General features: G+C 41.4%; 1 protein-coding gene across 2 annotated transcripts; it reads right to left on the bottom strand.

Moving 5' to 3' along the window:
• Positions 1-6,958: 6,958 nt before the first annotated feature.
• On the bottom strand, positions 6,959-75,984 carry AK4 (adenylate kinase 4). Of its 2 annotated transcripts, none has more exons than XM_049110341.1 (5): positions 75,697-75,865; positions 40,034-40,153; positions 17,929-18,101; positions 14,328-14,446; positions 6,959-12,928 (listed from the first exon to the last, which is right to left on the bottom strand). In XM_049110341.1, exons 1-5 carry the CDS (start codon positions 75,839-75,841, stop codon positions 12,814-12,816), a joined length of 672 nt encoding a protein of 223 aa, XP_048966298.1. In that variant the 5' UTR covers positions 75,842-75,865; the 3' UTR covers positions 6,959-12,813. The 2 variants fall into 2 exon arrangements, 1 of the variants encoding a protein (XP_048966298.1); XR_004815669.2 differs by having other exon boundaries at positions 12,778-12,928; positions 14,249-14,446; positions 75,697-75,984.
• Positions 75,985-144,179: the final 68,195 nt, after the last annotated feature.

Below are 144,179 nucleotides of genomic sequence, written 5' to 3' on the forward strand. Positions count from 1 at the left end.
TTCTCCCTCTACCTCTCCACCCATTCACACTCTCTCTTTCTCAAATAAATAAATCTTTTTTTTTTAATTTTTTATTTATTTATGATAGTCACACAGAGAGAGAGAGAGGCAGAGATATAGGCAGAGGGAGAAACGGGCTCCATGCACCGGGAGCCCGACGTGGGATTCGATCCTGGGTCTCCAGGATCGCGCCCCGGGCCAAAGGCAGGCGCTAAACCACTGCGCCACCCAGGGATCCCAAATAAATAAATCTTTAAAAATAAAATAAAATAGATATGGAAATGCAAGGGACCCAGAAAAGCCAAAACATTCTTGAAAGAGAACAAATTTGGAGGACTCATATTTTCTATTTCAAAATGTATGACAAAGCTACAGTAATCAAGACTGTGTACTACTAGCATAAGAATAGATGTATAAAAAAAACAAAAGAATAGATGTATAGATCAGTGGGATAGAATTAAGAGTCCAGAAATAAAGCCATATATTTAGGCCCAGTTGATTTTCAACCAAGTTATGAAGACAATTCAATGGAGAAAGAATAATTAATCCAACAAAGAGTGCTAGGACATCTGTATATCATGCAAAAGAATTATTGGACCTCCTGTCTCACACCATATACAAAAATCAACTCAAGGTAAAGGCCTAAAATGTAAGAACTATAAAATTCCTATAAGATGATATAAATGTAAATCTTTGTGACTACGGATTATTTTTTTTTTAATTTTTATTTATTTATGATAGTCACACACAGAGAGAGAGAGGCAGAGACACAGGCAGAGGGAGAAGCAGGCTCCATGCACCGGGAGCCCGATGTGGGATTCGATCCCGGGTCTCCAGGATCGCGCCCTGGGCCAAAGGCAGGCGCCAAACCGCTGCACCACCCAGGGATCCCTGTGACTACGGATTAAATAATGGTTTCTTAAACATGACACCAAAAACATAAACAACAAAAGAAAAAGGTAAACTGGACTTCATAAAACAAACAATTTTGGGGGAAACCTGGGTATCTCAGTTGGTTAAGTGTCTGACTTCAGCTCAGGTCATGATCTCAGGGTCCTGGAATCAAACCCTGCATTGGGCTCCCCACTCAGCATGGACTCTGCTTTTCCCTAACTCTCTGCCTTTCCCCCTGCCCATGCTCTCTCTCTCAAATAAAATCTTAAAAAAAAAAGAAAGAAAAAGGGACACTATCACAAAAGTGAAAAACAACCCACATAATATGAGAAAATATTGCAAATCTTCATTTGAAGAGTCTATTATACAGTATATTTAAAGAACTCTTAAAACACAATAAAAAAACTAAACACAATAAAAAGATAACCCAGTTTTAAAATGGACAAAGTACTTAAATAGGTATTTCTCCAAAAAAGATTTGCAAATGGCCAATAATGAAATATGAGAAGATGTTTGACATCACTAGGAAAATATAAATTAAAATCACAATGGGATACCACATCATAACCACAAGGATGGCTAAAATCAAAAGGACACAATAGCAAGTGTTGACAAGGATGTGAAAAAACTGCAAGTCACATTCATTGTTGGTAAGAATGTAAAGTAGTGCAACCACTTTGGGAAATAGTTGGGCTGTTACTCAAGAAGTTAAATATAGGGTTTCCATATGACCCAGTAAGTTGACTCTTAGCTATACACTCGAGAATCAAGAACATATGTGCACACAAAAACTCATACACAAATGTTCTCAGCAGCATTATTCATAATAGCAAAAAGTGGGGAAAACCCAAGTGTTCATCAGTTGGTGAATGAACAAACAAAATGTTGTATATCCACACAATAGAATATTACCCAGCCACAAAAAGTAATGGAGTATTGATCCATGCTACAACATGGATGAACCTTGAAAACATTATGCTGAGTGAATAAGCCAATCACAAAAGGCCACTTTTATGATTCCATTGATATGAAATCCAGAATTGGCAAATCCAAGGATAGAAAATATATTAGTGGTTGCCAGAGGCTGGGAAATAGAAGTAAGAGATCAATGAACAGTCAATACTTTCACAAACTCAAGAAATCTCCCCTAATTTAGTATTCAGAAAAGGTTCCATCTACATAAAAATTAAAAGAATACTACCCTGGGTCCCCTTCACCCAGAATCAGCAACTATAAACATTTGTTTGCCACATTTGCTTGATAATTGAAAGTTAGCTTGGCTTGATATAAAATCCTTGTTCACACTTTCTTTCCTTGACAATGTGGCTCCATTGCTGTTTTGCTTTCTATCTGAACCACTTGGTCTTTTTGTCTGGAGGCTGAGAGGTGTTTTCCTAGATTTAGTAGAATGTCTTAAAGTTCACTGTTCTAAGTCAATTCTGACAGTTCCACAGTGTACCTTTTTAATATGTAAATTCAGAATTTCTTTCATTTATTCATCTTTTGGTAAGTTTTTATTAGATTATAGCTTTAAACATTGGTTTTGATTTATTGCTTTTTGTTTCTTAGATAATTCAATTATAGGTCTGTTAGATCTTCTTTGTCTTCTATAGCTATTATTTTCTTTCTGAGATTTTCACTTTTTCTTATTTTAATTCTCTTGGAAATTTCCAGTTCACATTCCTATGTCTTCTTGGTATGCTTTGTTGACTCTTTTCTTCTTTGTGCATGTTGTAGTTTAGTTCTAATTTGGGGGATCATTGTCTTTTCCTTCACTTTTCTGTGTTGACAATTGTTATTTCGTAAATTTTTGTTTTGTGCCACCTTTCTTCTGCATTTGTGAATATCTGATTTGTGTTTTTTCATACCTGTTATTCTCTGACCAGACTTGACTTCTATTAGAGAGGTGTGGTACAGTTTCTTCTGCCTCAAGGTTAGGTCTTGAGTATTTTCATTGACTGAAGAATTTTTATTTTAATTTCTTCCTTTTAACAGTAACTTTGTGTGGATGTTGTTTGCCTTTTCTTCTTCATTTTCACTTCTGGATTTTCTTGGATCAGGTATTTCTACAGCCGGGGTTGAAGGATTTAAGTGGCTTACTAGTTTCTTAGTTCAAGAGTGCCCTCTTCAGTTGGTACAATGAAATGCAATTTCTTTAATGAGGAGCATCTTTTCTTTTGGGGGTGGGGAAGGAGTATTAGGGAGAGTTGAGTATGTCAGCTTTCATGAAACTTATTTCTGTAGAATCCTTAATTTCCACCAAAATTTTTATTCTTCCCTGTTCATCACCAGACCTCTAAGAGATGCCTCTTCCTTTCAAGTTCCTTTATTGTCTCTCAGAAGCTGTGCCCTCTCAATTCTTTTCCCAAATATTTCCTGCCTACCTCTCCACTTCCACATGGGCTCCACAGCTGATGCTACTGATTTCAGATATGTATTTTCCCACTCAAATGGAATGGGAATTTGCAGTCTTCTATTTCCTGACTATGTAGTAGATATAACTAACTGTGTTGTGTGGTGAGTTAATTATGATTTTATTTGCTGTCCTTGGTCTCTGTGGTTTTTGTAAAGTGTATAGAAAGATTAAGGTTTAGACATCTGCCATTTATCTTCAAAGAATCTAACTATCTAACCTCAATTCATAAATGCCAACATTTACAAATTTTTAGGTGAGACTTTCATATGAGCATTAGATAACTGGGCTGGGTTTTTTGGCTTTATTTTTTTTAAACTTTTTTTAAAATTTTTATTTATTTATGATAGTCACACACACAGAGAGAGGCAGAGACATAGACAGAGGGAGAAGCAGGCTCCATGCACCGGGAGCCTGACGTGGGATTCGATCCCGGGTCTCCAGGATCGCGCCCTGGGCCAAAGGCAGGCGCCAAACTGCTGCGCCACCCAGGGATCCTGGGTTTTTTGGCTTTAAATAGAAATGCAGCAAAAGTTTTTATACAGATAACACATAGAAGATGGTTCTTTCAAGTCTCTAAGCAATTTTAGCCTGCGCCCCCTTCTCTCTGACCCTGTCACACTGATAAAAGTTTTCCATAATGTGGTGGGTGCATATGGTCAGATTCCAGAGTAGTTATGTCTGGTGGCCAACATGTCAAGAGTAGTCTGATATGGTAAGTATCAGGATGGTTTATCTAGAGAGGTCAGTGTATGTGGGACATTACTATGACAAGAGTGGCTGACCTGTCCTGATTTAGAGATGGACCATTCATTTTTCTATCACTGATTTTTCCTTGTCAAGAAACTTTTTTCTTTTCTCAGGGTACGTGGCTCTAAAATGGGGGCATGCAAAGTGTCAGCTCTTGATGGACTATGAGATCTAATCTTTCCATGGGAGGCTTCCAGGCTTGTTAAAGGACTTGGCCATAGGATTCTGGCTAGGAGAAAGGCTGGCCATTGGAGACTCAACACAGCTCAAGTCCTAGTCACCTCCAAGTAGCAGGGCTCTCCACCCTGACTCGTGGTATTTCTGCCCAAGGCCAAACGTGCCTTGGTTGCAGAGCCCTTAATTGTGGTTCCTCAGTGTCTTTGGGCAGTGAAAATCAGCATGAGGATGAACAGCTGAATAATCATAAGTGTGCACTTGGAACTGGAGTCTCCATTCCACCACTTACTGGGTGAGTGATCTTGAGCAAATAGCTTAATTTCTCTGAACCTAAAATTCATTACTTGTAGCTGATATACAACACTTGGCCTATTGGCTGACACCACAGAGCAATCCTTCAGTAAATTTTAGCTACCCCCCCCCAAAAAAATTTTTAGCTACCTTCTATTACATATATACACACACAAACATACACATTCATAATACACATGCATAGTTTAAGGAAGTTTACTCAAGTATGGGTATGGTTTTCATTTAATTATTGGATGCTTATATATTTACAGGCTAAAAAGAGTAAGAAAAATCACATTCAGTGAAACCTTGGGATAAAAAAACTTCAGATTTATTTGAATAGATGGTGCCCTCTGACAAAGCAGAATTCTATAAAACTACACAATTTTTTTTTTGTTAATCAGAGGTAGAAAATCCTCCCTTCATACTCTCTTCCCTTTACATATCATACCTCCTTACTTCATAGACATCTATCCAGCCACTAAGATCCTCATTCCTAACCTCCTATGTGTCTTTCTCTAAATCAGAAGTCTCAAATTGACTTAATATGCTGTTTGGCCTGTGGAATGCTTTTTGAAAAAATTTAAATTGTAAACATTTAAAAGATTTCACATGAAAACATGGATTTCTGGCTTCTCTTAACAAACTGAATGATGGGGCAGCTTTGGGTCAGTATGCCCAACATAGTGACAATGGGCCAGAGCTGAGCAGCAGTGACTCCCCTTTGAAAAAAAGCAGTATACTGCAGATTCATGGCTTCTGTCACTCCCTACAAGCTTAAATTCACCCCCCATTTCATTGCTTTCCCAACCTCTCCCTTGGAGATATTTAACTCTTTTTTTACTCCTGTTATAATCCAGCCTTCCCTTTGTGTTGAGCTATACCACATCTTAGTTTAGACCTGTAATACAATTTTTTCATGTAAATGTGATGAGTCACTTTCTGGCATAGTCTACTGTCTACTGCAAACAAAGACCAGGTCAGTATTTAAAAAAAAAAAAAGATGAGGTCTGTACATCTTCCTAATACCACCTTATTTCCCCAGGCCTGCCTGATACCTTTCTGGCCTTCACCTGGCATAGGTGCTAATACTTCTGCCCACACACCATTCCCTCAGCTTGGGTTCCCTCTTTCCTGCATCATTCAGCTCAAAGGTTAGTTCTTACTTGGTCTTATTGGCCAGCCAAGAAAGTCACTACCTCTGTATTGTCTCCATTATAAGCCAGTGATTAATTCCAACAGTTATGTGTAGTTATCTATTTCCATCTCTTCCAGGAGACTAAGAAAGTGAAGGGTGAAAATTGGGTCTTACTCATCTTTGCATCCCCAGAGCCTAATAGTGCTTAATAAGAGAATCAAAGTTATAACTCAATGACATGATATACTAGTCTTAGGCCCATTTTGTATCAGTCAGCATGGACTAAATTATGCTGTTGTACCAAACTCCACCCAAATCCCAGTGGATGATAAAAACAAAGGTTCACTTTTCATGCACACTACTAATCCATCACAGAATAATCCTGCTCCACATCCATTTTAGAATCCCAGTTGAAAGAAGAGCCCCAGGACACTGACAGTCTCATTGGAGAGGGAAAGAGATTGATGACCATGCTCTGGCTCCTGACTTCCACTTAGAAAGTGGCACACTTTATTTCTGCTCAATTTCATTGGCTAAAGCAAATCAGTATGTCCAAGCATAAAGCCAATGGGGCAGAAATGTAAAACTCTCCTAAAGGGTGAATGGCTTTAACATTAATAAAGTCTACCGACATTGCCATCATATCCAGTTTACCTTTCCAGGGACATGGAGCCTGTGGAACATGTTTCTGTGGTTCCTATGTCAGCTGACTTTTGAACTCAGCTAATGGGAAGCCTCTGCAGGAAACTGGAGAAGGAGGTTAGAAGCCAGGGCATCCTCCGCACCCACAAATCATAGAGAGGCTTCTGCAAAGGCTGCATTTCCTCCATGGCTCTAGCTTCCACTAGCCAGGCCTGCTGACTTTTCTGCTTCTGCTGAAAAAGGTCCTGGACACTATGACCTTGGACTCACACACTCTGATCCAGTCTCTTGATCTGCAAAACAGGGGGAGAATCTACTCACATCATTCAGTTGTTTCAAGAACAAAATTAAAGAATGTTTATGAAAATATGTAAAGAATAAAGTGCTAGACAAATAAGGTGCTTGAGTGTATACGAAGTGAGGTAACATGGTGTTGCAGAAAAGGAGACTGGGGATCACAATGCTTATGTGTTCATGTCTTGCTCTGCTACCACTGTCACCTCTTGCAGGTGACAGTGTGTTGTTCTCTATTCTCCTCATCTGCAAATTGGAGATAGCACTGTTGATAATGAAGTGGCTGCAGAATGGCATAAATGAGAAGATGTATACTCTCGAGTGTAAAAATCTATACAAATGTTAAATTAATGCACTAGTTATAAGCAGAAAAAAAAACCTTTATTTCTATCAAATTAAAAAGTAGGAATCAATCTTCAAGCAAGATAACCAAAGTAGTCAATAACACAATTTAACAGTTAGGAGAGCATGTACAGATTAGAATACAAGTTTAGATACTTTTAAGCATGTACACCCAAATCAAAAGGGCTGACAACTTTCACACTGAGGAGAAGCAATGACTCATCATAAACACACAACTTCTGGGAAACTGGAGCTGACTTTTCACAGGACAGTAAACAGAAGTGACAAGCTGTCATTGGCTTAGAGAACAGATTTGAGCTTGATAGGGGTCACAGTGAAACACCATTGTAATGCAACAATTTCCCCCAGAGATCTGTTCATCTCAAAAATAGGAATATATAAAAATCAGTAGTACAAATTCTCATGAAACTAGAAAAGCCCTCTAAGCCCTAACACCTTGAAGCTTACATAAAGAGGTTTATTTCTTCCCTTTACTTCTCTAAATTAAATAGTTTTTATTTAGTACATTTCTGACGTTACAGCCAAAGCTTCAAAATGAACAGTTTTATGAGATGGAATTAGACACACATCAACCTCAGGGAGAATTTCAAGGTGCGCTGCTCCTTGGCAAAGTTTTCAACAGGAAACCTTTTTATTTCCAGAATGACACTGTTGCCTGGAATAGCTTAATTATTACCAGAAGGAATACATACCCATGTCATCCAAGGACTCTCATCCTTTTGGAGATGTTTACCATCTCTCCATCTCCCTCTCCCTACTTCTCCCTCCCTCCCGCCCCAGATGCACACACAAACACACTGATCAAATTGGGAGGATTCCCTGAAGCATACATACGGATAATGGCATTTATTTTGGCAAGACTTGTGCAATTTGTTAAAAGAGAGATAAGGTATGGCATTTATGAACAATTGTAATTATAGTATATCTCAACAGATGCAGGAAGCAGATTTATCTTCATAGTTGAAACACAGCTTCATGGTTTCCCGACATCTGGGTCTTGTAACATTTTTCATCTAGAAACCAGACTGAATCAGTTATTTGTGGAAAGGGATGATAACTTACGACCAGACCACACCTCCATTTTAGAAAAAGTCTCCGTTGCTAAGTTCTTCTTTTGAGACACTAAATAGACAAGGGAGTTACTAAAAATGCAGGGGAATTGAAAGTAATTCATACTAAGAACGTGACTTGGCCTTATGAATTAATTGCATTTCTGGAAAAACTGTGGGAAGAAAAAATACTGGAAGGTAAATATCAAAGTAAATGAAAGGTAATAAATGAAATTATCAGGTAGATAGGAATGTCTCCCAAGATCCTGTAACTCAGCAGAGTGCAGATGAGATGTATGCCCTCTGTTTATACAGTGTGCAACTACCACCGGGACCCACTGAGTGCTCATTTCTTACCTCAGCACCAGAGCACCAAAAGCAAAGATTCCAGGTACAAATAACACTGTTTTACCCATTAATTAGTATGGGGAGCTCCAAGGAGGAAAAGGTACAAAAAAAGCGCCTTTTTAAATTTCCTGATTAATCCCTATAGGTACATGAAAACACAAGTTTAAGTAAACAGGACGTCTTCAGTTTTTACACAAAGAGGCAGGATAACCAAAATATCTATCATGTAGGGTAATTGTTGAGGATTTAATTAGACAATGCATATAATATGCTTAGCATGAAGTACCAATCAATAGTAATTACCAAGACTCCCAGCAGGCTGATAAGCTGTTTAGCCAAAGTCAAATACTGAAATCAGTATACAGTGAACTGAATTTTATAAAAGTCCTATTTATGATTTTGCACAGGTACCCTTGTCCCTACAACTATCCTGTCTCAACATTTTAAGTGGTAGGAGAAGCCACAGCAGTACCTCTTTCCGAGAATCCTCCTCAACCGTGGCTCTTACCTTTTTCCTTCCCTACCAAAAAGAGCGGCACAGCCTGGGTAAAGCTGGAGCTCATGTGAGCTTGGTTGCTGGAAGGTGGCAAGGAGTGACCTTGGGGAAGGTAGGAAGCGTTTCCCCCAGTTACTGCCAGAATTGTGCACGACAAGCAGAGCCACCATATCGGATGGCAGGCAAAGGTGTGAATTTGGCATTCAGAATCATGTTGATGTGTAGTGTGATATAGGAAAGATGGTACAAAAATCAAGGATTACCCTATGTTAGTGGCTCAATGGCCTTCTGTTCACCAGTCAGCACTTCAGGAAGGGCCAGTCTTTTATCAGGGCCTTATTAGGGGGTAAGAGTGAGGTACTGATTTGTTCTGGTATCAGGGGAAAAAAGTGAGTAGCATGTGGAGATCTCCCAGCAGCCCAGGTCTACAGTGAACACTGTAGCTGGGGGTGGCTCAAGGATAAAGGTCCATTCAGGGGTATAACACCATGAACACCAAAAGGGTAGGTGAGGAACATGAACCTGACTCCTCCACAGATTTCACTTGGACACAAGCCTAGCCTACTTCAACAGCCATTCATTTTATAAGTGAGTAGTTATAAAAGATCAAGGCTCAGACCTTCCTCTAGCAGCTCCCTTTGCTTAAGCAAAGGGGGGAAAAAAGGAAAAGTCCTACGTAGAGCTATGTCACTTTTGCTCCTTTTGATGTGAGGCCGCTTGGAGCTACTAACAAAGTCAAGCAGGATCATCACCCTGGGTTGGCTGGGATAGGACACAGTAAACATCCAGGAGCAAAGTCAGGCTGCAGGTTAGGGAGCTGCAGGTTAGGGAAACCTGGGTGTGAGTCCTGGCTGTGCTGTTTACTGGCAGCAAGAGCCTGGGCAAGATGCTTCACATCTCTGACCCCTGCCTTCTTTGTTTATAAACATGGCATCATGCCTATCCCAAAGGGTGCTTGAAAGATTAAATGGGATGTTTGTAAAGGTCCTAGAACTGCTCCTATCACCCCCAAAGGCCTTCCATAAATGGTACTTATTTTATGTATGCCTTAGTGTTAAGAGGATATTAAACACAGCAATGTTTCCAAGTTCTAAGTACGTGGGAAGCCTGTTCAGATAGTGGAAAGCAAAATGAATTCAGAGCTGGCTAGAATATCAGAATACGGGGACAGGTTAGGAATCATAGGGACAAACTACTTCCTTTGCATAACTCTGAAGGAACTGTATGTGTGGCAGTAGAAGGAAAACGAAGGAAAAATGTTCCTTTTTGGGCAGCCCAGGTGGCTCAGAGGTTTAGTGCCGCCTTCGGCCCGGGGCCTGATCCTGGAGTCCCGGGATCGGGTCCCGCGTTGGGCTCTCTGCATGGAGCCTGCTTCTCCCTCTGCCTCTGCCTCTCTCTCTCTATTTGTGTCTTTCATGAATAGGTAAATTAAAAAAAAACTTAAAAAAAGATGTTCCTTTTGTTTTTGTCAAAATATTTTCAAGGGAATTTTAATTTTTCACAAAACTGGAGGAAAACCTAGAGAGCTTGTTGAAGAAAATCAGACACAGACTTTTTAGGCCAGTGTGCATGAAATAAGTTATCATCTTTCAAAGACCATGGGAAAGGTGTCTGTCTTTTTTATTGGTCTCACCAAGCACAGGACCCTCAATTGCTGGGCTGCCTCAGAAACAGCAAATGCCTCTGACACACTGAAGGACTCTAATGCTGACTGTAACAGTCTGTTTTGCTGGAGGAGAGGAGGCAAGGACAGAGGACTAGGGCATGGCATCAGGGACCAGCCATTTCCCATTTCCCGTACCTCTCTCACGAACTCCAAAGGGAGTCTGTTAAAGACCAAAGAACTAAGGGAAGCATTTGTGAAGATCTGTCTGCTTCTAGTAGGACACAAACTTTCCTTTCTTGAATTACCCATATAATAGCCTTAACGCTCTACTTTTCCTTGTTTGTGGAAATTGTCTCCATGGCAATACTAATCTGAATTGTGCAATTTTCCTCATTTCACACTTGTTTTCTCTATACCTGGTTCCCCAGGATATCTGAGCTGTACCTATCTGTCTGATTTTCACCCTGATCCCACCAACTGACATTCAAACATGGCTCTTCTGAAGCACTCGGAAGACTGTATCACGCACTGATGTTTCATGGACCTGAACTGGGCACTTCTATTGCATAAACCTAAAAAGTAACATGGTGATTCAGAGAATGAGGAGGAGACCAGTCTATGTTTCCACTAGGGAAGTCAAAGAACAGTCACATGAAGGAATAGAGGGAGAGGAACTGGCATGGGTGGGGCAGTTTTTGTAAGGAAGATGCAATCATTACTATACAGAACAGTTATGCCAGGGAATTAACTGGAGATTTGCTGGGACATCTTCAGAAAATAAATAACACATTGCAACACAATTGGCATGCTGAAATAGGTTTTGTTTTGTTTTGTTTTGCCTCTCCAGTATGAAAAGTTAGTCAGAAGTCGCTCCCAGGAATAGCAAAGGACCTTCCTTAGGGACAATCACAATGCACGGAGAAGGGTATTTATTTTTAAGGCAACAGGAATAAATTTCATTGTCCTTCCCAGAGGAGAGCAAGAATTACATTAGGTGGCCACCAAGTCTGGAAAGTAGGCAAATCTTTAATAAATGATTTATTGATATTACAATTACAAAGAATGACAAAATTGTATTATCTGTATTTCTAGACTTAATGGCCACCCCATAGAAAGCATCTTTGGAATAGAAAAAAAAGCTCTAAGAATTTGTTTTCCCATAATCATCAAGCTGTCATACTTAATCTGGACACAGCTAGTGCAACATTTTCCTCAACCCACAGGCTCCCTTCCCCTTACCAACTATTTATAATATGCTTGGGTCACTCACAGGAGAAAAACACTGTCAGCATCAATATTTAGCAGCATCTCAAAATACATTTTTTTTTGTCTTGAATAAAAAGCTAAACCATTCTTTTAGTGCAATAATTTCATATGGTGTTATTACATCTATACACAAGATATGATCCTTTAACATTTATGTCGGTAAGCATCTTTTTTTTTTTTTTTTTTTTTTTTTTGAAGACTCCCAAAGGCTTGGAGGATTTTACTTTTTCACAATAAAAGCAAAGGGCAGTGTCACCCCATAAGAGTCAGCCCAGCAGCGTAAGTAGACCCTTTGCAGAACTCTGTTCCTGGTGCAGGAAGCGATCTGACGCCCTCCCCTCGCTCTCAGTTCTTAGAAAGGGATCTGAGAGGGATAAAAGCAGTAACTATCTGTATTGCTTCATAGCCTAGGAAGGGAGAAAACAGATGTAAAAAAAAAAAAAACAGTTTAATAAAAATAGTAGAAGCCAAATCCTTTCATTCCAGGATGTCTGCAAAGGAAAGACTCTATGGAGCATGGATGCAGAAAAGGTATCACTCCTAAGAGAAAAAAATAACTTGTGGACAGTCACTCAAGGCCAGAGCAGCAACCACAAAGAGCAACTGGCTTCCATCGCACAGTCATCAGGAGGGGCACCTACCAGAGAACTTGGGACAAGGCTGTGGCTACTGCCCTGGGCCTTTTCAGGCCTCCTGATGCTGTGGTTCAACAGCTTTTGGGGGACAGGGAAACCAGAGGCCGACAGTGTCACGTGTGAGAAGGCTACTATGGCAACAACATGACGATTGTAAATCAGCGAGAGTTTGGGTTAGACGCTGTTGGAAATTCAGACTGGACTTGCTTTCCTGTGAAGTGCTTGAGATGTGCAGAGGCATCTTAGACACATGTAGGTGACCCTTCTTGTGAAAGGCAGAGAGGAGCCTCTTCAGGAATGCATTCTACTCATTCATTTTCATTTCAGTCCACCAGTTAAACTAGAAAAGACGCTGAAAGCTATCCCCACTAGCTTCTAACTTGGACACGGCACCAATACTACACATACAACTGAATGAACGACATTTTCCTGGTTCTTTCATTGGGCGGGCTCAGTATGCTTCTTTGGACTGGATAGGGGTGATCTTGTTTGAGAAAAGTGTGTAAACATAGGGCCAGATTTTGTTAGTCTCCGTTCCAGAAAATTGGTGGAGCACTCCTCGGCTTCTGAAAAACAAAACCCAACACATGAAGGCATTTTAGTCTTCCTTATAACATGGTATTGGAACAGGTGAAGATCCTGGATATACAGCAAGCATGATCTCATGGTCTATCACACACACTGCCAAGTGCCAAAGCAGCCCCCTCAAATCTATCAACACCCGCACTGAGCGTTTTTACAGTTCCGGCATGCTTGCCATGACACCGCCCCTCTTCTCCTGTTTAAAACATATCCAAGAGTAACATTATATGAACAATCCCAAATCTGCCTCAGTATGCACTTTCAAAAAACAAATCATTGACAAACTCTGGTACTGTAATACCCTTACCACTTAAAATAGATCACAAAACACAGAATGTATCATAACGACATGATCAAGAATTTCTGATCTAAAGACTTACTAAAGTATTTGGGAGTTAAAAGGTCAGCAGGGAAAAAAAGGTCAGCAGAGGCTGTAGACAGCTGTCCTGAATGCAGTCTGCACTGCACATGGGTTTTGCTCAGTTTGCAAGATGTTAAAAATGTTATTTGTTGCCAATATAAAAACTGTGTGTTTTTTTGTCTCCCCACATAGCCAGATTTCTGCTTCTCTTGAAAAACAGGGATCACTGGCCACTCTGGGCCTGAGTACCCTGTGGTAATAACTGGCTAGAACCATAGGAGCTGTACAGTTCAACTGTCATTCAATTGCCCAGATTAACATCCCCCACGGGGTCTGACACTCATTTCTAGTAACTGCCTGGCCCGTGCAGCCACTTGAATTTGTCATCTGTAGCTTATAGCTTTAGCCCTTTTTGTTGTTGTTGTTAAATTCCCTCTAGACAGGGACGCCTGGGTGGCTCAATGGTTGAGCATCTGCCTTTGGTTCAGGACATGATCCCCGAGTCCTGAGATCGAGTCCCACATCAGGCTCCCTGCAGGGAGCTTGCTTATCCCTCTGCCTTTGTCTCTGCCTCTCTCTGTCTCTCTTGAATAAATAAATAAAATCTTTTTTTTTTAATAAATAAAATCTTAAAAAAAAATTCCCACTAGGCATATCTAGGCAAAAGCACCCTTCTAATCTTCTATCCAAATGAGATATTTACATGTGGCAGTATCAAAATATAAACCATTATATTTCAGATCCTTGAAAAGAACGATGACAATAATCCTAGACAGAATTTTACAACCACACAAAGATGATCAGGTTTTGGTCCCTGTATTACAAGAATTTCAGCATAAAAGACCGGACTGTTTCTCTCAGATACAATCCCAGCATTTCACTGGACTCCCAGGGAGATACTGGGCCTTTCAGTTTTATCTAGCTTAAAGAAACACCACCCTACCTCAGCCTGGCGTCCTTCCCACTGTGCGCCACACGGTTCTAACAGACCGTCTGCCATGAAAATGTTGAAATACACTCACTTGTATAATTCAATGACTGGCTTTGCCACATCCTTGTACTGCCTTAGCCTGGCAGCCACTGCTTCAGGTTTATCATCCTCCTGCTGGACTAATGGCTCACCCGTGATGTCATCAATCCCCTACAAATACCAGAGACATCAGTTAATACAGCCAACACCTGGGTCATTCCAAAAAAAAAACTTTCCTGTGCAAAAAAATCCATGTATTCACCTTTGACCCTTACCACATGATGAATCAGGCCTGAGCGACAATGGTAACAGTGAAAGTAATTGAAAAAGAAATAGCACTCTTAACAGTAATGTTAACCTTTTGTGAGAGCTGACACGAAATCTTTATGAACTTCTCAGATCTTTCCAAACATGTTCCAGTGCTCTTGATAAATACTTTATTTCTTTATTTTTATTTTTTTTAAAGGATTTTATTTATTTATTCATGAAAGACAGAGAGAGAGAAACAGAGACACAGGCAGAGGGAGAAGCAGGCTCCATGCAGGGAGCCCGATGTGGGACTTGATCCCGAGACTCCAGAATCACGTCCCACGTCAGGCTCCCTGCATGGAGCCTGCTTCTCCCTCTGCCTGTGTCTCTGCCTCTCTCTCTCTCTGCATCTCTCATAAATAAATAAATAAAATCTTTAAAAATGAATAAATTAATTAATTAATTTACAGTTTAAAGCTCCATGCTGCCTCTTCCAACAAAAAACAGCCTTTAGACAATGTCACTCTGGCCCTCTAAACATTCCTCAAACTGCCTTGTTTTCTAAAGTTTGAGTTATTAATATGGAAAATCGAATGTCTAGGGAGTGCCTCGGCTCAACTGGTTGAGCATCTGACTCTTGGTTTCACTCAGGTCATGATCTCAGATTTGAGATGGAGTCCTCCTCCCCCATCAGACTCTGACTCAATAGGGAGTCTGAGATTCTCTCACTCCCCCTCTGCCCCTCCCCACTCTTGCACACTTTCTTTCTCTAAAATAAATAAATACAATCTTTAAAAGAAAAAAAAAGAAAAATGTCTCAAAAATCAACTAGTTTCCTTTGGAGAACACAAATCTAGGAGAAGGCATCTCAGCCTTGCCTCTGCTAGCTTTCAAATTCTTCCCTGAGATTAAGCTTACTCAAGTTATTTTACTAGCTCACATAATGACGTACCTAAAGGTAGATTAAAATAGGCATGGATTATATACCTATGATAATCAGGAACAAACATTCTGAGAATAAAAAATTGCAATTTAGAAACCCTAATTTTTTATGTATTTTAACCTCTTCAGGAAACATACCTACTTATAAACAGCAACACAGACATATAGAGGATCTTGCTTCAATGTCCATGATTCTTACCCACCAGGGGAGACAGTCACAAGAAATAAATCTATCCAGAAGCAGGCTAGAGCAGAACCAAAAGGCTCAGGAAACTCAACTGGATAATCAGAAACCAGTTATAAATTTGAAACACACTAAAATTCCATTATAGCTCAGGGCCTTGGCACATAACTTGTACTTATGATTTATTGGTGAGCCCCATAATCATCACATGTGTTTTCCATGGTTGTTATCCTGACCCAACAGGTGAGATGGGGGTGGGAGAAGGCTGTACATCACCTATATTCTCTTCAATTTTATTTTACTTAGAGCTGCAAAGCTCAGAAGTCATTTCCAGGACCTCAGATCACTAGTAAATATAACTTTTTTTCTAGAAAAAGCAGAATGATGCTAGGGTGACAGCATCCCTCCTTCTGGGAGAGCTGGGCCACAGTGGCTGGTAGACAAACACTTTCACTGCGGTCTTTAGAGGCACCACTCTAATTGCAGGTGTTCTTTTAGGATACCCAGTCTTTGAAACAACTCAGTGTTAAAGGTTCTCAAACTTTACTAGAATCTTTGCTTCAGCAAGTCTAGGCAGAGCTAAAATGTGAAGCATCTGTGCTGGACTTGAGTGCATATTCAGAATCCTCTTTACCCCTCCATCTGTTTTCCCCCCATACTAATTTCTTGAGAGATAAAGGAGGAAGGGACCTAAAAAAGGAATTCCAGAAGTATTTATTAGATTTTAAAAAGAAGACTTCAAAAGGCAACTAGTGCTTTGCCCAAATGAACAAGACTCACTGGAACTTTACCATATCTATGGCACTCGGGAGCTGGAAAGGCATCCCAGCTCTTGAAGTTGGTTTTCTGTAGTAATTATTGACTGACTATAATCAGGTCTACCAATTCCATATACATTAATCCAATACAACGGAATTGTCACCCCTTCCACATTTGGATGATCGCAAGTAACAGTAACTAGAGGTAAGAATCACATTGAACTAATTCATGTCTTTACCAGAAAGAACAAGCTTTTTAAATGAATTTGTTCACTTAAAAAGCTTCTTTAAACATGTACCTTTACATAGGTTTATTTCATGTAAACACATGTCATTTTTGGAACTGTTTATTCTTCTAGTCCTCCCAGTCCCTTTACACCCTCACCGTCATCACTCCCATGATATCACCCACTATGACCCCAGGTCTTTATTCAGGCCTAGCCCTATTTATCCCTGCTCTTATGAAGCTGGAGAGCACATATCCACATACAAACAGATATGTGTAAAGAAGGAGGGTCACTGTTTTCCAAAAATGGAATCATTGTGCTATTTACTTTTTTTTTTTAAGATTCTATTTATTTATTCATGAGAGACACACAGAGAGAGAGAGAGAGAGGCAGAGAGAGAAGCAGGCTCCATGCAGGGAGCCCGACATGGGACTCAATCCCGGGTCTCCAGGATCACACCCTGGGCTGCAGGCGGCGCTAAACCGCTGCGCCACCGAGGCTGCCCAATATTTACTTTTCATATTCAGTAATACTTGGGAGGAAATAGTACTTCAGATTAAAGCGGAAAGCATGAAGCCATTCTTTTCACTGAGTACATGATATAGATATTCCATGATATAGATATTCTCTCATTCATTTAGTCATCCCCTGTAAGTGAACATTCATTTCTGTTTTCAGATTTTGTTTTTTCTCTAAAATCATTACTGAAGTAAGCATCACTGTACAGGACCTTACCTGCTAATGCTTTCATTTCTACAACCTATACTCCCAGCAGTGGGTTGAATGAAATACATATTTTAAAATGTTAATGTACATTGCTAGATTGCTTTCTAAAAACACTACTGGGGACACCTGAGTGGCTCGGTTGGTTAAGCATCTGCCTTCAGCTTAGGTCATAATCCCGGGATCCTAGGAACACACCCTGAGTCCAGCTCCCTGCTCAGTGTGGAGCCTGCTTCTCCCTCTCCCTCCACCTGCTGCTCCCCACTGTTTGTGCTCTCTCTTTCTCTCTGTGTCAAATAAATAAAATCTTAAAAAAAAATAAAATAAATTAAAACACTATTAAAACATTATATGCCTAATAAAGATGAGAGTGCCATTTTCCAGATCCCCACCAGCAACAGATGTTATAAACCTTAATTTGTGTTTCTTGACCACTGGTGAATTAAAAAATTTCAAATACCTGTGGCCATGTAGATTTGCCCTCTTTTGAATAATCTATTCATATCCTTCCTATATTTTACAACTTGCCTCTTTCTTGTCAGTCTGTAAAAGTACTTGGTATATTCTTACATGTACGTGAGGTGGATTGAAGTCCAGGTTATATACCCTTCCACTAGGAGGGTGAATCCAACGTCGGCTGAGACGATCTTTGAGTGTTTCAAATGGAATGTTCAAAGTGATCACTAGATCCAGCTCACAGATTTTGTCCAGGGCTTCAGCCTGAACTAATGTCCTAGGAAAACCTAAATGCCAAAAACAAAACATAATCAAATGCAAGACATTTCCCAATTCCAATGAGTCAATGAAATATTTTCAGTTGATAGAATAATCAAATTTATACGTATACCACCCAGAAAGAAGTTTTTATCAGGAATTTCCAAATTTTTATTTGGAACCTCCAAAAATTTATTAGAAGAAAATAGGCTACTTTATAACCCAGCTTTGGCATTTGAGATACTCCAAGATTAAGGAGTTACACGACACAAGTAGAGAGTGCCCTAAATTAAAAAATCACCTAATTAGTCCTGACTTTGCTCTTAACTACTCATATAACTTTAGGCAGGTCATATCACCTCCACTTCCTCTCCTATGAAAGAAGCAAAGAACAAAATTATATTTGTGTTCTTTTATAGCTTTAACAGCGATTAGTATATTAATCTTATGCTACCCCCCAAATTATAGATATATATATATATGTATAATTATATATCATATATATTTTAATTTTTATTTATTTATGATAGTCACAGAGAGAGAGAGAGAGAGAGAGAGAGAGAGGCAGAGACATAGGCAGAGGGAGAAGCAGGCTCCATGCACCGGGAGCCCGACGTGGGATTCGATCCCGGGTCTCCAGGATCGCGCCCTGGGCTAAAGGCAGGCGCCAAACCACTGCGCCACCCAGAGATCCCTATATCATATATTTTTTTATCTGTTCCCTACTGCTTGCAAAACTCAACTGTGGTCTGTAATCTAGCACAGTAACTACAGAAATAAGAAAAATGCATTTAGGAATTTTATAGCAATTTCACAGTAATTTTAAGCCTCCTGAATCTAAAATTTACACTTGAATTTATTTTAATTTTTCCAGTAATTCACTTACTGTATTTGATAAAAGGATTGCTGCACAGTGGATTAGAAGGAAAAAAAGAAACTCAGCTTTCACTACACATAGTTCATTCTAGGCTTCCCTTGGAGCTTATTTTCTAATTTCTCCCATAAGGGAAATTATCCAATGGTCCCCGCAATATCTAACTTGTGATGTTATTTATTATAGAAGGGATATAGAGTAAGTTACATCTCTTCCAAAAAGACACAAGAATGAAGAGAGCCAAACCTGGGGCATGTTCAAACTCTACTGTTATGACAGGGAAAGAAAAAGCAAGTTTCAACAGAGGTGAGGAAAAGCTTATCTTGCGGGCAGATCTCAGTTCACTGGCTATGATGTGCCTAACCCAAGGTACTCACATGTTCCCAATGGGCAAAAGGGTTACTCCAGCATTACAGGTAACACCAGAAGAAACTGCTTTCACATGCTCATATGCTGTCTTTTGTGACCCCATCATGCATTCGGACTGGCCTCAACATAGAAATAGGTATTTCTAATCTTGCAGCCCAGGTGCTGCTTCTTGTACCAACAGCCATCTACTTGTACTGTCTCCTTCCTCTCATAGTGGCTCTATGCCTAAGCATCCTCTTCACAAAAAAGGTGCCCACATGTTGGGAAATTATGTGGGAAATACGTTCATGTGTTTTTTTCTGAGGTGGGAACATGAGTGATTCCTTTCCACTCTTCTAGTTTCTAATATTTTTTAATTGAGCATATACTTTCAGAATAGAAAAAATACTGCCCTTAATAAAGAACTGCTGACTAATTAGACTTTTTTCAACTCCCACCATCATTTGTTAGATCAAGTTAGGACTACCTGACATTTAGGGAAGTGAAAGGTCAAACTTTATCTGCCTAAGATCAAGTACACTATGGCCACTTGGCCTTAGCACTGGAAGACAGCAATGCCTGGCACACAGTGGGCAAACACTGGCATGAAACACTAGCATAGTTGTCTTCTAGTCTTCCCTTTGGTGGCCATACTTATTTGTCCAGTTGCCTTATTTTAAGCTCCCAATTTAATTCTATGAAATTATAGTACTCTGTCAAGCCCTGTAAAAGTATGTCATTTTTTTTCTTTCCACTCTGGAATGGCTTGACTGTTTGCATACTAATTTATTAAGCAACTTCTTTATTAAGTACAAAAACAAACTTAATTTTAGAATTGGGGCTTCACAGCACCTAGGTATATCCTAAAGCTTTAAATTTGTGATAGCTGCCAGGTAGATAACAAAGGGATACTATCTGGGTCACCAAGGAGTGAGATTTGGCTCCAGGTGGGTCCTCAGGGCTCAATTCCATCTATGACAACAGAGGTTGTGCAGTGGGCAAGGAGTTTCAGAGGAGTCCAGATAAGAGTCCACATATCCTCTTTCCCACCAAATTCCTTATTGAATACTATACACAGCCTCAACCAGGTGCTTTTCGCCACCTCCACCTCCCTTCCCATAACTGCTCACTGTAAGCCAGGTCTGGGGATGCTGTGGGAAAGTTCAGTACCTGGGATCTATGCTAAGTCTATGAGTCAACTTTAGCCTAGCTTCCCCTACACTATGCACCACAGTCTGCTTTAGAAAATGAGTTTCCTGAAATGGGATTTAAGACACGCCTCACTCCCTTTGTTATCCTCTGGTACTGTACCTGGACATCCAACACTGAAATTCCAGTAAAGTGAAAAAGGCACTCTCTCACAGACGGCCAGGGCCCACCTTTTTCCCCATATAACGTGCTCTTCACGAAGGCTTCAAATTGACACCTGGAGCCTGCAGCCAAAACAGTCCCAATCTTGGAGATTAATCTCCATGCCACTCCCCCAAATCCCTTTTTAAGGAAAAACCATTTTCTAAAGCAGTGGCTTCCAAAGTGACCCTCACTGGAGTGCAGAATGAAAACAACCTCTGTTGCACTGTTGTTTTGTTCATTCTTTTTAAAATTTTATTCTGGCGGGTATATTTTATAAGGCATATATTAATAAAATCATATTATGATTAGGCACATAATTCACACAATCCATATACTGAAGAAGTAAAGTCAACATTTTTACTGATAAACGTGCACAAAGAACTTAAGGGTTCATTCCTCTAAAGACCCAAGTTCTCGGCCTCGGTCCCTGGCCTTGGGTTCTACATCACTAACCACTACTCTGACAAGAAAACATTGTTCTTTATCCTTTGGATAGAGGATGAAAGCTGAAGAATGCAGTAGGAAAGAAGAGGAAGCCCTGAACGAGAATATAACAGTTCCTCCAACGAATAAAAACTCAGATCTTATTGGCTACAGTTTCCTACTCTACTGGATAGAAGCCAGTCTGCTCAACAACCCTACAACAGTTTCTAAACTCTGGAGCCCTCTGGAGGAATGGGTGGAAAACAACTGTATATAATAAAAGTTGAACTCAGAAGGAACAGATTTCAAAAATGTTGGGTAGTGTCTACCTTTGGGGCTCTAACATTCAGACCTGCTAAAGACCAGAGAATAATTATGGTGGCTTAGAGGTCTTCTGTTAATACAGTGGCTCTCATCATATCCCCCTATCCTTGAAATAGGTTAAAGTAGAAAGAACCAGGGAAAACACAGAAACCTACAATTAAAGCTAAAATGGAAGAGTTATGTTTTAGGATGTTAATGCTGTTGGAATGCAACCATGTTAATGGTTAAGAAGTACCAACAAGAGAACTAAGTCATTCTACAACTTTAAGAGTTTTCCATCTAAAGGGGCACATCGACATTATCAGGGAAGACTTAAAATGGTAGGGCGGCGGGGGAGGACGGAGAGCTTATTACTGCCCAGATTCCATGCCATTCTTCCCAGAATGGAATACCTAGGAGCAGGGCTTAGGTGTTTTTTTAAAAAGTTATCCCGGTGACTCTGGCTGGTTAAGAACCACCAAACTTCCCAGTGACAGCAACAGTGAAAGTACAATACTAACTACATGTATCTATCCCATTTGGGGGAAGGTTTAACACCACTTCTAAGCAGGTTCAAACCACTTTGAAGAGTTTTCTTTACCTCAGTTTCATGGCAAGAGCACCAGGAAGTAAATTCCCAAACTGAAGCAAATCTTTCCAGATTCACTAAGCCCCTATCTCAAGTGACCTGTTTATGCCATTCCTGTCCGGGATCTTACCTCTAAGAAAGTGGTGTGGCAGGGGACAAGATACAGTAGAATAGTGAAAACAGTGGACAAGTCAGAGACCTGGGTGCCAGGCTGCTTTTTCAAAATTGAAGAGAAGCAGTGGTAAGCTGGAAAACTCAGAGCTCAGTGGAACATGTTAGTTATGGGCACAAGCTCTGGACCCAGACACCCCTGGATTTCAAGCCCAGCTCTACCCAGCCTTGACTGCAAGAACTTCCACTAGCTTTGTAATCTCTCTCTGGTCCTTAGTCTTCTCAGATATAAAACAAGGGTGTATTAATTTGCTAGGGCTGCCATTACAAAGTGCCACGGAACAGGTGGCTTAAACAACAAAAATTTATTTTCTCATAGTCCTCCTGGAGGCTACGAGTCTCAGATCAAGGTGTCGGGAAGGTTGGTCTCTTCTAAGGCCTCTCTCTTTGGCTTGCACAGATGGCTGCCTTCTCCCTGTGTCTTCCAAAGGGCTTTTCCTCTGTTGAAGTCTGCATCCAAATCCTCTACTTATAAAGACACTACAGTACTCTACAGTACTCATATTACATTAAGGCACACCTCAAGAACTCATTTAACTGAATTACCTCTTTAATGACCTCATCACCAAAGAAGAGTCAAATTACAAGGTACTAGGGGTCAGGATTTGAACAGATGAATTAAGAGAGGCACAACTCAGCCCATAACAAAAGGTAATGCCTACTGCATGGGGCTGTTGGGGAATAAAAGAGACAATCTTTGTAAAATGTGTAAGATGTAAAGTGTTAGGCCCATAGTGAGCACTCAATAAATGGCTGCTGTTGCTCTTGCAGAGCTCTCCTTTTTTTTTTTTTAAGATTTTATTTATTTACTCACAAGAGACAGAGAGAGAGAGAGAGAGAGACACAGAGAGAGAGAGAGAAAGAGAGAGGGGCAGAGACACAGGCAGAGGAAGAAGCAGGCTCCATGCCAGGATCACACCCTGGACGGAAGTCGGCACTAAACAGCTGAGCCACCCCAGGCTGCCCATTGTAGAGCTCTCCTGTGAGTCCTGCTGGTTCCCCAATTCAGGCAGAAGGCAGAATGAAAGAGGTCTTCATCCCCCAACTTGCCTTGATTTAATGCCTTTCCTGAGATTTGCTCATCTGGGGAGTCCCAGGTGTTTTGTGCTCTCTACCACAACTACAGGTCAGCCCCTGCAGTCATTAGCCACACAGTCTGCACATTCTAGGTCCCACACACTCAAAAGGGAGTACAACCTGGGCAAGCTCTAGATTGGGCTCAGCATGGCTGCTTCTGCCTCAAGCTTCCCACTCTGCTATTTGCCCCTGTCATCACCTACCTCGTGTTTAACAGTAAAACACCCTAAGTCTACTTTCCTCGACCCCGTTCAATACCTTATGATGATGAGCTTTAATCTGAGTTAAAGTTAAACAGGCTGGTAAAATTCAGCACAGAGGCTCAACCTTACGCTGCTGACAGCAGCAGGACGTCAGTTCCGAGGGCCTAATCCGTGCACAGTTGCATTAACTGGAACACAGAATCCACGTCAAGAAAGGTGACATTCATGCAGTCTTCCCCAGGAAGCCTCGTTTTGGGAAACATTCACAGATGAGGTAACTGTGTTTGCGGAGAACCTGGACTCGATGGCTTCTAAGTCCACGTCCCCACAGTAGTTCAGCAAACATACCTATGCGTTGTGGTCTACTGTTTACAAAGCATTCGCAGAAATTTAGTTCTTATTCTTCACACCCACCCTGGGAGGAGGTGGGCAGAGCAGGAACAAGGAGCCTGGGTTTAACAGATGAGTAAGCTGGAACTCAGTGAGGGTGAGCAGCAGAACAGGATTTAGGGTCAGGTCTCTGGTCTTGCAAGTGCTCTCTCTAGTCTACTATGCTGCTGTTCCGCGGGTATAAAAAAATAATTATTAAAAGAATCCTAAATGTCACTCCATCTAACTTGCTTCTACCCAAAAGAGCGGAGCATCCTGGTAGCACCCTCACCAGCACAGTTAGTATTTGCTGAGCATCCCTGACATGTCAGATCGATTTAATTCGAAGAAAAGCCAAAAGTATGCAGGGACCTAGAGGGCCTACTCTTGCTCCTGTCACCTCTCTCACCTCACGTCTCTGCCCATCATCGCTGTGCCGGCCACACTGACATCCTATCCTGGTCATTCTCAAACCGGCAGCCTGTTATCGCCTTGAACACTTAGTTTATGTTCCCTCAGCTTGACACACTCTTGCTTTAGGTACCTATGTGTGCCCTCAGCTCCCCCAAGGCTTGGCTTAATACGTGCCTTGCCGGGGAGAACTTCTCTAACCACCCTCCTATACTGCTGCTCCGCCCGGCGCCCCTCCTCACCCACCCTCCCTCCTTTTCTTTTCTTTTTTCCTTCCTTTCCTTTCCTTTCCTTTCCTTTCCTTTCCTTTCCTTCCCTTTCCTTTCTCTCTCTCTCCTTCTTTCTTCCTCTTCATAGATTTCAACAGCATTTACTCTATATGACTTAACTTTATTTTGTAAGTGTTTCTACTCTCACCAGAAGGTGAGCTAAATCAGGGCAGAACCTTTACAGTTCTTTACTACTACATTCTTGAATCCTCAAACAGTGCCTGGCACAAAGTGATGCTGCATAAATATTTGTTGAATGAGTAGATAAATTATGTGAATAGTTACAATAATTCTGCAAGGTCGGTGTCACTCCCATTTTAAAGTTATAAAAACTGAGGCTCAGAAAAGTTAAGTGACTTGCCCAAAACCACACATTTAAGAACTGAGGAACCTAGACCGGAACCAAGGGCTGACTCCCAGAATCGCACGCCACATGCCACCTGATGCTGTCTTCCTCCCATGCAGAAAACTGCAGCCCAGGAGAAATGCCTGCTCATGAGGACTGCAGGAGTCCACCTACGAAACAGCTGGAGAAATCAAAATCCTGTGCAACTTCAGGGACACCACCTGGCCTGGTGCTGCAGGCACAGCCACACAAGATTCTACACACACACACACACACACAAATGTCTGGCACCTGGCTTTTTTTCTTTTAATGTATCTTGGAGGTTTCTTCCTATATAGTACATAATGCTTTCTCACTCTCCCAGATAATTGCAGAGCACTCCACAGTTTGGATGTACCATAATGTAACCAATTCCCAACTGATGGACATCTAAGTTGCACATGACTTGAAGCACACTAGGGGAAATAGCTTAGCAGATAGAATATAGGTTCCAGAGACAAACTGCCTGGGTTTGACGTGCACTTATGACACCTACTCACATTGTGACCCTGTATCCATCTCTCTGCACCTACAAAACAAGCATGGTAATGTCCAATTCAGAAGGTTGTGAGGAATAAGCAAATTACTATATGTAAATCCCAGCACAGGAGCTGACACACGGTAAACAGCAGGGGGGCCGAGTGGCAAATGGGGCAAAGAGCCAACACTGGGGGAAAATGAGGCGATAACAAGAAAGACATGAAGGAAAAAATAAGTTCAAACTTTTAGAAAAGGATGGAAGGAGCAGGGGGAGACAGGTTAGTACCACTACCATCACCCAACATGCTACGTTCACATGGGAGAACAAGTCTCCCCCATAACAGAAGAGACAAGAAGGTCGCATCCTAAGGGGAGACTCAAGTTTTCTTTAAGGCAGAAGATAGAGTATTCTGCAAAGAGTCAGAGAAAACTCAGGGAGGAGGGTAGAGAATGTTATAAGGAAAGAGGATCTAGAGGGTACAGTGGAAAAGTAAAGAATTAGGAGGAAGGAAGAGGGGAATCAGTAATAAAGAAAGCAAAGAGGATAAAGAAGACAAAAGGACACTGAGGGATGACTTACCCTTCCCTTAATAACCAAGCATCACAGATATAAAAGGCACAGTTGGAAGTTACTAGGATCAAATAGTACAATTTTCAGGGCAGGTATGGTGTCCTAGTCTCTGACGGTGTTACAAAGGCCCTAGCAATGGGCTGGGGCTCTTTCTGAAGCCTGAGATGCAGAATCACAGGTCCTCAAGAGGAGCCCTGCTACCCTGGTTAGGCATGAGGCAAAGGCTCCATGAAGAGAGAAGTGGCTGGGATCCCTGGGTGGCGCAGCGGTTTGGCGCCTGCCTTTGGCCCAGGGCGCGATCCTGGAGACCCGGGATCGAATCCCACGTCGGGCTCCCGGTGCATGGAGCCTGCTTCTCCCTCTGCCTGTGTCTCTGCCTCTCTCTCTCTCTCTGTGACTATCATGAATAAATAAATAAAATCTTAAAAAAAAAAAAAAAAAAAAAAAGAGAGAAGTGGCTATATGTCTACAAGACTCTCAAAATAGGAATATTCTTCAGCCTACAGATCCTAATTTAAGGCTTCAGGTCATACCATATGAAACAGCATCCTAAAAGGCAGCATCCTTTGAAGTGATTTACATCAGTGTCTCGAGTTGTGCTGAGCAAATCAAAGCAATTCAGATGCAATTCTCACATCAATCAGCTACTAAGAACAGACTGTCAGGTAAGGTGCAACCTGACCAGCACATTTTAAACCATTTTTAGCAGAGTATTATTATCCAGCAATACCTTTTTTTTTTTTTAATGAATATATTGTCAGAGGAGCACAATATGAAGACTAGTGGAAACTGATTATCAACAAAGAAGGCCCCTGTATCGGGGAATAGATGTTCATTTTGACTTTGGTGAGGGAAAATGTAGGTATTTTGCTCTTTAATACATTTAGTTAGCATTTGATAGTCACTGATCTGAGTTCTCTTCTAAAGATCTATTCCTGCTATGAGATTCAATTGCTTTGCACCTCAAATTGCTAAGATATTGGGATTTGAAAAGAAACCAGTGATGGGATCCCTGGGTGGCGCAGCGGTTTGGCGCCTGCCTTTGGCCCAGGGCGCAATCCTGGAGACCCGGGATCAAATCTCACATCGGGCTCCCGGTGCATGGAGCCTGCTTCTCCCTCTGCCTGTGTCTCTGCCTCTCTCTCTCTCTCTGTGACTATCATAAGTAAATAAAAATTAAAAAAAAAAATAAAAGAAAAAAAAAGAAACCAGTGATGTAGACTAGACAAGAGAATTTGCCACTCTAGGTATGGGTGTGTATTCTTTAAACCTTGTTGTTTATAGCTCTTACTAAAAATTACAAACTCCCTGAAGGCTGGGGCTGTGTTTACTCCAGAAGTGCCCAGGATATAGTCAGACTCCATGTGGATCTGGTATTCCTCGTGAGCAGGGATTACTGACCAAGGGGTCTAGATGCACAGTCAAATTATGTCAACAAGTGGCAGCATGAATAATTCTTCTATTTAGCAAGAGCTGCAATAAATTGTGGTATGCTTTTATATTTACTAAAAGTAATCCTCAAAGACATGTTTTCTAAAGGACTTAAACAGAATTCCAGCTTCCTTAGATAACCTAATCCAAGTGAACATATTCCGCTAATTGTTAAGGAAACCAGAAAATCCAGTCAGTAAAGTAAATAAAGAACCCACTTAAGTGCTGAAGAGTTTGCTTTCCTCCCTTTAACTACACATGAGACTGTTCATCACATGGTTTCTTACCAGGAGGATAGAAAACCCACCTCATCAAAAAAAAAAAAAAAAAAAAAAAAAAAGGAAACCCACCTCATGCTTCCTACTAAGCTATCCCTCTCCTAACCTAAGCCCTAGAAGAGCTGCTATGTCCTGTTGAATCAAATAACCAATCCATGTTGAACACCGAAATGTTATGTAGTTAAATTTCTCCCAAAATTTGTCATGTATCACTAATTATGGTACCTACATATTATTTTTTAACCTCCCCTCCCCCCAAAAAAGATTCACCATGTGTATGTAGGAAGATGTTGCTAAATCCCTAACGTGGTATGCTCCCAGCAGTGCCAACCATTGGCCCTTGGCACCTGCTCCTCTCAGCCATGCCAAAAGCCTGAGGGAGGGCAGCCAAAGCAGGAGGTGCTGCAACAGCAAGCTGAGGCAGTGGAGGGGAAGAGGGAACTAGGACACTTCTGTTTTTCTAATTTGGAGTGCATTTACTCCAGAGGAAGGGTGCAGAGCCAGAGTCCACCACCACATTCCCAGGCAGAAAAGCAAGACCTCTCTGCTTGATGGAAATAAAAGGGCAGTTCTGAAGGGCAACTTCCAACATTCGCCTGGGATTGGCAACTGGTGAAAAGGCCACACAACATCAAGGCCCCCTTCCTATGTCCATTAAGATCTGGGGCCAACAGGGATGCCTGGGGGGCTCAGCAGTTGAGCATCTGTCTTAGGCTCAGGGAGTGATCCCAGAGTCCCAGGATCGAGTCCCACACTGGGCTTCCTGCATGGAGTCTGCTTCTTCCTACTGACCACTCATCTCTTCCCAATTGTTGGGGAACCAAGAACCAAGTTACAAATATGCAAGCCACTGTCCATCACAATCAATCATTGAATGAATAAAGTTGAAAGCAGGCAGTTATTCTTGCAGTCCTCCCTAACCTAGGGGCATTCAAATAATTTACACCACCGACCATAAGCCCCCAGTAGCAACTTAAAATTAATCACCGTCAAAACCTGTTTTATCAAGGCCTTTCCTGTCTTACATCTTATAATTACCTTATCTGTTTGCATAATATTTATTTGTACATGTATCCAAAACCTCCATATTCTACTTCATCCAGTTTTATTAACAGATGGTGAAAAGAATAAGACACAGCTGTGCTCCAGATGTTGGCAAAAAGAGCTTCAGCTACATCATATCACATCACTTTGTGAGTTCCACATTTCCCACTGAGCAGAGAGCTTAGGACCTGCTTCCTGTCACTGAAATCTTTCAGGGACATTTAGAACTCTTCTATTACATTGATTTTATCCTAGATTTGTAATAAGTAAGTCCTGCTCTCAAGGAGTAGTAAATGATTTGAAAACCGAGGTATGCTATAATCACTTACTTACGGACCTACTGATAGAAGATAATTATTACAGAAAATTTGGTTTTAATCCATAAATTTGGATATTCCAAGTGGCTTAGTGATATAAAAGATGAATTCCTATTAGGTAGGGATTCTTGGGAGAAATCCCCAAATGGTGTTGAGAACTCTGACATCAGGTGTAATGATTCTTCCTGTTTAAGGATATAGATGAAACTCTTAGCTTAGAACCTTTGTTCTTAAGTTATACTAAAACCATGAAGGCCCTTTCCCAGTGAGGGAAGATGCATACTACACTGAGGAACAAGCAGTTAGGTAATCCTTTGCTTAAGGGCCCTTCCATTTAAGGATTCTGTTTACTTGTTCTTTAAACCTAAGGTTCTATATAAACAAATTAGGGGAAAACTGGTCTCACTCTATCTCAATTAAGACAAAAGGAATTCGTAAATGTTTGCACTATAGGCCCATATTTTTACTCCAAGTAAAAGAACAGAAGCCAACTATCCCCTACATAAGCCAGCTACCGGCTACAGGTGAGACCTCTCATCATCACACCATGTGCTTACAAACTTTTTCTATGTGTCAAACACAACTATATGTACAGGACGGTACAAAATATCAAATACGCAGATAAATCCACAAGTCACATGATTACAAGGTAAGAAGAAAGAATGAAATGGGTAGATAGGATGGTACAGCAAGGACTCAGTGAGGAAGGGATATTTGAATGAAGCAATCCTCATGACAATCCAGAGGCACAACCCTGCAGGTAGAGGAAATGGCAAATAAAAGGGCCCTGCATCATTAGCACACACAGCACATAAAGGTAAAGAAATTCTGAAGTGGTTATGGGATATAAACGAAGTTTTGCCCTCCCCTGCCCTCAGGAAAAGAGATCTGAACATATATGAAGACAAAAGGAACACAAAGGCTTGAAAATTTTCAACAAAATATGATAAAGACAAAAAATATTCAATATAATATCTGATAAAACTGGCATCCTTGAAATAGAAAAACTGAAAAGGACAAAAAAAGATATAATATGGGACCCTCCTCTGAAAGGTTAGGTAGAACTGGAAATCAAGAGGACACACTACATATAGGAGGAAGGGCAAAAAACGACACTGAGGTATTCTATTTACTTCATGTATAAAGAAACAATTTTTCAGGAAGTCTATATAGGGAAAAAAAATCATATTCAAAAAGGAGGAAAAGTCGGACTGGCCTTAGGGCTTTCCAGAGCAATAATCCCGGCAGGAAGAAGACCAAACAATGGCTACAAAGCTCCCAAGGCCACGAGGACCGCCCAGGAATACCACAGCCAACTGAACTGCTGTGATGAGGAAACATTCTCAAACATGAGAACTCAGGGAACATAGCCCCCCGTGAGCCCTCTGCTATGAGGGAGGGAAAGAGGAGGGAGAGAACACAAGGAAGAGAATATCCAACGAAATCCAACCAACCAAGGTAATGATGAATGGAAAAGAGTGGTTAAAAGTAGTGTAGCTTTATCCAGATAGTATTTGCATGCAAACAATTCCTCATTTAAAGTGTATAATTTGAGGGGCACCAGGGTGGCTCAGTTGGTTACACATCTCCCTTTAGCTCAGGTCATGATCCCAGGTCCTGGGGTTGAGCCTCCCATTGGGCTTCCCTGCTCAGCGGGGAGCCTGCTTCTGACTCTCCCTGCCAGCTTGTGCTCTCACTCCCTCTCTCTCAAATAAATAAATAAATAAATAAATAAATAAATAAATAAATAAATAAATAAAATGGTTTTTTGAAAAATAAAGTGTATAATTTGAGGTTTCTAGTCTATTCAGAGATATAACTAAAAGATGAATCAAAATAAGCGAACAGAGATGTGGTAGTGGGTAAGAAAACCAGAGCACAGAATTCATTGGGCTTCCCTGCTCAGCGGGGAGCCTGCTTCTGACTCTCCCTGCCAGCTTGTGCTCTCACTCCCTCTCTCTCAAATAAATAAATAAATAAATAAATAAATAAATAAATAAATAAATAAATAAAATGGTTTTTTGAAAAATAAAGCGTATAATTTGAGGTTTCTAGTCTATTCAGAGATATAACTAAAAGATGAATCAAAATAAGCGAACAGAGATGTGGTAGTGGGTAAGAAAACCAGAGCACAGAATTCATTTAAGTCTTGTAGATGTATGACCCAAAAAAACCTAGGAAATTCAAGTTACAGAAGAAAATTTATAATAGATTTTAGCAACAAAATCCAACAAAAATTCAGATGGAGGGAGGGGAGAAGATGTGGGAGGAAGTATAAGTACATTAATCCTCTTACTGTTCACTGCAGAAAGACAATATCTCTCTGTCTCAATCTGAAATGTGAAATAAAAAAACAAATGTCCATCTCTTAATGCCTTTCATAATCTTAAAGAGCCCCTCAAGAATTAATATCCCTGGTGGTGAAAAATTTATCTGAAATACAGTAACAATTCCTTCAGGTTCTCTTTAGCTTTGCTATTGTTAAATTTGTGTAAAACTAATAAATACTTTTAAAAAGTACATAAAATGTGGTGTCATTCTTACACACTTCTAGGTGAATATGTACATGAGGTGATTTAATTGTTAATCCTATTATTTCTCCCTAGTGGGATTTTAGGTGAATAGGTGACTTCCCTTATATTTTTCTATATGCTCTGAATGTTTTATAGTAATCATGCATTACTTTTATAAGGACAGTGTAAAAAAATAAAATTCCCTACATTTTTTCCACTTCTTATTTTTTCACATCTTACTCTTTTTATCCTAATCAACTTTTTCATCTCTCCAAAATCTGGGTTTTTCTTATTAGTGATAGGACAATTAACAGAGTTTTATATTATTCTGTTTTATATTATTAAGTAAGGTTTAATGAGGATGGAGAATTTTGTTTAGATACACTTTGTCCAGGTGAACTTAATGAGGGATGAATATGATGATCTTATTACAATGACATTTTTCAGTTTCTCAGCCATTTATTAATGAAATTCTAAGTTCTAACATCTATGTCAGTGTCAGTATGTGTTTGTATGTACATACAACATCGATAGTAACGTGTAACTACCACTTGACCACCTACTATGTTTCAGGATTCTACTAGGAGTTTTACATTTGTTAGCCAATCCTCGCATACCTATGCCACAGGTGCTCCTACTATTTTATGGATGAGGAGAAAGAATCCAAAAAAGGTAAGTATGCTCGCTCAAGATGACATAGCCAACAATAACATAATGATATTCAGGTATGAGCTAGAAGTCCATGCTTTTTCCACCATACTTCTGTTTTCCCAGTTTGGTGCTCTGTGTATAGTAAATGCCCAGTAATTGTTTCATTATTAAACTAGCAAAGTATGCCTCAGGTGCTTTGGATGAAGCTTTGCAATGAATTTTTGCAATTCATTTAATTCCTGAGATACCTGTTTCATAAATTAGGGAAGCAGGCTCACCTACCATCTAAAATTAGTAGTTTCATCCCTGTGTCTTACTTTATGGGCTTCTAATTAAGTGGCAATAGCACATGGGCTAAGTGTGTCTCAAAGTGTATGAGATATGCCCAGATAGAGAGAAATCATAGTTTAATATCTAAAGTAGATCAGGGCACCTGGGTGGCTCAGTGGTTGAGCGTCTCTGCCTTCGGCTCAAGTTGTGATCCTGGAGTCTTGGGATAGAGTCCTGTATTGGGCTTCCCATGCCCGAAGCCTGCTTCTCCCTCTGCCTATGTCTCTGCCCCTTTGTGTGTCTCTCATGAATAAGTAAATAAAATCTATAAATATATACTTATATATTTTATATTTATTATAATAAATCATTATATATTTATATAATAAATAAAATATATATTCTGTGTTTCTCATGAATAAAATCTTCTATATATATCTAAAGTAGATCTAAATTTAACATGTTAAAAATCTAATTAATTTTAGGGGTGCCTGGGTGGTTCAGTTAGTAGAGCATCGACTCTTGATCTCAGGGTCAGCAAGCCCCACACAGGGCGTAGAGCCTACTTAAAAACAAAACAAAAAAACCCCAAAATCTAGTTAATTCTAAAATGTTGGTTAGAAAGTTAAAAAAATAAGTTATTCTTTCAAACTCAAGGTTTTAAATTTTAAACTTCCTTCTAACTCATTTCTAATATTAACTTTGATGCTTCCTCAGTGCCCTGCTTTTGAATTTCGTGAAGTGTTTAACTTTCTGACCTTGTATGCTCATATTTTCAGCTCTCAGACTATCCAATTACCTGTGGTTTCCGGGAACACACATCGTTAAAGCTCTATATCTTTTGCATATGATGTTCTCTCCACCAATAAAAGGTGCTTTTTATTCTTTCAAAATTTAGCTCTTGGTGTCACCTTCTCCAGGAAGCCTTGATAAGCTGCCTCCCTCACCCCTAAGATAGGGTCAGTTCCTTTCTCCTCAGTGCTACCCTTCACCTTTCACTCCCTCCACTGGGGCCCCCAGGGTCCTAGACTCCAACTGTTTATGCAGTATTTGCTCCTCCTAGACTAAGCCCAGGAAATATGTTCTTTCCTCCTCAGACCAATGCCAAGCTCATTGGGACACACAAAAAATGTACACTCAATTTGTGTTTTGATCTCTGAACCAAGTTTTTCTAGGGTGAGTTCAAATATCTGTATACATATGTTTTCCATATGGCCCTTAATGCTTTGCTTGTTAAAATCATTCTCTGAAAACACAGAGCAAATAAACAAAGTCAGGGTTGCCTACTATATGAAAATTGTTCCTCAATCCACAGCATTGGTCAGAGCAATCAGAAGAAAGCCATTGGAAATGGATATGGGGACAGAGTCAGCAAAGAATTCAACCAAAAGAACAGGAGAAAAGACCCAAGGTTTTACCATGTTTTTTTGTCAGATCCTCAGAGCTCATACAGACACCAAGGACACTGAATGTAGGAAAGTCATAGGATAAAAACAAAGTTCTTATAGCTTGGATTGATTGATTGACTTATTTCTTTATAGTTTTACTTTATTCATGAGAGACACAGAGAAAGAGAGAGAGAGGCAGACACACAGGCAGAGGGAGAAGCAGGCTCCATGCAGGGAGCCCGCTTGATCCCGGGTCTCCAGTATCACACCCTGGGCTGAAGGTGGCGCTAAACTGCTGAGCCACCCGGCCTGCCCTAGCTTGGATTTAAAGCATAGAAATCAAGGACAATCTTTACTACCTAGGGAAGCACAAAAGTGGAATCATCACTAGATCCTAAATGCCACAAGGGCCAGGTCCTACCCACTATGTTGCTCTACTGTGTGGTGTCTTGGTGGTGCCTGGCACAGAATTGGTGCTCAATAAATACTCAGTTGTAGGAAGAATTATGGATACTTAGAACCAAAAGCAATTTGCACAATTGCCTGGGACCATTAACAAAGAGGTTGCAGTAGCCTTAATGGAATCAATAGCTAGACATAAAGTCTGAATGGGCTCCACACTTTGGATAAGGTATATCACAAGATAAGAGCATGCTAAATTTCAAGTCAGGCATCACCAAAATGACTCTTCATAATATAATCTTGCTGAGTAATGGTCTTTTCCTGTGTAACTCATTATTATTCCCGTTTAGTTTTATTTAGAGTAGATACAGACACCATTTCTTTTTTCTGCCTACTTTCCTCTGATGAAGTCATGTGTTCTTCCCGGTACACTATTCAATCTGAAATTAATTACATGACTATAAATCCTTTCATTTAAGAATACCTGAATATTTAATAATCATGTTAGAAAATATAATCAAATATAGGTCTCAGGTATTATAATTCCTTCTTCCAAGAAGGTGATTTAAAAAATGTTAAGTTTGTTTTAAAAGAAACTTTCAGATGCTCATTTTGGAGAAGATTATTATGGCTACATGGTGACCACATGCAGTTCGGTTTCCTGGCATTCACTTTTTACTTGCTTACCCAGGGCTCTGTGTAAATACGAACCTTGGAAATAGCACTGGTCTGAGATCATTTAACTCTGAGGGAAAACAAACACACACACAAACACTACACACATTCAAGCAGCTCTGACTTTTGCTTAAAAAAAAAAAAAAAAAAAAATCCCAGAATTATCTACAGAAAGCACCAGTCAGTCAGTATTCAACACTGTGCTGAACCACAAATGGAACATACCACCATGGACCCAATGGATGACTCTCGTTCCAAAGGGACCTTTATTCCAATGAAAGGCTTAAATTATATTCCACTCATAATGCCAGAATTTAATGCTTTTTCATAAACCAAATTCTGACAACAAATTTGAAATATTTTGATACCTCACCTATAGTAATATGGTAAACAATTCTGTTATATCTTGCTACCTGGAGATAAATTAAGACTGAGTTTAAGAACCTGCAGGTTTACTATTTTAATACACAGGTCAGTAGTCAAATTTAGAAATGAAAAGCTCTATTACTAATACCTCTCCCCACTCACCCCAACCTGCTACCAGCCCGTTCTGTAAAAAGTGAAGAATTTATATTTGTTTTAAAGAGACGGTTACTGTCTCTTGAGGTTATGGTTTCACCTCAAGATCACCTAGTAAGCAGTAAATACTCTCTTTATATGACTAAAAACAAAACAAAAAAAAAACATGGGATTATAACAAAATTAGAAGGCTTATAGCACATTCCATTTCCCTAGAATATTTGTCTTAAAAATTAAACTATTTGTTTCAACTGTTCTCACACATTAAAGTTCCAAATAAATTAAAGAAAGACAGAAAAGGAGGAATAACCCCCCCCACACACACATATATAAACATGTATTGATACATAAAACAGTGTTTCTTGCCCAGCTGAAAGTACACTGCAAAGATAAGGTAGTTAGTGCTGAACCATTTTTAGCAAAGACATAGCTGACCAAACCACAGAGCACTCAGCCACCCCATCCAACAAGCCCCCTTGGCTTGCATCCACTCTACTTGGTTCCACCCACCATTTGCAGATGCCTCTTTACAGACATATGGACTGAAATGATGAGTCATCTATCATCCAGAATTCTTTTCTTGATCTTTTCACATTCAATCACCTTTAGCACTCTCAACAGGCACGTCCTCCGCAGAGCATGTGCCCTGTAACATAAGGAGTCTAAGGCTGAACACAGAACGAGGCATTCCTAACACTCCTCGCTTTGCCAAATGGATTTCTTCCAGAGCTTTAAAGGAAAATCACAGCTGAAAAAGTGGCCAGATGAGTCTTCAAGGAGAAAGATACAAACTAAATCAGCTAGGATACTGACGCATTTCACTAAAAACAGGCCTGTGATGCAAAAGAACTTTAGTTATTTGCCCTGAGAGGATAATTTATGGCAAGAGAAAGCACAAGAAGCATTCCATAACTGAAACTGATTTCCAACTTCACATGGCTAAATATTTTTTTTTTTTTTGGCTAAATATTTTTGAAACTATTTCTGAACTTAACACTTCATGTAATCACACACACACACACACACACACACACACACAATTCAGGACCTGTATATCATGTAGAACAAATAATAATAACAAAATATCAGACCTATATATAGCACTTATTATATGGCAAGCATTCTTCTAAGGATGTTACATTACATTCATTTACTTCATCTTACAAACCCTTTTCTAATCCCTGCTAGAAAATGAGGAATAAAATGCCCACAGAGGAAAGATCATTTGCCAGGTCACAGACTGGCAGCAAATAGCAGAGCTGGGAACTGAGCGGGCAGTCTGGCACCCAACTGGAGTTAGTGGTTATTACACTAACCACCACCTTTCCAAAGGAGTTTAACACAGACGATCCTTTTTTAAAACAGACATCTATTCTAAGTTTACTAAAACTACACCAGTTTGCTTAACAAGGTGACAAACTTTACAATTAAAGAATTTAAACCAGTCAAGTGGTAGCAAAGCCAAAGTTTATCCATCATGTAGATATCCAAATATCTACACAATGAGGATTAGAGGACTACCTTGTGTGAGTCAGTGTGTAGCCCCTAGAGAAATTAACATGGCCTAGAGAACTATAGGGAAGGTGAGGACAGCCAAGAAATAAAAAGCTCAAAGCTCGCAAGGCAGTAAAAGAAAACCCCAGGGCTGTAGTAGCTAACCTCAGTCATCATAATTCTTGTCAATTCTTCCCCTTCAATCCTTTCCATCCCACTGCCATTGCTCAAACTCAAGCTTCCAGTCTTCTTTGGTCCAAACATTCCAACAGTCTCTCTTATTTGGTTTCTAGCCTCACTTCCTCCCTGCCCCAGCACCTACTCTTTCCTCTACTGCTAACAGAACAGTCTTTCTGAAACACAAATCTCATCATGTTATAGCCCTACTTAACAACTTTAGCCAACAATTTCTAGTTCTGCCATCTTTGTAGTGAATCAAACACCATCCACTCCAGGAATTCCCCTTCCTGCCTCTGCTTGCAGGCCCAGGAAAATACTAAGTTATGTCATCCTTCTCTTACCCAGTTCATTTGCACTTCTGCAGAGAAGATCTGCCTTCCAACCCCATTCATCAACCTGCAGAACCTCTACTCATTCTCTTTTATCCATGGTTGATCCAATCCCTCCTCCCACCGCTAGAATATGATTTTCTTCTCTGTGCCTGCAAGGTTCCACATGCATATGCTTCTATGATGCTATCAGTAATATTTTACACATCTGATATAAGCCCCTTAAGGGACAGGAACAGTGTCTTAGCATTTTATCAACAGTACCTAATAGTTTCTGACACACAAGAGAAGCTTTATTCATTACTGCCTAAGGAATAAGAGCAGGCCTTCCATAGGTCATGATGGCCTTTCTCTTCTGGTTCTCTCTAGTCCCATGAGAACAAAGTTCCACTTTTTTTTTTTTTAAGATTTTATTTATTTATTCATGAGAAACAGAGAAAGAGAGAGAAAGAGAGAGAGGCAGAGACACCAGCAGAGGGAGAAGCAGGCTCCATGCAGGGAGCCCAATGTGGGACTCAATCCCGGAACTCCGGGATCATGCCCTGGGCAGAAAGCAGGTGTTAAACCACTGAGACACCCAGGTGTCCCAAGTTCCACATTTTTAAATCCAAATTCTAGAAAGATATGATCCACTTTATAGTCAACTTTTCAGAAGACCTACAAAGTGAGGAATATATGTTAAATAATAGTTCACAAAGAATGCTGCATAGAACAAATCCTACAGGGTCTGGGTAGGTGTTGGGAATGAGGTGGGGGATTCTAAGATCCAATAAATGCAGAGATGCCTCATGATGTCTCCTTCAGTGAAGAGTTAAACTGCATTATCATATTAGAGTTAAGTAAAGAAAACTTGTTTAATTTTGGTACTTACTACCTTTGGGCACAGTAAGTGCTCAATAAATGCTAGCAATTTTTAATATTTAACTTGACACGTTTGTTTTCTTGTCTAGCAATTACTAACACTGCACACTACATACTGTGAGAAACACTGATATAGAATTAAGACCCCATCATAGGGATGCCTGGGTGGCTCAGTGGTTTGGCACCTGCCTTCAGCCCAGGGCATGATCCTGGAGACCCAGAATCGAGTCCTGCATTGGGCTCCCTGCGTGGAGCCTGTTTCTCTCTCTGCCTATGCCTCTCATGAATAAAATCTTAAAAAAAAAAAAAAAAAAAGACCCCACCATATTAGTCATTTTGGAGATTCATGGCTCCAGAATTAATTTAACAGAAATACAGGCAATCATTTTAAATGTAGGATAATTCCTCTAGCTTCTCTGTGGCAGGCGAACATCAAGGCTTCAACTGTCACAACTTTCTGAAACTTCAGTTTCACCAAATTAAGATAGGATTGACTGCCTTGTATGAACTAAAAACAACTGCTCTGCAATGGAAAGAAGTTTCTTACAGATAAATCTCATCTGCCATGTTGGGTTCCTAGAAAGTAGTATATTAAAAAAAAAAAAAAAAAGAAAGAAAGAAAGAAAGTAGTATATTCATCAAGTTTCTATTTTCATTATACCAAGAAATCTTACTATTTAAGAGTAACACAAATAATCCATCCAGTCCATTTTTTTACCTTTATTAATGGGCAAACTTAAAGTAGAAGACTCTTAATTATAGCTTCATGGAGAATAAAACTGCAATTTGTTATGTGTGAGCATCTGCATACATTTCCTATGTGAAATATCACAGCAGTCATCAAGGGGCCCACATGCCTGAAAAGCTTAGGAACCACTAATTGAGTCTTTAAATCAGGTCCAGGTATTATTTAAATTCATATTTTTAAAAAAAATAAAACAGTATCAGAGATTGTATCTGTTTTTTTATATCCTTTCAAAGTTAGCTTATGCATGTATTTCCATGGGTACATAGTAATACCATACCATCCTTCTGTATTTACATAAAAACAGTATATGATATTTATTCTACTGCACCAAGCTTTCTTCATGCAACATTATATCCTAGAGATCTTTCCACATCAACACAGAGGTATACAGTATTGGGTTAACAGACATACCAATATTTAAGGCATCCCTATGATACTTATGTTGTTATCAGAGTCTTGCTACTTACGAACAATGCTGAACATAGACAACCCTGATGAGACATCTTTAGGAAGAAAGCTTGTAGGGAACTGCTGAGACAAGGAGTATAAAGATTGCTAAAGAGCCCCCCCAGAGGTTGCCAGTTGTATACTCTCAACAGTATTTATTTTCTATACCATCAATACAAGACTTGTAGGTTTTCTACCTTTGTTAACCTAACAAGTGAAAAATGCTAACTCATGGTTTTGATTTGTGTGGCCTATGAGTGAAAGAACCTCCGATTTAAAAGATGAGTTGTATGTATGACAATAAGCACCATTGGAACTGGAAAACTGGGAACAGTAGTGGGAATTCAGTAAAGTCTGCTTCACGTCAATGGCTCTAGGAATGGTGGTCTGGCGACAGAGAAATGAAACGGCTTCACCACAGTGGGTTTCCATCATGTTGCCAAATTGGAATATATATGCCTAAGTAAACTGACTGAAAATTGAGAAGAAAAAGTGTTTTGCAATGTGTAAGAAACTACAGGAATGTGCAAGGGACTGTGCATAAGCAACTCTTCACAGAAATCCAGCTTACCCACAGGTTCAACTCACCATCTAGTAGCCAGTGCTGGAGGCGCCTATTCTCCAGTTCTGACATCATCAGGCGTGTGATCACATGATCTGGAACCAAAAGACCCTTCTCGATGTACTGCTTTGCCATATCACCAACTTCTAGTAAAAAAAAAACAAAAACAGGAAAAAGAGACACTCAAAAAAAAGCTTAAAAAAAAAACTTATGTGAAATCCTTTCTGACAGTTTTGCCTTCCCTCCCATTCCTCCCTGCTGGTATGCAGGGAAAGTTACAGGTAGACTTTTTGGGGGTAATTTTTTAAATACTGGTTTCAATAATAATGGCTTCATCTCCCATTTGTCTCCCACAGAATTATAAAAGCAGCTTTTAAAGATTTACACAGACAGAAATAAAAATAAGAATACAGATTAAGCATAAAAGATAAAAGCAAGGAATAAAGCTGAGTCCCAAAGGAAGGTGGTACACAAAGGCCAGGAGAGAAGTCCTGGTACTTCCTCAAACTAAATCACGAAGTGGACATTGAGCCTCCCAACAGTTTATGACAACAAGGAAATGTGATTAATGACGCAGTTCATGGTTTACAAAGACTAACAGAAGCTGAGAAGCACAAGCAATCCTTAGGGACCAAAGGAAAACATTTCCACTGGTCTTCTAGATAGAATCCTGGATAATCCAAATAGGTTTACTTCTTTTCATGAACCTCAATATAAATAAATGGCACCTAGCTGACACGGTTGTAAAAGCAACTTAGTGTTGTTAGTGGAATGCCAAGTTCATAAAAGGATATGCATTTTTTAATAGGGGGAAAATGCCTCTCTAATTTTAAAATAATTTCTTCTATGTGGAAATCATGAGTTGGTTCAACAGAACAAATTATCAGATTAAATCTCTTAAATTTCTAGGAACTATTTTTTTTTTTAAACCAAGATGAAGTCCTCTACTCTCTAGAGAAATGAAGAGTAGAATGAACCACTGAGAACCATACTCATGGCAGGCCAATTATGTTCTTATAAAAACATAAAGCAGAATAATGTTACTGGAAAAAAAAGCTCAAGAATCACTTTGCCCCCCACCTTTACCTTGAATAACCTTTCCTTCCCCAGACTGAGTCTATACTCCGAACTCCAACTTCAACCCTGAAATATGGGCTGTGAAGAGCTCTGTATCATTTGATTACTACTATTGGACAAGTAGCTCAAAGTTAGATCCAGTGATGCTAATTCAGTAACATGCAATGGAAACAACAGCAAGACATAGCCATCAGTGAATGTACCTAACTAAGCATGCATGTGAACAAAATGCATTCATTAACCAAGTATTTACTGACTATACTAGGTGATAAGTAATAAGGTACAAAGGGAGCAGTGAATGAAAGTTGCACCTTACTGATATGTAAGTAGTGTTACTTTCATGAAGAGTAACAATCATTTAACAAAGTAAGTAACTCATGTAATACACTATACCAAGCACTGTGCTTTAAGCACTCCAAATGTATTATTGCATTTAATCCTCACAAGTTCCTCACCTTCAGATAGGAACTCATATTTTTATGACAGCTTTATTGAGATAAAATTCGCACATTGAGATAAAATTCGCACTCACCATCTTACAGTGTGTAACTCAGTGATTTTTAATACATTCTCAATATTGTGCAACCATCACCATTATCTAATTTCAGAACATTTTTATCACTCCAGAAAGAAACCCTATACCCATCATCAGTCCCTCTCCATTGTCTGTCTCCTCCCTTTATCTAGCCCCTGGCAGCTACGAATCTACTTTCTTGCCTTTACAGATTTGCCTATGCTGCATATCTCATATAAATGGAATCATGTGGTATTTTGTGTCCAGTTTCTTTCACTTAGCATTCTTCAAGGAGTACTTCACTCATTTTCATGATTATTATTATTATTGCATTATATGGATATACTATATTTTGTTTATACACATCAGGTAATGGGCATTTGCACTGTTCCCACTTTTTGGCTAATATGAATAATGCTACAATGTTCATGTGCAGGTTTCTGAGTGAATGTATGCTTTCAGTTCTCTTGGTTATACCTATATGGTATGTATGTTTTACATCTGAAACATCACTGTCAGACAGTAGGCTGGGAGAAACTGGCAAGTTTGGTGCTGCCCTACTCTGCAGTGGGCAGGCCAGCCCCCCATGCCCTGTTCTTAGTCCCATTTGCCAAACTTTAAGATAGATTTAAATAAAAAAACATACATATTCCAAGGTGAGACCAAGATGTGAACTGGCTCTAAAATCCCATGAGGAGACAGAAAGAGTAGGAAACATCTTATTTGGAAAAGAAAAGACTCAGAAGAGGATGTAATAACAATCCGCCCATATCCTGACACTTGACATTTGGAAAAGGCATTATCTTACTCCGATCCCCAGGGCTCTCAATCAGGACTAGTTATGGGAATTACAAACAGAAAAAGTTGTGTAAGAAATGTCTGAATGGAGATTCAAAGATTGCCTAAGAGGGGATATTGTGGAGTGATTCTGAAAACTTGTTGGAGATTAGGTTACACTAATGTTTAAGGTTCCTTCAGTTGGGATCCCTGGGTGGCGCAGCGGTTTGGCGCCTGCCTTTGGCCCAGGGCGCGATCCTGGAGACCCGGGATCGAATCCCACATCGGGCTCCCGGTGCTTGGAGCCTGCTTCTCCCTCTGCCTGTGTCTCTGCCTCTCTCTCTCTCTCCGTGTGACTATCATGAATAAATAAATTTAAAAAGAAAAAAATGTTTAAAAAAAAAAAAAAAAAGGTTCCTTCAGTTGAATATTTATGATATTGGGATACCTCTGGACTCAGGAGTCTAATGCAGAACAGTATTCCAAATGGTGCCCCTGAGGCCTCTGAGTATCTGCTAGATGGCTCAATATGTACTCCTCTGACACCTCAAACTTATCACAGCCAAAATCATTCTTTCCCTTCCTACTCTGTGCTCTTGCCCTGGTATTTCTTGCCTCAGTCAGTAACATTATTCTCCTCAGATGTCACCGAAGAACAAATACCAGTTGTCTTCATTTTCTTGAGTTCTCCCTTCTTTTCATCTAACTGAACGTGAAGTTCCTGCCATTCCAGCTCCACAGTCTGTCATATCCCAGACAAATGATCAAAACATAAAAGTGCAACAGTCTTGTGAACAAATGATTAAACTAAGGGGATGACTGCAGAACAAGTGAGGTCACTGTGAGGAAAGCACGATGGCCCCGGATGGCCATGGTGGTTAACGGGAAGGCACAGCTTATTAAAAATCAGAGCTCAAAGAATGAAGCAGTGAGTTATACTCCGAAACTGGTTCACATATCTTTACATGGTGAAGAACTGACAACTGACCAAAGAATTAATAAAGGATCTCACAGCTAAGATCAAAGTGGGTCCTTTACTCATAGCAATCCTTGACCTGCTACAAAATCAAGACTGCTTTTCTTGTCTGTTGTATATAAGTCAACCAAAAGAACAATTATATTAAAGTCAATTCTCCATTCTTAACTTACTTCACTTCTCAGTAACATCTGAACTTGCTCCTTTGCATAATATTGTTAAAATATTAATATAATCCTTTAAAAAATCTGTTTTAATTATTATTTTAAAGTAATTTCTACACCCAACATCGGGCTCAACCTCACAACCTTGAGATCAAGACTGGATGTTCCACCAACTGACCTAGCCAGGCACCCCCTAGAATAATCCTTTTAAAATGCAAGCCAACTGTGATACACCAATGGCTTCCCCTCTCATCTGCAGTATAAGCCAAAGTCCTCACCTTAGTCTACAAGGCCTTGTGTAATCAGGCCACCGTTCTCTGACCCCATCTCCTACTCTTCTCTCCATTGCCCACTCTACTCCACCCACACTAGCCTCCTTATAGTTTTCAGAGGATCACAAGCATGCAGTCACTTCAGGGACTTTTCATTTGTTGCTCCTTCTGCCAAGAACACGCTTTCCCCCAGAATTTCACATGGATCAAGCTCTCACTTCATTCAGATCTCTGATTAAGTATTACCTCAAACAGGCTTTCTGCCCTATCTAAATAGCACAAGGACAAACATATTCCCTCATCATCCTCTAGTCTCTTACCCTGTTTTGCACTATTTTCCAGAACTCCAGATCTTACATATTATATATTGATCTATTTTTTAATCCACTTTCTATCTCCCCCAACCAGAATATTATTAGCTCATTCAGAAAATGGAATACTTTGTTCAATGCCATATCCTCAGTACTGAGTATATAGTCTGTCATGTAGGAGATACTTCGTAACAATTTTTTGCACAAATGAATGAATGAATGAATGAATGAACAAATGAACACCTTGAAGATGATGGATAATCTCCCGGCAAACAAAAAAAATCAGTCTAATCTTTTTGTACATCTGGAACCATGATCCCAAGATCAAACATGGCTCTCTACCTTGCCAGGTATTAACTTTTCCAAGGGAGATAGGAGACAAAATATGAGTCAGTACTACTTGAGACGGCCATGTCACATTTCACAGTTCAGTCTTATTTCATCAGTATTTTAAACCATGTATAGAGATGAACTGGGTCAAGTAGGCAAAATGGGGAGAAGGTTATGCCATGAGCCAATGACGCAGAAGCAAGGGGCTGTTCAGCATACCCGGGGGAACTTCAAGTATGAAGAAAAACATACCATGAGATGATAGAGCTAGACAGGTAGGGTAAGGAGTATGGATTTTGAAAGATTTTTTTTAATACGTAGTTTTAGAAATGCCATTCCCACAGCCAATACCAGCTACTATTTATTTATATTATAGGGCCCAGTGCAAAATGAAAATATGGAGCCTCCCTGTTAAAACATTTTTAAAAATCTCTAAATGGCAACAGCAGAGCATTAAACTAAGTGCCAAGTCCTCATGTTAGCACACAGGTGGTCATATGTTCACAATGGTGACATCTGGATTGTGTTGGCATGGTGAAAGCAACGGAACCTTTAACAATAATCCAAGCAGGAGACAAGGGACTGCATGCACTAAAGCAGAAGCAGAAGTGATGTGAGAAGGCATTCTGCCCCTTGAGAGTAACTCTGAGATAGGGAAACGGAAGGGACCCCAGGAAAGACTGCTTTTTGGTACCTCTATTCTCCCTAGGACCTCCACCCTGCCTTACACATGCCTTGAGGTATGTCCTCCTTGTAAAAGTCAAGGAGAGTTAATTATTTCTTTGGAGTCATCCAGCACAAGAGATAACGAGATAACCTAACATCTAACGAGTGACTAGGCAGGGCTGTCATGGAGGTTTTTCAAGACTGACTCCAGACCTCTTGACACCATAACTCCTGGCTCTGGGACCTAAGTGATTTACAGGACACCCAAGTACTCATCCTTATTTTATCCAGTTCCTGGATGCCTCAGAGGACACGAGGGCAAGACCATAATCCTCAATAATAAACCCCCCCCCCAAAAAAAAAATAAAAAATAAAAACCCCAGACCCCAAGCAGAGAGGAGACTCATTCTCCTTTTCCTTTCTGAGTCTCCCAGACACTCTATCTTTACACCCTCAATAAACTGCTCTCACTTCCTACCAGCTCCCATTTGACTTCTACCCTGCACAAAGCCAGACTCTCTTGGCTGCTCCTGCAAGATCCCTTCTGGGTCCTCAGACCCAGCCTACCCACATCACCTTGAGTTAATCCAACAGAGACAAGTCTAAAATAACTCTGGAAGAATTCCAGAATCATCTTAATCCAATTTACTAAGTAAGAGAAAGATCTAACTGCAAAACATACTTTCCAATTATTTTTGGCAATTTGAGCTCTTCTCCGGAGCAAGAGACAACACTTCACCTAATCTGATACAAATTCAAATTTCCACCACACCTCTCAATCCCCACCTGAATGAAAACTTGGAGAGGTCAAAAGCCAGAGTCAAACAGACTTAATGGTATATCTGCATCTGAATGAAGACCTCATTACAACAGCAAAAGGAGATAAAATACTGGTCAGAAGAGACAGGGGCCCATTCCAAAACCCAGGACCTTCATCTGCCCTTGTCAGTTTGCTTGGAAGAGAAAGTAGTATCGTTAAATGCTAATGCTAGCATGTTTGGATAACACGCATACCTGCTCCAATTTGTCAAGTAGTATTCCAAAGAAACTTACGGAGCTTTTGAACCATGAAGTGTGTACACAGACGTGCGTGTGCACATGTGCACGTGCACAAAAAAGTCAGAAACCACCAGGAAGTTTTCAAAAACAATAAATTTAGAGTGCCAAAACTAGGCTAACAGCTTTGCATTTTTTAAGCTTCATAACAACAAAAAAGAAAGTCCATCATGTGTTTTGAAGACTGAATGGAACGTAATAATCAAGGCCATGTCTGGAAAAACTTTCCTCGGAAAGGAAAAGATGAAGCGCAAATTACAAAATGGTATATATTACAAAATTATGTGTGCATGTGTTTAGATATATATTATCATCTTCAATGTTAAATATATTAGAAAAAAATCAATATTCCACCTATTTTACAACAATATAAATTTTGTGCATCTCATTTTGCAATTACTAGCAAATATAAATTAAGATCTTGGTAACCTCCTTGAGATATATATTTTTTCGATTTTTTTTTTTGGGGGGGGGGGTTGGATTTATTTGAGAAAGAACATGAAGGGGAGAGTGGGGCAGAGGGAGAAGCAAATTCCTCACTGAGTAGGGAGACTGATATGGGGTTCAATCCCAAGACCTGCAATCATGACCTAAGCTGAAGGCAGACATTTAAACAACTGAGCCACCCAGGCACCCTTATATTTTCAATTTCTAACTAGACCAGATAATACACAAATTGTTGAAATTTAAAGCAGTTGTGTATAAGATAATACCAAAACTAAAAATTTATGTTAACACAGAACTTAAAGACTACCTGTTAAGTCGATCATCTCTCTAAAATTTATGCTTTCAGGATACAGTAAAGATATTTTTATTGGCCTCATTTCTTTCACATTAAAGTTTACCACTTTCACATTAACTGACATAGATTATGATATTCAGGGCAGTAAATATGACAAAGCATTGTCAGATGTCAATGGGGAAGATGTTAGACTCATTATGAATTAAGACTAGTTAAAAAGAATGATCTTTTTTCTAAATAACTAGAAGAATCAGTTTGGCAAATGACGTTTCTTTAGAAAATTCACAAGAATTTGGAAGTATTCCAAAGAAACTTACGGAGCTTTTGAACCATGAAGTTCACAGATATACACAGATACAAACACACAGATATTTAGGTAGTACACAATCCTTGCTATTGAGCAAGTATCTATATACTATGTAGCAGGCCATGTACCACCCTGAAAGGAGCTTAGAGCTTAGAGCCTAAATACTGGGATTGGATGCTAACCCATTGAATACTTTGAACAGCCAAACTATAAAAATTGCACCCTGTTAGGCAGAAAAATTAACAGTTAATCACAATTAAGTTATACAGGCTTTTACACTGCCAGTAAAGTTCCATATAAATATATTATAAAATACAAATAGGCTATTGGTCACAAAGTCAATGCATTTGGTCAAACGTTGAATTGGCCAGCTAATTCACCACTGACAACTGAAGAGTTATCCCTGAAATACTAGTCCAGAGTTGCAGAAAGCCAAGCAGATCCCTTAGTTCTGGAGAATGAAGACAAAAATGTTGAACAAAGACAAGGATTAAAATTTCAAGATAGGGGATCCCTGGGTGGCTCAGCGGTTTAGCGCCTGCCTTTGGCCCAGGGGGCCATCCTGGACTCCCAGATAGAGTCCCGGGGCAGGCTCCCGGCATGGAGCCTGCTTCTCCCTCCTCCTGTGTCTCTGCCTCTCTCTATGTCTATCATAAATAAATAAATAAATAAATAAATAAATAAATAAATAAATAAATAAATAAATCTTTTAAAAAATAAATAAAATTTCAAGATAATCAGCTCTAGTCAGATAAAATCCACCACTAGAATGGAAGTCTTATGGGACCAAATATCAATTACTGTTAACTTTAAGTAAAAGCAACTGAGGTCTTTTTATTTCACTTGATTATGTCTTATCTCTCTCTTTAGCATCTGATTTTTTCAATAACAAACCCAGAAGGGCCAGCCTAAAGACAACAATGCCAAGTGAGTTTGGTGGCAGAGAGATCCAATCAGCTATGCAACAACTCTGCCAGCATCCTATAAGAGGCCTCCCATTTTACCTCAAATCCATCCCAGTCATGCCAATCACTCAGAACCACAAGTGAAGATTCTCTTCCCCACCTACCACCCAAAATTATCTATGCATCTACTACATGCCAGGCACCACACAAGGTACTACAGATACAGACGTAAGAATAAACTCAAGAAGCTTATTAAGTAGGAGAGGAGTGGAACAGAGTCATGAACACAAATAATTATTTAAGAAGTGAGTGCCCTGGTGTACATGTAAGGAGCTTGGAAGCAGCCACTTTATCCTTGGAGAAAGAAAAAGTTGACTAGACTGAAAAACAAACCACTCTTCTTAGATTGACGAGCTAGGAGAGGACCCAGGGCAAACCACTGCCCCTCAAATGAGAGGGACAGACAGGCAAATAGAGGAGTCACATATTACCTGAGCAGAGACTCACAAATGGAGACCACCTCAGGAACCAGTGGAAAACTTGAACTGTAATTACTCCCAGGGACCCAGGCATAGTACCCCACACACACACCCCGCTCAACAATATTATGAGATTTACTTCCAGGAGCTCAACCAGGTCCCCACAGTAATAAATACTGGAAAAAATCCCAAGCTTCAACAGCAGGAGGGGAAAAGAAACCATTCTGAAATAGCAAGAGCACTCTGTTCTTAGCAATCCACGATACATGTGAAGATGGAAGAGGTTTAACCAAAGGACTTTACATTTAACCTTAAGGTTAGCCTTAGAAAATAAACAGCTTCAAAGAGAGGGCTCAGAATTAGGCTACTGAAATTCTAAATGTCACTTTGCCTCTGGTATAAATCTCAAACTGACCTCATTTCCTCTTTAAATCTGGCTTTGATCAAAGATAGGATTTAATAATTAGGAGCTTCCTCCTAACACTACTTTTCCCCACAACCTCATGCCACTGTTTTCCACCCCGCAGCCAGAGTAACCAATTTGCACATGCAATCACATAGCATCCCTTCTTAACAGGTCTCAGTGGGTTTCTATCTACTACCCATTCAGTGGCCTTTAAGTCCTTCCCAGACATGGTCCGAGACTACCTCAGCAGCCTGGTAGCTTCTCTCCCTTCACCCATGTGCTCCAGCCCACCCCATCTCTTCTCTCCAGCCCCAGGTCCTTCTTCCCACTTCAGCTTCCTCAAATGAGGTTAGGTCCCCTCTAAATGCTCCTTGGCATCCTGTCCTCCCACTCTGTAGCACTCATCAGGTTTGCAGGTCATTTCTCATGCCAGTCTTCCCCGCCAGGGGATCATGTCTGGTACCCCACTGTCTCTGCCACATCCATTCACAACACTCAATATGCACTTAAAAACTGACTGGTCCTTCCAACTCCACCCATCCCCTAGAGGACAAGGACTAACTGAATCTTCTCTAACAGAGGTAGCTACTCAAGACAGAACAATCAGACCTACGTACAAATACCTGGACTACTTAGCTGCACTGGAGATCAAGAATTTACACGGGAATATATGTTTCCCAGTGAGGACTTACATGTTCAGTTCAGTTGCAAAGAGGTATCAAATACAATTACAGGGAAGTTATCTTAAGTTCACTGACCTTGCTATTATAATTCAGCCCTTTACTCAAAAATCTTTACTAAGCAACTACACTTTGTGCCATGCTATAGCACATTTCCCTACATGTCAGGGGAACAATGGAGCATCAGAAGTTATCTCTTGTACATTTCTCATGGCTGGGCCAGGCAAACAGTTGACAAGCTGGCCTATTTCAAAACAAAGTCAAGCTCTAGAAATGGTGTCCTATCTTTTACCAGCACAACCAGAAACAAAAATAAACAAGGATTAATTTTATGTTTTCTTGCCTAAAGAATCTACCCTAAAGAATAGTAAAATCTATTTACTTTTTATAAAAGTCTAAAACTCACAAAATTAAACCTGTGTATTCCTCAAAGTACTGCTGAGGGATACATGCATATATGGCAAAAATATATGGTAAAGCAAGAGAAGAATAACCCTTAGATGTAAGATGGCAGCTGAGAGTAATGGAGAAAGGGCCCATGGTAGGGCATTCTTACCCCTTCTGCTGAGTAGCAGACACACAACTATTTGAAACATATATACACTACATACCTCCTGTGTGTGTGTGTGTGTGTGTGTGTTTCTTTTTAAGATTCTTATTTATTTGAGAGAGGGTGCAGGAGCACAGGAGCGCACAAGCCGGGGGAGGGGCAGAGGGTGCAACAGGCTCCCTGATGAGCAGGGAGCCTGACACAGGGGACACAGGGGCTCCATTCCAGGAACCCAGGATCATGACCTGAGCTGAAAGCAGATGTTTAACCCACTGAGACACCCAGGTGCCCCCCTCTTTTTGTTCTGATTGCCTATATAGAAGTGAGGGCAAACTAAACACTGAAGACAGAGGTGGACAAATGTCCACAAAGCAGCAAATTCCCAAGATGCCTAGCTAAATCACCAGAAACAGATAACTACTCAATGTACTTTTCATTGTTCAAGCTAGAAATGCTGAGTGAAAGGTCATTGTAAAAAGAGCTCTATTTCCTCATAATTCTACCTACAATCGCTAGAAACCACTGCCCGCTTCCAGTATCATACCGTCTCCAAAACTTGTCACTGAGGATGCCCACACACATGCACAAACACACACACCTTCTAAGGCATGATCAGAAATGAACTGTAGTTCTGTGATTCTGCAACTACAGTTCCTTACTCCCCTCAACTCATAAGAACATTTTGGCACTAAAGTCATTACAAAATGAAGAAAATCTTCGTTCTATAAACTGTTTATTGTTGATATCACTTTGATGAATCTCTTTTAGTAAGAAAATAAGCTTTACAAAAAAATCATTGTTAATAGATATCAAAGTCCTTTAAATTTAAGGCAGAAATTATGGAAGAAAGGCATTTTGGCACTTAGCTCAAATGACTCATTTCAGATGTCCGGTATCCACCCTTCAATTGGCCTTGTCCAAAGCCAAGCTTTCTTTTCCTTCACAAAACAAAAAGACACAGTTTTTAATCACCCCCTCCCCCCCCCCCCCCCACACACACACACACTTGTTACTGGTAGTTATGAAGAAGAGTCTGAACCTAGAGCAATGGTCAAGAGCATATACTTTAGAAAGGCTGGTGAGGTTCAAATCCTGGCACTGCCCCGTAGAGGCTATAAGACTGGTCACATTGTGTGTCTATGCACCACACTCCATGCAGGTCATGGTCTGCACAACCATTACGTGGTTATGTTTCTATCTACATTTCACTCTTCTTTTGTTAAGTGGAGTTGTTAACAAATCCTCCATACCAGATTATAATGCCCTTGAAGCTACAGACTATCTTATAACAATCAATAACACCTTACTTGAGATGAAAAACTATCACATTTTTAAACTCTCCATCCTCCTGGTCTCCAAGGTCCTACAGATTATTAGATGAACTTCCATCTCACTCCACCCTCTACCTTACCTTTTATGTATTATATTGTACAACAATCCTAGTTAACCACAGTCATGACTTCAAGGCATTAAGATTCAGAAAAATCTTTTCAACCACAGTAATTATATGCAGTACTTTAAATGTTATCTTAACTCTTTGCCACTGAGTGCGTAAAATAAATCTCTAAATCAAGTAAAACATTGTTATCTGATTTATCTACCTAAATGGACAGTTCATCCTTTTGTCAATGGTTCTCACAGTCTATTCAAGCTGATGCAGAAAGATCATTACCACAAGATGCATTTGGATCCCAAGCCTGACCTCTTAACAAGAAAGGATCTGTCCCTACAAGTGAATGTTTGCTCCTCCTAAAGCTATCTGACATTCTTAAACACCCACAAAACATGTATGAGTCAACTCTTACAGATTTCTGAGATTAAGATTCCAAAATATACTCTAACAGAACAAAAAGTTTCACATGAAGAACAAATTATTTTCAAAATAACAGGTATGTACATGAAAGTCACCCCAAGTGAGAAATCATACTAGGCTAGACTGCCAAAAATCCGCTCCTTCTTTTTCAGTTGAATCTTCTTCTGGGTGTCTGTCACAAAAATAAGCTATACCCAAAAAGTTTCGTTTTTTTAAAAATATATTTTCATTGCATAGAGTAAGCACTGTGTGCTCCCTGATTAAAGATTTTTTTAAAAATATTTTATTTATTTATTCATGAGAGACACAGAGAGAGAAAAAGAGGCAGAGAGACACAGGCAGAGGGAGAAGCAGGCTCCATGCAGGGAGCCCGACATGGGACTCGATCCTGGGTCTTAAGGATCACACCCCGGGCTGAAGGCGGCGCTAAACCGCTGAGCCACCCGGGCTGCCCCCGAAGTTTCTTGATAAATCACAAGACATTAAGGATTGCAAACTATTTCTAAAGAAGGTAACAGATAGCTTTATACTTCATTTTATAAAAAATAATGCAAAGCTTTGAAACTTATTATAAAGTAAGACTTTCATCCTATTTGTACTTTATTCCTTTGGACATCATCAGACTAAGACTCCTTGCTCCCATGGGGATCAAGTCATTGACCACATGTCTCTCCTGAGGAACAGTGACTTTACATGGAGGTCTATCTTCAAAGCCTGCCCTTTGCCAGGGTACAATATCTAGCTCATCATGGGGACAATTATTACTGGTATTGTGACCACAGCAAATCGCAGCTAACATTATTTCAATCTGTGATCTATAAAATCAATCATTCCCTAAGTCAAAAGAAGGTTAATAGTAAAAAGATCTTTCTTTTAACCTAGATTTGAACCCAAATTTATATGAAGTACAAATGTGTACCTCTTGCCACTAACTGTGAGAATAGAAATGAAAAAGTTGTAACATGGATTTTTTTTTTTTTTTTGAGGTAAAACTGACATATTAGTTTCAGGAGTAAAAGACAATAACTTGGTATTTGTAGATTTTTTTTTTAAGATTTTATTTATTTATCCATGAAAGACACAGAAAGAGGCAGAGACACAGGCAGAGGGAGAAGCAGGGAGCCCCACGCGAGACTCGATGCTGGGTCTTCATGCCCTGGGCTGAAGGCGGCGCTAAACCGCTGAGCCACCAGGGCTGCCCAGTATTTGTAGATATTACAGAACAATTACCACAATAAGTCTAGTTACCTTCTGTCACCATACACAGTTACAAACTTTTTTCTCGTGAAAACTTTTAAGATCTATTCTGTTAGCAACTTTCACATACGCAGTACAGCATTATAGTCCTTATCTTGTACATTACAGCTCTGTGACCTACTTGGTTTGTAAGTGGACGTTTGTACCTTTTGACTACATTCACCCATTTTGTACGTCCTCCCCACCCCCACCTCTGGCAACCATCAATCTGTTCCTTTTTATCTATGAGCTCAGGATTGCTTGGTTTTGCCTTTATGTTCCATATATATGAGATCATAGTTTATTTATTCTTGATATCTGCATTTTTATCACGGGACCATATCCGCTTAAACACACAAAATGGCTCCATAATGAAGCAAACAGACAATATGATACAAGGAATTAACCACCAGGCTGAAAATCAGGAGTCTTAGCTTCCAAGTCACTGCCCACAGGACTGAACACATCAAAGTACCTGATTTATCATGGCCTCAGGTTTCCCCGCCTGAATGAAGGCACCAGACCCTTCTAGCTGTCATTTCAGAGGTGGAATCTCAATTTCCTTTACCTGGTTTCGTGGCCATGTGTGGGAGCTGGAGGACCAGCTTCCCCAGTAAGTGTCAAACCACGCCAGTGTTTCAGATCACCAAGATTCCACTGGAGCTGAGGAAATAGACCTAACAGATGCTCTTCTCAGGCAGCCACAGCATGGGCCATCACAGGCCTTCTATATATGAGGAGTGCGGTCCCCACCAGACCTCAGGCCTGTACCATCTCTAAGTGCTCCATCACACCTCACCTGCAAGACCTCCTAGAAGTAAGGGCCAGTACTTTGGCCTCTTTGCTCTTTCCCCTCTAGCCAGACTGCATATGTACATTCACTTAGTCTAACTTTGTACCCTGGGTCCAGTGGGTGTGTTTCTGTAACAGCCAAGATTAAAAATATGTATGGACAAAAGCCATGACTTTCATAGGAGGGGCTCGCATTACTATGAGACAAGGTGATCCAATATCTAAGTACAAGGGGAATCCAGCAGATTCTTTCTTTATCCTTAAGTTTTCTGTTCACACCAGCAGATCAATTATTATTTGACACTCCATACTGATTCAAAGAATAAAGTAGTGCAGTAACCTCATTTTAAGAATTTAAATAAATCACGAAAGAAAAAGATATTGGAGTCTTATCAGCCAAAAAATTTTGGATGTCCTACGTCAGGAGAATTTTTTTGGCCCAGAATGGGAACACATGCATTTATAAACATACCACGAACATCTGGCACAGTACCACATGCTGCCTTATATAAGCAGCAGAGGAGAAAAAGCAGATTGGGATGGAAGCAACAGAAGCCGGGCAAGGGAACAAATGGGAAAAGGCAAGTAATTGGAAAGGGTTGCCAATATCATAAATGAGTCTTAGACCTAAAGTGTTTCACCATCTTCTCAAGCTCACGTTCTGCAAGTCTGTCCTGGTACCCAGCATACCAGGCAGTTTCAGCCCTGAGTAGGATCACATTCCAGATCTCAACGGGCTCTCCAGATCTCCTCTGCCTCCCCTATAACCTTATCACAACTCCATTACTAGGAGTATTCAGGAGTCAGGGAGGAATTTCACTTTTAAAGCAACATAAAAAGGAATTCCTTCCTATTGCAAAAGGCCCAGGATGTGGATCTGGCTGTGCCAGCCACCTTGTCAACTGCCTCTCCTCCATGCAGGATCTTGGCTGCAGATCAGCATAAGGGAAACTGCTGTTTCCTCCAGTGCCATCTGCTCAAACAGGGTGCATTCCTACTGCTGCCCATGAGTGGCTCTTCCCTCCTTCCCTCTCTCTTCCCCTCTCCTCCACCCTCTACCCTTCCCCCCTTCTGTCTCATAGCTTTCTGGCAATGCTCTGGTGGAGAACTACAGCAAAGTACCAAAGATGTGCCATACTACCAGCCTCCTAGGGCTGACAGCAGACAGTCCTACGAAGAGAAAGAAGAGGAAGGAAACAACTGATGCTAATATTCTGAGAGGGCTCCCAGCGGGATTATAAGGTTCACAGAATAGGCTGACCCACAATCGTTTAACACCCAGCAAGAAGAATAACAATAATAATACCAAGGAGCAGCAACCACAAAAACAATATGCAGGTTCTCAACATATTAAAAACAGAATTACCACATAATCCAGCAATTTCATTTCTGGGTATTTATCTAAAGAAAATGAGAACACTAACTTAAAAAGATATCTGCATCCCCATGTTCACTGTTGCATTATCTACAATAGCCAAAATATGGAAACAATCTAAAGTGTCCAGCAATGGAAGAAGGGATAAAGAAAATATGGTATTAAAAAAGAAGAAAATATGGTGTGTGTAATGGAATATTACTCAGCTGTAAAAAAAAAAAAGAATGAAATCTTGCCATTTACAACACGCATGGAGCTAGTGAGTACTATGCTAAGTGAAATAAGTCAGTCAGAGAAAGACAAATACCAAATGATTTCAGTTATATGTGGAATTTAAAATATAAAACAAATAAGCAAAAGGAAAAAAAAAGAAGCAAACCAAAACAGAGAGAGCAAACTGATAGTTAACCAGAGGGGAGGGGGTAAGGGTAGGAGAAGTAGGGGATGGGGATTAAGGAGTGTGCTTGTATGGAAGTATTGTTTACCTGAAACCACTGTATGTTAGCTAAGTGGAATCTAAATAAAACCAATGACTAACTAAATAGGAAAATAGTACTAGAAGCAGCGGTCATTGAACACCTATGAAGTGCTAGAATAGTGGTTGCCAAACTTCTGTCAAGATCCCTATTTTGTTTTTTTTGAAATTAAAAGACTATTTTGTGTACAAGTGTTTTGTACACAAAGAAGGAAAATATTGTAAATTTTCGGATACGTGTCAGTTTTATGTCTTTGTATGTATACAATTGCAAGGAGCATACAAGGAGCAATTTCACCTTGGGCCTAGAAACTTAAGTCAACACTATTCCAGCGCACATTTTTAAAAATTAAATATTGGACCAAACTTTAGTCTAATCCCATATATGCATTATCTCATTGAATTCTTACAACGCTAGGAGGTGGTATCATTATTTTTGTTTTGCAGTTGAAGAAATGGAGCCATGAAGTGACTGAGCAACTTGCGGGCTGGCTTCCCGTGGAAGTAGGGTCCTAGAGCCCGCACTCAACCCAGGTCCAGTAAGTGCGCAGCTTCCCACACCCACCTCCAAACTGGGCTTCCATGTCCTCAAGCAATTGGGTCTCTTCCTCCAATTCCTCCCACCCTTGAATCCTTTGTTCCACCATCTACCCTCCCTTTCCAAATGAGAACACCTCAAGGGCAGGTCTAGTTCAACTGAGTGACTTAAACTAGGCCTCAGGGAGCAAAGGATTCCTTCAAAAGTTTTTAAGTCGAGTAAGTAAATAAAGATGGGATTTTTTTAAAAAGAAAATAAAATGTAGCAAGAAAAAAAAATCATAAACCCTGACTCTTGGGAGTCTGTCCCAGGTAAAGGGAAACTAAAGTCTTCATTCATAACACTACTCTCTTTCTTAGAGCTACTACAGGGGAAATAAGAAACTTTATCTAAAAATTAAATCAGATTTAAAAAAATATACACACTAAGGTTTTAAAGCATCTATCTGTGCTTTGTTCCAGGTTCTTTGTTCAGGGAAAGCAATTTAATGAGTTTTTAGCTCAACAAAGGTGGGACTAGGATTTATTTTGGGAGTTAATGGTGAAGAGGTAAACTGTCCTGGATAAGAAAGTAACAGGTATTAGAGGATTGAAAACTGGAAGATTAAAAAAATAAAAAGAGCAAATTCTACAGAAAGGAAAAGAGCAAGAAGGTAACAAATTAACCCTAAACTAGGGGATGGGTGGGCAGCGCCCTGTCAAGATGTTGTTTTGTGCCTGACTCCAAACATCATGCCCAAAACTTCAATACGACCACCTCCTATTACAGGTCCTTTTGGGAGATACAAATACAGGTAGTATCCAACAGGGGACAAAGGAACGCAGAAACGGGTGGGCCTCAAGACTGAAAAGCAGAAGTGAAGAAGCCTAGAGAAGAAGGACATCTGAGAAAGAGGTAATTAGGGAGTGACCAGTACTGTAAATGGTAGGATAGAGTGCTTCGTGCTCACCAAGTAGGTGGTGAGGGCCCAGATCTTTCTGATACCATGGATAATGCTGGGGGGACCAGTCAAGCACCCCGGACTATTCCCCCACAGGGAGAGAACGCCTGTCCCAGACAGTGCCACACATCATGACTCAACACCAGTAACGGATTTGTGGTTGACAAATCTCTTTAAAACTCAGTGCAAGCTAGCCCAGAAGCAGAAAAGAAACAGTGAGGAGGAAGAGAAGAAAGCACTGCATTTCATCCTGCGGCTCCAGAAGTCTTACCTCACCAACTAATCCCAATATGAGCTGGTAATGAAATAGAGAAATTTTAGAGACCTCATGAAAAAATTTGCTCATTTTTCTGCTTCTATTCTTGCTAGGACCTACACCCCTTCCCTACGCATGGCTTAGGGTACTGATAATGTATATCCTCCCTGTAAAGGTCAAGGATTTAATGATTTCTTTGGAATCTTCCAGCACATAGGTAACATCTAAGGGGTGTCAGGGAAGTTCTCCAAGACCACTGACTCCAGACACCAAGACCTCTCTCTCTCCAGGGCAGAAGTGACATGGAGACCAGTTTCTGGATGCCTGAGAGGGCACATACAGCAGACGTCTGTCCTCAAAAAAAACCCCAAGCAAAGAAAAGACTCTTTCTCCCATTCTGAGTCTCCCAGACACTCTCTCCTTTCCACATCTTCCAGACACTCTGTATCTGCTCTCTCTCCATATCTTCAATAAACTCTGCTTTCATTTCCTCTCGGTTGTGTTTGATTTCCACCCTGCGCACAGCCAAGGACCCTCAGACCCTGCCAGCCTGCATCAGTAAATTACCCAACAGGAAATATTAAACTCTGCCCAGTACACCAGAGATCAGTTTCAGTGTAGGATGGCAAACTCCCACAATTGTCTCTCTTCCAAGTATAAGTTCCTAGACATCTGAGGATGTTTGCCTCATAAATCAAACTGCCAACTAATGTACCGGCCACTCAGTTTCAATCCCCAAGTTTATTCTCAAGTCTCTACATCTTCTGCTACACAGTGCTATTCCAAGCAGCATATACATGAAATTGAATGCTCCACAGACATACTAATTTTAGAACTCACTTTAAAACTTTCCCACTTCATCCACCTGCCAAATGAAAGGAAGACAACAAAGCAGCTGCCACAGCTGTTCTCTAAAAATTAGTACAAAGGTGACATACATTCTTTTCAGACACGACGTTTTCAACTCTTTTTTAAGTGCAAAGCCAGAAGATACCTGGAGTCTCTAAAAATGATAACTTCGCAGTAGAGCCACTTCACCACAGCAAGGCAGCAATGCCTGGCAACAGCCAACAAAATAATGTTATGTTTTAAACTCATTCCACTTCAAGTGTATCATTGGATTCCACTTCTTTGCAATCTCAAAACAAAATGATAAAAGCTTCAGGTAAATTTAAACCTAATTAAAGCCAATGTTAACTGGATGCTGATTGCTTATTTAGCTCCATATATTTTATGCAAAATACCAACAGGATCCAGCTTATATGACCTTTTAAGAACAACTACCTCTACTTTGTGTAGAGAGCAACACTGGATAAATCTGTATAGGAAGGAAGGAAAGGAAAGAAAGGAAAGAAAGGAAGGAAAGGAAGGAAAGGAAGGAAGGAAGGAAGGAAAAGCAAGCAAGCAAGCGGGCACTTTAACAGGGATCATGTCCTAACAGACAGCTGCCTTGCCTTGTGTAACACTTCAACTGTCAAGAACAGAGGTTTAAAAATTGATCCTGCAAATTTTTTTTTTTTTTGCCTTTCAAGGGCCAGTAACTATGAAACAGATTTCTAAAACATGTTTATAATCAGATCTATATAACCAAAAGCAAACTAGAGCAGAACCAGAACTACAAAAAGATTCTATCATCTTAATTTAACTTCCAGAAACACCACTTCCCACCCTGCAATGGGCTCCTGGCCTCTGCCACTTAGAACATCTCACGCCGAGTAACAGTAGTTCCAGTTATGGCTCAGCCAACCATCTGTGGCTGTCTTTCACAATCCTGGCCATTAAGGAAATGCAATGTTTCAGTGCTATTTGGTTTGGCTAGATTCCTCTAGACATAAGCTAAGTGCACGCATTTTTTATTCTCCAGGGTTTGAGCTCCAGCAGTGTTTGTAACATGACATTCAAAACCTAAAATTGACCTTGACTAGGAGATTTGGACTGGCATTCTGAGACAACCTAACAGAACTATCTAAGCCAAAAACAAAACAAAACAAAACAAAAACAAAAAAACCCTTCTACAAGGCTCTTAAATGCATTTCCTCTACAAAACTAACATCAGCACAATCCACTACTAACAACAAATGTCACACACTGGCTGATCAGATGGGTGAGGCACTCACCTTGGGTGAAAAAATTGAAGTGGGCAACAAAAAAACAAACTTCAGTAATCAAGATAACTAATATTTGAGTGCCATTCATATTTTAAAGTCTCAAAATTAGTGCAAAAAAATCTACAATGAAAAAAAAAACTACGATGAAAATTGATCCAAGCCTCCATTTATACAACTCACTGTCACCCATCTCAGTCCTGCCTCTCAATCTGTCAGGTCTGTTCTTTATTTAAAATTTTTGAATTTTGTTCATTTTATTGCATTAAACTACCACATCTCTTACTTATTGAGTTTTTTGGGCACCCCCTTAAATTTTTCACTCGAGGACAGTGGTTCACTCACTTCACCATAGCCTCAGCCCTGCCAACACATATTAACTTAATATTCATGGGGAAATCTCCTGTGAGGTAGCCCCCACCATTACTCTCATTTGTAAATGAGTAGACACAAAAAGGCTAGCTACTTTGCCCAAGATTGTGGAGCAAGGGTCGCCAAGTCAGATTCCCAAACCCAGCTATGTAGCTCAGAGTCCACACTTAAAGACAAACATCCCACCTCTCAGAAGTTGGCATCACAAAAGCATTCGGCATAAAATCATATAGTCCTGGATTTTAGGAAATAAATAATATGTGAAAACTATTCAAATAAACTATAATTAATGACAACCTGGGCAAATTTAGTAGTGATTTGCTCATCACTGATCAGTGTCCTGCAAAATTTAGGCTAAGTGTTCATTCCCCCAAACTCCTGGAATTTTTCTTTAAGCCATCCTAATCCTCAGAAAGAACCAAGGGAGAAGACAGGTCTGACCCCTCACCCAAAGGACAGGACTACAGATTTGAGTAGCCTGGAGTAACTAATGTCTGTGCTGAAGTTTGGAGATACTCTCACATACTGTCTGCTTTACAAGGCCAATTGAGCTACAGTGCACATCACAGGACAATGTTCAGAAATACTCCCTAATAATGTGTTCATTTAGTAAGAGAGTAGAATTTAGAAGTGAAGTCAGGACAGCTACAAGGGTCCCACCATATTTAGCCTGTTTTTTTTTTTTTTTAATTTTTTATTTATTTATGATAGTCACAGAGAGAGAGAGAGAGAGAGAGAGAGAGGCAGAGACTCAGGCAGAGGGAGAAGCAGGCTCCATGCACTGGGAGCCCGATGTGGGATTCGATCCGGGTCTCCAGGATCGCGCCCTGGGCCAAAGGCAGGCGCCAAACCGCTGCGCCACCCAGGGATCCCCATATTTAGCCTGTTGTTAGTGATGGTGGCCATCACAGTTTAAAAGGGTCATAATGAAACGAGGCTGAAAAGAATCTAGAAAAGTTAAGGAAAGAATGGTTGAGAGAGCCAGGGGCTATTCTTTTGGGGTGGTGAAAAAGACAACTTAAGTCAGGCAAGTGGTGCCTAGCAACTATTTTCAATTATCTTCAGAGTTAGTGGATTTAATTTGCGTGACACCAAAAGACTGAAGTTGGACAAGTGGACAACAGTCTATGGATGAAAGTTTCAAGGACTGGCTTTCATCTCAGTATAAAGAAAAAAGTCTTCCAACAATTAGACCTGTCCAGCATTGAAAAAGCCTGCCTCCAGAGGAGGTGAGTTGGCTGGCAGCTGCTATAGAAGGGACCCAACATAGATGGCCACTTGGACAAAAGGACTCAAATCCCTTCCAACTCTAAGACATTAAGAAATGGAACAGGGATCCCTGGGTGGCGCAGCGGTTTAGCGCCTGCCTTTGGCCCAGGGCGCGATCCTGGAGACCCGGGATCGAATCCCACGTCGGGCTCCCGATGCATGGAGCCTGCTTCTCCCTCTGCCTGTGTCTCTGCCTCTCTCTCTCTGTGTGTGTGACTATCATAAATAAATAAAAATTAAAAAAAAAAGAAATGGAACAAATAACTAAACTTAACACATTTATTGTTATGCATGGTGCTTAGTTCCTAAAAACTCTAGAAAACTAAAACAAAACTATGAGATCAACAGGAAGGAGGTCTTGCACTTTCATTGTATTTCAAGCTAGATTCTTGATTTTTTTTTAAACCAAGCCACTGAAATAACACACATTAACAATCAATCTCCCTCATAGAAAAACTAAATTGTGTCCTGAGACAGTATTTATAGTTACTGTTTAAGAAAATTAGGAAGCGGGCAGCCCCGGTGGCACAGCGATTTAGTGCCGCCTGCAGCCCAGGGCATGATCCTGGAGTCCCGGGATCGAGTCCCGCGTCGGGCTCCCTGCATGGAGCCTGCTTCTCCCTCTGCCTGTGTCTCTGCCTCTCTCTCTCTCTCTCTCTCTGCATCTCTATGAATAAATAAATAAATTCTTAAAAAAAAAAAAAGAAAATTAGGAAGCTGTACTCATATATGCAATCAATATTTTATATTTCTCTCACAAACTACATTGGCTAATCTTACCAAGATCTACAGAAGCCATGCAGAAGAAAAAATACAGAAACAGCAGAGTTAGAATTTAGGAAAACAAAGCAAAGTAAAAGTTGAATCAGATGTATCAGCAGCCCAGTACATTAAAAGACCTCGAGAAAATCTATCCAATCAGACAAACAGATAAAGTTAGAAAAATGTCCATCTTAATGATGACACAATTCCTAAAAAGCAGTTTTGGGTCCAGGGAGTCTTCCAAAAAGGTACACACATAACTTTAGTGTAAGTATGTTTGTTTGGACAAGAATGGAAACAAGAGGGATCCCTGGGTGGCGCAGCGGTTTGGTGCCTGCCTTTGGCCCAGGGCGCGATCCTGGAGACCCGGGATCGAATCCCACGTCGGGCTCCCGGTGCATGGAGCCTGCTTCTCCTTCTGCCTATGTCTCTGCCTCTCTCTCTCTCTCTCTCTGTGTGTGACTATCATAAATAAATAAAAATTAAAAAAAAAAAAAAAAGAATGGAAACAAGACAAGTTTAAAAGAAAAAAAATATATATATATATACATATATATATGTATATAGAAGGATGACACAAGTTTAAAACAGTGAGTGCTTGTAGCTTCTGCTGCGTGATTGAGTGGTGGGTACACGTATACATACATGTACACACACACACCCTATATATTGCCTAAACACCACTGGATTATGCCAATGATTCCATTCAAAGTACCACACCATATTTACTGAGGAAGATTTCAAGTGAAACCAAAGTACTGACTCCAGGGAGGAAGAAAAGAACCCACCAAGAGAACCTACCTACTTGCCAGGCCTTTTACGAGATGACCCCATCTGATCCTCCCAATAGCCCTGTGAATGTGGGGGGTTCTTACAAAGGAGGAAATCAAGTTAATTAACTTCCCCCAAAGTTTACCAAGCCAGTAAGGGGTTGAGCCAGACCTATGACTGACTCCAAAGCCCAACCTTAATTTCCTCTGGGCCATACAGCCAGCCAACTGCCTGTGCTTGTCACCTGCTAGGCCAAAACCCATTAGAAAACTTCCACCTAGGGACGCCTGGGGGGCTCAGAGGTTTGGTGCCTGCCTTTGGCCCAGGGCATGATCCTGGAGTCCTGCGGTCGAGTCCCGCATCGGGCTCCCTGCATGGATCCTGCCTATGTCTTTGCCTCTCTCTGTGTCTCGAATGAATGAATGAATGAATGATTGATAAATCAATCAATCAATCAATCAATCTTTAAAAAAGAAAAGAAAACTTCCACCTGGAACTTCCTGCGGGTATGTTAAACTTGTCATTATCCCCAATCCTTGATTGCCCTCCTTCAGTTACATGGAGCCACTTTTCCCCACAATCACTGACACTCAACCCTTTGAAGGGTGGCATCTGGCTCTGCCCTCTCTACCATTCCCACATACAATCAATCCTATTAGGTGCTATCACTACCTCAGCCTCTCCCAAATCCCCTTGTTTCCCATTACTTTTACCCTATACCAGACCTATATTGTTGTGATGCCATCTTAGCTATGCTCCACTTTCTCTCCACAATCCACACCAGACTTCGCTATGAAAAACAACAATCATGCCACTAAAGAAGTGTGAGAAAGGCATTGACTCCCCACCACCTTCCTAGTTATAAACTCAATCTGGAATCACATGTAAGCCCCAAAGGAAAATTCCAATTTCCATGCCTATGTAATTTTTCCACCTCTATGTTTTAATCAAAATACCCTTAATTTTAATCACCTTCTCTCAGTTATGATCCCTCCAATAGAAACACCTTACTCTCACTTTTACCTGCCAGTATGTTACCCATCCTTACTTCAAGGCTCAGTTCTAATGCCATCTCTCCCACAACTTTTGGATGAACAAGTCAGTGAATCAAACTCTTAAGCTCTAACTGTATGTTAGACTTTGGAAATACAAAAAGAACTCAGTAAGTTTATACAAATAACTTCAATGTTCAAAAAAAAAATCACTATCACTCAGTATAACCTACCTTATAAAACAATTAATTGGGGGTATGTTTTATCTTATCAATTCTTTAAAGGTGGAGACCACTTCTTATTCCTATTAACAGGATGCTATTAGAATATAACGTACTTACTGATGTTAAAACATTCAAACTGGGGAATCCTGGGTGGCGCTTGCCTTTGGCCCAGGGCATGATCCTGGAGCCCCAGGATCAAGTCCCACATCAGGCTCCCTGCATGGGGCCTGCTTCTCCCTCTGCCTGTGTCTCTGCCCCTCTCTCTCTCTCTATCTCTCATGAATAAATAAATAAAATCTTTAAAAAAAAAAAAACAAAACATTTGAACTGTCCTCCCTACTTTCACTCTAGAACCTTCCAACCCAGTTTCCAAATAGCCTGAGTGATCTATGTAAATGTGACCCGGACTGTCAGTCCCATATTTAAAAACAAGGGCTTGGGATCCCTGGGTGGCGCAGCGGTTTGGCGCCTGCCTTTGGCCCAGGGCGCGATCCTGGAGACCCGGGATCGAATCCCACGTCGGGCTCCCGGTGCGTGGAGCCTGCTTCTCCCTCTGCCTGTGTCTCTGCCTCTCTCTCTCTCTGTGACTATCATAAATAAATAAATAAACAAACATGGGCTTTACTTTGGATTAAGCAATGACACCAAAAACCCTAAGCAACAAAGGAAACAATAACAACAAACAAAAAACCCAGAATTTGACTTCATCAAATTTAAAAACTGTGTGCTTCTAAAGACAGCATCGAGAACGGTAAAAAAGACAGCCCAGAGAATGGAAGAAAATATCTGCAAATCATATATCTAATTAAGGGAACTGTATCCAGAACCCAGAACATATAAAGAACTCAACCAATGAAAGAACAAATGAGCCCATCTGAAAATGGGCAAAAGATCTGAACAGACGTTCTCCAAAGAAGATCTATAAATGGTCAATAGCTCCTGAAAAGATGTTCAATATCATTAGTCCTCAGGGAAATGTAAATCAAAATCACAGAGATACCACTTCACATCCACCAGAGTGGTAAAAATCAAAGACATACTATAACAAGTGTTGGATGGGATGCCTGGGTGGCTCAGCAGTTAAGGGTCGCCTTCAGCTCAGGGCGTGAGCCTGAGGTCCCAGAATCAAGTCCCGCATCAAGTCCCGCATTGGGCTCCCTGCATGGAGCCTGCTTCTCCCTCTGCCTATGTCTCTGCCTCTGTCTCTGTGTCTCTTGTGGATAAGTAAATAAAATCTTAAAAAATAAATAAATAAATAACAAGTACTGGCAAGAATATAAAAACATTGGAACCCTCATTCATTGTCGGTGGGAATAAAATGGTTGAGCTGCTTTGGAAAACAGCTGGCAGTTCCTAAAGATGTTACCATAGGATTCAGCAACACCACTGCTACCTACCTGAGATGAAAACATCTTGCATACAAGGACTTGTAAAAATAATGTCCGTAGCAGGAAACAACCCAAGTGTCCTTTAACTAATGAATGAAGAAACGAAACATGGTATATCCATACAATAGGATATTATCTGGTGATAAAACGGAATGAAGTACTGATACATAACTACATACTTGAACACAGTTGAACCTCAAAACAACATGCTTAGTGAAAGAAGCCAGATACAAAGTCACATCTTATATGAGTCTATTTACATGAAATATCCAGAGAAGGCAAATCCATACAAAGAGAAAGCAAATTAGTGACTACCAGGGACTGGAGGGAGAGGAAAATGGGTTTCTTTCTGGGGTAATGAAAATGTTCTCAAATTAGACAGTGCTGATGTGATGGTTGCAGGATTCTGTAAGTATACTAAAAACCACTGTAAGCTGGTTTATATGGTTTATAAGGATAAATGTTCTGGTATACAAGTTATCTCTCAGTAGAGCTGTTATACATAAAACTAATAATAATAACAAAACCCCAATCACTTCTAATCCAGTTGCCCTATTAGTCCAAACTCAAGGCCCTATGCTACCTTTTGCAGCCTCCCTTCTAGTATGTCTCCTCCTCACAGTGTTCCAGAAACACCAGCCTCCTTTCCTCCCTGAGAAAAGCTCACGCCTACATGAGGGTCTCTCCACTTGCCTTCCTCACATACCTGGCTCCTACCTTCACTAGAGGCTCAGCTTAAACATCATCTCCCCAGAGGCCTCCTCCGACTTCACAGGCTAAAGTGGTCTTCTTCCCAGTCACTCTCCATTATGGCACTAATCATATTTTTTGGTACTACCTATATAGGATATAAGGCGTAAGGCATAAGATGTATACAAGGTTACTTTGATTATTTTTCCCTGGTCTATAGCACATTTCCCCTCCTGCCATAATGGACTATCAAAACATTTGTTGAACATGTGGACATGAAGGAATTTGCCATTTAGGTGCTGAGAGACTAGTTACAAAATAGATCACCCAACAGGGAGCCTATAATGAATGCCATATTAGGGGTACAGATGGTTATAAGAGAAATTTCAGGGAAGAAAATTATGTATAGCTGCAAGAGCTGTGGAAAATCTTCATGGAAGTGATGAGATTGAAAATAGATTAAGAAAATTGTGAAAGGCATTCCAGGAGAAAGGTGCACCTGAACAATGCCCTCCCTACCTTGTCCATGATCTCAACACTTCACCCACACACACACCCCACCATGACTCACAGGAACATAATGTGAAACCTAGAACTTGAACCCAAGTCAGTAGCCTCAAGGGTGCCTCAAGGGTACCTCTCCGCACGCCTCCTCAAACCTAACGCAGGCATAGAAACATCTACCAAATGACTAACAGCAGGTTCAGGTATTATTCCAGAAGTCTTATCATTACAATGAAAGGCAATTTCTACCTCCTCACAATTGCGTCAAATTTCTATTTTAGCCTTTTTGGTCTTTTTGGGGGAAGAGGAAGTCAGTGTTTCCTTATTTAGATTTTAAATAAAAGTGTTTTAGGAACAGAGCAACAGCAAACCACATACCTCTAGCTTACCCTTAAAGAACCTGCCGAATCTCAGTGTATTTGTGGACAGCAGAGCTGCAATCCACCACTCCAGGGTGCTGTTTGTAAAACAGGAAGGGGATTATCACTGGGTCCCAGAGCACCTGCATGGTAGCAGGACTCCTACCTATGGGGTTCCAAATTTGAATACTAGTTTCTCTAACTAGCTATTTTGACCTAAGGCAAGTAATGCAACCTCTCCGAGGCCACTTCTTCATTTGTGAAATGATGGAGTAACAACTGCTCTGCAGATCTGTATGTAAACTAGAGGATAATACACATACATCAGCCAGTGCAGGGCCTAGCACATGCTTGACCCACTGCAAGTGTTAGTTACGATGATCAAGTCACAAAGTCACAGGCTGCTGGCCAAGAAGAAAGTGCTGAAAAACAGAAAATAATTGATTTCTAGCCTCTTGGGAATGTGATGAGCAGGAGTGACTTTGCATTATTTCAATACTATCAGCCTCTCTGGTTAAATAAGGGATGCTTGCTGCCAGGCCTGTCATCTTTAACTAGTACAAGAACTCTTGGAACTTGGGACATGAGACTGTTAAACTATAACATCAGTCATCTAATTGCACTTCATGAAACTGTAAAAATGAGACCTTTTGTACCATGTCTTAAAGGCCAACTTGAGAACTAAACATTAAAGTGAGGGGGCTGGGGGAAGCACTAATTTAAAGCCTCTACTACCTGCTTGAGCTTTTTTTTTTTTTTTTAAGATTTTATTTATTCATGAGAGACACACAGAGAGAGAGAGGCAGAGACATAGGCAGAGGGAGAAGCAAACTCCCCACAGAGCAGGGAGCCTGATGTGGGACTCAACCACTGAGCCACCCAGGCGTCCCCTGCTTGAGCTTTAAAAAACAATCCAGGGATCCCTGGATGGCGCAGCGGTTTGGCGCCTGCCTTTGGCCCAGGGCGCGATCCTGGAGACCTGGGATCGAATCCCACGTCGGGGTCCCGGTGCATGGAGCCTGCTTCTCCCTCTGCCTGTGTCTCTGCCTCTCTCTCTCTCTCTCTCTCTCTCTCTGTGTGTGTGTGACTATCATAAATAAATAAATAAAAAATATTTTTAAAAAAATAAATAAATAAAAAATAAAAAAAATAAAAAACAATCCAGTTTGCTAAAAGACAATACATGGTCGAACTATCTGATCCATTGTAAAAGAACACTAAGTAAAACAATTTCCAAGTCCTTGAATCTTCTTACAACTTGGGTTACACAGAGTGCTAAAAAGCACACTAGCCTAATGTAATACCATTTAAGGACTCACTTGGTAGACTTTAAAGGAACTAGGCAATTCGGTATGTACTCTATAATGGGTGGATTTGTAGCTAATAATCTGGTACCTAACTTACTAGTTTCATGACCAGGTGCTGTCACTTGAGTTCTAGGAAGTTTGAAACAAAAGTTTAAAAGCTTCATAAATTACGATGTGGCTATGTATGTGTATCTTAAAGTAAGCCCACGTAATGAAAGCTGGAAAAGGTAATATGGAGCAGGTATAATAATCCTTTCCATTGACAGTCTAATAAGAGGTGAATAAAGACTAAATGATAACATACAAGATTTGATCAAGCCACAAAAAACAATAATCTCTTGTGGACCACAAACAAGCTCTAAAAAGAGTTCAGTTATGTGGTGGCAACGACCATCACATCGCTTCACCTGGTAGCTGCACTTATCTGTCAAAATTCAGCTCAGCAATCATCTCTAGAAAGCCTTGCCTAATCCCACCACCTTCTCAATGCTGGGTCAGCCACATTTCTCTATGTGCTATGGGACCTACACATGCACACAGCTCGGCCTCCATTACTCTTTCTTTGTTTTCCCTCATCTACCTATAAATTCAGAAGCTTCTGCAGAAAACAGACTTTGTCTCACTTCTTTGTATCCCACAAGCCAACACTACTCGGCACTGACGTTTGTTGAAAGACCTATTTACTTTCAGGGAAGCACGCTTGTATACCAAAAACACTGTGACTAACCTAAATTCCAACAACAGAAGACTAGTTAAATCAGCAGTTCTCCAAGTGTGGTCCAAGGATCCCAAAGGTCCATGAATCCCTTTGCAGGGGTCTATGAGTTCCCTCCTTCTCTAACTACACATCTATGTGAAGCCAAAATAACATAGTACACAAAACTGAATTAAGAAGCAGATATAAGAATCCAGCTTTTGAAGTGCCTGAGAGGCTCAAATCAGTTGAGCAACTGACTCTAGGTTTCAGCTCAGGTCATGATCTCAGGGTTGTGAGACTGAGCACCACCTGGGATTCTCACTCAGCGAGGAGTTTGCTGGAGATTCTCTCCCTCTGCCTTCTGCCCCTCCCCCATGCTTCCTGTGTCCAGGGGTGCATGCATACTCCTTCTCTCAAAATACATAAAGAAATAAATCTTTTTTTAAAAAAGATTTTATTTATTTATTCACGAGAGACATAGAGAAGCAGGCTCCTTGCAGGGAGCCCAATGTGGGACTCGATCCTAGGACCCCAGGATCACAACCTGATCCTGAGGTCATGAGTGAGTGGCTGAGTGAGCCAAAAGCAGATACTCAACCACTGAGCCACCCAGGCACCCCTAAATTTGTACTTTTTAAAAAAAGAGGCTACTGCTATGTCTATATATACTATATATATGTATGCAAATTCTCTGGATGAACATCAAAGAAAAGTTAACTAGTAGGTATCCCTGTAGAAAGTAACTGGGGAACCATGTGTCAAAGAGGGGAAGAGACTTTCCACACCATGCCTAGTGTATTAATTTGAAAATTCTACCCTCAGGGCACCTCAGTCAGTTAAGCATCCAACTCTATTTCGGCTCAAGTATGATCTCAGAGTCCTGGGATCCAGTCCCTGCATTGGGCTCAACATTCTGCGGGGACTCTGCTTGAAGATTCTCTCCCTCTCCCTCTACTCCTCCGCACTCGCGTGTCCATACTCTCTCTCGAATAAATTAAAAAAGAAGAAAAGAAAATTTTATCATTTGCATGTATTACCTTCTTGAAAATCAAAAATAGGATAAAAATTAAATTGAACTAGCACAGGTACATTAAGCTCACATTAAAGACCAGACTAACAGCACTGGAAAATATTACATAATATATTGTGAAAGTAAAGCAAGCAGTTTTCAAAACAGAAATATACAGTGGGCTTTTTTTTTTTTTTTTTTTTTTTGAGAGGAGAGGAGAGACAGAGGGAGAGGTAAAGAGAATCTTTTTTTTTTTATTAAATGGAATTTATTTATTTCAGAAAGAGAGAGCAAAAGAGAGCATGATGGGTATGTGTGTACGTGTGTGTGTGTGTGTGTGTGTGTGTGTGTGTGCATGGCGCAGGCTCCCTGCTGACCAGGGAGCCCAACTCGTGGCTCGCTCAATCCCATGACCCTGGGATCATGACCTCAGCCAAAGGCAGATGCTTAACCAACTGAGCCACCGAGGTGCCCAGAAAGAGACAGTCTTAAGCAGGCTTCACTCCCAATGCAGAGTCCAAAGCAGGGCTCCATCTCACAATCCTGAGATCATGACCTGAGCCAAATCAAGAGTCAGGCACTTAACCGACTGAGCCACCCAAGTACACCATACATAGTATGGTCTTGAAAATCAGTCTAGAAGGATATACTGTATATAAAGGTATTAACGGTATTTTTTCTTTACAGTTAGTGGGATTACAAGTGGTTGTCTTATTTATTTTTCTTGGTTTTCTAAACTTTTGAAAACGTATACATACTATCTTTATAATCAGAAAAACAAGGAGAGAGTTTAAATACATATGTATCAATTTATGCCTATGTCTATACTTAAATATTTATTAAGCAAAAAAGTACATGAATAAATTAGAATCTATTACCTACTTTCACAGAAGACCTTGACTGGATATTTGTAAGCTAGGTTTAAAAAAATTCCCTTCCTGGGATGCCTGGGCGGCTTAGCGGTTTGGTGCCTGCCTTCAGCCCAGAGTGTGATCCTGGAGTCCTGGGATAGAGTCCACGTCAGGCTCCCTGCATGGAGCCTGCTTCTGCCTGTGTCTCTGCCTTTCTCTCTCTCTGGGTCTCTCATGAATAAATAAATAAAATCTTAAAAAAAAAAAAATTCCCTTCCTCTATAGTTTAAAAACTAAAAAAAAAAAAAAAAAAAACAAAAAAACAAAACAAAACAAAAAAAACTACTCTGGTCCAGTCATTTTATTTCTAGTAACCTATGCCAAGGAAAGTATATTTGCTCAATGATTTACATAGTGACATTTATAAGAGCATTACAAAGCTGCAAGTAACCCAAATATTTCATACCGGATTGGTTAGGCATATTCCTGTTCAACCCTAAGCCACATTCATCCAAGGTGCTCAGGCCAAAATCCTAGGACTGATTGTGAGTTGCCTTCTCTCCATCACCCCTCACAACACCCCTCATTCTGTCCAGTTGGCTTGGCCTTCATATGCATCCTAAAGGCCTTCATTTCTTTCTGCCTTCACCACTACTGCCTAACCCAAGCCATGGTCCAGTCTCCTCATCTATACTGGTTTTACTGGCACTGCTCTTGCTTAACTGGAGTCAATTCACACCGCATCCCAAAGGTTAACTTTTAGAAAGTAAATCCATTCATGTCAGTATCCTATTTAAAACCTTTTAATAGCTTTCAAGTGCTCTTTGGATAAAATGCAATTCATATTTTCCAAATTGTGTACAAGACAGGATTCCAATCCAGGCTAGAAAAAGCTCCTTTCAAAAACTGCGGGCACCAGTGTGGCTCAATCAGCTAAGCATCTGCCTTGGCTCCGGTCATGATGGGGCGGGGCGGGGGGCGGGGGGGGGGGGGGGGAGCTCTGCTCAGCGGAGAGCCTACTTCTCCCTCTTCCCTGCTCATGCTCTCTCTCACTATCTGTCTTCTCTCTTATATATATAAACAAAATCTTAAAAAAAATAAAATGACCACACTGGAAGAATGCTCAGATTCAGCTGTGCATGTGGCCAAAGACATAGTGTCAGGGGACACCCTATTCAAATCACAAATATTTCTCTTTCAATACCCATGAAAACCTCAAAGAAACCAGAAAAAAAAATAAAACGTTGTAGAGTGGATCTGTGGAATGGATTAATAATCCAACCTAGTGAGACACCCTTGACCAGGGCTATACCCCAAGTCTTACCAAGGTGGGGGGGAGGAAGAGAGAGAGAACACAGCATTCTGCAGAAATCCTGTAATAAGCCAAGACACTCTATGATCTACACAAAGGTTAAATAGTTATTTTAGATACCTCGTTCAACTCTATCAAGTCTCTCAAATACAACCTCTCTATTCTCCAATGCTCAGAAGTTTTCACTCTTACATAAGATAAGACATACATTTATACTTAATGAATACAAACACAAAAAACAAAAACAACTGAGCCCTCTGAACTAGGTCATCTTTTCAGAGAAAAGAGGCTCAGGCCATAGTCTAATTTGAAATGCTGGTCCCATCTGCAAACCCCACAAGAGCTGCAGTTAGTATTAATTAAGAGCAGAAACAAGTTTGTTCTTGAACATCATTTCTCCCAAACAAGTCCAGGATGCTTCCAAATGGAAATCTGCCAATTTTCCTGTAGTTGAGATAGTAGATCCAGTACAGAAGAATGTGATTTTTTTTTAATGCCACTATCTGTCCAACCCTTAAAGCAGGATTCTCACATCCTTTCAGAGGGAGGTTTCAGTCACCATCACTCAACAAAAGATAAAAACAGTTCTAACAGGACTCACGTAAGTGCCACCCATGCGTGTGTGTGCATAAGCTTATACATATGTGTGCGTGCACACGCACAGAAAAGTTCACATTCCTTATGACAGAGTGTAGGACCCACCTCCTGGCAATCTATGAGAACTCCTCCTTCTATTTACTCATGCAATGTACTAAGGAAAACCAAAGAGAACCAACGATTTGGATGTGGGTTTTCAAATAAAGTGATTAAGTCTGCGCTGCTCAAGGCCAACGGGTGACAGCTATCAGGAGGCTAATCTCAGGTCCACAGTAAATGCAGACTTTTACTTTAAATCAAAGCTAATTACACAGAATGGACTCAACTGCTGGTGGCTGTCTTCTGGATAGAAGACAGAATCTGTGACTGACGCCTTCAACACAGACTTGCTGAATTCTTTTTATGCATTAAGTACTTTGCCATCCATATTCCTGACCTTGAAGTCTCTTCAGTGGGAACTGGACCACGGTGAAGGCAGGAGAGACAACAAGGGGCACATGGTTATCTTGAATATCGCTACAGCCCCCAGTACCTTGAACAGTCTGACATACAGCAGGTGCTCGGTAAATATCTACTGGATGAATCAGACAGACATTTGCTGTCCCGCAGTATTAACTGTATGTGATAGCAGCAACAGAACCAACAAGCTATGTGAGCGATGCCAGGGCCAGTGAGGGTAAACTTCCTAGAAGCAGTGAGTAAGTACCCCTTCCCTGGATGAGCAGCTTTTCAGCAGGCAATGGCTGCAGGAAGGCCATGTGGACAGGAGCATGCTGGAATCAAGGCTGGAGCAGATGGCTTGAGGTACTTTCCAACTCAAATTGCCATCAACCTTCTATTTCCTGGGGTTTTATTGTGTTTCATCATCTCCTTCAAACTTGCAACTTTAATAAATAGGTACATACAGAGGGGCCGGTTGTGTTTCTCTACCAGAAAATTAGCTAAAGGCAAACAGCAGGTAACAGAAAAATACATACTGTGGAATGTTTTCTTATTTACCAAGCAATGAACCTGTAAGACTCTTAGAACCTTCTGCAAGAAAAATCATCTAAGAACACCCTCCAAGTCCACCAGAAACAAGCCACTTTGAAAACAAATTGCTGCCCTCCGCTTTCCTTGTCTTTCGCTGATCAAGCTTTTAGATTGGCTTATGCAAAAACTGCTTGGTTCCCAAGAGAAAAAGAAAATCTAAACATTTCACAACCGCGTCTTACTGCAGGGAGAAATTCTGGGAGAACATGAAGGCATGTGAAAGAGAACAGAAACTAAAACCCAAAAACCAAGGAAAATTAAAATGAAAAAAAAAATTAAGAATAAGGGAAAACAGCAACTGGAAAGTTTTCTACACCTCTAAGAAAGTTCAGAAGTAAGCCACTTCCCTTCACATTCTCTTTAAAAAATGGAAGGGCCCCTAATCCAGTCTGGGATGGACAGGGTGAAGTCCTTCACGCCAGAAGTAAAGCAGTCCCCAAGTCAGGTATAGTAGAGAATGCTAAGAAATTGGCTCGAAGCCACAGCCCAGTTTCCTCCCCTCACCCAGCCTCTGGCTCCCTGCGGCAGAGAAGCCAGGAGCCAATCACAAAAGCCTCCGGCTGAGAGCCAGCCTCCCCTCTCCCACCGCTCTTCCTCCAAACTGCATTCCAAAACAAAAAGAATAAAATGCATTTAAATGCAGCGTTAAAGTTAAAATACACCCAACAGAGGTTAAGAAAGCCAGGGTGTGCAACCTGGTACACAGAACTCTGGGGATTGGGGGGGGGGCGGGGGGGATGGGAGGCCGGGCCTTTTTGCGAATCAAAATAAAATCTGGCTTTTGCAATAAGTGAAGAGATAATGAATAAAACTCTGCCTTTGAGTTATTTCTTAATTCCTCGCTTTGAGGCTGTTGTCCAGCACCATCCTCCGCCCCACCTCTTCAAACTAATCTGTACTTGTGCGATGAGGCTCTCTGGATAATTGGCCCACAGATGGGCAATATCCACCACGGACGCCGCTGCGGCCGGGAGCGAAGGTAAAGCACACCGTCTGCAACGAACAAGTTTTCATAAAGCAGCTGCCAACTGCGAGCATGTGCATCCCAGAAGGGTTTCGTACCAGCAGCGCAAAGGCCACCTCGAGCCTTTCCGTGCCAAGTCATCAGCAGCTGGGGCGGACGCGCGGTGGAAGGAGGGGGTGAGGGCCCCTGGGCATCCCCACACTGACCACGCCAGCCAAGGGAGGCATTCTCAAGAAGCCACTTCCAGGGGGAGCTGGATTGAAGCGTAGTTATCGGACCGAGTCTCCCGCTACGTAGTCTCCTAACGGCCAGGCCCGGGCCTGGGAGGAGGGAGGGCTGCTGGGGAGAGTTTACCTTAGAAGGCGGCCGCGGACAGACAGGCCTTTCGCAGCCAGCGGGGCTCGGCGCGGAGGCCCCGGGCGGTGCGGAGGGCGCCCCGCGGCGCCACAGGTTCCCCGGCGCGCGGCGGGACCCGACTCCCACAGGTGGGCGACGCGCGGGGGGCGCCCCGGGGCCCCGGGGGCGCGGGGACGTGTGGGCGGAGAGGGGAAAGCTCGGGGTGTTGGGCTGCGCTCCACTGGGTGGCTACCGGCTTTCCCCCAGGACGGGAGGAGCCGCGAGCACCTCGCAGCCGCCTCCGGGAGAGCCCCGGCCTCCTCCAGGGGCGCGGTTAAGCCGCACGGCCGCGGGCCACCGTTTGCATGCTCGCAGGCACGTAGGAGCCTGCACGGCCGCACGCGGACGGGGGAAGGGCGCCCGGGCACCGAGGACACCCGGCCCGCCCCATCCCGCTAGGGCTCGCCCCCGCGCCCCGCGCCCCTGCGCCCCTGCACCCCGCACCCCTCACCGGTGTTGGCTCGGATGTTCTCCCGCAGGAAGTGGCCGCTGGAGAGATGCTGGAGGCCAAAGCTCTGAGCGATCCTCTGGCACACGGTGCCCTTGCCCGAGCCGGGCGGCCCGAGGATGACCGCGCGCAGGAGTTTGGAAGCCATCGCCTCGGCCAGGCAACCCGGACAGCAGCCTGGGAGAAGCCCCGGGAACTTTGCCGCCGCCGCCGCCGCCGCCACTCTCCGCTCGCGCGGGGACTCGCCGGGCGCCCCTGCTGGGGGAAGGAGCGACTTTTGAGCCAACCCCTCCCTTCAGCCCCGCGCCGGGGCCGGCTCGAAGGCGGAGAAAGGCGCCACGCTGCCCATCCCCGCCCTCCTCGCCCCCACGCCGCGCTTCAGCCAGTCCCGAGGCCCCGCCCCCGAGGGGTCGACCCCGGGAGCTCGGAGGGCCGCCGGCCGGGCCCACCCCGGTGCCTTCCTCTTGGGCTCCGCGCGCGGCGCTCGAGGCAGGGGCCGGGCGGCCTGGCATCCCCGCGCCGCTCCCCGCCGCAGCCGGCGGCCTAGGGGCCGAGCCCTCGCACGTGGGCAGCGCGGAGTCCGCGCCCCCCGCCCCCGCCCCCGCCCCCGCCGCCGCCGCGCGGACCGCCCAGCGCCACCTCCGCCGAGCGAGGGCCGGCGCGCCCCCCGCCGCGAGCAGCCCGCGTCCGGCTCTCCAGCCCGGATCCCGCTGGGCGGCGCCGCCTCCGCCTCCGCCTCCGCCTCCGCCTCCGCCCGCCCCCACTCGGAGCCCCAGCCGGCCGCGCGGGGCCAGCGCCTTACGTAAGCCGCCGAGACCCGCTCCGCGCGAGGCGCCCCCTCCCCTGCCCGCCGCGCGGCCCGCGCCCCCCCCGCCCCCCTTCTCTGGCCGTCGCCTGGGCACCCCGTCGACTGTCAACGGGGACGAAAAATACAACCTGTTGAGCGCCCGCTGTGCGTTCGAGCTCCGCGATTTCCTTATGCAACGGCCGTTCCAGATAGAGGATCCACAGCTGAGGAAAGGAGGCTGGCGCATCGCCGCTCGTTCAACAGATGTCTCTTGAGCGCCTACCATGCTCCAGACTCTGTGTTAGGCGCTTGGCATAGAGCCCGGAGCCAAAGAGGTGGGATCTGGCCCGAGGGCAATATACAGTCCGGCCGGAGTCTGGAACCCTCACTTCCAAAGCCCAAGCTCCTTGAGGAAAAAAGGAAGGAGACGATGATCACTCGTCTCTGCTCAGGTTCTTAGAGGCCAACTGATTTCAGGACCTCGGGGACCAGGATGTTGACACTACAGTTACAATTCACCGACTCCAAAGGGTGCTCTCCTCCCTTCCCTTCCCGTCCCACTCCATATTCTCTTAAATCTGTTCCTATCCCTAGCCCCCCCCCCCCCCCCCCCCCCCCCCCCCCGCGCACACACACAGCCTTCATTTCCCGCTTGGACTAGTGTGATAACTGCCACCCCGTAAGTCTCTAGTCCATTCTCAGTGCAGTGCATTGCCAGAAACATTGCTATAGTGCAAATCAATTACTGTTATTTCCAAGCCTCTGATAAAAATCGTCATTTTAGGATAAAAAATCTTCAGCCTTCTATACACCTTTGCAAACCCCGCCCCCCAGACACCTACCTTTGGGGAAATCCCTTGCAGGATTTTCAGTGCAACCACAAATGGGGAGGGACAGCATGGAGAAGAGCCTCCTCTATAGGCCTGGCTCTACTGTCTGTGTTGGGGCACTGAGTAAGAGCCTGGCAGGGTATTCCTTTCTCTCACTCCCTGGTACCCCCAACCCCTCTCGTCCAATACCCCCTCCATAGACAGCCAGCTAGCCAATACCTAGTCTCCAGCTACCTGGAGCACACCCAGCCCACCAACCTCAGCCCAGCATTTGTTCCAAGGTCACATCGCTTGTCTAAAATATCTTGGAGTTTGCTGTAGACATCAGGAGGCTGTTACACTGAGCCCCTTGAGCCCTTCACCTGGGAACAGAGAGAAGAGCTTCTGGGGAGGTGGGAGTGACTTAAATCTCCCCTCTCTTTCACTCCATATGCTGTAAAAACATATAGCAGATACTTTGCAGTCCTCCTCAGACCTGAGTATGCATCAGAAATATCTCAGAGGGCTTGTGAAAACAGGTTTGCTGAGCCCCCACACACACACACACAATTTCTGAATAGGTGGGGCTGAGGTGGGCATTTCTAACAAGATCCTATTTAATGCTGAGGCTGCTGATCTGGAAATCAGAACTTGCAAAGCGTGGTTTCCATACCCTGAAAATCACTATTCTACTGCATTGAGCATTGAGACATGGGAGATGTGTAACCTCATTCCTGTGTCGGCTGTGGGATCTTTGTCCCTTAACCTCTTCTTTTTCTAAAATGAGGACATTAGGGATCCCTGGGTGGCGCAGCGGTTTGGCGCCTGCCTTTGGCCCAGGGCGCGATCCTGGAGACCTGGGATCGAATCCCACGTCGGGCTCCCGGTGCATGGAGCCTGCTTCTCCCTCTGCCTGTGCCTCTGCCTCTCTCTCTCTCTGTGTGACTATCATAAATAAATAAATAAAATTCTTTAAAAAAAAATAAATAAATAAAATAAAATGAGGACATTGGATTTAGTACTCCCAAAGATCCCTTTGTATCTATCAAACATCAATTCTGTGAGTTTCCACAGGAAATGGTTTCTAGCCCTCACAAACTAGATGAACTATATCCCACCTTCCCTATCACCCAGTTCTTTTGCCTACTTTTGAAATGCCTTTACCAACATCACCTTATAATATCATGGAGCAGCATTAGCCACTCACATGGTCCTAGGACTTAGTGCTTTAGGAGTTTAGGAGCTTATATTATGAAACAGAAAGAGTTGTGACATAGGTAAACTCAATAAAGAAATCCAGCTGAGATTGGAACCTAGAGCCCTCCATGAGCCTTCCCCCATGCGCAGCCAAATTAGGCTCCCACAGTCCAGCTGTTGATTGAAAGCAGTAGAACTGGAAGAAAGGGGTGTTGGAGTCAAATACCCCTGGGATTAAATTGCAACAGTACCATTCATGAACTCTGCAGATCTCTTGATCTCTGTGAGCCTTAGTTTGCTGATCTGTAAAAGGGAGATGATACATATCCCTTAGGCTTGTAGGGAGGCTAAAATGAGCTAAGGTACATATAGGGCATACCACAGTGCTGGGCGTATAAGAAGTACTCAGTCATGAACGTCATCATTAACCATGGGACAATTATTTAGCTTCTCTGATCTCAGTTCCCTAACTGTGAGAAATAAAGGAGCTAATATGACAAAGTATTTAGCAGATTCCTTGGAAGACACTTCATAAATGGTAGCTATTTTATCACACATACACTCATATAATCAACTTCTTCCTATTTCCTGTGCCTAGGGTTTTAAATCTGTTTAAAGTATTTATCACAGTGTACAAATTGTATTCATCTTTCTATCCTCAAAAATATACAGAACTTTGCCTGTAATAATGCTCTGTTAATGTTGGCAAATCTCCCTCCCTCGCCTACCACACTCAATATCAAGCCCTGGCCTTTCTCTGCAACTTCACTGGATGGTAATATGAAGTCTACATTCGATCACACTTTACACATTCCTTCCTCAGATTCTCTTATCTGGACTGCAGTGCTCTTGTTTAGTAAACTTTCATCATTTCCAAACTGCTTTCACAATTTTGCCATAATCTTGTACCACCTTGGTCTTTATCCACTTATCATGTTTCTTTAATATCAACTCATTTTGTTCAAATAATTTATTTAAAAAAAAAGAATGTAACTCACTAGCCATAAATAAAAGGACACACTTAAATACAAGAAAAAATAAGGCTACCAAATTCTAGCTGGAATCTACTATCTGCCTGTTGAGTTTCTGAACTTAATCTTTTTTTTAAAAGGAGGGGAATGGGTGTTTACCAAGTCATAAAGAGGTGTTTAAGACATATAGCATCTAAATGAAACTTTCTGTTTATCGAGAATCACATAGCTCAAAATACAATTAGAAAGGGAATGCTTTCTTAACATTCAGTTTAATAGTATCCAAGGCCAGATCCATGTGCCACCTAGAATCCTCTCTAGTCCCATGTGAAATTATCTTTTGCATCAAGGATGTGTGTCACAGGGATCCCTGGGTGGCGCAGCGGTTTGGTGCCTGCCTTTGGCCCAGGGCACGATCCTGGAGACCTGGGATCGAATCCCACATCGGGTTCCTGGTACATGGAGCCTGCTTCTCCCTCTGCCTGTGTCTCTGCCCCCCCCCCTCTCTCTGTGACTATCATAAATAAATAAATAAATAAATAAATAAATAAATAAATAAATAAATAAATGGATGTGTGTCACATACCCTATTGTACTTAAAAGTAAACCTTTGAAATATTACTCATCAGGATTTTTTAAATGATCCCACACCCCAACCACAGTTCACAGATAGGATACTGATACTAACTACTTCAAAAATTAAGACACCACCCCACCCCCGCTGTTCTTCAAGCTATCACTTATTCATCACTATCTTTCTAAAATCATTTAAGGCTTACTCCTGCTATATTTGTTGGAGACTCTAGGCTCCTTGAACATAGCAGCTTCATCCCAGTCATCATGGCCTCCATACAGCTAGGTGTAGAGACCAGACATGAAGAGCAAATATTATTGAACAACCCACTCCCTGCTGAATGAATGAATGAATGGACAAAGTAACTTCTCTTTGCCCTCTGTAAAGCTTCTCTGGACAGACAGAAGAAAGACTAGTTACTTGGGCATGTTGAGATTCTGAAAAGCTGGAAAAAAATGGGAAGAAAGGAGAAGGTATCTGGCCCTGTGTGCCTGCTGCCTTCTCCCCCACAGGCACTCATTCAATACTCAAGAAGCCAAAATGTTGCATTGAGAGAATCAATGGTGAATAAAGGACAAACATGGCATTATTTGTGACAGTAGTGAATTCTTACAAGTGAATGAATCATCCCCCAATTTTACTAGGTGATGTGGTTATTAACCTAAAACATAATCTTGAAAAGAGGCGGCAGTGTGTGTTCCACAAGCCCGCTCTCTTAGACACATACGTGGCCAGGCCGAGCAGTTAAAACAGGAACTGGGATGGATGGAATCGACATTCTTCCTATTTACCTGGTATGACCCATTATTCTCCATGACCAACGGACTATTTACAAATCGCTCCTAGAAAAACAGTCTATAACCCAGGGCCTCTCCCAAGGGATGAAGATGTCAAACTACCACCTTTGGTCTTTTCACTGTGAAATCCTGGAAAGCAGAGTAAATCAGTTATGCTGTCCCCTCCGTATATAATGATACAATGATGATGTCTTGCTCAGAGCTTTGCTCTCTGATTTATACATTTGGCAGCAGACATGGACAAGCCTGTGCCATTCCTCTCTTCGCTCTGTCTTCCTAACCACAATCAATAACAGAGCTCCTTCTAGAAGTTGCCTTGGGGTTGGTAGGCATGTTTGGAGATGAAATGCCTTCGGGTGTGTCTTTCCTCTGTGCTAAATTAATGCATGTTCTTTCTGCTCCAACTGGTAGGAGGGACTGGAAATGAGCCCTGAGTTTATTCTGTGGTGGCAGGGGGGGTGCAAAGAGGAGTCCACCTGCAGGACCCTTTTAAGTTTGATCTTCTGATAAAGGCAGTAAAGAATATATTATACATCACATATAATATTAACTCTTGCAACAGCCCTACATCATAGATGGCCCATGATTGTGTGTCCATTATATAGACCTTAAAACTGAAGCAAGACCCCAGGTAACTTGCCTAAGGCCTTATAGCCATGAATGGAAGATTAAGGACATAAATCAAACATCCTGACTCCAGAACCCATGCTCTTAAATCACTATGTTATGCTGATTCAGAGACCTCTGCAGTAACATTGTTATCTTTTTATTTTATAGATAATGAAATTAAGACACAATAAGGTTGAGGGGGTCCTGAGTGGCTCAGTGGTTGAGGCAGACACCTTTGACACAGGTTCGTGATCCTGGGGTTCTTGGATCGAGTCCCATGTCGGGCTCCCCACAGAGAGTCTGCTTCTCCCTCTGCCTGTGTCTCTGCCTCTCTCTGTGTGTCTCTCATGAATAAAAAGGTAAAATCTTAAAAAAAAAAAAAAAAAAGACACTATAAGGTTGAGTAATTCATCCCTTAGTGTCGAGCCAATAAGTGGCAGAGCTGGGATTTGAACCCAGGTATCAGGATCAAACCACATGGCCACTAGACCCTATGCAGTCTCCCTAGTACTTGAGTGAAGAGGGTGCAAAGAGTCTCTCAGGAGGGTTCTACACTGGATTGCTGATCTATAAAGAAATACTAACAAAGAGAAAGTTACTCATGTCCAAACCGGCTTGTCTCCCTCAACAGCCTATGAAAGGCTCTTTCCACTAGGATTTCCCTCTCAGGAGTCTCACCGGTTTTAACTTACATCTTCCCTTCCTGAACCTGCCAGTTCATCTGTCAGTTCATCCAGCAACCTGTTGCCAAATCATTGCCGTGTCCCAGATTTTGGTCTTGCTGCCAGACCCGTTTGACCTGACACTTGGCTCACTGTTGATCTGGTTCTCAAATGGCATTCCCACTTTGTTCTTCACCATGGCCACATGCCAGCCTGCCAACTCTAGGGTCAAGTTCCAACTGTCCTCGCCTGCCGCTACCACCACCTCTCTACCACACCAGTCCCAAACGTGGCTCCCAGATCCCCAACCCAGATCATAGACTCCACTTGTCTGAGAGATCACTATGGACAAGTCATCCTGGGAGACAAACCAAAAAGGTAGGAAGAGAGTAAAATTTAAAAGATGTGTCTTGGAGAGTTGCACAGAACCCAGAGGAGAAACAAAGGTCAGAACCACGCTGACCACTTGTAAGACAGATGGACTAAATGAGGGTTTCCAAGTGAATTCTAAGTATGGAAAGGCAATTTAGCACAAGAGTTAAGAGGATGGACTCTATAGAGAGAGAGATTGACAAGTTCAGTCCTTAGCTCAACTGCTTACCAAGTGTGTGACTATAAGCAGTTCCTTAATCTGTGCTTCATTTTTTCCACCTGAAAAATGGGAATAGTAGCAGTTTCTATCTCATAAGATTGTCGTGTATACATGAGTTAGTATATACAAAGGCGTGGAACATTTGGCATGTGGTAAACATATAGGTGTAAATGTCATCATTATCGTTTCTTCAACCCCCACAAAGAACAATGTGCTTCATGTCACTAAAGGCAGGTTCTTGGAAGAATTCAACCTTATGCTTTGCCAGACAAATTTATCCTACTACCAGGGCTACCCTCATGTTATGTGTGTGTAATGTTTTTGTATAGATTTTCATATGTTAAAAAAAAAAAACTGTCTTGTTCTATCTGAAGCTTCTCTCTCTCTCTCTCTTTTTTTTTTTTTTTTTTTTTTTAAGAATTTTTAAAGGTTTAGGGATGCCTGGGTGGCTCAGTGGTTGAGCATCTGCCTTTGGCTCAGGGCATGATCCCGGGGTCCTGGGACTGAGTCCCACACTGGGCTCCCTGTGAGGAGAACTGCTTCTCCCTCTGCCTGTGTCTCTGCCTCTGTGTGTATGTGTGTGTGTGTGATGAATAAATAAATAAAATCTTTAAAAAAAAATTTTTTAAGTTTACTTATTTAAGCAATCTCTATGCCAAATGTGGGACTTGAAATCATGATCCCGAGGCCAAGAGCCTCTACCATGCTCTACCAACTGAGCCAGCCACGCACCCTGAAATTTCTCTTCATTATGCTAAATATTCTGAATTTCTCAGCTATTCCTTTAGTAATATAGTATCTTGCTAAAGACTAACATACCAGTGTGTCTTTTGCTGCTTAAGTAAGAAACACTAGACAGTTCTCTTGTTCATCCTCAAAAGATTTATAGAGAGCAAACATATGGATAGATGTTTCCCTTCTTAATGGAATATAACAATAATGATAATAGCTAATATGTACTGAGTATTACCATGCCATCTACTAGATCTCATTTTGTAGTATGCAAATTCCTGGGAGCTCAGATAAGCCACAGAGAATCCCCAAACAGGATGATGGGATTTTCCACATAGATTATATTTCTGTCCATGAAATGTTCTGATTTCCCTTCATGAAACAGCCCTCCCCATCCTGTTATCTCAGGAGTAGCCACATGACTTACTTTGGCAAATGAAAACAAATTTTAAGAGCTAGGGTTCCCATTGTCCCTTTTTTCTTTGCACAATGGCCAGCAAATGGTTTTCAAACCCAAGGTAAAGATGACATCACCTCCCTACAAAAGACTGAACCATGATAGATACATGATGTGAGCAAAAAATAAATTTTTATTGTGGTAAGCCACCAAGATTGCTGAGGTCAGTTATTTTCCCAGCATAAGTGAACCTATCTTGACTCTTACGTCATCAACCTTTGATGCTAAATGATACGGAAGTCTTATTGACTATATTCATATAAAATTATTCAGAATCCCTTCACATACTGGGTATTCTTTGGATGCATATGTTCCTTCTAAGGTGACATACGTAGGGATGCATAAGGCATTCCAGATGTAATCTGATAAGCAGTCTCTTGTTCAGGCTCCCTGCTTGGTGGGGTGTCTGCCTCTCCCTCTGCCTCTGGCCCCTCTCCCCCAACTTGTGCTCTCTTTCTCTCAAATAAATAAATAAAATTGTTACAAAAAATACATGTATTATAAAAATAATAAAGGCATTTGAGTTTAAAATCCCTGACAGATGGACATGAAAAAAATCCCACATGATTCCCCAGGTGCCTTAGCAGAATAATTCCATTTTCTCAAAAGAGTGGCATGAGGAGGAGGAGGAGGAGAGAGAGAGAGAGAGAGAGAGAGAGAGAGAGAGAGAGAGAGACAGGTCTCCTGTGACTGCAAACCAGATGTAAACAATGATGTTTCAGTGAATGCCGCTGTGGATGGGTGACAAGCAGACCAGGACACTTCCTCAAAGTTATGGCACTTTCAAAATCCCACTCTCCACCAAAACTGGGGCAAAGCATTAGAGACATTGAATTGACTGAAATGAAGTTTTTACCACCTACTAAAATTTATGTTTTGAGTTGAACATTGTGGTTGGCGCCTCAGCATCTGTTCCTTCTCTTTCACTGAGTACCAGAAATGAAGCTTGAGGAAATGACCTTGACTTCAGTGATGTACCTGATTGGTCCAAGAGTATTTCAATTACTCCTTGCTATTAATTAATTCAGGAATGGATATGTGACCCAGATCTGAGCAATTATGAAAAAGCACTTGCATAGAAGTTTCTGGGAAGGTTCAGAGTAACCAATGGGAATCAATCAACTGTTCTTTTCAAACAAGATGTCTTTTAGCCTAATTGTTTTTAACGGCCACCTTTCAATCATGAGGAGGACGAGCATTAGTTTGAAGACAACAGTGTGAATGGTAGAACAGAAAGATAAAAAGAAATTTGGTCCTTGATGACATAAGTTAGCCTCTATACCAACCCTGAATTCTTCCCTACTTTTGGACTTCCTCTTACATATTAGCCAATAAACTCTTTATTATTTAAGCCAGAGTGAGTTGGATTTTCTATTGCTTGCAGTTAAGGCATCCTGACACAGGCTCATAATAAATATGAATTTTAGTTATAGAAAAATTTTAAGTCATCTTTTTTTTTTAAAGATCTATTTATTTACTTGAGAGGGAAAGAGAAAGTGCACACACATGCACATGCATGGGGGTGGGTACAGAGGGAAAGAACCTCAAGCAACCTCCCCATTGAATGTGGAGCCCGACATGGGGTTCCGTCTCATGACCCTGAGATCATCACCTGAGCAAAATCAAGAGTTGGATGCTTAACTGATTGAGCCACCCAGGCGTCCCAGCATAGAAAAATTTTAAAGTTACAAATTTTCACATTGTGGTTGAAAGACCACAATTATTTTTGCTAAAATTTCATATATTCTAAAATTGAAATTGTTGCTTTTTTTGGCAAACCCAGTAAGCATTACTTCATACTGACATAAAACTCTGAAGATATTTCTCATGATTGTTTATGGATAATCACTAGAAACTAGACAGTTCCTACTCTCTAATTTGGCTTCATTCATTCATTTAACAGTATTTATAGAGTGCCTACTCCATGCCAAGCACTGAATCAGCTGGGATAACACAATGGTGTTTAAAAGAAACCCTATTTTCATTGGCTTACAGAGTATCAGATTCAAGGAATTCAGGTTCAGAGGTTTAGGAACCATTTAAAGGAAAGAAAGAAAGACATATGAGTTATTTTCTCAGATGAAGGAGAATTCAACAGGAAGACCTCTCCAAAAACTAGTCAAATCAAGTATGAGTTGAGTTGAGTTGGTTGTTGGAGCCAAAATCTCGAAGGAATTTTAATTGGGAGCATCTGAAGAATGATTTGTATCATGCTATATTTGAGTTTTTTCTTTAACTTACTCCAGAAAACATCACTGTCCTTTCTTCCTTAACATAAATATATGTAGGGGATCCCTGGGTGGCTCAGCAGTTTAGCACCTGCCTTCAGTCCAGAGCTTGGTCCTGGAGTCCCAGGATCCAGTCCCAGGATCCAGTCCCAGGATAGAGTCCCACATTGGACTCCCTGCATGGATCCTGCTTCTCCCTCTGCCTCTGTCTCTGCCTCTCTCTCGCTCTATCTCTCTATCTCTCATGAATAAAAATCTTTAAAAAAAATGTATAAGTATATATAAATAAGCCAGGTTTCACTTTATTCATTCAACATACATTACTGAGTTCCTACTATATTCCAGGTTCTAAGCTAGGTGTGAGAGATACAGATTTTTTTAAAAAGATTTTATTTATTCATTCATGAGAGAGACAGAGAGAGAGGCAGAGACACAGGCAGAGGGAGAAGCAGGCTCTATGCAGGGAGCCCGATGCGGGACTTGATCCTGGGACTCCAGGATCATTCCCCCGGCCAAAGGCAGACACCAAACCCCTGAGCCACCCAGGGATCCCCAGATATACAGATTTGAACAGGGTCCCCACCTTTAGGAAATGTTAAGCTTAGGGCGCCTGGGTGGCTCAGCAATTTGGTGCCTACCTTTGGCCCAGAGCATGATCCTGGAGTCCCAGGATCGAGTCCCACATCAAGCTCCATGCATGGAGCCTGCTCCTCCCTCTGCCTATGTCTCTGCCTCTCTCTGTGTCTCTCATGAATAAATAAATAAAATCTTAAAAAAAAAAAAAAAGAAATGTTAAGCTTAATGAAGGAGTCGACATATAAAAACAACAAAAATAAAACAAAACAAACCCCCAAAAATTGAAAGAGTGAGTTCTACTGTTAAAGGGACCTTAATTAGGAACTGGTGCCTACCATTTACAAGCCGGTTGATGTGGATCCATTTGTTAGCTTCAGGGCTCTCATAGCTACAAGGGGGAAGAATAATAATAATATTAATTTCATAAGGTTTCTTGGTGATTAAATGCTTTCTGAAAAAAAGTCATTCATCAAGCACATAGTAAGCACTCAACAAATACTTATTATCCCTACTATGCATTCAACACTATGATTCAACACTATTCTCGATGTTTGAGATGCATCAGTGAATAAAATCTGTGATATATCACAGACAAAAATCTCTGTCCTTGTTCAGATTACATCACTATTTTCATGCAAAATAATATGAAGGTGTATATGAAAGCTGACCATTGTATTCCTGGAATCTGGCTTTCTAAGCTTGGGACTCTCCCAGATCCTGAGAAAAGGAATTGGATGCAATTGGGTTTCTTGGAGAGGTATCCTCGAAAGCATGGTGAGGGAGAAGAAAAGTGAAAAAAGGAAAGGATGGAAAGCCAACAGAGTATATATGGATGAGGACGTCACCTCTGTGGGCAAATGGAGCTCATTCTCACAGAGGCCCTCTAAATGGCTGTGTGGAACACACCTCAGAATTGTCCTGGAACATTAGTCTGGAGGGATCCCTCAAGCAGAAAGACACAAGAAGCCATCTGCACAAATAGGAATTCTCTGCAGGTGATCTCACAGAAGGGCTAAGGGGCAATGGGTGAGGACCAACAGCTCTGCTATACTAGCAGAGTGCCCAGCATGTGGTAAACATTGGATAAAAACATAAGAGAAGGGGCACCTGGGTGGCTCAGTGGTTGAGCATCTGCCTTCGGCTCAGGGTGTGATCCAGGGGTCCTAGGATGGAGTCCCACATTAGGTTCCCTGCAGGGAACCTACTTCTCCCTCTGCCTGTGTCTCTCATGAATAAGTAAATAAATAAAATCTTAAAAAAAAAAAAAAGGAAAATAAAAGAAAGGTGATTAAGAAATCACTTACATCTGAGCAAGACAAGGAAACCTATCCAAAGAGCCTAATAATTCTTTTTTATTAAAGATTTTTTTTTAATTATTTATGATAGTCACACACACACACACACACACACACACAGAGAGAGAGAGAGAGAGAGAGGCAGAGACACAGGCAGAGGGAGAAGCAGGCTCCATGCACGGGGAGCCCGACGTGGGATTCGATCCCGGGTCTCCAGGATCGCGCCCTGGGCCAAAGACAGGCGCCAAACCGCTGCGCCACCCAGGGATCCCTATTAAAGATTTTTATTGGGCAGCCCAGGTGGCTCAGCGGTTTGGCGCTGCCTTCAGCCAGGGGTGTGATCCTTAAGACCCAGGATCGAGTCCCGCGTCAGGTTCCCTCCATGGAGCCTGCTTCTCCCTCTGCCAGTGTCTCTGCCTCTCTCTCTTTGTGTCTCTCATGAATGGACAAATAAAATATTTTTAAAAATATATTTTTTTACTTCTTTATTTGAGAGAGAGAGAGCTCACACACAAGTAGAGGAGAGGAAGGGGGAGGGGCAGAGGGACAAGCAGACTTTCCACTGAGTGAGGAGCCTGAGGCCGGGCTTGAATTCCAGGACCCTGAAATCATGACCTGAGCCAAAGTCAGATGCTTCACCAACCCAGCCACCCAGGTGCCCCAAGACTAATAATTCTTGAGGTTAGGTTTGGAGGATGCATCACTAAGGGGACAAAAGCACAAAGGTGTATCCCAGGCAAAGGGAATGACATCAAGGACATGTGATAGAGAAGATCCAGAATTACTAGTAGTTAGGGAATAAAGAAGTAAGGATAGAAAAGGCAAGAGAAGTGGCAGGAGTCAGATCACAGAAGATTTCTCTACAATCCTAATGAGTTAGATTTTATTTTAAGGGAATGGAAAATCACTGAGTTACACAAGAGTGACATAATTGATTTTGAATTTTAGTAAGATAAATTTGTCCTGCTTGCTGACACCCCAGTAGAATGGATTGAGTCTGATGTCAGGCAAACTAATTAAGAAGATGTCAACAATATTCTAGGAGAGACAGTGGCAGGGGAGATAGAAGAGATGACTAAGAATTATCTAAGAAATAGCATAAATTGTTCAGATGTAGGGGAAGAGAGAAAAGCTTAGGTTTTATGACTAAGGATAAGTGGCACCCCCTCACTGGGCCAGGAAACACAGGAGGAGGAGGAAGAATGGATGAGGGATTCTTTTCACATATATCATATCAGGGGCCCTTGAACCTTTGTGTCCCAATATCCCCTAAGTCATTTTGAAACATGTAATCCTAATACATTTTTAAAAAATATTTTATTTATTCATGAAAGACAGAGAGAGAGGCAGAGACACAGGGAAAGGGAGAAGCAGGCTCCCTGTAGGGAGCCTGCTGTGGGACTTAACCCTGGTACCCCAGGATCACGATCTGAGCCAAAGGCAGACACTCAACCACTGAGCCAATAATACATTTTGACATCGACTATTAAAATTATACATCATAAATGCAAATGTGATACAGAATGTAATTTTCAGACATATTATAAGGCTAAAGTTTTAAAACAAAACTTGTATCCCGCTTTTAAATGTATTGGAATTTGGGATATCTGGGTGGCTCAGCGATTGAGCGTCTGCCTTTGGCTCAGGGCATGATCCCGGTACACGGATCAAGTCTCACATCGGGCTCCCTGTGAGGAGCTTGCATCTCTCTCTCTCTCTCTGTGTCTCTGCCTCTCTCTGTGTGTCTCTCATGAATAGATAAATAAAATGTTTGAAAATAAATAAATAAATAAATGTATTGGAATTTAAATACCATAGCAGATCAATAACCAGGATCATCCTCTTGAAAATTACACGTACAAGCTCTTCTACTTAGTCAAAGTTTTACGTCAATTCTTTTGCAACTCAAACTTACATACCCATCCCATTTCCCCTCAATTTTATTGTGAGGTGATATGTTTTCATTTTTGTAAGTGTTTTCTCGATTACCCTAGTATATTTGGTGGCAAAAATATACAGATGGAAATGAATTTTGATAATTTCATATAATTTTTAACTTTTTAAAAGAACTCAATTATAGGAATTAAGTTATCATTATAATTATTAGTCATATACCACTAATCAAAATGACCAACGTATCACTAATTTTGAACAAAATTATGAAATAAAAATATTTTTTATAAATCACTTTTACTAAGATGAATTATAATTTAAAAAACTAGTTCATAACTCAAAAAAATAAAATAATCAAATAGATATTATTGCTAAACAGAATTCAGCATTAATTTCTATTTTCTGTTTTTATAGATGTAAATGTTGAGAAACCTTGTTCACAAAAATCAGAGGATGGGAATTGAGGGAGTTTTGCTGCAGCAACATCATTCATTTATTTGAACTCCTTCCAAGTTATATTCCAAAGACCACAGAGTCATCTATCATTAAAATGTATTTTTTTAAATCATCCATTGGCTGACACTTGATTTTTCCCTCAATTCTGTTGCAAGCAAAGAATTATAAAGCACCTGACTTGCAAATGCATTTACTAGGGCATGAGACCCATTCACTTTCTGGATTTCTGAAAAGTTTATCAAAAAAGCTTTCTCAGGGTGCCTAGGTGGCTCAGTTGGTTAAGTGTCTGTCTTCAGCTCAGGTCAAATCTCAGGGTTCTGGGATCAAGCCCTGCAATGGGCACCACGCTCAGTGGGGAGTCTGCTTCTCCTTCTCCCTCTGCCCCTCCTTCCTGCTTATGCTCTCTCTCTCAAATAAATAAATAAAATCTTAAAAAGCCTTTCTCAAGAATTGTCAAATGATTATTAAAATCATATCTGTTACGTTTCCATCTAGAGGCATTTTAATTAACCTGACATGTACAGAAAGGATTAGAAAAGATACTATTAATTTCAAAGGACCTTGAGCAGGGGATCCCTGGGTGGCTCAGTGGTTTTGCGCCTGCCTTTGGCCCAGGGCGCGACCCTGGAGTCCCGGGATCGAGTCCCGCGTCGGGCTCCCAGCATGGAGCCTGCTTCTCCCTCTGCCTGTGTCTCTGTCTCTCTCTCTCTCTCTCTCTCTATGTCTATCATAAATAAAAATAAATCTTTAGGAAAAAAAAAAGTACCTTGAGAAAAAAAAAGTACCTTGAGTAATAAAAATTTTCACAAGGAATTCTTCTCTCTTAAATCATGTGATTTAAATATATTTTATTCAAAAATCTTGGCACAGTATTTTTAGCTCATTTGATTTCTGGAAAATACCCATCTACCGCCTAACTAGCAAAGTCACCCTTCACTGTCAAACCAACCGACCAAATCAGATTTTCTCTGTCACAAAAGATCTGACTACATGTTTTCTATTCAAATAAACATGTTAAGACACATCCCCATGACAACCAGTTCACTTCTGAATTCAAAGAGATAGAGAGAAAAGAACCTTGCTGAGAATTTGTTCCTGAATAAAATAAAGAATATAAAGGACCATTCTGTTTGATAATTTTTTATCAACCTGCCCCCTCTTTTGTTTGTTGTATTTTTTTTTAAGATTTTATTTATTTATTCATGAGAGACATAGAGACATAGGCAGAAGCAGGCTCCATGCAGGGAGCCAGATATGGGACTCGATCCCGGGACTCTGGGATCACACCCTGAGCCAAAGGCAGACGCTTAATCACTGAGCGACCCAGGTGTCCCTGTTTGTTGTCAGAAGACTCTCAGTCAGAAGTGTGACAGATTCTTTGACAGTAGTCAGAGGATGGAAAGGCTGAGGTTGTTGAATGAAAATTATCATGATACCCTACTTATTCTACAGTGGAGCTAGATTCAAAACATCCCAACAGGGGCACCTGGGTGGCTCAGTCGGTTAAGCATCTGCCTTCAGCTCAGGTCATGATCTCAAGGTCCTGGGACCAAGCCCCTCACCTGGCTCCCTGCTCAGCAGTGGGTCTGCTCTTCCTCTCTACCCCCCTGCTTATGCAGGTGCTCTTTCTCTCTCTCTCTCTCTCTCTCTCAAATAAATAAAAATCATCATCATCAACAACAAACAAAAACAAAAAAAATGCCAACAGGGGCCAAAAGAGTCCATTCCAGATGCCACCTTTCATTCTTCACAGGATGTGGGTAAGTCAAGAAAAAACACAAGCCCTGCTTTGGGGGAAACACTGCCTGGATTAGAAGAGTAGCCTACCTCGGTACTTTGAAAGGTCTCTGTGAGGCCCTGAGGGGCTTTACACCCAGTGCAAGATATATTAGATGAGGAGCAAGTATACCTTTTTATTTTCTCAAAGGAGATAAAGGGGATCATGAAAAGGAGTTGAGAAAGGGAAACTAGTGTAACATCTCAACACTCAGCATTTCCTCAGAGAAATCCCTTGTAGCAGAATCACATAAGAAATCAAGATCTGGAAACTGATTCCCTTAAAATGATCTGAACTACTGTATCTCTCACAAAGGCTCTGCATCTGTCTTCGAAAACCATCTGACTTATACCATTTATACCATTTGATCCTCACAACAGCTCTGTGAGTTTCGTACTTAAATACCATTATTCATGTGACTCTTCTTTACCAATAAGGAATCTAAGGTGTAGCAACACCACATCAATTACCCGAGGTCACCTGAACCCAATTGATATGACATCCTGGCCTCTTTCAGCAGAGCCCTCTTCTTCTGGCCCAGCCAAGAAGACCAACAACACCCCAGCACCCCTTCCCTTTCTACCTAGAAGGCCTCGGCTTCTCCTCTCTGCCTCTTCATAGAATGCCAGACTAAATGACACTGAGTTTTCTACCAATTTCTCATTGAGACTCAATCAGCATGTTTTATCTCTGGCTCAAGCTAATTTTTCTCAACATTTTCTTAAGAAAAAAATTTGAAATGTATCTAAATTGAAAAAAAGTTTTATACCCACCTACATACTCATCTAGGTAGATTCTACTATTAATTTGACCATACGCCAATTTTAATCTTTGGCAGCCTACATTTTCCCCTTCTATAAAATAGGAAAGTACCATAGCACTTTCATCCAAGCTGTTTTCAAAGAGTATGGCTTCTGACCCACAGGAAACTAAATTTTCTCCTCTCCATTGGTTCAGGTCATTCATTCAGTCCAGTGGTACCAAACCCCAAAGTACATTAGAATCACCTAGGAGTTGTTAAAACACACCCTATCCCAGATGGACTGAGTCAGAATCTCTCAGAGTAGAGACAGGATTTCAGCATTCAACTAGCCAGGAAGTAATGAATGCATACCATTAAGTGTTTTCTGCCTTTTAAGGCATCAGAGTGGATAAGGGAAGTCCTTGCCCTCATGGAGCTCCACCCTCCTGCCTCACCACAGAATTCCTTCCTGGAGTGTGTTCCAGCCCCTTCCATCTAACTGTCTTCCCTCTCAGATTTCCAGAACCTGGTTCAGGCTCCAGAGTATTATTCTTCTCACCTGGCCCTTGTAGCTAGTGAATCGCTTGCTTGCTTCTCAGGAGTCCTACGGCTGGTTTTTCTCATCATCCTTATTGTAGGCTATAGCACCTCGTGCTAGGGTTTCCGGTTTTTTGTGTGGGACTCCACTAACTGAAGAGTCAGAGACTGCTGTGTTTGACCTGGTACCTTCCTCATGCAGGAAAGTGCCTGGAACATGGCACCATTTCAGAACGTAAACAAACGGCCAGTTGATACTATTATTGAATGTAAGGCAATCACCTCTCTGGAATGTGTGTTTCCTGACTCTCATGCTGAGTTCCTTCCAGATGACTTGTTTGATGGATTGAGGGATGGTCTGTTTTACCCAAAGGGACAGAAGCTAGGCTTTGTAGCCAATGGACCCAAGATAATAAAGGAGGCTTATAAATTGTGCTTTGGATTTTTCTAAGTCCTCCAACTGAAAACTAAAATTCCTTTCCCTGCCAATAGAATTTTGTAGCAAGCAATGTCCTAGAGAAGCCATGTCATGAAAGAGTCCGTCCGGCTTGACAGAAATTGTGTAGGCTCTGAAGTCAAATGGAACAGAGGACGAAGTCTCACCTCGACCCCTACTGTCTATTTGACTTAGATGGTTTGCTTAACCTTTCTGAACCTCGGTGTCTTCACCTGTATAACACTGACAAATATGCTCTCCGCCTTCTCCACATCAGACCCTAAGCTTCATGAAGAACAACATTAACAGCTAACATTTACTAAGTGCTTACCATGTGCCAGGTACCTTGCCAACTCCTTTACAATTCGATACGCAGACCCTTCAAGGTACTGTTTTACAGATCGTGGTACAGAGACACGTGAAGTGAGCTGTCAATGATTGGGCAGCTAGCAAAGGGCAGATTCAAATCCACTCTTTTTTTAAAATTTAATTAATTAATTAATTTATGATAGTCACAGAGAGAGAGAGAGAGAGAGAGAGAGAGAGGCAGAGACACAGGCAGAGGGAGAAGCAGGCTCCATGCACCGGGAGCCCAATGTAGGATTCGATCCCGGGTCTCCAGGATCGCGCCCTGGGCCAAAGGCAGGCGCTAAACCGCTGCGCCACCCAGGGATCCCCTCAAATCCACTCTTATCCATGTCCTAGGGCCCTTGTTTGCCTTATTCACCCTTTATCTCCAGGTCCTAGAATAGCAACTGATACATGGGTGCTAAAAATAACTTTTGAATGAATCAATCAATACCTTCTTGCAGCACTGACTAAGGAGCAAAGAAGCTATGTTTATTGAGTACTCACTTACCATGTTTCAGGCTCTTTTATGTGTCTTATCTGGCTTAATCCTCCCTGGGATTATTAATAATTATTAATAGTTATTAATATATTATTATTATTAAATCCATCTTAACAATAGCATGCACACAGGGGAGGAAATTGAACTTAGAGAGCTGAAGTCACTTGCTCAAGGACACACAACTGACACTCACAAAGCCTGCACTCTTTCCTCTCTACCTGTGGTCTTCCAGTGTTTTTGCTCACCTTGTAACTCTTATGTTGACAACTAGAATTTTTCATTATTAATTTAAGTAATTGCAAAGGCCATGATTTCCCAGGTATTATAAATATTGACATTTTTAAAAGAGGGCATTATCTTGGGAGGGGGTCACTTAAAAATTCCTTAGTGTTTTATTCCTCTACCACTAGCACGATTTACAAATTAGGGCAATATGCATGATGCAATTTAACAAATAGGAAAATCTATGACATATAAAAAAAAACCTCTGGAAGGCACATCTAATGGACCGACACTGCGTTAATCATTAATTGCACTTTTTGCAAACCATCGCTATGGCGGACCTGATAAAAAGTTTCTTATTTAAGCTATTAAGTTTAAGTTTCCTATCTAAGTAGCTTTTCTGGCTATGGGTGGTCATCTTTCCTTTTATGGCAGATTTTCTGTAGTTCCTCGAATGCGTTTGAGACAACTGACTCAAAGTAGCCTGTAACTTTCCTGACAACTCTTCATTCTCTCTTTTGCTAAACACTGTAGCCCTTATCTGATGAGGTTTTAGAATATTCTATTACCAAATCCACCACTCCAATCACCATATTTATAACCACCACCATAGGACTGCCTGAGCTTCCTCGCTAACTGTACCCCTTCACTGGCCCATAATTTAATTGTTGTTGTCCACTATAATTTCCAAAAACATTATAGTTCCGTATCCTTTACCTGGGTTTGCACATCCTGTTTCATCACCCCATACCTTACTATAACGAGGACCACATCTACCCTTATTGCCACCATCACCTCCAAATCCTCTATGTCCGCCTTTACATCATTTATAATGATCTGTGCTCCCACCACCTCCAGCACCATAGCCCCCTCTTCCACTGAAGTTACCACCACAGGCAAAATGCCCTCTACTCCAGCAGAAGTCCCCCCACAGCACATAAAGTTGCCAGACCTCCCCTCATGACCTCTTTGTGATCCAGCAGACTGCACTTACAGTTTAGATAGAGACTTTTCCTGTGACTAGAAAAGCCATGGGAACTGCTTGAGTCTTCATGGAAGGCATGGTGAGAACTAATCACAGAATTAATTTGGGGGGGCAGCCCGGGTGGCTCAGCGGTTTAGTGCCACCTTCAACCTGGGGCCTGATCCTGGAGACCCGGGATCAAGTCCCACGTCAGGCTCCCTGCATGGAGCCTGCTCCTCGCTCTGCCTGTGTCTCTGCCTCTCTCTCTCTCTCTCTCTCTCTCTCTCTGTGTCTCATGAATAAATAAATAAAATGTTAAAAAAAAAAAGAATGAAAGACTTAAAAAAAAAAACGAATTAATTTAGGGGGATATGGGATCCCTGGGTGGCGCAGCGGTTTAGCGCCTGCCTTTGGCCCAGGGCGTGATCCTGGAGACCCGGAATCGAATCCCACGTCGGGCTCCCAGTGCATGGAGCCTGCTTCTCCCTCTGCCTGTGTCTCTGCCTCTCTCTCTCTCTCTCTGTGACTATCATAAATAAAAATTAAAAAAAAAAAAATTTAGGGGGATATAAGGAGCAAGAAAATAAATCGCTTAAGAGCCAAAAGAAAAAAAGAGAGAGAGCAAGGCCCTCTCTTCATGATTAGGCCCATTAACAGTGCACTATTTCTTTTGTTGTTGTTGTTGTTAAAGATTTTATTTATTTATTCATAAGAGACACAGAGTCAGAGACACAGGCAGAGGGAGAAGCAGGCTCCATGAAGGGAGCTCAATGCGGGACTTGATCCCCGGGTCTCCAGGATCAGGCCCCAGGTTGAAGGTGGCACTAAACCGCTGAGCCACCCGGGCTGCCCAACAGTGCACTATTTCTGAACAACAATTGTATCAACTATGTAATCAAAAATTGCAAAAGCAAATCCTCTTTTCCTTCCACTCTGCTTGTCTTCCATGGCTTCTGTGGTTTCAATCTTACCAAACTTTTCAAAGTAGTCTGTCAGATTATAATCTTCTGTAGCTTCCTTAATACCACCAACAAAAATTTTTCTTCACTGTGAGATGGGCACCAGCCATTAGGGAATCCTCTCTGGAAATAATTTCTTTGGTTCCATACCTGCCCATTGACTTGCTCTAGACACATGGCGGTATTCATCCCTTTAATATCAGAGTGAGCCACAAAACCAAAGCCCCTGGAACATTTTGGTTGGAGGTCTCATCACACAGTGGATGTGTGTGCCTCATCTCTCAAACTATTATCTGTAGTTTCAAACGTCTTACCAGCAATAGAGACTTTTATGATTACTCTGGTTCCTTATCCTGTGGTGGCAGCTGGAGCCTAGCTGGGAGCCAGTAAGTAGAGGGTTTACCTCCATTTTGAGACCAGACTAGCATCTTACAACTTCAATTTGGGTTCAATCAAGGACCAAGAAAAAGAGGTACATCACTTTTTAAGATTTATCCAGTGGAATTTAAAATTAAAAGTGAGTATATATCCACATTATCTATTTTTAAAATACATGAACAAGTCTATAATGAATGGAAATCTTCCCTTTTTTTTTTTTTGGATTCCTATTTCTCTTTCACTGCTTCCTCAAAGTTGTTTTCTACTGTGATTTATGTATGAAAGTCATTTGTTGATCATCCTTGCACATACCTCTTTTTAAAATACATATATTGAAATTTTGATAAGTAATTATTACATATTAAAAGCAAATTTTATTGGAAATCTATTTTTCAATGAACTGGTTGTGCTTTGTGTTTTTTTTGTTTGTTTGTTTTGTTTTGTTTGCTTTTATTTATTTATTTTTTGCTTTTTCAATTTGTTCGTAAATCCATGGATTAATATGAACTATTGTTCGAATGGAGAAAGTTTCATTTTAATTCTATTTCTATTTTTGTGTTTGTTTTTATGATAGCAATAAACCTGTTTATATATAATTAAGTAGACGGAAAAGGAAGTTTTGTTATAGCAATGCCACTCAATTCTTGGAATTACTTCTGAATTGTATGTCAAGAAACAGTTACATGTCATCAAAAATAATTTTAATGATCTATCAACTTAAGTTTTCCTTCACTTTTGTTAAAAACAAAAAATCAGAAACCATTCACTCAAGATGTGAGAATTGATTTCTTTAAAACTATACATGCTTATGTTCCCGTTGGAAGTCTTTCTGATTTGTAGGATACACATACCCCAGTTTGATGATCATTGTCTCTCTATACTCTACCTGGAGTTCCTGGAGTTGTCAGGATGAGAAGTAATAGAGGTTTAGTGCATAAAATGGACACACTATAACATCTAATTGTTATTATTTTTTAAAGTAATCTAATTTACTCAGAGGAATGAAGAGTTGGAAGCTGGAACTAGTTCCATCCAGTGAGGAGGACCAGACCTTGGGGGAATGAGTGCTGTGGAGGCCGAGAAAAGTCAAGGCCATTCCACCTCAAGGTTAGCATTAGCACAAGTACAGCCATCTTAGACCCCTGTGAATAAGAGCTGAACTTTACAGGAAAAACTGCAGAATGTCCTGGGCAGGGAATCCCATATCAGAAAGACAACAGAGCCCATGCCCTTGGTAGAGTCCCATCTTAGAATGAGAACAGAGCTCAATGCCCTTGAAAGCCCCATATCAGAATGTAAACAGAACTTGAGAAATTCCTCCACCCCTTCTGAAAATCCCCTAGACCAGCCCATAAAAAACCCAGCTGTAACCCACTTCAGGGTCCAAGTCCCTGCTCCGCTGTGTCGGGTATACTTGGACCCAAGCTCGAGCTTGCAAATAAACCCTCGTGCACTTGCATCGGTGTCGGCTCCTTGGTGGTTTCTCAGATTCTCAATCTTGGACACAACAAGTGCAAATGCAGATTTAGATGGAAGAAATTAAGTCTGACCATAAAAATAGTGTCCACAAGAATGACCAAAAGTGGGGACACAGTCAAAACTAGATTAAAAAAAAAAAATCTCAGGACACAAAGGCAGATGTCTAAATGGGTGAAAAGGGAATAAAGAATGAGACTCGGGAGTGATGGTAGTCAACTTTGGAAAGGTTTACCAAAGGCATGGTGAATGTGAAATAAAATCTTAAACAGAAGATTACTATTTGAGTCACATCTCTGCAACTGACTTACCAACTGCATAAACTAACCCCTCACCCCCAGTTTTCTAAAAGCTAAGTTGGTAATCTTTCATAGCTGTAGTTTGGATTAAGTAAAATGGCAGCATAGTGCCTAGCATAGAAGTACTCAATAAATGGTAGCCATTTCAATAGGAAATTCCAGAACTACCCATGTCTCTCACATTCATCTTTCTATCATTCTTTTCCTTCTTACTGGAAGAGAAGTCCCTCCACCCACACATAGTGAATTGATTCACCACTACTCTGAATTTCATCCTTCAAATTATCTCCTCTTTTGTATTTTCCACTTCTCTCTCATTATCTTTTTTCCCATTCTGATTGTTTATGCCGGCTCAAATATTTCATATCTTGAGCTCTCTCCTTCCCTTCTAGAAAGAATTGTGTTCACTCCATGGTTCCTCTTCCTTATCTGTCATTCATGCCTTAGCCTATTGCAGTCTGACTTCTGCCCACCCACCCACTGAAATTCTTCTTATCAAGATGACCATTCAATCCCTTAACTCTCCCAATCATATTTGTTGAAGGCCTGCTCTGTACCAGACACTGGGAATGCAGCCAGAGGCAAAACAAAATCACTGTATTTACAGACTTCCCATTCTAGTAGGGGTGACAATTAACTAAAAAAATACAATGTCAAGTAGAGATAGGTACTATGATGAAAAATTCTCCTGGATAGGGGGCTGGAAAGAGATTGGGGAGCTACTTTACATAAAGTGGTCAAGGAAGTCTTCTTTGAGAAGATGGCATTTGAGCAGAGATTTGACCAAAATTAGGGAGTAAGACATGCAACTATCTGGGGGCTAAGAGGAATTTAAGAAGAAGGAATAGCAAGCACAAAGATCTTAAGGCATGGGACACCTGGGTGGCTCAGTTGATTAAGCATCTGCCTTTGGCTCAGGTCATGATCTCAGGGTCCTGAGACTGAGCTCCATGTCAGGCTTCCTCTCCCTCTGGCCCTCCCCCCTGCTCCTGCGTGTGCACGCTCTCACTCTCTCTCAAATAGATACATAAAATTTTAAAAAAAGAACTTAAGGCAAATAGTCAAATGCAAAGGAAGAAAAGACTCCTTAAATCCAACAAAGGCCATTTATCTATATTAACCAATAACACTTATCAGCTGTTGACCACTTCTATTGTCTTTTACCATGCCATTCTCCTGTAGTTTTTCCTGCTTTTTTTCTGCCCATCTCATCTCACTTTAGTTCTTCAGCTCCTCATCCTCTAATTCTTTTTTTCAATTTTATTGAGGAATAATTGGCAAATATAAGTATATATATATTCAAAGTGTATAAAGTGATTACTAAATTCAAGATAATTAATAACAACCATCATCTCACTTTTTTTGTGGAAAGAATGCTTAAAAATCTGCTCTCAGGGGCAGCCCAGGTGGCTCAGTGGTTTAGCGCCACCTTCAGCCCAGGGCCTGGTCCTGGAGACCTGGGATCGAGTCCCACGTCGGGCTCCCTGCATGCAGCCTGCTTCTCCCTCTGCCTGTGTCTCTGCCTCTCTCTGTGTGTCTCTCATGAATAAATAAATAAAATATTTCAAAAAAAATCTGCTCTCAGCAACTTTCAAGTTATTAGTAACTATAATTATCATGCTGTACGTTAAATAGTTACAACTTATTCTTCTTATAACTGAAAATTTGTAAACTTTACCCAAATCATCCCATTTCCCCCTCCCCCTAGCCTCTGGCAACCACTATTCTATGAAATCTGCTTTTTTTTTTTTTTTTAAGATTCCACATATAATTGATACCATACATTATTTATCTTTCTCTGTCTGGCTTATTTCACTTAGTATAATGCCCTCCAGTTTCATCCTGTTATAGCAAATGGCACCTAATTCTTAAACAGGGGTATTATTTTCCTACAGCTTTAACTCTGATCTGCTTTTCTCATCACTCTCTATTCTTTCATTGAGTAATCTCAATCATGATTTGGCTTTAGCAACCACTCACATTTTGATAAAGCCAAGGTTCATATTTCTAACCCATACTTCTCTTCTGAACTCCGGACTTATGTATCTAACTGTTATACACACCCCTACTAGGATATATCCCAGGAACTTCAAACTCAGTATGTCTACAGATGAGCTCCTCATCTTCCCACTTAAAGAAGCTTCTTGTATAATATTCCCTATCGAAATTGGTGGGAAGCACCATCTACCTAGTTGCTTAAGCCAGAAACCTAAATATCTCCAAAATTTGTCCTACTTTTCCCTCCATTTTTGAAGAGTCATAGGACCAGTTTATTCTATCTACTATTGAGTTCTCCATGCCCAGTGCCACTGCCTGATGCAAATCCCCTCCCATTTCTTGCCATTTCTTACCAACTTGCTAGCTTCCCAACTGGTTTTTTTTTTTTTTCCAGTCTCTTAACTCTGACTTAATTTTCTGTACTGACCCTAGAATGAACTTTATGAAATGTATATCCAATCTTGTCACTCCTTCACTTAAAATTCTCTTCATTTCCATTAGAATAAAACTCACACTTCTTAGCAAGAAACATGGTCCTTCAAGATTAGGCCTACTGGGTGCCTAGGTGGCTCAATGGTTGAACATCTGCCTTTGGCTCAGGTCATGATCCTGGGGTCTCGGGATCGAGTCCCAGATCAGGCTCCCCTGCAGGAGCCTGCTTCTCCCTCTGCCTGTCTGTCTGTCTGTCTCTCTCTCTCTGTCTCTCATGAATAAATAAATAAAATCTTTAAAAAAAAATTAGGCCCTCCCTACCTCTCCAACCTCATATTCCATTACTTTACACATGCAAAATATATTTCTGCTACTCTAAATCAATCACAATCACAACTTTGATATGTCATGTTCTCACCAATCTCCATGCCTTTTCAATAGCTTCTTCACCTTCTGTAGGGTTAATGCTGGCAAAATTCTATTCAATCTTAAAGTCATATATTAATCTTATAGACTCTTCTTACTGTCCTTAGTCCCAACTGTTGCTATGTTAGTGTTTGTTCTGTTTTGTGTTGCCTTTATACTTACATATATCTTTGCTATTCCCTTGTAATTTTATTTTATTTATTTATTTTAAGGAAGGAGAGAGAGAGAGAAGGGGAAAGGAGGAGCAGAAAAAGAGAGAGAGAATCTTAAGCAAGCTCCATGCCCAGCATGGAGTCCAACATGAGGCTCCATCTCACAATCCTGTGATCATGACCTGAGCCAAAATCAAGAGTCAGATGCTTAACGGACTGAGCCACCCAGGCATCCCTCCCTTGCAATTTCAAGTCTACTGATTTTTCTTCCCCTTATTTGTAAGCTCTTTGAGGCCAGGATCTGTGTTTTTCTTCTTTGTCCCCAGAGCCTAGCTTGGGATCTTACAATAAATGTTCTTTTGAAAGCATAGAGGGAAGAAAGAAATAACCAAATGCAAATGTATTAAGGAGGAATGCAGAAACTAGGAGGATGAGGCCAGACACAATGGGGAAAATAGAACAAATGTCCTAGGGCTCCTCGTAACTTGAACTCTAATTAGTCTGTATAATGAGAAAACTGAAAAGTAATCGTGAAAGACTTACATTGCGATTCTTCTCATTCATCTTGCTCCCTTTTTTTCCCTGTTCTACAAAGAGAAAGAAGATATGTTCAGTCCTGTAAGCCAATAGTTTTAGAGGTGCCATCATTTAATTATTTACCTATTAAAGCCCAGCAATGCACAATCCATCCTTCTGTGCATCCTCTTCCCTATTACCTGCCTTTTCATGAGGGGGGGGAAAGGAATAAAAGGCTTACTGGAGGAATATGTGGTTGTTTAATTTGGGCCTCTCTTGTATCCTCTAATAACCCAGCAAACTGGTAATTCTTATTCCTTGTTGTATTACAAAGGATATATTATCCCTGCCCTTTCTACTGCAGGAGAATAATGGTGTGGGGAAGGAAGAGAAAAGGACATTATTTTTCCAGGCCTTTTTTCCAACAAAGAGAGAAAAGCTATAGCCAAAGGGCTATGTGTTTTGCTAAGCACTGAATTTTTCTCTTTGGTAATATCTAAAATCCTCAGGTGAACCTAGAAATTCAACATTTAGAAATATCTTCCACTAAACAAAAAAATATGAATAGATGAGAACATTGATATGTGATACTTTTATGCAATATTATTTGAAGGAGCAAAAGACAAAAATTCCCAAAACCACTTAGATATGTATTATAGGGGAATATGTAAATGAAATGTGGTATATCCTAAACTACGGATATTATGCATAAAAATAAGTTAAACCTCTATGTATTTACCCAGAGAAATGTCAATGAAATATAGGTGAAAAACAGCAAGTTATTTTATGAGTTTATACAGTCTCATTTCTAAGGAGTACTCATGCGTGAAAAAAAATTTCTATGTGAAAAAAATATATGTACAGATACATAGTGTATGTGTACATAGATATATTTAAACACACACACACATAGATAAGGTTGTGAAAAGATATAAACTGAATGTTCCCGTTTGTTATGGTGGGGGCAGCAGATTAAGCAGAAGAGGACATTGTTGGCCTGTTTTACACAATGGTATTGTTTGGTTTGTTGACTCAAGCTGGCATTCATTTGTACTTCAAAGTGAAAACCCAAATTCTTTTTTTAAAAATTGTATTTATTGATTCATGAGAGACATATAGAGAGAGGCAGAGACACAGGCAGAGGGAGAAGCAGGCTCCATGCAGGGAGCCTGATGTGGGACTCGATCCCATCGCTCCAGGATCATGCCCTGGGCCAAAGGCAGATGCCCAACTGCAAGCCACCCAGGCGTTTCTGAAAACCCACATTTTACAAGTATACATGTGCGCGCACACACACACACACATTTTAAAGATAAAAGTCTTCAACTGCTGTTTTTAGCCTAAAAATCATTCTAACAAGTAGGATTCCTTTGACTCCTCCAGAAGGCCCCCCTGGTTAGCTCAGTATAGCAGTATACCTCAAGGAAGAAGGGAAAAACAGAGGCTAACAGCCTCTGGCCAGACTGCACAAATCCTTCCTTAAATTGACCAGCCTGCTGAGTAACAGCATGGAGGGCTCTGAAAGCCCAAGCTCTGGAATGGTCCACCAGAACTCTGTGTTCCAAGGGAAGGAGAAAAGTAGAAAAAGGCGGCCTGATTGCCTCTTGGCACAGAGCCAAAGGAGTTGCTCGTGGTGGGAGTGGAATTTTTCCATGGCAAAGGAAGAGGAAAAATCAGATCACATTTCCTCCAGGCAGAGCCCTATTTATTCAGGAAGATCTTGGGGCCCTCGCTGTTCATAACAGGAGTCTGTTCACTTGGTCCTGCCTTGATTTACACCGTGAGAAATCTTTTCACTCTTGCCTCTTTTTTCTTTATTTCTTTGCCTTTTTTTTTTTTTTTTTTCTGTTCTTAAGTTGGCAGGTGTTGCTCCCTAAAATGCAAAGGTTCTAGAGAAGTGCCATGTGTGGCCATTATTAGACTCAGTGCAAAATGTGTTCCGTCATTTCATATAATCCTTGTAACATCCCTAAGAAAGACTTACTGGCTGGGTAACCTCGGATCCATCACTTAGTCCCTCTGAGCCTCTATTTTCAGCCTCTGTAAAATGGGGATAACAGCACCTCTTTCACAGGTTTTTGAGGATTATACGAGATAATAGATGCAAAGTATATGGCACATAACAAATGCTCGATAATTTGTTAATTTACTCAAAATACATTTCTCTCTCAAGTCCTTACTCTATCTATGCAGCTTAATCACTCAAGGACATCACATTCCATCTGAAAAGCAGCGATGAAGAAGAATATATGAAACTTCTGGTGCTTATATAAAGAAAACAAGACCCAGGAACTAAAATAACTACAGAAATAGAAGATCAAGGCTGCTCTGCAGGAGATCAGTGAGCCACATATCTCCCTGGCATAGTGCCAGGCCCGGAACAAGGAACATGCAGCCTGTGGTCGTGAAACTTTGACGAGACAGACAACCAACCAGCCTCAGACCAGGCTTCCAAAGCACCAGCAGGCAGGAAAGAATGATGGTGGGTTTTCGAGCATTTAATCCATTAATTTATTCAATAAACATTGTAGAACACTTAGTATGTGCCAGATGCGGTGCTCTGAAAGAGGAAGACAGGGGCCAAGTTCAGTGGAGGCACTAAGGACAGAGAAGATGTCAAAAAATGACCTTCTTGTTTTTCAAATCTTATACTTGAGCTTAACCATAAGCATTTCCCTGTGGCTCAGGTCATGATCTCAGGGTCCTGGGATTGAGCCCCACTGCTCAGCAAGGAGCCTGCTTCTCTCTCTCTCTCTCTCTCTCTCTCTCTCTCTCCCTTTCTCCCCCCTTCCCTCCATGCATGCACTCTCTCTTTCCTTAAAATAAGTAAATAAATCTAAAAAAAAAAAAATACAAAAAGAAAGCTCTGGGTTGAGGCTCAGATAGCAGTTCTAAACCCTTCCTGCTTCTCTTTGGCTTTGCACAAATATTTTCAACTCTTTGGGCCTTTGTGTTCAGCTTAGGCCAGGCAGTGACCTAAGCTCTCTGTATATCTAAGTTTCCTTGTCTGTAAAATGGGGATATAACAATACTTCCCTCAGAGGACTAAATGGCTTAGCATTTGTAAAAGTACTCGGAACAATGCCTGACTCACATAAGCTTAAATAAAACAAATACACTATCCTAATGGTGTGTCGCCAGGTCCCTATCGCAAGCTTCTTAGTGAAAGTCTCTTCTCTTAAGGGACACTTCCAGGACCCTACAAGCTCCAGCAAGGAGTCTCGTATCATCAGACCACACTGCCCACCCCCCTCCTTGTCGCCACCATCTACCAACCTTTGGGCTGCTGCTGCAGCTTCTGCTTCTACGGGACTTCTCTCCTCACAATCCCTGTGATCTCTTCACCCACGAGTCTCCCAGGATCCTGCCCTCTTCATCCACTGACTTGTCATGTTCTCTGGGGAGCTCCGGGCATGGGTCACACTCTTGCCACTGCCATTTTGACTTCTGACAGTGACTCGTGGTTGAGTGTTTGCCTTTGGTTCAGGTCGTGATCCTGGGGTTCTGGGATTGAGTCCCACACCAGGCTCTCTGAAGGGAGCCTGCTTCTCCCTCTGCCTATATCTCTCCCATTCTCTGTGTCTCTTATGAATAAATAAATAAAATCTTAAAAAAAAAAAGAATATGTTTTATTTTTATCTTTACTTAAAGAGTTCCACTCATTCCTAGTTTGTACGGAGCTCTGTAAACATTGAGTTTTATTTTTTTTATTTTTTTATTTTTTAAACATTGAGTTTTAAATAGGTCTCTAGTTTTTCTGATAAAGGGACTAAATGAGCCATAAAGTAATGGGGGAGAGAGATAATACTGCTAGTTACAAATTAAGTAAATCAATTCCATTCCTAAAACAGACGTTTTTTATTTTAGACATTTCTTAGTTGAAAGTCGAAGTCCTAGGAGATTAAACGGGTAGTCCCTAACGTTAATGAATGGATGGAGCTGGGGAGAGCCTTTTATTGAGATTTTCAGAAAGAATCTAGGTATGTCACGTTTTTATTATGGTGAGAGACAGAAAATCTGTTAAAATTTAAGTAAGACCCTGTCTTCCCTTCCAAAGTATTCTAAACAAATTCTATTCTAATTTTTTTTCTAAATAAAATATTCCTCTACCCTCTCACACTATCTTCATCAGTCCTCCTTACTCTTCATCATGGGCTTCTTCTCCTGTAAGTATCGCCATGGAGTTCCATGGTCACCTGGACAGAAGGGGCTCCTCTATCTTCAGCCCTCACTTTGTGGGATTGGGCTCCTCCCTGGATCAGTGAGGATATTTGGGACCCTGCTTCAGCCTACCCTCAGGCTCCAACCTTCCAGAATCCTGATCTATTGACCCAGCGTCTGCAACTTCATGAGGATTCCAAATTTCTTGCTTATACTTGAATTCTTCACTAGGATTGAGAGCTCTTCTCTGAACCTCAGTCTACTTATTTGGGTCTTCACATCCTGCTTACCTCTTGCTGGAGTCCCAACTGTCACTAGTTGTGAAATCTGGGACAAGTTACCTTAGCTTTCTGAATCTCCATCTTTGTTTGTTTGTTTTTAAAGATTTTATTTATTTATTCATAAGAGACACAGAGAGAGGGAGAGAGAGACACACAGACACAGGCAAAGGGAGAAGCAGGCTCCATGCAGGGAGCCCGACGTGGGACTCGATCCAGGGTCTCCAGGATCATGCCCTGAGCTGCAGGCAGCGCTAAACCGCTGAGCCACCCAGGCTGCCCAACTCATCTCAGTTTTGAGTGCCATGTCCGTTGCTTCAAGCTTCCTTGAGTCTCCAGGAAAGCCTGGGTTTCTCATACCTTCACAGACAGTCCTACGTCTTCCAGGCCCTCTTCCTTCCTCTCCCTTTCCAGCCTGCACCACAGAGGCCCGTAATAAGATCCCAGGGTGATTCCTGAGTGTGGTGCCCTGCAGTTTGAAAAGCACTTCACTAGCTGACTCATTGGGGTTCAACTCAAAGTCATCACCTCTGTGAAAGTGCCACTGATCCTCCTACCTGCCCTGTCCACTTGCCTCCATCTGGGCACTGTTATTTACTTTCTCCTGTGCTTCCATTTACCCAACCACTCACCCACCCATTCATCCATCCATCCATCCTTGAATCTGCAAACACAGTGAGGGCTTATAATGGCAAGACATTCTCCTTACTGATGAAGATAAAAAGATAAACCAATCCTACACATTCGTTTCCTCAGAGAGCTCCAGTCTTGTGGAGAACGTAGCTAGTTTATAGACAATTACAATATAATGATACGTGCTATTTGTTTAGGAGTCACAAATATTCACTTCTTGCTAAGATAAGATTCTGGACAGGAGGCTAGAGAGCACAAAGGGCGGGGGGCACCCCACTCAGCCAATAAGATTAGCATTGACATCCAAGCTGTGCTAATCCTTTACATCTCAGTCTATGCCTTCCTCCTCCAAGAAGCCTTCTCTAATATCCCTCCCTCTACTAGGTGCTCTATGTTCTATCCTGCAGTAATCAGCCTGCCAAAATGCCAAGGATACTCATCCTCAGGCTTGGAACAGCATGTGCAAAAGTCTGCAGGCCAATAGTATCATGGAGCATGTAGTATATGTATATTAATATATCCCCTACATTGCCATGATTTCTGTACATATCAGTCTCCCCTACTCATGAGGTGCATAAGGACAAGAGTTATGATTTGTTGCCCTCTATATTTCTAGCACCTACCACAGTACCTGGCATATAGTAGGTGTTCAATAAATACATGGACAGGACAGCAACAGGAAGATAAGTTTGGAGAAGAATTTCTTCTGGAGTTAGTCATCATCTTGGACTCCCTTCTAGAGCAGTAGGATAGGATCACACAGAGGAAAAACAGGTTTTGGTTTAAAACCAAAACAAGGGATCCCTGGGTGGCGCAGCGGTTTGGCGCCTGCCTTTGGCCCAGGGAGCGGTCCTGGAGATCCGGGATCGAGTCCCACATCGGGCTCCCGGTGCATGGAGCCTGCTTCTCCCTCTGCCTGTGTCTCTGCGCCTCTCTGTGACTATCATAAATAAATAAAAATTTAAAAAAATAAAAAAAAATAAAATAAAACCAAAACAAAACAGATTTTTTTAATCAAATGGAAAAATTACAGATTATAGCAGGTATATGAGTCCTCTGTAAGCTAAAATTATCATTAAAAATTTTTATCTCATTCATTGGTAATAGTCAAAAGGGTAGAGAGGAGAAAGTTCAAGTATGGTCAAATAGTAAAACATGAGCATATGTTTTTGCTTTCATTGCCTTTCCAGTTTCAAGTCCTAAGGGCACATATGTCCTTCACTAGATACTCATATACATGACTTAGTTACAGCCTCTGTGTTACATTTCTTCTTTATATAGTACAGAGTAGGGTGCCTTTTCTGCTTATTGATGGGAAGGGAGCCCTGAGGTCGGCTGCTTTGTTCTGGTTACATGAGTTGACATTGAGAGGACTTAACTCACACTTGGTTTTAAAAATTCTCTCAGGATTATGAACTTCAGAGTCAAACAGGCATTAAAAACCTTCTAGCCCACCAGTTTCTGATTTGTAGTCCTTGGCTCCACTGAAGTTATCACAAGAGGTCCATGAATCTATACTGGGACCCTGCACTGGTGTGAGATTGAAATATGGTTACACCTTGCCCAAATAGGTTCTATTTCACAAATCATAGTCATTCAGAACACTGACTCTGGAGCCAGACTGCCTGGGTTGGAATCTTAGCTCTACTTTTATAAACCATGTACCTTCACGCAAGGTACTTTTTGTGCTTCAGATTTCCCATCTGTAAAATGAGTATAATAATTATACCTCTCTCATTAAGATTAAATGAGCTAATATTTATATAGTGATTACCATAGCATCTATAAATGTTGCTTTAAATAAAACAAAAAAAGCCTGGTTGTAGCATAATACAACTGTAATAATAATTGTTTGTACACATACTTAAAATTGTCTATAAGGACATGGGAAAGCCATGTTGGCCTTTTTCTTAATGACATTGACAGTGCTGGGAGAGCAGCCAGGACAAGGTCTTGGCTGGACAGTTATGTGGGGTAGGCTCTCCACTTCTTTCCACACTGCATCCCTCTGCTCAAGAAGCTATCATGGCTCCCTATTTCTTACTGTACCAAATCCAGGAATGTCAAGGCCTCAATAACCTGCCCACGTTTGATTTCTCTGTCCCATGCAGTCTCAATAAGGGCAATATCGCCCCCAAGGGAGCAAATATTGGTCCTCGAGGATTGAAAAAAAAAAAAACCAACTTTCTCTTTTTATGTCTATAGCATACAAACAGATCCATAGGACGTAACTGATACACAATGTATATGTGGTATTAAGATTTCACTGGAGAGAAGTAATTAGGAAAAAATTCTAAAAAGGTTTCTGGGCAATACTGAATAAAACTTCAACACGCAGGTGTCCCACCTTTACTAATTCCTGTCGTGCCCCTTCCACAAACTCCCAGAACTTCTCCTCCCCATTTGAGGCCCCACATGCTGCCCCCTCTCATAATACTGCCACCTCCCACCTCCCAGGGATGTGTGAGCTGGGATTTGAGTGATGGATGGTTTCTGAGAGCTGTAGGAATACTAAGATTTCTGGGATCCCTGGGTGGCGCAGTGGTTTGGCGCCTGCCTTTGGCCCAGGGCGTGATCCTGGAGATCCGGGATCGAGTCCCATGTCGGGCTCCCAGTGCATGGAGCCTGCTTCTCCCTCTGCCTGTGTCTCTGCCTCTCTCTCTCTCTGTGACTATCATAAATAAAAATTAAAAAAAAAAAAAAAAAAGGAATACTAAGATTTCTGACTGCCCCCAGCATGGTGCCTGGCACTTAATAAGTATTTACTGAGTGAAAAATGTATGAATGCATGCATGAATGAATGAATTATATATCTGTATCCTTCTCTTTTCTCCTCCCCATCCCTATTCATGATGTTCAAAGCAGCAATAAAACAAAATATGGGACGCCTGGGTGGCTCAGTGGTTGAGTGTCTGTCTTTGGCTCAGGGTGAGATCCTGGGCTTCCGGGATAGAATCCTGCATCGGGCTCCCTGCATGGAGCCTGCGTCTTCCTCTGCCTATGTCTCTGACTCTCTCTCTGTCTCTCATGAATAAATTAATAAAATCTTAAAAAAAAAAAAAAAACAAGGGAGGGAGTGAGAGGACAGGGTAACTGGGTGATGGACATTAAGGAGGGCACGTGATGTCATGAACACTGAGTGTTATATAAGACTGATGAGTCACTGACCTCTGCCTCTGAAAGCAATACTACATTATATGTGAATTAATTGAATTTAAATAAAATTTAAAAACAAAACAAATATACACACAACAAAAAAACAAAACTGGACAGGGAAGGTCGCCCCAGCTTGGGTGTCTCCAGAAGCAAACCATGAGATAAGGATCGGAGTGTGAGTTGTCTATTTGGGAGGTGACCCTAGGAAACACCGGTAGAGGAGATGTGAGATCAGGAAGGAACAGATACCAAAAAAAAGTTGTGATATTAAGCATGTCACCACTACAGGAAACCAGAGCTTAATTTGCCTGGAGAATTCTGGGAGCCCGTGTAGTTACCCTCACAAGAGAGGAAAGAGTTGGGCGTACTATCCACCAAGTTCTATTAGACAATGGTAGAGAGCTATATCAGGGGGCTCTAACTCCCAGGTAGTTCCAGCCTACAGTGGTTGAGGGCACAGCAGGGGCTGGAATCCAGAGAATGCCCTCTAGCAAAGAGTTCTGGACACTGAGAGCTCTATTCTGGCCAGAGACCATGGAAGCAGTTAAGGCCAAGGGATGTGGGGGGACCTCCAGTGTCTGGTATTGGGGTACAGTGAGGGGGGACGGGGGAGGTCTACTTGAAACTTTTTCTTTTGCCCCTTCTCCAAGTCCTAAGCACAATCCATCCCAAACTGATAGAAAGACTATCTGACTTATGTAAGACCCTTGGCTTGCAGATAGCTGCCTTCTAGCTGGGTCCCACACAGTCCTTCCTTTGTGCATGTCCCTGCTGTCTCTTGGTGTATACAAATTTCCTCTTCTTATGAGGACACCAGTCAGACTGGATTACAGCCCATTCTATTGGCCTATTTTAACTTAATCACTTCTTACAAGGCCTTATTTCCAATCATAGTCACATTCAGAGATACTAGGGGCTAGAGCATCAATGAATTTGGGAGGATATAATATGGCCCATAACAAGATGTACGCATTGCATATGTTTTAAAACTGCATGTTCTAGAAAGAGTTAAAGAGGTACTACAGGGGTGTCTGGGTGGCTCAATGTCTGCCTTCAGCTCTGGTCATGATCCCAGCATCCTGGGATCGAGCCCCATGTTGGGCTCCATGCTCAATGGGAAGTCTGCTTCTCCTTCTACCCCTGCCCCTGCTTGTGTGTATGCGCATGCACTCTCTCTCTCCTTCAAATAAAAAAAATGAAAGGTTTAAAAAAAAAAAGAGGTATTATAAGTTATTTGGTTAATTTAGATTTCAGATGTAAATTCTCTTTGATGGGAAGACCAAGAATTTGGTATTATTAAATGTGTAACTGGCTTGAAGAGGACTTTGAGAACTCCCTTAATGGAACTCCCAGAATTATTGATCTTGATCAACAATTCCAGGTTCATTCTTAACAAGATTGCGCCTTAAACTCCTGTCTTATTTCACTTTGTATTCCCAGCCCAACATCTAACCAGCATTCGATCATTCCTTTTTTTTTAATGCAGCGAAATCAATCACCGCAAAGCTCTGCTCCTTCTGCATCCCAGTTTTCAGTCTCACTAAGCATCATTTGCTTTCCCATGCATATCTCTCACTCTTTTGTGTCTTTACATGTGACATCATTTCAGCCTTGCCTGCCCCTTCCCAACAAAACCGATTTAGTCATCAAGACTAGACACGTATGATGTAGATATATACTCCCTTCTTTATTCTCTTGTTGCACATGTACATCCTACTACTTATTAGATACCAGAACATATTTTAAAGGTCAGTTTTCCTGGGCTGGCTGGCTCAGTCAGTAGACCATGCAACTCTTGATCTTGGGGGAGAAGGGTCATCAGTTCAAGCCCCATGTTGGGCATAAAGTTTATTTAAAAAAAAATTAAAGTTCAATTTCCCTGTCTCCCTCACTATGCTTTATGGTCCTTGAGGACAAGAAAAATGTCCTATCACACAGTAGGGACTTAGTAAACGTTAACTAGATAAATTGGTCTGCAATTGTGTATGGTGCTGTGGATGGTGACTATACATATGGATGGACCCAAGGAATAAGTTTGCTTTGGCCCTGTGTTTTTCCTAGACCCCAGAACATCCACAAACCCAGCCTGACTCCAAGCCAAGCAGAAGCAAGTGGTCCTTCTGTAATAAGGCCCAAGGACCCTTAGGCTTACCCTCAAGGAATGTCCAAAGCAAAATACAGATTTGGAAGTTAACTACCCCATCTCCCCTGCCTACATTCCCTCCTAAAAGCTGCTCTGCCATCTGACCCTAGCACAAGGATCTTCTCTATTCTGGTCTCAGGATGCACTTAAGAATGAACGAGAATGATCTGTCTTTGAGAAATGTGCATGGAAATTTGATAAATGGAAGAAAAGGAGGGATATTTTATTATGTACATGACTGCAAGAGAAAACACAAAATTGCTAATAAATATCTCTGCGAGGTGATATTATGAAAGGTTTTTACTTTATTCTTTAGAATAGGTTGCATTGTTTACACTTTCTACAAAGAGCATGCTTGACTTGTATAATTAAGAATAAAGATACACATGATGAATAGAATAAAGCCCCACCATTGAATCCTAGCTGGAGCTCCATAAAATATAATTGTGTTAAATGTGGTGTGGTGTCTTGGTGCTGTAAGGCTACTGAGATGACCAGGGAAAACCAGAGCAGCCAGCCAGAGGGTATTTAGGGGTCAGTTGATGCCATCCCAACCTGTCCTGGTTGTGGTTTGGCATTTCCAACTGGTGGTGGAGAAGAGCAGCGATTTGCACTCTTCCAATCGGCTGACCCAATACTGGTGACAATTGGCACCCCTTGCAACATGGAACTCTCTGCCTTACTATATATACCTTCTCACAGGAGAGATGGGGAGATGATTTGGGAAGTGGTAGGGTCAATTGCCTCATATCTGAACTTGCGTTATGAGGGAAGGTCATTATTACCTTGGGAGGTGTGGCAACCACAAAGGCAACACACTCAGATCTCCCTTCAGGAAAGAAATTGCTGCTGGGTTCCTGGGTGGCTCAGTTGGTTAAGTGTTTGCCTTTCACTCGGGTCATGATCTCAGAGTCCTGGGATTGAGCCCCACATTGGGCTGCCTGCTCAGAGGGAATCTGTCTCCCTCCATCTGCAGCTCCCCCTGCTTGGGCTCTCTCTCTCTCTCTCCCTCCCTCTCTCTCTCTCTCTCTGTCAAATAAATAAAATGTGGTACCTGGGTGGTTCTGCGGTTGAGCGTCTGCCTTTGGCTCAGGGCTTTGGCTCAGGTCATGGTCCCAGGATCCTGGGATTGAGTTCTGCATCACGCTCCCTGCAAGAAGCCTGCCTCTTCCTCTGCCTATGTATCTGCCTCTCTGTGTGTCTCTCATGAATAAATAAATAAAGCATTTTTTTAAAAAGGCAAAACATTTTTTAAAAAGTTGCTGCTTGTCTATATGGAGCATAGTTAGCTGATAGCGTCTGCTTATTGGCATCTTTGGGATCTATCTCAGCTATTGAGCTAAAAGCATGCTCTCTTTTCAGCAGCCTCACCTAACAACTAAGCATGGTGGAGATACTAGGGCCTGGCTGTTTTTGCCCAATGTGGGGCCCTTCTAATGGGCAATATTTGTTACAGAGATGCCCTGTGGGTTGTCCAAGACTTTCTCAGATCTAAATCATGGCCCGAGCCTCTTCTCACACAATCCTGCTCTTCCCTCCTTGTATCCTCTACAGGCATTTTCCTCAGCAAACCTCATGCATTAGTAACTCTAGGGTTCAGTGAACCCTACTGACAGTTTTACACACACATACACACATACATAGAGATAAAGAACCCATGGGTATGACTAACATGTAAGCCATCCATGCAGCATGGGAAGATCTACTTGTTTAGCTAACTAACATAGGCTAAGTGCCTACTCTGTGCAGGAACATTGTTCCTATCTCTCAACAAAGCCTTGTCTAATGAGGAAAACAGAGGGAAAAATAAACCAGCAAAATACAAAATACAATGTGATAGCTTTGTGTATACATGCATGCTTCTAATTGTTTAAGTAAATGGAAACTTCTAATGAGTTCCCAATGTTCTCATCCTACTGTTTTCTTTAGTTGGGTGAACATCCTCCTGCAACCTTGTTCTTGTTTATTATTTTGCTTTGCAAAGTCTTTTGCTTCTGACACAACAAAGTTAAACATGAATGCACATCCAATTGGGGAAAGCCTAACAAATTCTAAGTTGGGGATTTGAATTAATGACTTCCTGAATAACAGAGTTGATTATCTTGTCCTTAGTATTCCAGTTGCTGGTGTTTTGTTGGTTTTGGCCCTGGAATTACGGATAAGCAGCAGATCTAATGATGACAATAATGACTGAAGCCCAGAAATAAGAAGGCTTAAGCCATAGTCATATTAAAGCCAATAACAATAATAAGCAACTACCCATACATTAAGGCCTTAGCTCACTAATCATACCTGTAACCAAGGATGCCACAGCTAGAGACTGCTGAGAGGAGAACCAGGAACACCACAGAGGAGCCAATATTCTGTAGCATCACAGTTGGATTTTTTCTGTTCTAAGAAACTCTAAAAGGATTTGTTGCTACACTTGTGGAGTTCACAGTAAGGTAGAAGTTGAGCCACATACTGGTTTTCTGAATCACTTATAAAAGGGCCTGAACTATATCTTTGACACAGAAGTATCTAAGTATACCAGAGCTTCTGGCATTTTATGTACATTTGCATATTATATAATACATTATAGTTTTATATATTATTGTTATATTATATCACAATTGTGTATATATATATATATTTGAAATCTGGGTCCCTCTTTTCAGGACTATACGGAAAGTCCAGCACCTCCCCAAGATTTCTGGGGTGGCTGGAAGTCTCCTTCAATGGCTCACTTGGCCTCTCTGCCCCTGGGTCGATTCCTCTTGTGCACCCTGCACACCATCAAGCCTCTGAGGTTGTTCTCCCTTCTGACCCTCCCTTTGCACCCCTGTACCTCCATATTCTTTTCCCCCTTCATTCTTCATAGCAGTACCAACACAAGGCTATTTAAGTTACAAACTCTACTGACTGTATAAGAATAACAAAACCAGGCACAAGGCAGCATGAGTCAACTAAAGAATTCCTCTAAAAATATAATAAAAGACAACCAGGTTTTTTTTTTTTTGTAAATGGAGAAAAGAATCAGCCTGGAACTGAAAGTGAAGACTTCATTTACCAAATCTGTCCAAAAGAAATGGAAAAAGCCTCAAAGTGAAATGGTTTACCCAAGGCCACAGAAAGGGTTGATGATGGCAGAAGAAGGAGAATTACTCAAGATTTCTTAATTCCTGCTTGAGTCCTACACCCCATCCCCCACCCCTACCACCAATACCTGCCCAAGTCAGGTTGCTTCAGAACCACCGAACCTTCCAGAATTTCCACACTGATAAGTCAACCGGAAAATCTGAAGCAATTCAAGTAGGAAAAAGAAACTACGCCAGGCCAGAAGAGCAATGGAACAGGCCTGATGGGGGTCAAGTCCTCCTACTCCATCTTCATTTCCTGTGACAGGACAGGCTGTCGGAACACAGTTCCTGATATCCAGGCAGATTCTGAGGCTCACCCTAGACAAGGAAGCTAGCAATCAGCCTGAGAGCAATGAGGGGACCCTACATCTTGAGTCTGACCATGCCATGGAGGGTGATAAGGAGACCTCCTGTTTCCACCTCGTCAGGGAGCTCTGGCATTGGCCCAGTAGCCTCTTATCTGAGCCCCTGTCCCAGGTAGCTCAGACCAGAGTGAAAAGGCACCCCCTAGTGTGGCCCCTAGGCTCTTCACCTGCACCCTCAGGTGCCACTCGCCCACCACCTCCTCCCCGTGCCCTGATACACTTTCAAGACTCTAGCTGCAGAGTGTTATTTATTCAGAGAGCACCTGGTTGAGAAACTCCCCCAAGAACAAGCCTCCACATGGCAGCAACTGTATCCTAGCTCTGCCCTGGCTTCTCCAAGCCCAACCTTCTGGGTCAAGATCTTATATTTTTAAAAACAAACGAACAAACAAACAAACAAACAAACAAAACACTTTCAATCTTTTTTAAAACTTTAAACCTTTTTTCAGCAGGGAGGGAGGGAACTGACTTTTTTTCTTGGAAGGCATTGTAAGCTAACCTGACCATTTATGAAGCTCTGTATTTCCCTCATAGAGTTCCACAGATCCACTTCTAGGGAAGAGGTTTTGTGCTCAAAACTGTCTGATGAACTCTCTGTCCTTTCTTTCTTTTTTTTAAAGATTTTATTTATTTATTAATGAGAGACACAGATTGAGAGAGAGAGGCATAGAGACACAGGCAGAGGGAGAAGCAGGCTCTATGCAGGGAGCCCTACATGGGACTCCATCCCAGGTCTTCAGGATCATGCCCTGGGCGGAAGGCGGCACTAAACCTCTGAGCCACCCGGGCTGCCCTCTCTGTCCTTTCTACCAAGATAAGTGACACCTAGGACCCAGGAAATAATTGCTGATGGTTTGTGGGGAAAAAATAAGATAAAAATGGAGAAGACTTGACTTCAAAATAGACATTTCAAAAAAGAAGACATACAAATCACTAGTAAGCACATGAAACAGTGTCCACAGGTGTTCACGTAAATATCATGTAAATTTCCATGGCTACCTCATCATTCATTTTCAAATGGAGAAAAGAATCAGCCTGGGAATCAGGGAAATACAAATTAAAACCAAAGAAGAGGGGCATCTAGGTGGCTCAGTCAGTTAAGCGTCTTGCCTTCCACTCAGATCATGATCTTAGGCTCCTGGGATCAAGCCCCACATTGAACTCCCTGCTCAGCGGAGAGCTTGCTTCTCCCTCTCCCTCTGCTGCTGCCCCTGCTTGTGCTCACTCTCCCTCTCCCTTCCTGTCAAATGAATAAAATCTTTTATGAAAAATAAAAATAAATAAAATCAAAGAAGATGTGAGATATATGTGATATATATACACACACACACAATGGAATATTACTCAACCATAAGAAAGAGATGAAATCTTACGATTTACATCGACATGGATGGAACTGGAAGATATTATGCTGAGTGAGATAAGTTAATTAGAAAAAGACAATTATGTGATTTCATTCTTTGAGGAACAGTGCAGAGGATCATAGGGGAAGGGAGGGGAAAAAGGGAATGGGAAGAAATCAGAGAAGGAGACAAACCATGATAGATTCTTGGCTATGGGAAAGAGGGGCACCTGGTGGCTCAGTGGTTGAGCATCTGCCTTTGGCTCAGGGCATGATCCTGGGGTGCCAGGTTCAAGTCCTGTATTGGGATCCCTGCGAGGAGCCTGCTTCTCCCTCTGCCTATGTCTCTGCCCCTCTCTCTCTGTGTCTCTCATGAAAAAATAAAGATAAAATCTTAAAAAAAAAAAAAGAAACTGAGGGTTGCTGGAGGGGAGGGGAGTGGGGGGATGGGGTAACTGGGTGATGGGCATTAAGGAGGGCATGTGATATGATGAGCACTGGGTGGAACTGATGAATCATTGAACTCTACATCTGACACTAATCATGTACTATATGTTGGTTAATTGAATTTAAATTTAAATTTAAAAAATTAAAAAATTAAATCATGGGGGCACCTCACTGGCTCAGTTGGTAAAGCATGCAACTCTTGATCTAAAGGGTTGTGAGTGGGATCCCTGGGTGGCGCAGCGGTTTGGCGCCTGCCTTTGGCTCAGGGCGCGATCCTGGAGACCCAGGATCGAATCCCACGTCGGGCTCCCGGTGCATGGAGCCTGCTTCTCCCTCTGCCTATGTCTCTGCGCCTCTCTCTCTCTCTGTGTAACTATCATAAATAAATAAAAATTAAAAAAAAAATAAAGGGTTGTGAGTTCAAGCTCCAGGTTGGGTGTAGAGATCACTTAAAATAAATAAATAAAATTAGTAACTATGACAACAATCATGGAATACCATTTCAAACCAACCAGAATGGCTAAATTTTATTTATTTATTTATTTATTTATTTATTTATTTATTTATTTATTTATTTATTTTATGATAGTCACAGAGAGAGAGAGAGGCAGAGACACAGGCAGAGGGAGAAGCAGGCTCTATGCACCGGGAGCCCGACGTGGGATTCGATCCCGGGTCTCCAGGATCGCGCCCTGGGCCAAAGGCAGGAGCCAAACCGCTGCGCCACCCAGGGATCCCTAAATTTTATTTTATTTATTTATTTTTTTAAAGATTTTGTTTATTTACTCATGAGAGACACACAGAGAGAGGCAGAGACACAGGCAGAGGGAGAAGCAGGCTCCATGCAGGGAGCCCGATGTGGGACTTGATCCTGAGACTTCAGGATCATGCCCTGGGCTGAAGGCAGATGCACAACCACTGAAGCACCCAGGTGTCCTGAATGGCTAAATTTTAAAGGGATGACAAAATACCAAGCGTTAGCAATGATTTAGAATACTGGGAACTAAAAAAAAAAAAAAAAATAGAATACTGGGAACTTAAAAAAAAAAAAAAGAATACTGGGAACTTGCATACATTGTTAGTGGAAGTATATGATGGTACAGTACTTTAATAATCGATTTGGCAGTTTACTGTAAGGAATATATCCACCCTAAAACCCAGGAATTCCAGTTCTAAGCATTGCCAAGAGAAAGAAAATATATGCCCACGAAAGACTTGTGCAAGAACAGTAGTAGCATCCTTATTTATAACAGTGAAAACTGTAAACAAACCAAACACCAGCCAAGAGGAGAATGACTACTCAAATTATGGTAGTTTTGTTCATCAAAACATAATGATAATAAGAATACTGATATACATATCAAAATTGATAAATCTCAAAAATGTTTCATTGCGCAAGACATAAATGAGTACGTACTGTTTGGTTCCATTCGTAAATTTCATATGAAATTCAAAACAGTCAGAACTAATCTATGCTGATAGAAATCAGAACATCTGTTACCTAGGGTGGAGGTGGGACAAATTGACAAGAAAGGGACATTTGTCTTTTTTTTTTTTTTGTAATTTTTTTTCATTTTTTTTTATTTATTATAGTCACACACACACAGAGAGAGAGGTAGAGACACAGGCAGAGGGAGAAGCAGGCTCCATGCACCGGGAGCCCGACGTGGGATTCGATCCCGGGTCTCCAGGATCGCGCCCTGGGCCAAAGGCAGGCGCCAAACCGCTGCGCCACCCAGGGATCCCGGGACATTTGTCTTGTAATGGGAAAGTTATCTATCTTAATCAGGGTGGTAGTTAAAAGAGGACAAATAATTGTCAAAATTGATTGAACTGTATACCTAGGATCTGTACAATTTATTGCATTAAATTATACTTTAAAAAAATCCTAATGCCTAGGCTACATCCTGATCCAATTAATCAGAGTCTCTGGTGATAGAATGTAGGCACCAGTATTTTTAAAAACTTCCCAAAAAGGGCTTCACCTTCCGCAATTGAAAATTCTACCATGGTGGAATGAAACTAAACAAAATAAAACACCCTCTTTGTATCTTTTAAAGGAGCCAATCAAACCAGAGCCAAGTTAAAAAAAAAACTTCCCCCCTCTCTGCATTCCTATTTTTTAATGGATCACCACGGAGAATGAAAAAGAAAGGAACTAACATTTATTGATCATCTACTGTGTGCCAGGCACTATTCTCTAGAGTTTATACTCATCATCTAATCTTTGGAATGAATAATCCTTTTGGTAGTTATTATCTACATTTTGGAAAAGAAATCCTGAGAATCCAAAAATATAGATAATGTGCCCAAAATTAAGAAAAAGGGGGGGCACCTGAGTAGCTCAGTCAGTTAAGTGTCTGTTCTTGATTTCAGCTCCGATCATGATCTCAGACAGGAGATCAGCCCTGCAGTCAGGCTCTGAGCTTGGCAAGGAGTCTTCTTGAGATTCTCTCTCTCCCTCTGCCCCTCCTCCCCATGTACACGTGCTCTCTTCCTTAAATAAATAAATAAATAAATCTTTTTTTTAAAGCACAATGGAGAATAAGATTCAAATGTGTTTGACTTGCAAGATTTGTTTCTTTTCCCAAAGTTTTATTTATTTATATTTTAATCTCTACATCCAACGTGGGGCTCAAACTCACAACCCAGCAATTGAGAGTCCCATGCTCTTCCAATGGAGCCAGCCAGGTGCCCCAGACTTGCGAGGTTTTATATTATATAGACACTTTTTAGAAAGTGTCTCTATATAGACACTTTTTAGAAAATCTGACCCATAGTAAAAATTACATTTAAAAAAATAAAAATAAAAATTCAAGCCTTAATTCTTAGTTGCTATAAGTTGAATTGTTTGTTTTGTGGAAATCATACCTTTAAGATTTGTGATTTTTTTTCCTACCACACATAAGAAGTGTTGTAATCTAGCAAGTGGTATCTGGGTTTCATCGCAATGAGTCCTAGATTCCACATTTCAGCTGACCATTGTGGGGCAGGCTATCTTCTCACAGAAATAGCATTATCATTGGTGGCTCCACTCTTGAACTATGTTCTTGGCATCAAATAAATGAAAGAACAAAGCAGTAATAAAACCAAATATATACCTTCATATATTTATGAAGGTAATAAATTACCTTAGAAACTGTACATATGGCAAATATAATATACAAACCTAGGATATCATGAAGTGAATCCAATATTAATAGTCTACCCATAACATATTAATTAAACATTTAAATAATTATTTGCTTGTAGTTTTAGAATTTTAAAGGGGTTTTCAATGTTCAAGGCAGCAATGTCCATAATAGCCAGACTATGGAAAGAACCCAGATGTCCAACAACAGATGAATGGATAAAGAAGACGTGACATAGGGACTCCTGGGTGGATCAGTGGTTGGGTGTCTGCCTTTGGCTCAGGAGTTCCAGAATCAAGTCCCACATCGAACTCCTGCATGGAGCCTGCTTCTCCCTCTGCCTGGGTCTCTTCCTCTCTCTGTCTCTCTCATGAATAAATAAATAAAATAAAATAAAAAGATATTGCATATATATATATATATATATGCGCAATGGAATACTACTCAGCCATCAAAAACATGAAATCTTCCAATTTGCAATGACATGGATAGAAGTAGAGGATGAAAAGAGTGAAATAAGTCAATCAAAGAAAGACAATTATCATATGAGCTCACTCATATGTGGAATTTAAGAAACAAGACAGAAGATCATAGGGGAAGGGAGGGAAAAATAAAACAAGATGAACTAGAGGAAACAAACCATAAAGGACTCTCTATCACAGGAAACAAACTGAGGGCTGTTGGAGGGGAAGGCAGTAAGGGGATGGGGTAACTGGGTGATGAACATTAAGGAGGACATGTAATATAATGAGTACTGGGTATTTATTATATAAGACAGATGAATCACTGAACTCTACCTGTGAAGCTAATAATACACTATATGTTAATTAATTGAATTTAAATAAAGAAAAATAAATATACTAAATTAAAAATAAGTAAAAAATTAAAAAATAATTTTAGAGGGATTTTAAAAGATGACTTAAATGAACTATAACTCTGTAAACTAGTTACTTAATTTACAAATAGTTTAATCAGGGGAATGCTATAGACATAATGTATCTGAATATCTTCAAGCTTTGGAGACATCTTGGTAGGAGATTGTCCAAGATGAATGTTAATAAGAATCATTGCAACAAATATTTATTGAGTGTCATGCACTGCATCAAACACTCTATGTTACTTCATTTAATCCTTTCACCCTATAAAAAAAGTCACTGTTCTCACACTATTTTACAATGAAGAAATTGAGGTTCAGAGAAGTTTAGTAACTAGGAAATGACAAGATGAAGATAAAGGACATGCTGTTGACTATAAAACCCTGACCTTAGCAAGAAGAATGACTCACCTTCTTGAGCATATATACTGTGGTGGGCACTGTTCTAAGCATATTGCAAATGTTTGTTTAATCATTTAAATATCACAATAGTCCTATGAGTTGGGTACTAAAATTATCATCATTTTATAGTAGAGGAAAAGGAAGCACAGATAAATCAATGTGTAACTAGCTGAGCAACCATTCCTGAAGAGTGCTAATTGCTGACTGCACAAAAGTAGAGGGAAGGTCACCAAGGCCACAGTGAATTGTTCCCACTCTGACCTTTTCATTCCAAATTTCCTTGGATAAAGACTGTGATCTATTGCCCAAATATGGGAAAGCATGAATTTAGTGGGGTAAATTATACTGGATGGCAGAAAATCAGGATGCAGTAAGATCTCAGTGGTCTGGAATAATGACCTGAATCTAACAAGATGTAACTGTGAGAGAATTAATCATCAAGTCCTAAACAGGTCCAAAAAATAGATCAATTGGAGGTAAAATGAATTAATAGTGATACATGTAAAAGAATTATATAGAAAAAAAAAAGAATTGTATAGAGTCTAGGTGACTAAAAGTGTGGCTTGAGTAATGGATAATAACCAAGTGCTACCACTAGGTATCCATTTCCCCCCCTGTGCATACACACACACACACACACACACAGCATTTGGAGATTAAAAATAGGAACAACCTTTAGAGTTACTACAAAATAAGTAATAGGTCAGAGAAGACAAAGACAGCTTCACTAGAGACAGAAAGCTTCCTGGCAAGGGCTTTACTTTAATCTGGTTAAATGTATTATCATACCTCAAAAGAAGAATAGGGACACCAGTAGGGTGTTTGGTCAACAGTAGAAGCGAAGATATAGGCAAGTCACAGGAGCAAAGAGGAAAAGAATCCGAGATTCATCAACACAACCACTTAGTTCTTGTGACAAGTTTATCTTTGTAGAAGAGATGAATATGGAAGATTACCGTAGATTGGGGGGGAGGCAATACAAGTGTTAGTGGAACATTCCAGTCTTTTGAAGGAATTTGAGGACACTCTACCCTATCCTCATAGAAGTGTTTGACATTATCAAGAGTAAGGATATTTTAGGACTGTGGTGTTGGGTATTAGAGCAAGCGAGAGGGTTGACTGAGATGCAGTGAGCAAAGAATTTAAAAGCTATTGTGATTCTCAGGCAACATGATCATGTATGTAAAAAATTAAAGAGGGAAACTTTGTACAGTGTTGGTGGGAACGTAAACTGGTATAGCCACTATGGAAAATAGTAAATTATACAAAGAGTATAATTTAACTTCTTGCCTGAAGATATTAAAAATAGCACCACCATATCCAGAGACAACAAAATCACTATTTCAAAGAGATATTTCTTCTGTGTTCATTGCAGCATTATTCACAATAGCCAAGACATGGAAACAACTTAAGTGTTGGTCAATGATGACTAGATAAAGAAAATGCAAGATATACGCACACACAGGGAAAGGTACCTACACACACACACACAAACACACACACACAGAGGAATATTATTCAGCCTTAAAAGGAGGAAGTCCTGCTTTATGAAAACATGGATGATACTGGGAGGGTACTAGGTTAAGTGAAACAAACCGGCAGAGAAAGAGAAACACTGCATGATATCATTTATATCTGGAACTTTTAATAAAATTTTGAAATAGAGGGCAGAATGGTGGTTCCAGGGGCTAGAGGATGGAGAAAATTAGGGAGATGCTAGTAAAAGGGTACAAACTTTCAGTTATAAGATGAACAAATGATGAGGATTTAATTTATAGCATTATGACTGTACTGGTGAAAATACTGTAATATATAATTGAAATTTGCTAAGACAATAAAACTTAAGTATTCTTATCAAAAAAGGGAGAAAAAAGGTATATTTATGCAAGGTGATGGCTGTGTTAGTTAACTTGTTAGCAAAAATCCTTTCATAATGTATATGTATATCAAGGTATCACATTGTAGATTTTAAATATTAAAGTTAATTATTAAATTGTTGATTAATTTATTAATTAAATATTGCTTAATTCATATTAATAAAATATGTTACCATTTTCTTTGTCTCTTATACTTCAACATGGCTAGAATTTTTTAATTGCAAAGAACCTACAAAAAGAGCTAGAACTAAAAAGTGTGTTTAGCAAGATTGTAGGATACAAGATCAATATACAGAAACCAATTATATTTCTATAAACTATTAGCAAGCAATTTTAAAATGAATTGATTCCATTTATAATAGCATTACAGTACCTAGGAATAAATTTAACAAGAGAAGAGCAAATCTGTGTACTGAAAACTACACAACATCATTGAGTGAAATTAAAGAGGACTTATAAAAAATGGGGAAATATATAATGTCCATGGGTTGGAAGATTCACTATTCGTAAAATGGCAATTTTCCGAAATTGATTTACAGATTCAATCTAATACTTATCAAAATCCCAGTAGGCTTTTTTTTTTCTTTTTCGGTGGATGCTGAAAAGCTGTTTCTAAAATTTATATGGAAGTGGAAAGAACCTAAAATAGTAAGATAATTTTGAAAAAGAAATACAAAGTCAGAGGACTTTACTTTGTTTTGAAACTTACTACAAAGCTAACAATAGACATTTAGGTAGATGGAAGAGAATGGAAAGTCCAGGAATGGACCTGGACTTATATATATAGTCAATTTTATTTTTAAGAAAGATGTCAAGTAATTAAATGGGGGGAAGGATAGTTCCTTCAACAATAGATGCTGAGACAATTGGATACACATTTGCATAAAAATGAAACTCAACCCTTACCTTACTCCATACATAACAAATTAAAAGAAAACAGAATGAAATCTTTGCAGCCTTGAATTAGGAAGACAAATTGGACTTCATCAAAATGAAAACTTTTGCTCCTCAAAAGACACAAGAGAATGGAAACATTTTTAAAACATATACCTGATAAAGATTTTGAATCCATAATATATAAAGAACTTGTATAATTCATCATCAAGAAAACAACCCAAAAAAAAAAAAAAAAAAAAAGAAAACAACCCAATAAGAAACGGGCAAAATAATTGAATAATCACCTCACAAAGAAGATATACAAATGGCAGGTGAGTACATGAAAAGATGTTAAATATTACTAGTCATCAGAGAAATGCAAGTTAAAACCAAAATGAAATAACACTGTCCACTACTAGAATGGCTAAAACAAAAAAAAGCCAACCGAGTGTTTTTTTTTTTTTTTTTTCCGAGTGTTTATTAAGATATGGAGAAACAGGGATCCCTGGGTGGCGCAGCGGTTTAGCGCCTGCCTTTGGCCCAGGGCGCAATCCTGGAGACACGGGATTGAATCCCACATCGGGCTCCTGGTGCATGGAGCCTGCTTCTCCCTCTGCCTATGTCTCTGCCTCTCTCTCTCTCTCTCTCTCTGTGACTATCATAAATAATAAAAATTTCTATATATACAAAAAAAAAAGATATGGAGAAACATGTTCATTGCTAGTGGGAACAGAAAGGGAGACAGCCACTTTGGGAAACTTTGACACTTTTGCAAAAGCTAAACATACATTTATCAATTGACTTAGCAACTCAACTCCTAGGTATCTATCCAAAAGCAATGAAAATGTATGTCTACAAAAAACTTGTATACAAATATTTATTGCAGTATTATTCATAATAGCCCCAAATTGGAAAGAGTGTCCTTCAACTGGTATCAATTTACAACTGGTAAATTGATAAACAAAATGTTGTGTGTCTATAGAGGGGAATATTATTCACAACAAAGGCATAATACTAAATGGAAGGAGACAGACACAAAAAACTACATATTATATGATTCCATTTATATGAAAATTTTAGAAAAAGCAAAATTGTAGAGACAGATCAGTGGTTGCCTCGGGCTGGGGTGGGAACTGAGATGGATTGCAAACAGGCACAAGGGGACTTTTTGTGGTCATGAAAGTACTCTAAAACTGAATTGTGGTGATGGCTATATAATCATATAAACTCACTAAAATTCAATGAGGTTACACTTATTGGTAAATGGGTGGATTTTATGGTATCTAAATTAAAGCTCAATAAAGATGTTTTAAACAAAACAGAAAGCTATTGTGACTTCATAGCACCCTTTCTGGCTCACCTTTGAAATACGTGGTGACTGTATAACTCTGGTAAAATAGTCCTTGAACTTTCCTTTCCACATTCTCTAGAGACCTCACAGAAGATCTGATATGGACCGTGTAGCAAGCAGCTCTAATCCTGCTAGAGGGATTTTCTTTCTCTTGGAGGAGGTTAGAAGGAGAGAATTGATGAACAGGAGCATGTGTAAAAGAGCATGATCAGGATGAGGAAGACCTTAAAAATCATATCTTATGGTTGCCTGGGTGGCTCAGTCCATTAACTGTCTGCCTTCAGCTCAGATCATTATCTCCAGGTCCTAGGATCTGGATCAAGCCCTACATCAGGCTCCCTGCTCAGTGAGGAGTCTGATTTCTCTCTCTCTTTCTCTCTCCACCTCTGCTCCTCCTCCCTGCTCATTCTCTCTCTCTCTCTCTCTCTCAAATAAATAAATAAAATCTTTTTAAAAATTATATCTTAGTCATTCATCATTCTTCTATCAAACACCTTCTGGATTTTCCTGTTCAGATAGAGTACTGTGTCTATAAAATGGTGAACAATATGAACGAGGTCCTTGCCCTCCAGAACTTATATTCTAGTAGTGTGAAATAGAGGATGGATGGATAGATAGATGGAAGGACAAAGGAAAGTAAAAGGAAAGTGCACCTAAGTACTCAGAAGAGAGTTAAAGCTTGATATTAGAAAATGACTGAACCACAAGAGGGAGCCAGTCTTGCAAAGACCAGAAGGAGGAGCATCTTAGGCACCATTTTTTTTTTTAACTGTACTTTGTCCCTTGAGGCCGTCTGTCTATTCCTTTGCTCAGCTTAAAATTCAGAGTTGGTAAATATAATCACTCCCTCAACTTCCTTAATCACATCAGTCTCTCACACTGGTTGGCAAAATCACAACACTATTCTAGATCCAACTGTCCAGCTAGACTGGTCTTACCTTAAATTTGTCACCAGGAGCTTAAGAAGGACCTTGCTGTTGCCCAACTAACATCCCACGTCTCCCTCATCCACTCACTTCCCTACATTCTAAGTTACTATATTCGCTTTCTTCTCAAGGACTGTTGCTTTTCCTCTCTTCTCCCCCATTCTCCCTCCCAGTTGATGAGTGTCTTTCTTTCCTCACTGAGAAAACTGAACAATCAGAAACAACATCCACCGATTCCTACCACATCCCCATATCTATATGGGTGTATCCCCTTAGACCCTGCCTTACCTCCTATCAGTCAGGATGCACACTTAGGGCCCCTGTATAAAAACTTCCACTGGTGCATGAAGTTCTACCTTCTTGTAGGAACACGGAGCCAGCAAACCCTTGCTCTCTATTCTACACCATGAATTTTTCCTCTAATGGATCATCACCATTGGTATACAAACAAATCATTTCAAGCACGTTAAAGACAAACAAATAAAAATCTCCCCTTGACTGTATTTCCCCCATTTGGTTACCACCTTATTTCTCTGTAATCTTTTGTAGCCAAATAGTTGTCTCTACAGTATTTGCTGCCTCTACTTCCTCTTCTGTTCTCTCTTAAATTCTCTCCAGTCCAGCTTTTGTGCCACCTGGTCTTTTCAAGGCCAACAAAACAAACATAACTAAAACCTTACCATAAAGAAAAGTGAATGAAACAGCACTGAGTGAAAGAAGAAGGTAGGGAGTGGAAGGAAAAGATCCTGAATGATAGCAGCTGGGTTGACCACTTGTATCATAGGAATTCTTTAGATAATTAGTCTTCTTTCCACTTTATTTGAACCGTACCTCCTTTCCATATGTTTCCCTGATTGTCTTCAGAATCTACTGTTGCCCAGCTTCTTAAAGCAGTCTGAATATCAGATTAATCTGCTCACTATTCAGGGAGAAGAGAGTAAAACAAAATCATAGCAGTGAATGAAGAGAGTCTTCATTTATGTTTTGTATCTGAAATTAATGTAAAACCTCAGAAACCTAAAGTCTCTGTGATCCAACAAGGAATAATTTTAAAAGTCTGAGAAAGGTGGGGCATCTGAGTGGCTCAGTCGGTTATGTGTCCAACTCTTGGTTTGGGCTCAGGTCATGATCTCGTGGTTCTGGTCTTGAGTCACCCACATCATTCCCTGCTCAGTGTGGAGTCTGCTTCAGATTTTCGTTCCGTCTCCCCTCTCCCCCTCACTCTAAAATAAATAAATTGCCATGTATGATGATTTTACAGCTCTCCGTCTCTGTAAATGGCCTCGCCAGGAATTATATATACTAACCTCAAGCAGCTTAGAAAGTCTGGCTGTAGTATACTGCTTGCTGATGTTACCAGCAGGAACAACTGTAACTCACTTCAGTGAAGTGGCCTTTTGTGGACAAGGTGGATCCTACTGGAGATAGCACCAAATGACTTTTGATGACTTTTGACAACTGCCCTGGTCATCCAAAGAGAGAGAGAGAGAGAGAGAGAGAAAATAATAGAAATGACAACTGCCCTGGACAGTTGGTTAATAGAGAAATCTCATTGGATAGTGCAGATCAGTCTTTAGTCAAATGCAAGTCACAATCCATTATCGGATTATGAAATTAACTTGGTGGATTGACAAATTTTTAAAAGGTGAAGTAGAATAGAAAATATCAGAGTTCGAAAGAAAGAAAGAAAGAAAGAAAGAAAGAAAGAAAGAAAGAAAGAAAGAAAATATCAGAGTTCATTACCCATACTCAGAATGTGACATAGTTTGTAAGATTCTGGTTGAGTTCGGAAGAGGTATGTCCTGGTTATAAAATTAAAATTTTAAAAATTAAAGCCACTGACCTAAATCCATTCATAATAAAATAGCCAGTGTGATTGAATGCACTAATCAAAATTAGAGGACATTTGGCAAATATCCCCATCATTTTCAGCATCATATATCACTAGGCATGAGCAGAAACAAGGGAAATCCAGAGCACCTCAAAGAGGGTCTTTCATCCACACGACCAGGTGAAGAGCTTGAAAGCTAAATTGCCATCATAGAGGCTTTATACTTTACAAACCACACTCACAAACTTCATCTCTTTTGAGTATCTTGTCTTCCCTTTGTGGTAGGTGAGACGGGAAGGTTGCAGCATCTTGAGACAGGTTTCAATGATCCATCCAGTGTAGATCAGGAGCCCAGACAGCAGCTGGGAGAAAGGATCTAGCCCCACAAGCCTCAGGGAGAAAGTTGGCAAGGATAAAGAACTGTGTGTGGGTTCCGGCCAAATTAACTAGGGTTCAGGGCAGAACTCCAGTTCCAGGAGGGAGAAAGGGAAGGATGAACAAGCACTGGGGCAGAAGCCCAGATATTAAACAAAGCACATAGATGGCCAGGCCCACCTCCAGCACAATGGATTCCGTGCTAACACCTGCAGGGGTCCAGAAGCCCACGACTGGCTTTTGAAGAAGAAACAGAAATATGCCATGTGGATAAAGGGCAGAATGGAGAGGTTATCAAGCACCTACATGAAGAGACTAGTGCGGAATGGCAAGTTAATCGTTCAGACTAGCATGAGTAGTGTTGCCAAATAAAATACAGGATGCTTATTTAAATTTGAATTTCAAAAATTAAAAAAAAATAAATAAATAAATAAATTTGAATTTCAGATAAATAATGAAAGCATTTCAGTACAAGTATGTCCCATGCGATACGGGGACACATTTACACCAAAAAGGTGTTGTTTATCTGAAATTTAAATTTAACTGGGCATCCTGTATTTTTATTTATTAAATCTGGCAACCCTCTCTTGTGGGTGTTACAAAGAAAGATGAGGTGGGAAGGTTTGGTAGAGCAAGATCACAAAGATCACCAAAGCCAAGATCACCACACTTGGTAGATAATGAGGAGCCTCGAAAGTCTTTAAGCAGGAGCACAATTTAATCAGGTTTGCATTTTAGAGTCAACCTTGGGAGAATGAAGCAGAGTTCAGAAAGTTAGGGACTGAGAGACCAGAAAGCTATTTAAATAGCTTAGACTCCGGGAGAATTGACTCTAACTTGGTTCACTTCATACTTCTGCCTAATGCTAGTGAGATTCCAAGGTTCGGTGGAACTGTAGAGACCATTTTTTTCTTTTTTAAGAGTTGTTCTTTGTTTTGAAAAACAAAGAATGTTCTTGGGGTGGGGGATTATATTTTTTTGCCTTGCCCAAACCTCGTGTCAATCAAACATTTCTTGAGGGCCCTGTAAAGATAACGTGTATATATCAATCCTTTGCTAGTAAGCTCGGTGTCTTTTTCACCACTGCATCCCCAATAGGTAATCAATAAACATTTGTTGAATGAGTTCCGTAAGGGCAAAGTCTATATCTTCATTATCTTTGTTTCGTTAGCACCTGACCCAGGGCTGGGAATAAGTTTCTCAGAAAATAGTTCTTGATTAAAGTGGTCTAATTAATTAACAACCAGAAGTGCTTCCTATTAACTACACTTCTCCAACATTATTTCAAAGGTACAATCTGGCATAGTTTTCACTTGAATGCAAAAGAAGCCTGCCTCTTATACTGGACCAGAAAACTGTTTTCAAAAGCTGCAGAATCATACAAATTGGATGGAGTTTTAAAGGTAATCTTCCTTGTGTATGTGAAAAATCTGATGGTTTGGGAGTGTGTGTGTGTGTGTGTGTGTGTGTGTGGCATCTTCCTAACTGCTTCCATAAGCTTTGTCTTTGCTTGGGTATTAGTGAAGCTAGATCTTTAGCAAATGCTTCTCAATTAGATCACCATAAAGTGGTATGAATCAAGTGTTTGTCTTCCATCTACCAGTATCAGTACAGTTACTTCTGTATGTACCTTTCCAAGGTTGAAGTGTGAACTTCTTGAAGACAGGACTTATTTATCTTCATAGTCACAGAACTTTCACTAATACTAGGTTTGTTGAATTGTCAAGAGCAGGAAGCCAAAAGGGAAAGAATAATTCTAGAAAGCACATGGGATAAATAAAAATATAATTTAAAAAAATGATTTTATTTATTTATTCAGAGAGAGAGAGAGAGAGAGAGAGAGAGGCAGGCAGAGATACAGGCAGAGGGAGAAGCAGGCTCCATGCAGGGAGCCCGACCTGAGACTCCATCCCAGGTCTCCGGGATCACGCCCTGGACTGAAGGCAGTGCTACACCGCTGAGCCACCTGGGCTGCCCTAAAAATATAATTAAAAGTTTATTACAGCCCCCCATTATTGAAGATTATATTCTAAGCATCATACCAGGGTGGGGCTTTATATATATTATTAAATTCTGATGAGATTTCAATCCTAAAAGCTTCTCTTTGAGGTAGGTGACATTATGTTCATTTTCTATTTCTTTACACAGAATCAGAACCGATGAGAAACTTGCCCAGCTAATAGACTGGCAGAGCTCAGATCAGAGACTTATTCCAAAGTCTGGGCTCTCATACACCTGGAATTGTCATTTTTTAAAGTGTGTTTTGGAGAGATGAAGAATATTGTTAGAATGCCTATAAGAGCTCTACTTTAATCAGCAACCATGTAGTACATTGGAGGACTAAAGTTTGATCTTCTTTGTGATGATGTGTGAGTGTACATGTGTGAAAGAAATATGGAGGTATTTTTTATTTATGCTCCCTTTTTCTCTGTTCAGCTTTGTACTTAAGGGAGCATGTGACTTTAAATATAATTAGGTGCCATCTCCACCTTCCTAGAAGGTGATATTGCTATATTTAAAATTGTTATCACATTGTTATTATCCAGGATGAAACATACGGACTTTAGATGTTACCATCAGTAATACCAACTTCATTTGCCCCATCCAAAGGAATACTTGTAGTTCATATTCAGACATGTGATGGAACCTCATTGATCCAGATGTGTAGGAACTCCTCTGTGGGACAATCCAGACCCTCCTCTGAGCTGTCAATCTGATTGCATACATCAGTTATTCTCAGGCCTATTAAGTTGCAAATGAACACTCTTTGTCCAGATGCTCAGATCTTTTCAGCAACCCTCTGCATACTGCTCAACTGCCAGCCTCCTCACTGCGTTCCAGGAAGAATGAGAGTCTCAATAAGAATGCTGCCTCTGGTCATTTGACTCCAGGCTGAGGCAGGTTAAATCACAGTTTAAACTTTACCAACCTTTTGGAGCCTGAGAAAGCAAAAGTCAAAAGGCAAGCGATGGCATAACTAATGGTATGAATTAGAAGGAATGCGAAGAAGAGGACCAAACATGGTAAAAAGAGGGAAGAAGGAGTTTGGTTAAAAAAAAAAAGAAAAAAGAAAGAAAGAAACAACAACCGAATAAACAAATCATGTTTTGCTTGGCTCTGTAAATTAGAAGCCTGCCAAAAAGTGGTCTGCAAAGGTGTTAAGAATCAAAAAGCATCTTCAGTGTCCTGCCTTCATCAGAAATATGGAAGGAATTTCCTAGAGATGGTTAGAAAGGAATTACTGGGAACCTCATCAGGCCTCGATTTGCTTATTCATTGCCAGGCAGGGTGTTAACTATGGGAGATAGTAAATGAATATGCCATGGCCCTGCCAGCCAACCTTACCCTCCAGTTCAGGGAGATACATGAACCGTTATGCACACTTACGCGTGAAAGGCACCATGAAATAAATATAAAAAGGATACAGTAGTTAGACAAAGGGGCAGTGATCTACTCTGTGATTCTAATAAAAACAATTCGTTACAATCATGTAGAGTTGTTCGGGGAGATGATCAACTCTCCCAGGGAAGCGCGAGGCGGAATCTGAATGAACAGATATAGTTGAGTCAAAACACAAGAAAAGGGGGTTTTTGGCGAAGCAATCAATTCACACCAGTCCCAAGAAGGTAATGTTCTGGTTAAGTGTTCTCCATCTTTAATTTCTAGGATATCAATTTTACAAAGCAGGGTCGCGGCCAGGCGTTGGTTACCAGGCACCTCCCCTCCTCCGAGCCCATCCCCCACCCCATCTCCACCCCTCCAGCGGAGCTATCAGGTGAGCCACGCTCCCTCCAAGCTCCGCCCTAATTAAATGTGTGACCTGGAGCAACTTGCATCGCTACGCGCGGCCTCGTTTCCGCGCCTGTAAAGCGGAGGAACCCTAGTCAATCCCGAAGCCCATTTCTGCAGTGAATTGTGAAATCGAGACAAGAAACCAGAAAGGAAACTCAAGAGAAACAAAAGTGAAAGTGCCCAAAGGAGATACAGTAGTAAACAAAAGTCCACAATTTCTCGATCCCCTTGGAAAAGGTGGCAGGAGTGCCCATATACTTTTTTTTTTTTTCCTCTCTCTCTTTCCAGCAACGGCGAACACGAGACTTGGGGAAGAGCCGGCTGTCTCTCACGCCGGCCAAATGTGCGTGCGGTCACCGGCACGCGGACCCACCTTGCTGCGCGCAGCGGGCTCTTAAACAATGCTCCCCGGGCCTGAACAGGCGCTTAGGAACTATTTCTTACAAAATAAGCCAAGCGACGGCGAACGGTCCGTCGCCACATCCCGGTGCCGCCGCGGAGCCCCACGCGAGGGCGTGTCCCGCTTGGGGAAGAGAGAGAAAAGGGGTGTAGAGGAAGGGGAAGGATTCGAACCAATGCAAGAGTCCGCCCGGCGTCGCCACGCGGTTGTCACAAACAACAGCATGGAGACAAACTATGTCAGAGCGCAGAAAATTGGGCGGCCTTTAAACTTTGGCATCTGCTCCGTTTGTGGCGAGACCTCCCGGAACGTAACCCAGAACCCTACACCGCTCGGGGGCGAGGGGAGGCGGCCAGAAGGAACCGGGCGGACAGCTTTCGCCGAGCGCTTGCAGCGAGCGTGGGGCCGGGACGGGCGACGCCACGGCCGGAGGGGAGGGGAGCGGAGGGGAGCGGAGGGGAGCGGAGGGGAGCGGAGGGGGGCGGAGGGGGGCGGAGGGGGGCGCTGGGCTCCCCGGGCTCCCCGGACCGGAGGATGCTCCCTGTCGGCGGCGGGAGCCTCCCTTCGCGGAGCCGAGGAGGGAGGGGGAGGCGCGCCCCCGTGCGCGCGCACACGCACACGCACACGCCCACATCCTTCCCCTGGAGTTGTGTCTCGTCTCCCTTTTGTTTTTCTCCCTTCCCGGTCATGAGACCCGGAAGTTTTTTTTTTTTTTTTTTTAACCTGTCTCTCTCCCTTTTCCAACCCGCCCCCCCGCCCCCCCCGGTCTATCACATGGCAGAGATAGAATAAAAACAGAAAAATGGCGACGGTCACGTTGTGGCGAGCCTTGCTGCGTCATTAGATAATCCTCAGGCAAATAGCGGGAAGAACAAAGGAAGGGGGGGCCCAGGACCCCCCCACCCCGGGGACGGGGGGAGCGCAGGTGGGCGTGGGGGGTGGGCCGGGCGCGGGCGCGGGGGCGGGGGCGGGGGCGGGGGCGGGCGGTGCGCGCGCGGGGCTCGGTGCCGCCGAGCGTCTGCGCCCGAGTGCGCGCCCGTGCGCCGGGGCTGGTGGCGGCGCGCCGGAGCCGGCCGGGGGCGCGGGAGGCGGCGGGGGCGACGAGAGCCGTTCCGGCAGAAGGGTGGCCGCGGCGCGCGCGCACACGCACACGCACACGCACACGCACACGCACACGCACACGCACACGCACACGCACCCGCGGGGCTCGGCCGGCCGGGCGCTCGCGCGCGGGGGGCGGGCCGAGGGCGGGCCGGGTGGCGGCTGGGGCCGAGGGCGCGCCGCTGCCCGGCGCTGGGCGCCAGCCTCCAGCCTCCAGCCGCCTGCGGGGCCCGCGAGCAGTCCGCCGCCGCGGGGTAGGCAGCGGGCGCTGGGGCGGGGGCGCCGGGCGGGCCTGGGGCTCCGCACTCGCGCCCGGACTCGAGCGCGTGTTGCGGGGCTGGGTCTGCGGTTGTGGAGGGGCGTGTGCGTGTGCGTGTGTTTCCTGCGGGGTCGGGGTGGGGTGGAGGCGGGGAGGCCCTCGCTCCTGGGCTTTTCCGCGGCCGCCCGCGGGCCTTCGCTGGGCTGCGAGGAGCGGCGCGGGTTGGACCGGGGCGCGGGCGGCCCCCGGCCCCTCGGAGGGGGAGCGGCGCGGAGGGGCGGGGCGGGGCGCGTGTGTAAATGTTGCGCACTCGCTTTTCCCCCCACCCCCGCCGCCTTCCAGGGTGCTGGCGTGGGTCCCTCGCCGTCCGGCGGCGACTGTAAATAGAGCCTGGATGTTGTTTACATGAAGGATCCGGCGGGAGGAGTCTGCGAGGAGGAGGCGGAGGAGGAGGGAGGGAAGACAGAGGAAGAGCGGAGTCCCCGCGGCGGCTGCGTCCGGGGCGAGGGGGAGCCCCGCGCGGCGTCCGGGGACCCGGCGCTGCCACGAGGCCGGGACGCTGGACCCTGGGGTAGGAGGGAGCCTGGGCGCGCGGCGGGGAGTGGGGCGGGGGGGCCGGTCCGTGTGGCATTTTTAGCTTGCAACCTGCCACGCACATTCTCTCGGGCTGGAGGGGAGGGGGTGTGCGGGGAGGGCGAGGAAGCCTCGGTTTCTCTGTACGTCCTTTCTCCCATTCCCAGTATTTTCCCGCTTCACTCGGGGCTCACCTGTTTATTTCCATCAACCGGAGCGTGCAGTGTTTTCTTTTTTTTTTTTTCAATGTAGGCATGAGAGACTGTTTCTTTTATTAGAAACGTTATTGGGGAGGGGGGTGGGGGTGCGTTGTTGTAATTTCTGCCGGTCTTGTTCGGTTTTCAAGAAGGGGGAAGGGACTTGGCGGACATCGCCTGCTCCCGGCCGCAGCTGAACCCACGGCTTCTCCCTGCCTTCCCGGGCCAAGGAATCTTTTCCCTCGCTCAGCTACCCTCACGCCAGCTGCCACCTTCTTGGAGAAGGACCACACCTGTGCTTACTCTCGCTCTGGAGGAGAGGTGAGCTGAAAAAACCATAAAGTCTTGCGTTCCCCAGACTTCTTAGCGAATCCCCCGTCCTAGAATTGACCAGAAAGTGCTGCTTTCACCTGCTGATGGCACTGGGCACATCCATCTTCAGACCCAGGCAAGTTGTGGTCTACAGATGTGCTGGGATTTTCTGTTCCTTCTGGACCTGCACCCCACCAACCCGCAGCTAACTGCTGGGTTGGATGGAGAGAGATGACCTCCTTAGGTCATGCCAGATATTTGTTCCCTACCAGGTTTTCTAATGGAATTGTCTGCTCTCTCCTCACAGCCACCTATTTTTCTTCCCCTATGAGCTTAGCCCAAAATCCCATGGAAAGCAGCCTGTCTCTGGCTCTCTTTCCCTGGGCCCCACCCTGGCCCCTCTTGGTTCTCCAGAGCCAAACACGCCTCCCCAGCAGAAGACACACCCAGCCCCAAATCCAACTATTCCAAAAGGGAGGAGAAAACAGTGGAAGAGAAAGGACCCAAAGGTCTCTTTTCTGTCCCAAATATCACCAACAGCATTTTCCTTTTCAAGCCTCCTAGATTTATAATCCCTTGATTCTTCTCTCACCAGCTGTCCCCCTTACCCTTTGCGCCCATAGTCCTCTGATAATAGATCTTTGGCAAGGTGGCGGACGAAGACTGGGAGAAGGGTGTTTTCACCTTTCTTCCCTAGAGTGAGGCATTTTTCATCAACTCAGTTTTTTCATTTTTGAGTAAGATATGTAAATATGTTTGCATGCTTATTTGAAACTTGGTTTCTGGCTGGCTAAATAATAGCTGGGACTCAAAAGAAAGGGAAGGAAAAGAGATGAGAAATGAACATCCCTCCCTCCCCTCCCAGGTTCCTCCATAAGAGCATCCCCAGAGTTGCTGAAGACCCTTCTGTAAAAGTCAACAGCCTTTCTTTCATGACATCACCACCTAAGCCCTTCCAACTTTAGCTTCAGAACAGGAAGAACGCTCAAAATAGAACTATCTTAGGAATCTAGCTCCTTTAAAAGATCAACTTTTAAATCAGCTGCAGGAGGAACACTGAACTTTGACACAGGGAGGGGAAACTGAAGTGTTTGTAATTGGTTCCTTTGGGGGAAAAGTGGAGGATGCTTCCCATGCATATTCAGAAAAGCTTTTCTCAAGATAACTTAGGTACCCAGACCAATGAATGATTAATAGGATGGTTTGGGATTCATTTATTGAATTATTCATATGTTTCAGTATGTCAACAATAACAAGCATTTTTCAGAATGAATTGAAGAGGGACTCCTGGAATGTGCTCTAAAGAGTCTGCTAGAGATAAAGGGGGTTGTGGAAGGAGGCTGGGAGGGAGCACTTCAGGAAGGTGAAGAATCAGGATTCAGTGACAGCTGCTATGAGTATGAAGTTCAGAGGCTCATTGTAAACAATGACTGTAACTTTTGTGTGGTTACTATGGTCCTGGACCAACAAGTAACCATGTCAGGATTTTCCACCTTTACCTTGGAACTGAACTGCGTATCTTTGAATTGCAGTGTTTCCACTCTTTTTTTTTTTTTTTTTTTTATGAGGTTTTATTTATTCATGAGAGACAGAGAGAGAGGCACAGGGAGAAGCAGGCTCCTTGCAGGGAGCCTGACGTGGGACTTGATCCCGGGTCTCCAGGATCCCGCCCTGGGCGGAAGGCAGGTGCTAAACTGCTGAGCCACCCCGGGCTGCCATCCATTCTTTTCACAGATTGAAATGTATCTTTCCTCTGAGCGAAAAGCATTGTTCGGTCTCTGGGAAAGACTGCTTAATAAGTGATCATCACTGAAGTATTGACGATTTAAGGATTAGTAGTGGGATAGAAAATATTTGGCATAATTTGAGCACCTGATGGGTGTTGTAGAAGGACTTGCTGTTTGAAGAGGTTACATTATTTAATCTGGTTCAGGTTTAAAAGAATCCAGGGTACAGGGTTGTCTGTAATTGCATTAATACTGTAGCCACATGTTACTGTCAAGCACCTGAAATCTGGCTATGATAATAAAGAGCTGAATTTCATATTTTGGTAAATTCTTAAAATTTATACTTGATTCAGTTATTGGAAAACCTAAATATGTTTGGAAACAACTTGGGCATATGCATCTACTCTTTAAACTGTAAAAATGTGTGAAATCTAAATATAGATTAAGTATTTCTGATGAAAATCTAGAGTTTGAATTGAGATGTTATAACACTCTAGTTTTCAAAGACTTAGTACAAAGAAAGTAAAGTATCTCAAGTTATTTTTATGTTGATTACATGTTCGAATGATACTATTTTAGGTATATCGAGCTAAATGAAATAATTATGTTAAGGTTAATTTAACCTGTAATTTAAAAAATATGGCTACTAAAATATTTAAAAATACATACATGGCTTGCATTTTACTTTTCTTGGACAGCACTGGCCTATAACATCACTCTTTTTGGTCAATGGATTAATTTCAGAAGAGGTGACTGCGTGAAATCTCTACTTTGCTGTTTTCCATGTGGAAATTTGGGGACTCCCAAGAATCATTATTTTAGTACATGAGACCTAATAGTGAATGCTTTGCATATTTCTCTATGGGAGGCATGCCCTATTCAGGAAGGTCAATAAAAGTGTGCAGGGAACTATAAAGGCTAGTAGGGGTGTCATAGGAAAATTTAGATACCCACACATCTGACTGTAGCTGCATTTGTAAAAGGCTCTTGGACATACCAAACTATCACGGTACAGTATGTAACACAGTAACAATTGTGACACCTGGTGGCATCTTAGTGATACCACTCATGGTTGTTTTCTCTTACTCCTTCATTTACTTTCTCTCCTCCACCCGCCCCGCCACCCCCATCCCTGCATCATAGCTCCACTGGTGGCAACTGGGCCCACAAGGCTGCTGACCCCTTGCCTCCAAAAAAAAAAAAAAAAAAAAAAAAAAAAAAAAGTATAATGCTGACCTGGATGGAGATAGTGCCATCTTTGGGGTTTGGTTTTGTCTAATGAGATTCGCTAATGGCACTGGAAGGAACTTAGGGATCATTTAAATACAATACCATCATCTTACAGATAACAGACTGTCATGTACCTTGCTTAAGACTGTCCAGAGGCTGGAATTAAACATATACTTTGGTTGATAACCTGTTTAGAGACTTCCTAGGAAATGACAAGATTCATCAATTAGTCAAATACCTGTTGAGCTTGCACACTGTGGAAAGGACTGTGATTAGTGTTGTGAAGTGACAAAACAATTTCTGACTTTAGGAACAATACTGCTGATTTGAAGAAGCAATCATTAGCAGTGCCGAATTAAAGTGCAGGCATACCTTGTTGTTTTATTTTAAGATTTTATTTATTTGTCCATGAGAGACACAGAGATAGGCAGAGACACAGGCAGAGAGGGAGAAGCAGGCTTCCTGCAGGGAGCCTGATGTGGGACTCAGTTCCGGGACTCCGGGATCACACCCTGAGCAGAAGGCAGAAGCTCAACTGCTGAGCCACCCAGGCGTACCTTGTTTTATGGTGCTTGACAGATACTGCGGTTTTTGTGTTGTTTGGATTTTCTTTTTTTTTTTTTTTTTGTTTTGTTTTTTACAAATTGAAGGTTTGTGGCAACCTTATGTTGGGCAAATCCATTGGCACTATTTTTCCAGCAGTATTTGTTCACTTCATGTCTGTCACTTTTTACTAATTCTTAAAATATTTCAAACTTTTTCATTATATCTGTTACAGTGATCTGTAATCAGTGAATATGACTTGCTAAAAGCTCAGATGATAATAAGGATTTTTTTGGGCAAGTATATACCTGTTTTTTGTTTTGTTTTTGAGAGAGAGAGGAGGGACAGGGAGGAAGAGAGAGAGAGAGACTCTAAGCGGCCTCCACGCCCAGCAAAGAGCCTGATGTGAGGCTTGATCTCGCCACGCTGAGATTATGACCTGAACTTTAAATCAAGAGTCTGACACTTAACCAGCTGAGCCACCCAGATGCCTCTGTACATTGTTTCTTTAGACAGGATATCATTGCCCATTGCCCGCTTAGTAGGCTGCAGTGTAGCATAAACATAACTTTTGTATGCACTGGGAAAACAAAAAAATTCTTTTGACTAGTTTCACTGAGATACTTCATCGCAGTCGTCTAGAAATGAACCCACTGTATCTCTGAGGTATGCCTGTATAAGAAATAGCGTTTAATAATGAGTGTATGTGCAACTATGGCATATGTTACAAGTAGAAATGTGTTTATTTTACAGTTGTAGGAATAAAAGCTCCGAGAATGGTGGATTCTATGAAAAAGATTTTAATGTGTTTCTGGAACAGCTCACATCTCTAGAACTTAAGGTTGGTGAGAATCTTTAGTGTTGCCCCTTTAGCTGTCCATTCAGGGCATCTGAGATTCTGAGACCCAGCATTTTTAAATGGCAGTACTGCAGTAATGAGGAAATCATAGATTAATTTGGATGTTTAGAGATGGTTAGCTAGGGTTAGATCATATTGACTAGTTATCTTAAAAGGTTTTATACAGAGGTGAAGTCAGAATAAAACTGACTTGTGAGTGGACTATAAAATCCAAAATCTGTGGGTAGAATCTAGAGCAAAATAACTGTGGAATAGACAGTTGGACTACAAGTATATATGCTCAGTGTGTATGTAAGAGGAAAAGGTTAAAAATAGAATTTATGGGCCGATCCATTTATTTATAAATTTTTAGTCTTCTGTAGATTTTCTGGACTAAAGTCCTCGTTAGCATAAGTGAGAATGCTTGTACTTTCTCCTTCTACCTTATTGTGTCCATGCTTTTTTTGATAGGGCTTTCTCTCAAGATGGATCTGTCAGAGGTATGCAATAGGAGATGACGTAGGGGCCAGTGCTAGGGGTGGGGAAAACTGAGAGCTTCCTTTATATTTACTCCCAGTTAATGCTTCTCTGTGAGAATTGGGGTGGACGATGCACGGGGCAGCGGTCCTTGGCTTCTGGTCTTTTGAGCCACTTTCTTAAAAAAATGTTCCTGTAACCCCTTCATTCCAGGTTTCCTAATAATCTCCAGCACAAGTTAGTTTTTAAAAATTCTTAATGTAGCAAAGCTTTGCAATAAGATGCAAAGCTATAATTGATATTTGAGCATCTTTTGTCAACTGTACATTTTTATAACCTCCCAGTTTGGTCAGATATACACATTTTATAATGTCAATGAGTTGGATTACAGTTTTCAAGTTAGGGGAAAAAAATCACACGTTAATAAAAGACTAGTGGATTTAAATTAAACCTATTTAAGCTATTTTAGTTTGAAGGTATTTTTAAAAAAATATTTTTCATTGCTAGCAGTTTATTTTATGGTGCCTCCAGTTATTGACTCAGATATTTAAAGGTTCAAAATCATCGTATTTTCATTTTTAGTCCATAGGGACGTGACATGTTCTTTGTGTGCATTTGTACTCCACGAGATTTAAAAGACAAGTTCTTTAGTATACCAGGTTGCCACAAGTACTTGACTTACTGATAATATTTGGTGCATGTATCATGAAGAAGTTGTTCTCAGTTTGTATCACTTTTATCATAGAATAACTTGAAAATCTACTTGATCTCTGGAGGAAAGCATTTTAGGTCACTTTTTTTTTTCTTTTTTTCTTTTTCACAAACTATGTAGTATATACACTAAGATAGTGTAGCCAGGAGTACCTGCAGTCACTTGTTTTAACATTAAACTATTTTTATAAGAAAAATCTTTTGAGAAAGAAATGTATTTTATTCATGGAATAATTATAATTTACTTTTTATCACTTGGTCTCTGGGTTTGGTTTTCTTTTTTTTTTTAAATCCCAGGTTAGATGGAAAATATGAAGTGAGAGAAAAGTAAGGAAAGATCATTTATTTACTGTGTTGAAAATGTTTAGTTGTGTGGGTGTTGGTCATGGCTAAATAAAGTGAATTTCAACTTTATATTTCGTGACAAACATGAAGTTCATGTTTGTATACTTCATATATAGAATTTAATTACATTAATGCTCAATTAGTGAAGAAAGTCTAATAACTACTAGGTAATAACAGTCTAATAACTATTAACTTAATTTGTTCCCATACTGTCCACCCTTCAGCGACTAGACTAAGTATTCATCTTTTCTAAAGCTGGCAGGACCTGTGGCCAGGAAATGTTAGGTAGTGATCTTTTTATCTTCTTTGATGGATCAGCTATCTAAACTTTTATTCTCGAATAATCACAGTATCTTTGTTCGTGTAACAGATGTTTATAATTTGAGTGAAAATGTGCAGCTGTTTCCAAGAACCTTAGGTTATGGACTCCAACTTTTTTTTTTTTTTTAATCTTCGTTGCCCTCTCGTGTTTCAACTCTGTATTACATCAGTTGGCTAAGCCCTAGCCTTTGTGACCTCCTTAAGTATTAGATATTTTTGCACTCTAAGAGAATGTTGTTTTAATTTGTGTGAAGGTGGGTTATTTCATTAGATATTACTCTTCCAAAGATACAGTCGGTTTCATCGTGCAGAAAGTCACTGTACTCCTGTGTTCTGACTTCTGATCTAAAGAATTGATTCCTTTATTTATCTTATTTGAAGTACTGTGCTAATATCTAATTTGCATATAATGAGTCATTGAAACTGAGAAAGTGCCTAATTGAAAACATAATTATTTTTCAAATATCTGTCAAGTTCCACTCATATTGGAATAACTTGAGATCTTATGACTGACATGGAAAAAACCGAGTGAATCATGGTTTTTAATAAGTTGATATTCTGAAGCCTGAATTCCAATTTCAGAATCTTTTTATACTTCTTATTAAAGGTAAGAATCATCCCTGAAATGACTTCAGGGTACATCTCAAAGGTACATATAATTTCAAAGCAAGTGATGTGTATATCTTTTTTTTTTTTTTTTTTTTTTTAAAGACATTCCAGAGCTTGTCAGTGGTTCTTGGACCTCCATAACTCTAGAATTTACATTAACTGTAGTGGAAAACACTATGCAGGTGTGCTTAAATGCATAATTATCTTCAGTGTCATCAATTTGAGTACATCCTTAGCACTCAGCGCAAGAATAATAAAAGTTTTTTTTTTTTTTGCTACTGTGCATATCCTTAAAAAGCATAAAATCCCCACAACTTTCTGCTTTGTGATCTGAGATACTGAGAAGACTAAAAATCTTAAGCCAAAATTAAATACTTTCAGAAATCATTTTGCTTGTTTAAATTGTGTGTCTAATTGAGTCGAATGTCCAGGTTGAGGTAGAGAAAAAAAGTACTAGGCTTGATCATTGGGCCTGGATTTGAGCCCAGGTTTACTGTAATTTAGGGCATAATCTCGGGTAAACACCTTAACCTCTCAGGTTTTTATTTTCTATATGTAAAATGGGCTAATGATATCTATTTCTAGAGTCCTTTGGTGATGGATTAATAATTCAGGGACAACCCCATATGGGTTCTCATGAAAATGCACATGGGATTATTTAATGTTAGGCATATGTGAAGTATTAGGGCTATCTGGGTATGTTTGTGAGCACTTTGAGGAGGAAGGACTGTGTCTTACTTACCTTCATTGACTGAACATCTAGAAGAGAACTTGGAACAGAGTAGTTCCTCCGTAAGTATTTATTGCACTGGTTGGTGATTGAGGTCAGGGAGATAGTTAATCCATGCATGGAAGAGAGAACACTGAAACAGCTGGGAAGCTTACTGCACATTTGATGTATTACCAGAGTAAAAGCTGAATCACATGGCTGCTGGTCATTAACATGCTTTCATCTTCTCTTCACC

Source organism: Canis lupus, chromosome 5, assembly GCF_003254725.2.
Source record: "Canis lupus dingo isolate Sandy chromosome 5, ASM325472v2, whole genome shotgun sequence".
NCBI lineage: Eukaryota > Metazoa > Chordata > Mammalia > Carnivora > Canidae > Canis > Canis lupus.

Bases quoted from the DNA above. Each gene is read 5' to 3' on its own strand.
- AK4 (XM_049110341.1), bottom strand. From the start codon at position 75,841: ATGGCTTCCAAACTCCTGCGCGCGGTCATCCTCGGGCCGCCCGGCTCG. The intron at 40,154-75,696 runs GTGAGGGGTGCG...TTTTTTTACTAG, and splicing joins GAACATCCGAGCCAACACCG to AAGTTGGTGATATGGCAAAG. The intron at 18,102-40,033 runs GTGAGTTGAACC...TTTGGCATTTAG, and splicing joins CCAGCACTGGCTACTAGATG to GTTTTCCTAGGACATTAGTT.